The sequence below is a fragment of the Sander vitreus genome, chromosome 7, assembly GCF_031162955.1.
Source record: "Sander vitreus isolate 19-12246 chromosome 7, sanVit1, whole genome shotgun sequence".
NCBI lineage: Eukaryota > Metazoa > Chordata > Actinopteri > Perciformes > Percidae > Sander > Sander vitreus.
The window spans coordinates 32,010,049-32,154,227 of record NC_135861.1 but is presented as its reverse complement, the minus strand read 5'-3'; the positions used below and the strand labels follow the sequence as shown (position 1 = coordinate 32,154,227).

Below are 144,179 nucleotides of genomic sequence, written 5' to 3'. Positions count from 1 at the left end.
AACTGATTAAATCCTGCGTTACTTAGTGATTGATCGCACTATTTATAGGGCCAAAATGCAGTGGTGGAATGTAACAAAGTACAAATTCTTCATTACTGTACTTAAGTACATTTTTCACGTAACTGTACTTTACTTAAGTAGAATCAATAGTGCATACTTTTGACTTTTACTTCATTACATTTTGCAGCAATTATCTATACTTTCAACTCCACTACATTTCTACAACGTTCCGTTACATTTTCTGATCAGTTTTTCCCCCTGCCAAAACATCTTCCTGACCGTCGCACGTTTGTCTCACCAGTGAAGTTTGGTTGCAATAGATATATATGGGGCACCGCCGTTCCTTAATCGGCTTCCAAGCCGGCTCAGGTGCTCCAGAGCCCGGGCACAGCGCTGCTGACCCTCTGTAATAAAGCCTCCGGTAAAAGTGAAAATGAAAATGTTTATATTTTATTAAGTACTGAGATTCAGTACTTCCTCCACCACTGCAATGTACAAGTCATCTGCGACTCCGACTCTGTCATGTCCTTATATGGGAATTAGCGGGGCGTTTTCTTATGCTAATTAGGAACAACTGGCACTTTCCCTCTTTCAGTTACGAAGACGTGGGATTCATCAATCCTAAGAACACAGGTGCGAACAATTCTGTTGTTTAAGAACACGTCATGAATCCGACGTAGACTTTTCTTTGGGACTTTCTTAAGAAATTATTTAAGAGAAAACTTAGGAAGATATTGGTGAATGAGGCCCATTGTGTTTCACACTCTAAACCATTATGAACCATTTGTGGAGTATTACGAGTACTTCCAGCTGCATGGTCTGTTATATCAGGCTCCACCAGACTGATTACACCATCTGTAACTGGAGTAAAACAAAAAAGCTAAGTCTCAACATAATTCAAAAAGTGCAGCTTCAATTTCAATTGAGTCACCTTCAATTGTAATGTGTTTAGGATAATAATTTTGGAATAAGAATCTGAAAAAGTAACAGCCATCAGTTAGGCCTACAAATATTTGTACTGCTATAGAAAATCAGTGTGCTGAGTTGTGTCTATGATTATAAGTGGGATAGTGAGCTAACACTAACAATAGGATGACTGGGGGCACCTGGTTAGCTCACCTGGTTGAGCATGCACTTCATGTACAGATGCTTGTTTCTTGTTGCAGCGGCCGTGGGTTCGGTTCCGGCCTGCGGCCCTTTGCTGCATGTATTCCCCCTCTCGCTCTCCCACTTTCCTTACTTAATCTGTCCTATCAATAAAGGCAATAAAAGCCCCAAAACAGAAAATCTTAACAACAGGATGACTGTACATTTAAATAACTAACCTGTTATGTAGGCCTGTGTGTCCTGGGGGGATGTCAGCAGACAAGCTTCCACCAGAGATGCCCTCAGCCATAGGTCGCCCGCTGTTCTGGCTGAGGACCATCATTTTTAAACCCTTCCTCCAATTTTGATGTAAATACCCTCAAAATAAAGCTGAAAGTCTGCACTACAATTTCATCTTGATGAATTATGAAAATTGTGTCACTGTCCAAATATTTCTGAACCTAACTGTATTCTGATGAAACCTGAGTCTAGCGCACCAAGACAAAAAATGTTTACCCAATCAAATCTCTTAATTTTTTTTTAAATTGGGGATTCTTGTGAAAACCTAATGACTAGCAAAGTCCCACAGATAATTAATGGAAGCTCTTAAATATTTTTCTCATAGCAAACATTTCACTTTATCGCAAGTAAAGCAGTGGTACAAGTATTACTAATATCCTCCATATTGTTATAACAAAAGATATTTAATAGTACAATCCAGTTGAAAATACTTCTATAGATGCCCTATACTTTTAAAAGATACAACTGCCTTGGGTCTTCATATTTTCATTAATTTCAGAATTTGGCCACAGCTTGGTATACAATGCAAAATTTGGATATAAAATAAATTTTACATCCATGCTTTCACTGCTCAATCTGCACTACTGCTGCTGCTCTGAGCCAACAAAAATGTCACGCTGTGATTAAAATATCTTATACACCATATCACTTGACAGTGCTTTACAAAATATAAACCAGCACAGTCATATTATACATATGACAACAGAGGGACAGATAACTGAAGCAGAGCGTGTTGCCTGTCTAATGTTGTTGACCTACTCAGATTATGTTGATTTGGTCAGTTTTTTGTTTTTTATGCTTCTAACTTGTACACTACGTAGTTAAATAGTTTTTTGACAGTTTTTCTGCCCAGGTCATCTGCTCTGTGCAGCTTGATGCAGCCAAGCTGAGGCTCCGGTCAACATATTTGTGAAATTATATTATTTAAACAGTACATTGCCACAGAAATCCTTACAAAGTCTGCTCCACCTCCTGCCACATTAAAATGGACTCATAGCAGGGCAGAGAGAGAGCTGCTCATAACGTAAAAGAAAAAAAATTGTACTCATGAAAAAGCAAGAACAGCGTTGCAAAAATCAAATCAAAACAGTAATTCTGGATTATAAATCTGTAGCGTACAAAAACTGTCACCTATCACAGCGTTCCCATACAGTGATTCATTTGTCAAAGTTGACGCCACATATTTTCACTCAGCCCCTCCTTGTACACCTCTCTATTCGGACCCGTCTGTGAATAGCCACGCAGCTGCCTACTCTGTGTGCACGACTGCTAACCTCCCAAACCCCTCGTTTTATTACCTAACTTAGCACTTGTTACAGACCTCTGCATAACGTCAGTTAAACTTTAACCAGGCCGGTTCTATGTGAAAACATTTCGAGAGAGAAACAGATTTAGCATAATGTTAGTTGATGTTTAGGAGTTCAGGTGAACTCATGGAAGACATTACCATATAACATTAGCTGTGTTGTGATGCCAGGCTTCAAACGGCTTCAGTACGTTTAGCCTACACGCTCAGTTACCGTCTGATTAATGAAAAGGGGTGCATGACGAACGTTAACGTTAAACATATCTGCGGACAGGGGTGGTTATAAGAAAGTGCAGGCAAACGCACATTACCTTTGTCAAACTAAGTTTTTATTAGTTAAATTGTCAGGATCTGTCGTCAAGGTAGGCAAGGCTTGGACCCAGATGCAGTTTACAGAGATTTATTAATGGACAAGCAAACACTTACTAGAAGCAATAATCCATAGAGCTAGAAATCTACGACAGGAATAACGACAGGGAACTCAAATGGAGGAAAAAGTCAAACTGGGCTAGGGAACAGAATAGTGGGAACTGGGGACCATGGGCACTAGAGGCAAAAAGGCCTGAGGGAAACCGAGGGCCACTCGGGACAGGGAACAGAGAGGCCACCAGGGACAGGGAACAGAGAGGCCACCAGGGACAGGGGAACAGAGAGGCCTCGGCAACAGGGGGGCAGAGAGCCACAGCGCAGACGGGAGAAGCCTTCTGGCAGCCGGCGATAACGATATTCCTCAGGAGGCCGTTGGCGAAGGCGAATCCCTTCTGAAGGCCGGCGGCAAAGGCGAATCCCCTCGGGAGGCCGTGCAAAGGCAAAACCCTCTGGCGGCTGTCCGCGAGGGCAAAAACTCTCTGGGGGCCGTCCCACTAAGGCGAATCCCTTCTGAAGGCCGAGCAGGTCTGTGGCAAAGGCGAAACCCCTCAGGAGGACAGGCGGACCGAGCAGGAGAAGGGGCAGCTGGGCTGAAGACAGGCGACGGGTCAGCTGGGCTGGAGACCACCAAACAGGCAACGGGAACAGAGGTCGACAGGGGTGCCGACAGGGCACAAGTGGGTTTGACCGAAAACAAAAGGCAAGGTTTCTGGGGGACAGGACAAGGGCAAAGTCACCGGGGCGGTCTCAAGGGCATAGTCTCAGGGGTACCGGGAAGGGCATAGTCTCCGGGGTGTTGGGCCACAGCACAGTCTCCGGGGTGTCGGGCCCACGGCACAGTCTCCGGGGCTGCAGTCAGCTGAGGCTCTAGAAGTCTGGTCAGCGCAGACTCTGGGCATGTTGGACGACATGCGGCGGTTCTGGGCATGTTGGACGACATCGCGGCGGTTCTGGGCATGTTGGACGACATGCGGCGGTTCTGGGCGGCTGCATGTCAGCCTAGGGCAAGGAGAGCTGCACGCCAGCCTAGGGCAAGGAGAGCTGCACGCCAGCCTAGAGCAAGGGAGAGCTGCACGCCAGCCCAGGGCAAGGAGAGCTGCACGCCAGCCCAGGGCAAGGAGAGCTGCACGCCAGCCCAGGGCAAGGAGAGCTGCACGCCAGCCCAGGGCAAGGAGAGCTGCACGCCAGCCCGGGAACAGAAGGGTTGCACGTCAGCTCAGGAAAAGAAGGGTTGCACGTCAGCTCTTGAACACTGGTAACACTGGTCAGCACGGACTCGCTGAAGACCTCGGGCTCAGAACCGCTGGACAGCACCGGCTCTGGTCCGCTGAACAGCACGGGCTCGGAACCGCAGGACAGCACGGGCTCGAACTGCTGCACAGCACACGCTCTGGTCCGCTGCACAGCACACGCTCTGGTCCGCTGCACAGCACACGCCTGGTCCGCTGCACAGCCCACGCTCTGGTCCGCTGCACAGCACACGCTCTGGTCCGCTGCACAGCACACGCCTGGTCCGCTGCACAGCACACGCTCTGGTCCGCTGCACAGCACACGCTCTGGAACACTGACTGCTCAGGCTCAGATACACTGGTCATCTGAGGCCCTTGAATTAAAAACAGGTCTGGAGACAGGAGGCCGAATTCCTCGCCGTAGCCTGCCAGCACATCTCCATGAGGTGCCCTTAGCGAAGGCAGGATCTTCCTCATGAAGACCATGAAAACATTCCATCAAAAAATTCTCCCACTGAGTCCATGGGGTGAAAAAGCGGTACAAACTCCATACCTGCTGGGTCCATATCTGGTCGGATCATTCTGTCAGGATCTGTCGCAAGGTAGGCAAGGCTTGGACCCAGATGCAGTTTACAGAGATTTATTAATGGACAAGCAAACACTTACTGGAAGCAATAATCCATAGAGCTAGGAAATCAACGACAGGGAACTCAAATACACACAGCAAACATCACAAGCAACAGAACGTACAGCAAATATCACAAGCAACAGAACATACAATGATCTGACAAGAGACAAAGACAGAACAGGGACTAAATACATCAGCTAATGAACACTAACAAGGGACAGGTGATACAACAGGTGGAACAAATCAGGGTGGGGCAGAACAATCAAAAAAGGCGGGAAACAAACAAAGACAGGAAGTAACCTAGACAAGACGAGGGAGACAAGACAGACTACAAAATAAAACAGGAAACAGAACAAAACAGAAAAACAAGACTACCACAATAAGACAGAACAAAATACCAAAACCCTGACATAAATACAAGTTTTAATAATTGTTCTTACTCCAAGGTTTATGCCACTTACAGTAAAGTCGCCATGCTTTGCTCTGCTGGCAGGTCTGTGTGTAAAGTGTGTGCACGGTATGTGCGCCGTGTGGAGTCGCCCAGCCTCGGCAAAAAACATGTCAAGAGAGAACAGAACAGGCCCTCTACTAGTTTTAAGCGATTAAGAAAACACGTGCTATCATACTACCGTTATTTTTTAAGTCTATAATGTTACTTGTCAAACCGAGGCACCAAAAGTATCTCCCTGTGCATGCGAAAAAGAGTGCTCATAACGAGGTTTAGCTAGCATTAGCTAACATGTGCGCAAAATTCAAAAGCAGTTAGTAAAGTTGTTGCTCCCATCCTGGCGAAGGCTGACTCCTCTGGAGGCCGGGCAACAAGGCAACTGGAGAAGGGGCCCGAGGCGGGTCAGCTGGACCAGAGTCAGAAGACAGGTCAGCTGGGCCAGGGTCCGGCAACAAGGCTACTGTAACAGGGACAGGCAACCGGAACAGGGACAGGCATTCGAACAGGGGCAGGCAAGAAGACAACTGGAACAGGCAACAATGCAACTGGAACACACAACAAGGCAACTGGAAATGGGACAGGCAACTGAAAGGAACAGGGACAGGCAACGGAACAGGGACAGGCATTCAGAACAGGGGCAGGCAACAAGGCAACTGGGAACAGGCAACAATACAACTGGAACACACAACAAGGCAACTGGAACAGGCAACAAGGCAACTGGAGCAGGGACCGAGGCGGGTCAGCTGGGCCAGGGTCCGGCAACAAGGTAACTGGAACAGGGTCCGGAGGCGGGGCCGCTGAGCCAGAGTCAGGAGATCGGGTCAGCTGAGCCAGGGACCGGCAACAAGGCAACTGGAACAGAGACAGACAACAAGGTAACTGGAGTAGAGGTCAGCTCAGCTGCCGACTGGACACAGGAGGCAGGGGTCGACTGGACCGCCGACTGGACACTGGAGACAGGAGTTGACCGGACAGCCGATAGAACACGGGGGTGCCGGGCATAGGCAAGGTCTCTGAGGCGGCAGCATGTGAAAAGGAGACTGGGAAGCAGAGACGGGGAAATTACCTGGATGACTGAGAACTAGCAACTATGGCTAACAGGCTGCAGCCGAGACTACAACAGCAACCCACAATCGTGACAGGAATAAGTAAAGTAGGGGACATCTTTAAAGAAGGGATTCTAATGACCTTTGAAGCAATCTCTCCAATGTATGACATTCCAAGGAAACGTTTTTCTTAAATATCTCCAAGTGAGGAACTTTGGTTTTGCATAGAAGAAATAATCAGTCGTGATTCCTACACTCTCATCCTAAAAAGAAATAATAAAAAAACAATTGCAATGAGAGGGGTTTGATTTCATCAATATATACTTAACTTGCATCTGGTTCTATTGTTGAAAATTGTAATTGCAATGAAAAATTAATAAAAACGTTTTAAAAATATTGTGTATATATATATATATATATATATATATATATATATATATATATATACACTACAAATAATGATGTATGCAAAAATTGTGTAGGACACTACATTTATTCCAGGAGAGGAGTAGTTGTGGTTAGTGTTTTGCAGTGTCCAGTTACCAGCAGAGCAGACAGCTGTTAAAAACACAACTGACTGGCCATGAGGAGGGCAGTGATCCAGGCCATACTGTGAGGCTTTTCATGTCATCACCATATGTTCCAGTGACCTCTGCTAACTCCAGCCCAGTGGGCTGCAGACACAGATCTGAGTACCCTGCATGATTGCCATTAAATTACACAAAGCACCAATCTTTCATTATCATCATCATCAGGACTGTATGGATATTGCTTGTTGATTGTCATTTCTTTAAAAATCCTTACATTTAATTCATCACTGAAAACGTTTGCAACTCAAACTTCCTAAATTTTGTCTCTTCATGATTTGACAAAGGTTTATAGAACCTTTCAACAACAGGGTAATAAAAGTGCTTTACATAAGACATAAACGGCATTTAGACCAGATATCAAAGAAACACAAGACAATATAAAAGGACACATATAAATTTCGTAACCACGGAGACCACACCGCAGTCTTGCTTTTTGGCAAAGACAAGCCCTACTTTGCATTGGATTGGCTAGAACTTGTTTCGTTGGTAGGTGGAGGTAAAACCCAGCGAATCAAAAACAAATCATATGTGGACTTTTTAATTTATTTATTTTTATTCTTATAAAATAGTCATACGCTGGAAACCTGGCACCAGGCCAGAGTACTTTAAGCCTTGTGTATGTAGCGGGCTGTTGTCTAAAGCATTACCGTAATAGCTATGCCCAACATGGGCCTAGAGAATGTGGCAAATGTGGTAGTGTTATTGCTAAATATGTTATTTAACTAACAACCATAATAAATATAAAAACACAATTAAAGCTTAAACATTAAAACAAATGTAGCCATAACAGAAAATTCATGGCCTTGTCTATCTCCGTCAGATTGGCACCAGCCTTTCACCTGCACCTTTGGGTCGGTAAAAAAACATGATCTTCATGCCAGGTGCTAGGTGCTGGAGGTGGAGCTGCAGGTCCTCCTTCATCACAGCAACCCAGTATCATGCCTAAGCGTGTAATACACCCGCTGGTCCATTGGGTTTGGCGTGTCAGTGTCACGTTTTGCCTCGCCAAGGCATGAACATTACACGCATGTATGAAGGTGCTATACCAGCAGGGGGCGGAACTTATCCTTAATGCTACCAATTTCCTGCTGACCAAAGAGAAGAAGCATACAGTATATTCCAAAGGGGTAAACCTCTCCCCGGAACGTATAGTTCCTATGGCACCATTTTGATGCTACCAAGCCATCACCTCCCGTTAGCATTCCATTAACTGCCATTCATTTTGACGTCACTTTGACAGCGAATAACTTTACATCTGAAGCGTTCAAAGACTCTATTTGGCCATTGTTTATTTCTAAAGAAACACGACAATGTATAAAGGCTCCATTACCTTGTACCTCACGTTATGGCTCCGTAGCAGACGTTTTTGTAAAAATAGACTAACGATTGTGTCATAACCACGCGACTTACTGTCGCATAGTAGAAGAATTACCGTATGGTACAGGAGAAGCTCGCAGGCAGTTTTGACTTACATTCACTGTTTAAGTTTAATTACTAATGTTAGCTAGCATTTTAGTTAGCAATAATTAGCCTGTGCCTATGTTATCCCTTTACATATACCTACGCTCTCTGTCTCTGTAAGATTGTGATTATTGGGATGATTGAGATTTCTCTTGGCTCGGCTACCAGAAGACTTCCAACTTTCAGACAGGTTGCTAACGTCACATCTATGTCTTCAAGCTCAGTTGGAGGCTGCGCAGTAACGCTTAGCCAACACCGGAAAAGTGCTTCTAATATCCTTCACTGGTCTCCGTCCAGAGCAATGGGATCTGTTAGTCCAGTTTATATACTGTCTGTGGTATATTCCAACCTTCTTCTGTCAGGTAAGATGAAGTTACATGGTTGGTATTCATTTATATATTTTAATTCATTAATGGCTTTTGTTTAAATTGTTATAGATTGCCTATGAGTGTTGCCACGTTAATTTCATGTCATTTGGCGGTAGAGATCCGAAGGTTATAAACGTAATAATTACGTGATTTAGATAAATAAGCTAACGCTGGCTCGTTTTATCATTCTAACGTTAGGTGAAAAGCTAGCTTGACAGGTCTATGCTTGGACCCGACGCGATCTGTCGGAATCGGTCATGTCCAGTTGGGTCTATTTAAGGTATTGTTTATCCTTCTTTTGCATAATTTCAATAATCCTGTAAAGTGTTGTAAACATTATTTTAGCCTACGTTATCGCTGACATTAAGTGCATTTGTGGACGGTAACGTTAGAGCTTTGTAATAGTGAGCTCAATTCAGTCATATATATATATATATATATATATATATATAGTCCACAACAAATAGCTAACGTTACTGTCCCTTATTTTGTTAATATTCATGCAGTTTAAATGTTCAATGTGACAAAATACAAGTGTTTACATTATGCAACATCTGCATCAAGGTTATCTTTTTTATTTTGATACGGTTCTGTATTTATGATGTGAGAAATGCATGCTTCCTGCAAGATAAATAACCATGTTTTGTTTGATTCCGCCTTCACCACCGGCTGCCAGAGGGGTATCGGCTTCGCCGCCGGCCACCAGAGGGGTATCGCCTTCGCCGCCGGCCACCAGAGGGATTCCGCCTTCACCACCGGCTGCCAGAGGGGTATCGGCTTCGCCGCCGGCCACCAGAGGGGTATCGCCTTCGCCACCGGCTGCCAGAGGGGTATGGCCTTCGCCTCCGACCACCAGAGGGGTATCGCCTTCGCCGCCGGCCACCAGAGGAGTGTCGCCTTCACCGACAGTCGCCAGAGGGGTATTGCCTTCGCCGCCGGCCGCAAGAGTGGTGGCAGATATATATACCCCCCTTGTTTCACTTGTTCCCTGCCAGATTGTTGTTACTCCTAGTCTGTCTCACTCCCCAGTGTTTTCCTAGTTTGTTTTTCTCAGTGTTTCCTTGACCGTGTGCCTGTATCCTGACGACGATTTTTGCCTGCCGATTTTTGTACCTCTGCCTTATTGTTTCTTGAACAATAAATTGTATTTACCTTTTCATCTCAATCCTGAGGTGTGCATTTGAGTCCACCATTGTACCCTGTCAGTAAGAAATAAGGTCTTTAGGGAAATATCTGAAGTGCTCTATTTCATCTGTAAGCAGTTTAGATCTGTTTCACAACTCATTACTACACTAATGACGTAGTAGTAGAAATGAAGAGTAGTAGAAATAGTCAATCCAACTCGGAAGTCCCGTTGCTGGCGAGGCTTTTATTTTAACCAGAATTGTAGGGAAACGTAATTTACCTGGTCTACATTCCTTCAGTGTAGGTCCGTGTCCCATCTGTTACCGTCCTAATTGGTGCAGTCTGCCGTTAATCTATAGTAAGGTTCAGTAAATTGATAGAACTTGAAACACTGTTAGCTAATGTTAACTAGCAAAACGCACAGAAACCAAAGTAATGAGGAGTATTACGTTGCAATTAATTTAATGCTTGTCGTCACCGTAAATGAGGGCAATCTCAGTGTCTGACGAGTTGAAATAAAGGTCATTGATTGTTTGATGCAGTAAAAAAATACGAGTAAAATGCAACAAACCATGAAGTTATATTCACTATATTCAACAAGTTTGGGCTACGTATTAAGCTCAGCAGCTAAGTTAGCTAGCAAGTTCGTCCTAGCAAAAAATATACAGTGTAACAGTGACCAGTTAGTCGTTAAGACTAAAAAAAGCTAACGTCATATAAATGCTAGTGTATATCCTTGACGTTCCACTTCCGGGATTGCTCCATTGCTGCCGGAAAATCCGCTGGATTTCACTCATTTAGGCCAGATATCCGTATTTTAAACTCCGGTGGATTTGTGAGGACTATGGTTAACTGCTCCTCAGATCTCTGCAGGGTAAATCCAGACAGCTAGCTAGACTATCTGTCCAATCTGAGTTTTCTGTTGCATGACTAAAACAACTTTTAAACGTACCCATTGTACACAACATACACACAAAACAAGTTCCTTCTGAGCCTATTTTGCAGCGGCACTGCGGCTTTTCTCCAGTGCTTAGCACCGCCCAAGACGATTGTGATTGATTTAAAGAAATGCCATTAAACCAGAGCACATTTTCCTACCATCCCGGAATGTTGTGTGGAGTAGTGTGATGAAATAAAAATGAAATAATTAAAGTTAACATCCTAAAGTGCCTTAATATGATAATGACATTAATAAGAAGTTACATGTTTTAGGAAATGTGGGTGTCGGTAAGGAAAAAGTGTAACTGTGCTAATGTCAAATGTGTGAGTATGCTTGAGTAGTAATCAATGTTGCTCTTTACAATATGTGTGTAAGATGGATTAGATAATCAGTGGTGCCCTTTGCAATATGTGTGTAAGCTTGTTTGGATCATTACCCTTACTGTTAACACATGATGAGGTGGTATTGACAGGTTACATCAGTATGGGACAGTGGAAAAGTACAAAATACCTAGAGACAGGATGAGAGAGTGTGGTCATGTGAGAAGTCATGTAAAAGTTACATGACTTATAGGTACGCTCCTCCCTATGGGAGCGACTAAAGAACCATTGGACCAGGAGAGCGCTAAGAGGCGTGGACACGCTTGAGCGCCACCAGGGGGCCAAAAGGACCTGGCCCTAGCCAACCAATGGGAGATGAATACGGGCGAGTAGAAGAGTATATAAACTGTCTAGAATAAGGGGATCGACACACTTTCTGTGGAGCCTGAGAGTGAAGCAGAGCCTGTCCACAGCTGTGAAACCTGTACTCGACTTTGCTTTATTGCTTTAGAATAAATATATATTGAATGAGAGACGTTGAAGAGACATTATTATCCTTTTCTCGACGAACAAGAACACGATAGTAGCCAGACTCTCCTCCAGCGCGCTTTGGAGGAGGGTCTGGCAAAGCGAGACTATATAAATGTAGTCCCTTTACATTTACAAGAGCACTAGCAGCCTAACATAACATTAGAGTTGGAGAAGTAACATGGCACATTTACCTGACTCACAACAGTCCAAGTGAAGACTGTTGGTGCAGCAACAAAGCTGTAATGGTATGAATCGACACCAGGAGGAGTTGAATCATGTTCCTCAACACCCAACGAATGAACGCTGAAACAAGTTACTTCCAAAATGTAATACACTATAGATTACTAGTTACTGTCATTTGAGAGTAATCAGTTATATTACAATATTACTGTCTCTGAATTGTAATGCTTTACACTACTTTTGCGTTACTTTTAAAGTTACTTTCACCAAAAACAACCGCTGAGGTAGGCTATGACTTGACAGGTAGCTTGTGAATTTCACCACGGGATCAACAAAGTCTCATCTTTATCCAATTTAATAGATCACATTTATTTATTATATTTATTATATAATTCATGCTCAATCGGATTCAGGTCAGGTGATTGACTTGGCCATTGCGTAACATTCCACTTCTTTCCCTTAAAAAACTCTTTGGTTGCTTTCGCAGTATGCTTCGGGTCATTGTCCATCTGCACTGTGAGCGCCGTCCAATGAGTTCTGAAGCATTTGGCTGAATATGAGCAGATAATATTGCCCGAAACACTTCAGAATTCATCCTGCTGCTTTTGTCAGCAGTCACATCATCAATAAATACAAGAGAACCAGTTCCATTGGCAGCCATACATGCCCACGCCATGACACTACCACCACCATACTTCACTGATGAGGTGGTATGCTTTGGATCATGAGCAGTTCCTTTCCTTCTCCATACTCTTCTCTTCCCATCACTCTGGTACAAGTTGATCTTTGTCTCATCTGTCCATAGGATGTTGTTCCAGAAATGTGAAGGCTTTTTTAGATGTTGTTTGGCAAACTCTAATCTGGCCTTCCTGTTTTTGAGGCTCACCAATGGTTTACATCTTGTAGTGAACCCTCTGTATTCACTCTGGTGAAGTCTTCTCTTGATTGTTGACTTTGACACACATACACCTACTTCCTGGAGAGTGTTCTTGATCTGGCCAACTGTTGTGAAGGGTGTTTTCTTCACCAGGAAAGTATTCTTCGGTCATCCACCACAGTTGTTTTCCGTGGTCTTCCGGGTCTTTTGGTGTTGCTGAGCTCACCGGTGCGTTCTTTCTTTTAAGAATGTTCCAAACAGTTGATTTGGCCACACCTAATGTTTTTGCTATCTCTCTGATGGGTTTGTTTAGATTTTTCAGCCTAATGATGGCTTGCTTCACTGATAGTGACAGCTCTTTGGATCTCATATTGAGAGTTGACAGCAACAGATTCCAAATGCAAATAGCACACTTGAAATGAACTCTGGACCTTTTATCTGCTCCTTGTAAATGGGATAATGAGGGAATAACACACACCTGGCCATGGAACAGCTGAGCAGCCAATTGTCCCATTACTTTTGGTCCCTTAAAAAGTGGGAGGCACATATACAAACTGTTGTAATTCCTACACCGTTCACCTGATTTGGATGTAAATACCCTCAAATTAAAGCTGAAAGTCTGCAGTTAAAGCATATCTTGTTCGTTTCATTTCAACTCTATTGTGGTGGTGTATAGAGCCAAAAAGATTAGAATTGTGTCGATGTCCCAATATTTATGGACCTGACTGTATATGTCTCCCTCTCTCCAAACCGACCGCGGCAGATGGCCGCACACCAAGAGCCTGGGTCTGTCTGAGGTTTCTGCCTGATTAAAGGAAGTTTTTCCTCGCCGCTGCCATACCAAATGCTTGCTCCTGGGGGGGGAATTGTTGGCGCTCTGTAAATTATAGAATGTGGTCTAGACCTGCTCTATCTGTGAAGTGTCCCCAGATAACTTTTGTTAGGAGGCAAGGGCACCCAAATGCTCCACCTGCCCCACTAACCCCTGGTAAATAGGAGTCCACTTCCGTGTTTTGGTACAGATGGCTTACACCTGATATGACCAGTATGGGTGTAGCCTACACATTAATTGTAGGCTACACCCTAAGAGACAAACTTTTCAAGTGGACTTAGGCAAAAATCATGTTTACACTAATCAAACGAACTGGACTTAAGGGTCAAGTGTACTCTGATCAGGGCCCCAAGTCCCTGATGTAAAGCCCCCCTTACTGCAATATAGCCTATGCCATTATATTTTTATATTTTGAATTGTCACCTGTAGGCCTATTTTCCTTCACATAAATAAGATGTTTTTTTCACAATAAATTGGTGCATAAAATGTATCAGAATGCATGAAGTGTTTGACTCTAAAGAAATTCCTGGGGGAGGACCCCCAGACCCCACGCTTAATAATAAGTCCCACCAAAAGCACATTTTTTTTAATAAAAATATTTAAACAATGAACACTAACTTAGTCATCCCCAGATAGCAATGAGTCGGCGGACCACCAGCAGTGCTACAGAGGCAGTAGAAGCGTCAGAATGGCGTAATCACAAACACGTTTTCCGGCAGCTGCCTTCCTACCGCCTTCGTTCCGCGGCCGGCCCGCGGGCCAACCGCCGTTCTGGCCGCCGTTCTGGCCGCCGTTCCGGGCGCGGCCCATCGGAGGCAAACGCTATTTTCGAGCGATCTGCCACCGCTTATTGTGTGTATATATATATATATATATATATATATAAAAAATATTTATAGCATGCAGTTTATCAAGAATAATGATTGATCAAACCAGACAAATTTCTATTTGGCATTTTAATTCCACATTTCAAAGTACAGTAACTGTCATTGAAACAAGATGTGCCAGATCACTGAAATATAAATAATAGAAAGAAAAAAAAATAAAATAAAAAAAATAAAATAAAATAAAAATATATATATATATATATATATTTGTATATATTTGTGTATATGTTTGTATATATATATATATTTATATATTTATATACACACATATACACACACACACACACACACACACACACTAAAGAAATGCAGGTTTCCAATTAAATTCTGGTTAAAAAAAACAGCCTTACAAACAAATTATAACATTTACAATAATTGTTAATTAATATAAAGAGGTCAGCTCTGGATTAATTAAAAGAATTACCAGTAAACATTATAACAAGTAATGAGGATATTTGGTACCAAAGAATGTGCAGGATACCAAAAGAGAGAGTAAAGCATTGCTGACCTGGGGCACAATATTTACACTGTGCTGCAATAAGATCTGTGTCTCTTGTATCTGTGAAAAACAAAACTTGACATATATATATATATACTGAGGTAAAACAGTAGTAGAACAGACCATTATAACTGCAATGCTGACCTGTGGCACAAGGATTTACAAGCTATATTTAACAATAGAATAACAGTTAAGCACACTGATGGAATGAAAGTAGAATTTTGGTAGTAGTTAATGCACAATATCAAGTAACGGGTATGAAATAGGATTTACAAACTATTATAGAATCGTTAAGCACTGACGGAATGAAATAAGCCAATACTAAAGTCACGGTAAGTAGAACATTTGGTACCAGAACAGATAATGTGCAGATATCAAGTATTAGAGGTATAATCTAGGATTTACAAGCTATATTTAAAAATAGAATAGTTAAGCACTGTAACAATGAAATAAGCAGCAAATTGTATATGAAGTAATTGAGATCTTTGGTATCAAAGAATGTGCAGGATACCAGGTATAATATACATTGATATTATATTTACACATGACAACAAGTGGGAACAAATACAATTAACAGCAGGAAATCTGGCTGTAGAGAACACAGCCAATCAGAATGTCTGGAGTGGTTGGGGTCTGAGTGGCGTAGTGGGCTAAGAATTGCAGGACAGTCTAAGTAATGATAATCAGTGTTTCAAGCCTGACTACGGGTTCTCCGGTTTTCCCCGACCTCCAGAATGAGGCAGCGCGAATTGGCATATCTTCAGTGATTCCTCGTGCGCCTGTATAAAGGACAAACAACCTCACCATCCCATATCCATCCAAGGAGCTGCCCTCAAGGCAGGGTCAGGGGGAATAAAAAAAATAAAATAAAGAAAGTAATTAGTGTTACAAATTACATTTCTCTGAAGCTTCTCATACATAAATATAACATGTGACAGGCTGTGGATTCCGACTGTAGAATATGCAGTGTACAATCTTAATTTGACTTTTTAAGATTACCCTACGGCGTTACAAACGAAAGCAGCACACTTACAAATCGTTCCTGGAGCTCTTTATCCTGCCTCAAACTGTTGTCAATCAACGCCAAATCTTGCTGGGTGTCTAGGGGGAGTAACAGATCCCCTGGCAGGGATAACTCTCCAACAGACACACTGGCGCTGAAATGTTGCAGCATAGTGTCCATTTTGTTGTCCATGCTACGCACAACATCGCCAAACTCTCCAAGACGTCGCAGCATTAGGGTCTGATCTGCACCTACAGGGGTTCCCAGAATAAAACAATAAAGTAGTCAGTCCTGGTCCCTCAACTACTAAACTACGACATTTATATCTAGGTCTACTACATGTACAGGTGGCCCCAGTGGGAATTAAACCAACAACCATAGGTGTTGTTTGCAAGTTGTACCTGATTGCCCAGTGCGAGCGAACGTCTTCAACATTGTCCCAACTTGCCTCTCCTGCTCTTGAAATGAGCCGCTGTCATCCAAAGCTACAAAATGAAAGGCATATGGTAAAAAAACAAAACAACTAAAGGCACTAGTTTTAATACTGTTAAAACACTGGACATTAAGACATAGGCCTAGAATATACCTTCATAGCTGAAAACTTCATGCTGTACACGAGATGCCAGGGGAGTCCAAGGGCCAATAATGGAGCGATGACTTTCTCCTACTGATAAACATGAAGATAACCGGTTATGCTCTGGTCAAAGTATCTACAAGAAAATGTGAACAAAACCACATTGTTAACGTTAACTAAATAATGTCGATTACTCACTGACGTCCAGTGATCTCCAGTTAATGAGACAGCGTTTGCAGCACTTTGCAGCTGTTCCAGTGTAGCTGCTTTCTCCGTGTCGTACAGGCTGTGTATCCGTGAAAACTACTGTCCCCCTCAACGGCAACGAGACAGGTCAGACAGCCCAGTCACATGGCAGTTTGTGAAAGACAACGCAGGACTTTCACCCGGGTGAGCGGGGATCGTGGCCCGCACGTGGCATTTGTTTCCCGTAGCCTTCCTAATCAGAACCGTCCCGTTATTGTGGCGTGTCCCCAGCGGCCGTCCCCCATGGCCGTCTCCCGGCGTGTGAGGCGTCCTTTCCCTGTAGTGTTTTTCCTAAACCCAACCTCCGCCATCCCGTTATTGTCGCGCGTCCCCTGCGGCCGTCTCCTGGCATGTGAGGCATCCTTTTCGGCCGTCTCCCGGCGTATGAGGCGTCCTTTCCCCGTAGTTGCGTCCCCAGCGGCCGCCTTGCGGCCTCCTCCAAGCATATGAGGCGTCCTTTTCAGCCGTCTCCCGTAGGTCAGAGCTCAAGCTTGACGTGCTTCAGTGATATTTTAATTCGGCTTTACACAATGTGCATATGGCTTTCGACTTGTCTACGAGCCGTCCGGGAGTTTTGGAAAATAAAAAGCGCCATTCAGGATTTCATTGCTGCTGTGTTTCTCCATCATGCCTGCAGCCTGCAGCAGCAGGATGTGTTACGAGGAAGTGGCAGCTTGATGATAAGTAACGGTGCTGCAAAGGGTCAAAATAGTAGCCTGTTAGGCACGACGCAAAGCCGAGTGAAGTGTAAAATAAATTAATAAATGCGATTAATGAGAATAAAAAATAATAATAATCACGTCGGCCCTTAATCGCATCGCGATTAACGCTGATAGCCCTACTATATACATAATTCTGTTTTATTAGAAAACACCAAAAGTTAAACTTAGTCTTTCTAAATGTAAAACTTTGGCTACCTACTGTAGCTAGTTACATTTCTACATGTACTAGCAACATTGCTTAACCTCAGTTTGTACTGTAACAAAGGCAAAACAGCATGTGCTAGCTAACACTTGCTAGCCACTCTAGCTACTGGACTAGCAGCATACTTGTTCAGGCAAACAAAATCATTTAAACAACCTAACGTTATATACATCGTTGCGTTCCACAAAAAGGAAACATGTACTTACTTAAACGATGTTAGTCGATGACTTTGCTAGCTAGCAAACTGCAGGCTGTAGTAACTCGCAATTGAGCGACGAACTAATGCGAATGTGCTCTAGTTAGTTATATTGTTACGGGAGGGGCCAGCCTCAGTGGCTACAGTGCGTCCCAAAAAAATCCTGAACACAGCAATGGTGAAAAACTGATTCTCTTTCAGTTCAGTCTTTGTAATGTGTTTTAGGAATACATTTCTATAAAAAAAATTTGAAAAAACATTTGTACAGGTTGCAATTGCAAATTAATCCTTATACCTGTAAAAGGTAAAATAAATTAAAAAAAATCGAGGTTGGAAAAAAATGAAAGACGTAAACAAAATTTCCTGAAATGGCAGAGAGACTAAATATTTCTAAATATTTCACAAATCTGTCAGCGCAGCTGTGAAACCAGAGGAGAATTTAGCTTATCCTTCAGGTCAAAACAGGGATTTCCCCACCAGTGGGGGAGGGTCAGCCCTCATCCCACAAAAACGCTTCGGCCGCCCCTGACATGGAGCATTCAGACGGGATTACAATCACGGCCGATCCCAGCAGCAGTTGCCTCTTCTGACGAGTGGATGCTGCGTTGTATTCCCCAAACCTGGCCAACGCTCCGCTTTCTGCTGCGAGTAAATCCGCGCGAACACCTGCCAGTGACACCGTCGGAGCAGCCTCTCATTTGGGATCTTTCCTTCCGTGTTATCGCACCTATTTGTCCGCCTGTGTGGGAGATGCCCGGCTGCTGACGGGCTGCGGGACACAATGAGGATTGGCCTCGGTTGTCATCCCGCAGCCCTGCCCGCTCGGGGCTTTATGGCCTCAGTACGTTAGCTAGCTAACAGATTCCTTTATGACCGGTAAGCCTTGGACTGTTTCGGCATGTTAAAAGGATTTAATGAACACGACAGACATGAGGTTTATCTTGGCTTGACTGGAACAATGCGAAAGGAAGTGCGGCGGAAGATCGAGCATGAGAAAGCTCCACAGGGCGTCTGCTGGTGTCCGCCAGCTCCAACACAAGTTACTGTAGGGTACCACCGCATGCGTTTAGAATAACCAGGCTGGAGATACTAGCCTGAATGGGGATGAACCCACATTCCGTGCTGCCACTCGGAGCTTTTGTAAAAAAAAAAAAAACGGAGACATGACATGCACAAGAAAAAAGAGGAAACGCAGCTGTGGGTTCTTTAAACCCTTTGTTTTTTGAAGGGAGTCCGCAACAGGCTTCCGAAAAAGAAAAAAGACCTTTTACGAAGATTTGGACCATTGACAAAGTTGCTGCTGCTGCTGCCTTTCTTATTTTACCACTTGTTTCCAGCTATTCATCTCTGTGTGAGAACAACCAGGTGGATCGCTGTAGCCCCCATTTCATGTGGACTGCAACAGCCTGTCATAGTGTGGAGGACAAGTAGCCCACAGCAGGTAAGCAGCACAACACGACTACCATTTTGTATTGCCTACAGGGTCCCTGGTCTGCAGAATGTCATGCTGCCTGCCTCTGCATTCCTGCATGCCATTTGTTTGAGTGCAATAAGCAAGCCAGCTTGCCGTCTTTCTGTAGGCCCTGTAGACTATCACAGCTCACTGGGACTGGTGCCTTTTGTCTGCCTCAGCCTCTACAGGGTGATCATCTAATTATACAGAGCCAATCCTAATGTTTGATGCATGCATCACAGCAGCATCCAGTGTAACACACTGTTTGTTGATGATAAATAATACAGTATTTACACTTGGCTCGCTCAGCACTGGGGCAACTAGGCTAAGTGATCTAATATCATTGGGTGTATTGTGCCTCCTGAAGAACATAGCGCCACCTCCTAAAGGAATACAGGCGTTGTGGTGTGTGATTTTAAAAGTCAGCCAGGCTCCTTAATGCTGGACTGCAGCAGCTGGTGGCTCTCCAGTCCTCAGTAGACCTGTAGGCGGCTCCATGTGAGGAGGCCTGATGCCGGGCCGCTGTTAGAGACCAACTCTGTCTACAGCTCATCCAGTGAGCTTTGTCGCCTCCTCCCACCGACATCAAGCCAGAGGTATTGGGCTGCTGTTGCTACCCAGTTCCTGACAGTGACTCTGCCCTCTGCCGCCAACCAACTTCCAGCTTCACATAGCCCCTCCTTTAAGACACACAGCCTCTGACAGTCCATAGCTCCCAGCCTGTGGAGCTATGGACTGCAACTCCAAAAAAAAGGCGTGATAAATACAGTTGATAATAGTGTCATTTATTAAATAAGTTTGATCTTGATTTGCTCGACAATTTCGTTGTGCATCACACTGTTTTCCACTGATCATTTAGCATTTTCACTTGCCCTTTAGGGGAGCACCAAGTGATTCCTTGGGTTTGCTTTTTTTCAGATGAAATTTCCTCAAAGGCCGATCCTCATACTCCCTCATATTCAAGAACAGCTCCTATGACACTGTTCTTGAAATGTACTGACCCATATCGACCTAATGGTTAATGAAATAATTCATATAGACATTTTCAGAGGTTTCTATCTTGAAAAGGAAAATTGATGGTTATGTGAAAGAAATGCCAAAACTAAGCAATATTTCACAGACGAAAAAGGTGTTTTACAATACGAACATAGACTGTATTAAGTGAAGCCAGAACATCTGGATCGCCCCCTGGTGGCTGGCTGCAGTATATGTTAGCATATGGGACATGGACCAAGTCGGATCAGTTATTTAATGCTATGAAAACAGTCTGAAACCTCGTGATTGACAGCTGGGATTGGCTCGTGATTGGTCGAGCGGGTGTATGGGCGGGACTTGGATACCGCGGCACCACCTCCCAATCTCTACTGCGCAGACTCTGGCTCCAAAATTACAGAGGTGATGGCATGCATGATATGCATGAGGAGGCGCGTCCGGACCAATATGGCGGCAAATGCTGTATCTATACATCTGTGCATGCTAGGGGTTGCACAGACAAGTCCACTAGTCAACTTTACTGCGCAATCAGCTGTTGGTGTAAAGACACACAGGAGCTACAGTGCTATCACTGGATTATCGCACGGCGGCGAAAGCAGGAGATATGAGTAGCGCTAATGGACATTTAAATTGTGGGCACACATAACCATTCATAAACCCAATGCATTGGTTGTCAACGAGGGCGTACAGTACACTGTTGTTACGAGAGTAGCTCTAAATTAGAGTGATTGCAGGTGGATTGAGTGAGTAACGGCGCGTCCCAGAAGCGTGCGTGAAGCTGCTCTCCACTCTGCTAAAGATACGTGCCAGGTCTATTTTCACACACGCCGCGGGGCGTTCAGACTGCACGCAGGAGGTAAAACAATGAGAGCATCCAGTCAACTTACCAAAAGGCTCATAGTTCCAGTTAATGAGTTCAGACACAACCTGCACGGGCTCGGGTAGGGTCGGGCTTGATTTTTTTTGGGCCCGATCTAAGCTTTGCTCCCAAGCATGTGCGCTTATCAACATAGTGACACGGAATGTGTTCCCAGTAGTAGCCCAACGGTACGTTAGTCCGTTGATTCGTTTTAATGCCCCGCTATGACTTAACATTAAGCGTCATCAAACGCTGTCAGTCGGCAGTGTTATTATTTTGGTTTACCATCATCATGAGTGTCCCAATCGATTCCAGACTGTTATATTAGACACTCTGCAACTTGCCTGTGTTGGATTTATTTGATACATCTGATTTCATATGTTGCTAAAATTGCACTTTTTTTTAATGTAAGATTAAAGGGAGAAGAGCTTGGCTCACGTAGTAAGAGCTGAAAAGTAACTAAAAAGGTTCGTGCTGTAATGTGTAATGTTGTAATTTCTTTTCCTTAAAATGGATTTTTATAAAATTGGCAGTGAAGAAATCATGAGGAACCGGTATCGAAGTCACGGTATTGGTATCAGTATCAAAGTCACTTTTCTGAATAGTGCTCCTAGCGCCACATCAATACATTACATTACAACACCCAGCCCTAGGTAGTAGAGATAGTAAAGACGATGTAAAGTGAGTTAACGGTGAAGAATAAAACAACGAGCTTCTCAAGAAATGGTGGCTTCATCTGTCGTTAATACTGCCGGTAAAGTGAAGGGTGTTAACCCTGGAGGAAACGTCTCCCCTCTGGTACCCAACCACGGTCTGGGAGCCCCAAACAGAAAAGGTGTAACACTTTGCACTGACTTGTTTGTTACGGCAAACTTGACTGACTGACTTTTATCAGTGAGATGCGCGCCGCAGCGTCGGACATAATTACTGGGACTGGTGTGCATAAAGTTACCGCTGGTAAACCCAGTAGTGTGAGAAGTATGAGTAGCGGCCAATGACGCGCGTTATTATGGCTCCAACTGCAGTTCTAGACAAGACCCGCCCTTCAATAGCATCTGCGCGCTACGATTGGCCAGGCGTCCAGGCTCGCGGAAGGTAACGGAACCCGATTATTTCAGGTCCTATCCCCTGACCAATCGGCTACCCCAACCTTAACTGAAGTCATGCAACCGCTAATGTATGCTTATAATGATAATGCTAACATGCTGATGTTTTGCAGGTTATGTCTACCATGTTAACCATCTTTTCAGTTTAGCGTGTTAGCATGCTAACATTTGCTAATTAGCACTATATACAAACTGTGGGCAGTGTTTGTAAATTATGCAACGTGACTTGATTTTTCAATCATTTGAGCAGTACAAATTAAATTGTGAGAAGGTAGTGAAGGTAGTGATCTTAGATCGGAAAACGTAACACGATCTTGGGAAACAGATACCACTTAGCAGGAAATGAGAAAATGAAATTGTAGTCTGAAACCCTGATCTTTATAAGCCCAGCAGTATACTCCAAACAAAAACACATTTTGCACTTGACAAAACATCTTCAATCAAGGTCCACTTTACTCACCTTTTAGAGCTTTTGTCAGGGGGTAGACTAAAACACCTGGTTTACTACTTTCCCTGTTAACAGTACAAAACGTCTGTCATGGTGGTTGTTGCTGGGATAGTAAACAGCCGTAATGTTAGCAGTTAGCGCGTGTTAGCATGATGGCATTAGCCAGCACCAGTCGGGATCACTTCACTGTGTCTCAATTTCATCTTTTTTACTCGAGTACTCTATAATAATTTAATCCAAGTCCCTGGATGTTGAAATGACCAAATAATGCCCATACTACTACTAGTAACCGTGAGTAACTAGTGTAGTTCAATGCTCACCTGTTCGGGAGGAAATTCGCCAACTCGCCATCTGTCTTAAAGTCCTTTTGGACTTTAGGCTGTCTCCATCTTTCAAATGCATCTCCAATATTTACCCGTTTTACCACCCAGGGTTTCGGCGGGATCTTAAAAAGTCTAAAAAAAAGTCTGAAATTTAAAAATAAAAATGTTAGGCCTATTAAAGTCTTACATTAGTAAGTATTATGTTCTAGATCTTAAATAATGTTAAACAGGTCTTAATTTTTTTCTACGTTCATGTAACACTAACTCTTATGCTCATTGAAATGCTCCCGCAGTTTTTTTTTTATTTCTTTGTTCTGTGGTGTTGTAGTTCTTTCATTATTCTGAGCACTATATATAATATATCTATCTATAATATAATGCCACAGAATGATGAGAGCCGCACCATAGATGACAACATAGAAACTAATGATCAGGTATGACTGTCAATGGATGCTAGAGGAAACTGCTAAATCCAGCAATCACAAAATAAAACGGAAAAGAAAAATGTTTCAGACAGTTAATATCTCTAGATTAATCTAGGACCCTAACGTAAAGCCAAAAGGCATATTATGTGGACATTTAAAAATATGTAGCATTATGTAAAAAAAGTGACCAAGTCCAACATCTTCTTACTGAATCTAATCTTGATTTTCTTTGCCTGTCTGAAACCTGGCTACATGAATATGTAGAAGGGACAGATTGGGCTCAAAGGGAGAGGGGGGGTCTATGCCAAAAATAGTTTTTAATTGTCATGAAATCCATGTATCAAATGAAAATGGACTGGGATTTCTTGGTCTAAATGTAACTCTGTCGCCACAACAGTCGGTCATTTGTCCTTGTAGTTATTTACTTCGTTAAATATCAGGGTGTCCGTGGGGTTTTAAAAAGTATTAAAAGGTAGTAAATCAAATAAGTAAAAATTAAAGCCATTAAAAGGTATTAATTGCCATTTTACGAGGTATTAATTTTTTGAGTTGTCCATTTGTTTTATTATGTCTCAGCTGGTAAGAAAATATTGTATAGGGACAGTAGAAGTAGGTTACTCAGATTGATTAAGGACGTGTTATTTAAAATAATTTATTTGAGCAAGTTCTGAAAAAATATACTATGTACCCCTAGCTCTCTATGCTGTGATGGTTGACAGTGTTTCCTCTAGAATTGTTTTCAGCAGCGGGGGGTGGGGGTGTTGACCGTCAAAAAGTAAGGTTACCTGAAAACAGCGTGTAGTTTCTTTTTAGCATCTCACATCACACTGTGACCACTACTACTATTACGGTCAGAAACATTGATTGTGCCAAAATATGAACAATAACGTCGCTGTCAATGGGCTTATCTGCTTATGTTAGCTACCGACCGTTAGCTTAAAACCATCCAGCAAATAGATGGTGCCGTTGTCCGGTGATTTAACGTAACCGCTCATTCTACACACAGTTTAACAACAAAACAAAACGCTGAGTGAACATTACTAGCTAGCTACGTTTTTCATGTTGGTTTTGAGCGGTATTCACCCCTCGTGGGGAAGAAAAAGCATTTCAATTGAAGCACTTCCCATGAGGTCACAGGTTCACTTAGTTTCAAATGGTTACAATGGCATCACAAGTTCAAACGGTGAATGCTTGTCTGTATGTATGTCTGTTTTCTTGTATTTCACTTGCCTCATGGAAGACATTTGGGTGTCTGTACATACAGAAGAAGGTTCACTTAGTTTGAAGTGGTTATAATGGCATCAGTGAATGCTTGTTTCTTTGAACTGCTTTAATTTATCATTTTATTTCATCTATTAATTTTATTCTAAAGGTGAAATAAATGCAAGATGGGTTAGGGTCGCAAGATGTTTCCAAAGTCAGTGAGTCTCAATCTATTCTGTTGACTTTCCCTATCTGCATTGTTCTATTGGCCTAGAGGGTGTAGTTTTATAAATCTCAAACTCCGTTTAATTATTATAAAACGTGTTGCCGTATATAAACTTGCAACTCAATAGTGTCCAGGAAGCTAACGGCATTTAAAGCCTTGGTTGCAAAAGAATCTTATAGAATTCCAAGGAATGAGCAAAATAATTTCCAAACCTCAATCCCACAGTTAAACTGGAATGCACGGTTATTTGGGAATAAATTTGGAACAAGATTGTCTAACATTTTCAAGCAAAATACAGGAAATTATCTCAAAATGTACCCGTAAGATTAAACCTATAACATTTTCAAACTGATGAAAGAACGGGATCTTGCTCTAAGAAATGCCATCAAAACTAAATAATCACGACAAGTATTGCTACATAATGTGTAGCGATCTGTAGCTGCTCGGGAGCAGGTTAAGTTGGAGATTAGAGATCAACCGGTGTAAAAGCACCGCCTACTGACCAATCAATACTCTATTGATAATGACGTCACCATTCATAGAAGATCCGGTGGAGCTCGGTGCGCGGAGAGAGAGAAGTGCACTCATAAAAGTTAAAACATTTAGGGACCGTGAACCCCGTTAACATTCCCTGATGGATATTTTTATGAAAGATATAGATTTTCAGCCTTTATTACATATAGGCTATTTGTCGGCTTCTTGAGCCGTGTGTTGCCAATGCGCACATCGGTTTGATTTATGTTTTTATGTTTTTTTATTTGCTCTCACGATCGCTTCCCACTGCCAGGGTTGCAACTGAAATAATAGGCTAAAGCAACGGCTAGCACAAGTGTAATTATGATCAGATCTTGTGCCTGACTGATGGGGAAGTGATATTGATGAGCGTTGTGATTAACACATTTACAGCGTCTGCTATTTCTTTTGCCAGCTTTCCTTCCTGGAAGCAGCAGCTGTATTGCGTTTTGCCTGTAAAATCGTGTCTGTGTTCTTCATATTTACGTAGAATTATAGTTTGCTCTTATGTAAAATATACGGCTGTGGTTCAATCAACCCTGGGTTGATTGAACTAGTTGTTAACCACCGTCGTGACACAGCTTATGCGGGACCGCGTTTGTTAGGTTAGGTGAAGCCGGGTAACTGAAAGAAATCCAGGGCATGTTGATCTGGATTCGTAGTACAGGCCTCAGGACAGAGTGTATCCAGCCACCGTAGTAGAACCTGCCTTTACCATAAAAAAAACATTACTGAGTCAGGAATCATGAAAATCATTAGGTCCCTCAAACCCAAGGCAAAAGATGTGTTTGGGATGGATACAACTATGCTCAAAGACCTTGGCTCAGTTTTAGTTAATCCTATTGCATCGATTATTAACCTCTCAATATCAACTGGACAGTTTCCAAATGCCTGGAAATCAGCTATTGTCACTCCAATTTTCCAATCTGGTTATTCAACATCCTTGAGTAATTATAGGCCGATCAGTATTCTCCCGACAGCATCCAAAATTTCTGAGAAATGGGTAGCTGAGCAGATTGTTTTCCATCTAGAAAACGGCTCCACCTCTCTCCACCCAATGCAGTTTGGCTTTAGAGCCAAACACTCAACAGACACGGCTAATTGCCTTTTTTTAAGAGAAAATAAAATCATCTCTGTTCCTATTATAGGAAAGGACAACCTGTCATTTCATTGTTACGCAGATGATTTGCAAATCTATTTGCCTATGAAAGCAAATGACAGTGTCGCACTAAACTCCCTGCTTGGTTGTATCACTGATATTAAGTTTCAGAAAACTTTCTTAATTTGAATGAAGATAAAACGGAATGTATTATTTTCAGTACTTCAGGCACGCAAAATGGTCCAGCTTTGAGTTTGGGAGCTCTGGCATCTTACACTAGGTCAGCTGTCAAAAACTTAGGGGTTTTGTGGGGCGATGTGACTACAACAAAATATATTATTATATATATATAATATATTATTATTATATTGAAACAAAATATCGTGCAGCCCTACCCTCAAATGACGGAAACTGAGCTTTCAGTTCAAAGAACTTAGGTAACTTAAACTCTGACCTTCTCACGGGCAGGTTATATTCAACAAACCCAGAGTTTCTCTCCATCTCCTCCATCTTACTGAGCCATTTTCTTATTCATTCAGTCTGTATCAAAGTGCCTATCCAAGCACATTAATTAGAGGAGGTTTACTGTCTGTCATAATCTACATCCTGGTCCCTCTCCTCAGTGGGGTTGCACAATTAATGTGGACCACAACTACAACAAATATGCACTTACATCCTTGTCGAGACTCTCTATTAAGGATGGAATTTCTTGAACTTCCTCGAAGCGCTTCAACCGGAATAACTGAAGACGTTTATGCAGATGGCTGTCCAGACCCTCATAGAACTCATTGATGTCCATTGACATGAGCCTGGTGAATTCCTTGACGATCTATGTGGGGGAGTAACATTACAGTTTTAGTTCAAGTTAAAAGTCACCTACATTTTCACATTTCAGCACAACAACTGACATGTTGTCAGACGTGACGTACAGCGGAGACCTGTCTCAAGGTGCATATTTCATTAATATTAACTTCAACCTCAACGATCTGCCAGTCTGTCCTCAGACTGGCAGATTGGCTTGTGTGACAGGTTATTAAGTTTTATTAATGTTTGTCTTTGTTATGTTGTCATGATAATTCATACATGCTAAGTAACAAGGCTGTACGTTTAACAAATCAGTATGTACTACTATGATTTAAGTAGTTAAATAAAAATATGTTTTTCAAGCATTATTTAATATATAGGAGTGGCCTACAGGAAAGATACATTTATGTTTAATGTGTCAAATATTGTGTTAGTCATAACAGAGCAAGTTATTGCTTGCATCTGTTGATTAAAAAAAATGAAATATTGCCATGTTTGTATATTCTGGGTCACATCAGAAGTCATCAAATTACAGGTATAAGGTGAATTGTTGAGGGTAAATGTAAAAATGGGTCACGTTTGACCCTCAACATTATTTAAGCGTTATATAAATGTGTTCCTTAAACCATTTTTTATTTTACTCCCAAATATTTCACTTTAGGAGCACATGTGCTCAATGGGAGGAATGTTAGCATAGAACCCTGCAATATACACAATACAACATTACTACTTTGCTATGGCTAAGAAAAACTGTACACATTTTACCTGTCTTTCAGTAAAAGGGGCAGGCCATCTGACTCTCATTTCGGCCACAGGTGGCTCCTCTTCAACGATCTCCTGTCCTCTCAGTGCGTATGTGGCATTCATTGCATCATCGATGTAGGCCAGGTTTGGGGTTGTTTTTCTCATCTCCTGGACCATCTTTTCTCTATCTTCTTCAAGACGTCTGCTGTCTCTTCCCTGAGGGGAGATCTGGAAGAAAGACTGTTTCAGACCGTCTAGGTTTCTTCACTTTGTTTCTCTTCCCTCGTGTGCCCATCTTGAACTTTATGCTGTGTTTCCATCCATACCATCCAGATGTAGAGCCAGGTTCTGTAAGGCAAGGGTGTTTTTCAACAAGTGCCTTGGCTACACATCCAAAATGTTCAAGTGTAGGGTAGGTCATGAATGAATATATTGTTTCAGCAAGTTTGAGCAGAATCTCAGACTTCATGTCCCTTGAAATGGATAGAAGTGCTCCATTTTCTCTAAAAGCACCATTGCCCTGCCTGAGGCTCAGCTCCAAATCATATGAAAAGGTGGGAATGGGAAACATGAGCTGGCCATTGCTGTGAACGCCGACAGCTCAACTATACCTTAATGAAGTAAAAAAACTTTTGATGTCACCATCAGTTTGCCTGCTTTTGTGTATGGATACAGGGGTTGATATCCATTTAGTTTGTGTAATTCCACAATCACCAGTTCAGAAGACTGTGTTTTTTCATCAACTCATAACTCCGCAGGTGCTCCATGTACCATGCAAGATATGGTTCTATGAAGAAAGACACTTTGCTGGACACAACTACAATTTTAACCAGCTTCCCAAAGTTAGGCAGGCCACTCCTCTTCCCCACGGACCATGAGTTGCTCCGTTATCTCGCTGTCTTGTCAATGCTGTGCCAGGTTGATTGAGTGCGTGCAAAGCTTCTTGTACGAGTCGCGACGTCACGTAAATTGGCGGGTTGACCCGGGTATAATGTTCCCACTGTTGTTCCCAATTTCTGAACATACAATCCTTGCTGCTTAAATAGTTCAAGGTCTTTTATCAGTGGTTCAAGAATGGCTCCATACCCATATTTCTTCACGTCATTGCTATAACACAGACGTGCAAGGTAGATTGACAGTACAGATGATATCGTATAGGTAAATTTGAAATCACCCAATAGACTGCACAGACCTTGTTATTTTTCTTTGATGTTCCTAGTGGGTTGCAAACCTCGAAGTCGTCTATATACAGTCCTGGGGCAATGCTAAGATCTTCTGATGAGAGCAAAATATTGTCTTTGTAATATAGACCGTCTCTGTATGTTTTGTACTGAGACAAGTGTTCAACTGTTTCAATATGTCCTGTCTCCAAGACTTTATCCAACACATCATTACGATTTAACAGCTCTGTCAAGACTTTCAAAACTGGAATATAAACAAATTTCCGCCTTGAAGATGCATCTAAAACATATTCAATCGGCTCAGTCACTTTAAAAAGTTTCTCTTTTGTATTCAGAGCCAAAAGGCCCGTCTTTTGACAAGAAACTTAGGGGGTTTACTTTTTTTAACTCTTCTACAACTGAGCTAATACTACAAAGCTCATTTATTATTTCCTGAGTTGTTGTTTTAGACACATGCAAAGTTGTTTGCATACGCAGTAAGAGAGATGTAACTTTGTGTTGAAGTAAATCATGCAGGTCTTGATCCTCTATGAAATCATCTGTTGAGTCTAGATCGTCTGAATGTGTCTCAAAGTCTGTACTTTCAGAGTTTAAAGTGCCTTGAATGAAAGTTTGATACAGGTTTTCTCGAAAATTGTCAACGGTACAGAGGTGATGTTTCTTACTCTTATGTGCACGAAAAGTACTGTACACACTTGACTTAAAACTACAGTCTTTAAAGGGACATTTAACAGTTTCCTTAGTGTGTATGTGTATTTTCAAATGTGCAAAATACTGTGTATCACTACAAATCTCTAAAAAGTTGCACAGTTCACAATTTAACCTTGCAGTCACCTGCTTTGAACGGGCTTGACTATGGTCTCTAGTCAAATGTTTTTTCAGAGATGATTCTGTCCTGAAGGAGCAAACAGTCTGCATAGACACAGGGAAGAGGACAGTTCCTTGCCCGATGACAGTGCTTCAGCTTATAATGGACAATTAGTGTGCGTTGGTTCGGCGAGGAGAAATTGCAACACTTGCAGGACCACCTCATTGAGGGGCAGTTGCCCCAAACAGCACAGCCTACACTGAAGTGAAGTAACCCTGTACAGAAAAAACAGACAGAAAAAAAACAAAATATACAACCGTTATCAGCAAAATTGGGTTGATTGCATAAGTATTTTTCATGTAGTATCAAATACTTTATTTTTTAAACGCGGGTCGACCCCATTTCAAACGGCATAGGGCTCCTTTCCCACTGGCCAAAAAACCCACATCTGATCTCCAGCTGGCGGTCTGCGTGACCACTCACCCCCACTACTGCGCATTGCCATGGATACAGAGTGTAACGGCACACATATCACTACGCACATGAAAACAATCACCTATCACTACGTGTTTATACCGCATCTAACTCTACATACAAAATATAGTCCATACACTACGGCGGTGGTCAGTGTTTTTCCACTCCTCTTCCCCACGGACCATGAGTTGCTCTGTTATCTCGCTGTCTTGTCAATGCTGTGCCAGGTTGATTGAGTGCGTGTAAAGCTTCTTGTACGAGTCGCGACGTCACGTAAATTGGCGGGTTGACCCGGGTATAATGTTCCCACTGTTCACACATTTTTCCATAATAATGAGGACAGGTCTCGCACCGTTTCACTCGTTATCGGTGCCGAATACTTGTTACAGTCGAATATGAGGCAACCCTACATGAAATACTTGCTGCGACACTCCGGCGGCGCTAGCCAGCTATCTAGCGCTACATGCTAACGTATTTCCGAAAAACAAACGAACATGAAATATTCATCACAGGTTATGTTGACGGATAATTTGAGACGGAGAGACATTAGACGACCAATTCACATTACCAACAGATGAACTAACTAAGCTAAAACAATTTTAAATGTACTTAGTTGGACGGCTCGGCTCCGAGGAAAAAAGATGGCGGTCGGCTTGGATTTTCAGAGTCTTCAGAGTTTTCTCTTCTTACTTTGTTGTAATGGACAATGAGTTCTCTCAGCTTGACAACAATAGTCCCTCTGACTAAAAGCCCAAATCCCTTTTAACAGTGCAGTGGTGTGACAATTTCTTTGTAACCTTTTCTGATTTTACTGTTTTCTATGTTCATTCTTTCTATTGTATGATATGTGTTTTTACTCTTGGTTTCTGATGTTAAGCACTTTGGATACCTGCTGGTTCTGTAAAGTGCTATATAAATACATTTTGATTGATTGATTGATTGATCTCTGGATTTGGGTGGTGTGGTAGGTGCAGTATTTCTGGATGTATGTAATTTCTGTGATGGTGCAATGACGTGGATGGAATCTTATTTAACAGACAGGTCTCAGTCAGTTACCATTGATAATCATAGGTCAAAGTTGGTGCAGTTACCTACTGATGTCCCGCAAGGATCCATTCTTGGTCCGCTTCTGTTCAGCATATATATTAACGACCTTCCATCTGTTTGTCCTGAGGTTGAAACCATAATGTACACAGATGATACTGTTTTATTTGTACATGGCAGATCCAAAGCAGACGTTGCAGCTAAGCTCACCAGATCCATGGCTCAGGTTACAACATGGTTACAAGAGTGTTGTCTGCAACTAAATGTCTCTAAAACAGTTAGCATGTTCTTTTGCAAAACCAATAGATCCACAAGTGACCCTTACGTAATGGTTGAGGGTGAAACATTACAGGTTGTGATTCAATTCTAAATATCTTTGGGTGCTAATTGACTCTCCTTTGAGTCATATAATCTGAAAAGCAAGTTAAATATTGCATTTTCGTTCCATCAGAAATCAGATGTCTACAGAGGCTGCCAAAATGTTTTTACATTCTATGATTTTCACTCATCTGAATTATTGTTTGACAAGCTGGTCCCGGGCCAACCACAGCACATTGAAACCACTTGAATCACTATACAAACAAGCCATAAAAACTTTAGATTAAAAAAAACTAAGCTCTTCCATCACTGCTTAAAATTAAAATAGTACCAGCTTTTAAGTTGGGAAGACCTAATGAAACATGGAAAACGTATGCTTGGTATATAAAGTCCCTCACAACCTGGCTCCACCGCCACTTGTTGCCTACATCAACAGAAGATCAGATACTGTTAGAGTCACAAGGGGATCCTCAAGAGGAAACTGTGTTATTCCGCTGCGGAAAAGTTCTTGTAGTCAGTCAGCCTGGTCCATTAGAGGGTCAAGAGAGTGGAATACAATCCCAAACCACATCAGACAGTTAAACACATATGCGTCTTTTACTAGGCAGCTAAAACACTGGATGGTCAACACATATACATGTCAGCACTAAAATTATTTATAATGCATATATTCTGTTAGTTTGCAATGTCTAAGTTTTGTTTTGCTTGTGTTGTCTTCCTTTTTGTTCCTTTTTATTTTAAAAAGCCTTTTGTAACATTGAGGGCAGAGGACTACAGATGAAAAATAGCCTTTTGGCTAATTCTGGCATTTTTAACCCATGTAAAATCATGTGTTTTATTAATTTGCACTGTCCCCCTTCATAAATAAACTGAATTGAATTGAACATCTCACATTTACCAACAAAACGTGCAGCGAAAGACTGTACATAACAATTCAGATCAGTGTGCCAACCTGTACACATTTTGACAAAAAAAAAGCTGCTGCTGTTTCAATCCTGTCTGCTCTCTGTAGCGGTCGGGGCTGCTGCTCAGTTCTCCCCGTTCTCCCCCAGTTATTCTTACACACACACACACACACACACACACACAGTTATTCACACACACAGTTATTAACACACCCCCCCACACACACACAGACACACACATACAGTAGGAGAAACGGGAGATGAGACGGTAATTAGACGATGACTTGAGTTGACAACAGCTATGCTCTTTATTGTAAGTGCAATAAAAAGTTAAAGTCCAATAAGTACTCTGTCAAACCGTAAGTGAATGTGTGTCCCAGGCCAGGATGGGGAATTAACATTTTACAATGTAAACATCAACCAGCCACTGACTGATATATTCAAATGTAATCTATTCAATAGTAAATTATTATTTTATGTCTTAAATCCACCAGCTATTTTCATGTTATACGAGCATTTGCAGCATCATGGGCCTTTTTTGGATAAGGTTACTCGGAAGATAAGGTTACTGGGTTGAGGCCCAGAGTAGTTTTTTCTCCCTGAAACAAGTTTACTTTCATTTTTAAAGAATTAGCAACTTTTTTTGTGCAAATTTCACTGTCTCCCGCAATTTCATTGCAACAAAAATACAGAAGACATTGTAATTCTATTCTATGAACACCCTGCTACGCCCGCATCGCCACGTCCTGAACTGCTACAACTATTATTTCTAGTCATAGTTCCACTATCTTTATTGTTACTATAACTGCCACTGTTCATCATTCCAACCGCTATAATTATTATGAATCATATTTCTCTAAATCTGTGTATCTGTATCAGTGTCTGTGTCCAAACCGGCAGCGGCAGATGGCTGCCCACCGAGAGCCTGGATCTGCCTGAGGTTTGAGGTCTGCCATCTGAATTAATAATTAAACACTAAATATTACATTTAAATAATAATATATCATTAATAAATAACCAGCTTTTCAAAATAACAGTTGCAATGTGCAATTTTAACAAACACTATACAAACTATACAACACTGAAGTGCAAAAGAAACATTGTCAAAATGTGCAAAGGTGATCACAGTCACTACTTTAGGCAGAGCTGACAACTAGGCTATCCTCCTTGGTTTAAAAAAACAAAAAAAACAATTCAAGGGTCCTTTGGTAATTGCACTCTTTTACAAGTGGACCATTTATGCTTCTAAGTTTAGATTATTTTATGTAACTTTTGTGTAACATTTACAATTTTGATAGAATCTAAGATTGAGAGATGATGATGGACTTGCCCTATTCATCGCAGAGAAATCCCTCTCACATTTCACACTTGAGACATGTACTGTGAGGGCGATTGCTGATAGGAGGGACTGGTTTGGGTAAAGCAGATGTAGCTCATCACACCCAGATGCCATTGCAGTCATTATGTCTAGCTGGGACTTGTCCTGATGGATGAGAACATTGGTCAATGACAGATATGCGTGAACTTACATAAACAACTTCACATGTTATGTCAATGACTCACTTATAAGATTCCAGTTGTTGTAAGCACTTTAAAGCTCGGCCATTCTTGGAGAAGTGTCTTCTCATTGATGGGTGGGAACTGCTTGGCCAGCATCTGTAGGTCTGTGATGGCACGACTCTCATCACATTGTGGTCCTGGTGGTCCCAGAGCACTAAAGGCACCAAGAATTTCAGGCTGCTACTGGAACCTCACCACCTAGTGTCCTTAACGCAATTCATTCAAATCCATATTTCTATAAGGAATTTGGTGTAGCCTACAATGTTTTCACTTACTGTGACTTTCAGGTCCGCTACTTGGAGAACACTGGCAGCTGCTTTTAGAGCACTCGTGCGGTTTGTGCCATTCCGAAAATAAAAAGGTGCAGGTCTTGAAGGTGCTTTCTGAAAGTTTTCACATATGGCACTCCCTCTGATCCATCTTTAAAACGCTCTTGAATAAAGATAGGAATAAAACTCCATACTTCTTTAGCCAGGTTGTTTTTGTGGGAGGGGGAAGATGACTCCGTACCACTTTGTCTCTTAGAGTCGGTGCACATCTAATTGAGAACTTAGGTGGTTCTGTGAAAACTGGTTGGAGAGATGCATCGCTCTAAAGGATGTTCCAATTGCATTTAATGATGTGTCTTATTTGTGATGCTCGTTTGCTGTATTGCTTCACAAAGTATGTTTTTGTAGACCGGTGTGGTTTCCTTTTGGTTTGGAGTAGTCTCGCTTTGCCAGACCATCCATACACTGCGAAGCGGAGGAAGTTCTGGCTACTCCACACAGCATTCCCTGAATGGGAGAAAAACATGCTCTGCTTTAGTGGCATTTCTTTAAACCAATCACAATCGTCATGGGTGGTACTAAGCGCCGGACGGAGCCGCTGCAAAATAGATATAGGCTAGGTTTGGAGTAACTGTTTTCTATTCAAGGACTTCGCTCTTTGAAGTGATTTAGCAAGTGGTTGCCATATCTACAGCCTTGTCATCAAACTCCTCCTCGTTGTCACATATACTGTACGTCTTATTTGTTGAAACTGCCTAAATGGATTGTTGTTAATTAAGAGTCTCTGGATGGAAACTATCGCCCCTTAAGATTCTATTTCGGTCAGTGGCTTTTCGATAGATGGTCGTATGTAGATCTCCACCCTCTGTTTTTGTAATTTCTACATCTAGTTGATAAGTTGATATCCTTTTTGATGTATTCCAAAGATAGTTTCAAGCTCTTATTGGTGGTTCAGATATTTGTGGAAAAAAGTACTTTATTTTTGTCACATTGCATAAAGAATATCAGGTCATCTACGTACCGTCCAAAACACTTTATTTTGTCCAAGTGGGGGTTGAGTGAGCTCCAAATGAATTTCTCTTCCCACATTCCTAGAAACAGGTTGGCATAGAAGGGGGTGCATAGGTCACAGCCATCGCTGTGCCCCCTACCTGTCTATACAGCTGTTCCAGAAAAAGAAATATGTTATTTTCTAATGTCCATCTCGTGAGTTCAATGATTAAATCTGTTGGGGGTACTGGCTCATCGCTCATGCGTAGGAAATGTTGCATAGCTTCTAAGCCTTCCTCATGATCGTTTGTGTATTATGACTCCACGTCATGGGCGATTTTAGACCCTTTATAGGGGGGCTCAAGCCGCTCAATCTGCGGAACGGCTCCGTGCTCGGCCGTCCGTCAATACCCACCAGGTCCGGATTTGTTGCGGAACGGCTGCGGCCATGACTGAGAGCTGAAGTCACGAGGACCCACGAGATCTCGCAAATTCACGTAGAATAGAACCACAAAACCAACAACAGTTTGTTTCCATCCAGAGGAGTAGAGGGGAAACTGTGTTTTCAAGGTGTAGTGCAGGGAAATATGATCCGCCGCGAGCATGGTGTATTTTATTTTGAAAATTAACCGGATATTTTATTTTGTTTCTGTGCTCGACTTCCTGTCCCGCACAATCTGCCCTGTGCTGAATTACTGCGGAGCTCTCCGGCGTCCGACAAAAATAGAAGCTCTGCGTATCTGCTCCGGAGGAGCTGGGACGGAGTAGGGACGCAGCCGTTCCGCAGTCAGTGGAAATACACACATTGACCCACAAAAACCTATTGACTCCGCAGCCGTTCCGCAGCCGTTCCGCAACCGGTGGAAATTAGGAGTAACACTTTTGCAAGGCACTGTATCCGTGTCACGTTCTCATTAGGGGCTGAGCCCCCCTAAAGGTTTGATCCTAGCATCGCCCCTGCTCCAGGTCCATTGTAAGGTGTATTCAAAACCATTAATGATGGCTGCATTCCACTTAGGAGAGGCCCTGGTATTGGGCATGCTGACTCACTGAAATAGCTCACTGGGACACTTGATGGAATTGAGCCATTGTTAAGGTTATCAATCTCAGCTGTGCTTTTCCTACTATGACAAGTCAAAATGTCTGCTGTGAAAAATGTCCATCCAGTGTTCCGTTTTCCTCTAGTTGACATTGCAGGTTTTCTAAAGGATTTGAGTCGATAGGAGAATAATAATGTGTGTCATTTAGTTGTGTGTGTGTGTGTGTGTGCGTGTGCTTCCTTGATGTACTGAGTTCTTCTCCAAATAGCCATGCCCCCTCCTTTGTCAGCACCCTTTATGACCACATCATCATTGTTGGTACTGTAAAAAAAATCAATCTCATCTCCAGATCTAGTTGTATTGGTGGAATGAGACTGGACAAACTTTTGTTTCTGTGTGGGGTGAGGGGGGGGGGGGGTCAGGTGGATTTGTGAGTCCATGGATACACTTTTCACTGTCTTCCATGTAGTCGTTTTGGTCCCTTGGAGTCCAAGTCCATTGTTGACCGGATTTGATTTATTTCTGATTGGAGGTCAGCTTTCTGTTGTTTAGCTTCTTCAATTAATTACTAAATCAAATCAAATGGGCCTTTGTTCAGGATAGCTTCTCACTTCCCTTTTAAATTCGGCCTTGTCATAGCCAAATGATGGTCAATGTTTAAAATGCATAGTCCATTTGGGGCTTATATCCTCCCTCCACTAGTCTGATAATGTGATTATGTGTAAATCCAACTTTTTCTCCTTTTCTTGAAGTTTCTTCAGACTGAAATACAAGTTGCGCACATCACTTGTTTGGCCACTGGCTTCTCCATTTAACAGGGAGTCTCGTTCATGTGTAAAGAAAAATCTATTCTTTTTTTTATTTGTTTAACCAGGAAATCTTCCCATTGAGATTCAGAATCTCTTTTACAAGGGAGTCCTGGCCAAGGCAGCAGCATCAACGTTTCAACATACAATAACAAACAGCAAACAACAGACAAATTACATTAAACACTAAGAAAATCTGAATTCTGTAACAGGACATGTGCATCCAGTGGACAGGAAGTTGAAGATTCACCTCGAGTGGAGCTGCTTCCAAAGGACTCACCCAAACACAGTCCTGCTGAACAAACAAAGACAAAGGCTCTCTCTTTTATTCAACTACAGATGCTCTTTGGATAGTCTCTCTCTTTCCCCCCTCGCCTCTCCTCTTTTTTCTATTGACATGTCACTTCCTGTCTCCTTTTACCAATAGGCTTGCACGTGGGTGGAGAGCCACCTTTTCACTCAAGTCATTAGTACAGCACAGTACAGGTGTGTAAGTCACTGCAGACAATGACCCTGATGAAGACATGTGAGTCAAAACGCGTTGGACATTTTAAAATACAGTGCCATGTAAGATACAGGCATTTTAAAAAGACCTCGTAGCGCCTCGTATTATTTTAGAAGGAGACATGCTTTTTCACTAATTTTGGAACTGAGATCAGCTTTCACTCATGCAATGAGCCCTTCACATGAGATATCAACACAGTGCACCCGGAAAAACCCAAGAGAACCTGTAGTTGAATACAAGAGAGACCCAGCAGCGCTTCCACTCCTTTGTCTGCAGGCAAGACTGTTCTCGCTTCATAAGAAGGGGGGGTCGAAGGAATACCGTTTGCTGACATACATACATCAGCACGTGATTGTGAAATCCCTCTAAGTTCGAGGTTGACCAGTGAAACCACACGTTGTTCAGAATAAGCTGAACATGCTCATGTGCCACTTTGCGAAATAGAAAATGTGGATACTCTGTCCGTTTAGGCCACAAACATTTAGGAACCTGCCTGAAATGAAGGCATTTTGGCACGTCTTTCGCCCAGCGCTGATCCAGCACAATCTCTGTGAGAGCCTAGTGCTCGTGAACCAGGGGTAATCCAGTTCTCCGGCTGGACCTCTTCTTCAGTCAGTGGCTTGTGTGCGCATTTCCCAAATGACCATTCACGATTGGCGGTGACATGGAAAGGGACGACAATTTGTATCAGAGTCAGTGTTCTTTACCTCTTAGCAATGACTGACTGACTGCAGACATTATACATGCACTAAACAGGCTAAACAACAAGAAAATACATAGAGGCCTAATCGGTTTCATAATCTATGAACATTTAGATATGATCTTCAGACTATTTGACTACTTGTCACTACTAATGCAGTGAGAGGGAGAGAGGACCGCAACATAATATATTATACAAAAGTAGAATGCAATAAAATGCTTCAAAACCTACCATGAACTGATCATAGTCCGGGGCGTCTTTGCAGCTGTACCAGAAGGGGGCAACATTGTACTTCAGCAATGGCAAGAGCTTTGATTGACTGTTTATCATTCCTGCCTGTGTGTGTGTGTGTGTGTGTGTGTGTGTGTGTGTGTGTGTGTGTGTATATATATATATATAGCTTCCGTTTAGTTTGACAAGACTTCGAAGTCAACAAGAAGTGACGTCACCCAACATCGCTTAGAGCACCTTTTTAAAATTGACGCTGTTCCTCTTTTGTGTATGCTGACATTATCAGGCGGTAGACCATCACATTGTGTTCCTGACGGGGTCACTCCAGGTGCAGCGGGTTATGGGGAGTTGGCGGAAAATGGCCAGTTACATCAAGTTAGCAGTATACACTATGGATGCACTCTGTCCAACAATATCGTCATCACAAAGGACTAGCATGTGTTGCAGGGGGAATGATGACACATCTGGGGCTGGGGCTGGATCTTTATCATTTGGAATGGCGTGCATGACTTCATCAGTGTCAATAACAGGGAGGGACTCAATGTCAATTTTGCCCCCTGGAAAGTACCTCCTGTTCTGTGCAAAAAATGCAAAATTCCCATTTACATGTTGTTGAACATGTAAATGGAACCCAATGGTGTTTGGTTGTTAAGGGGCTGTTTTAGCCAAGCGTACAACATGCTGATTGTGAGTAAGTGCTTATAATAATTAGTATTCATCAACCGAGCTGTCACGATCCTCTTGATCGCTAAACTCTGCGGGATCTCATTGTAATAATTGACAACCCAAGGAAATACACTTGCACACTGTTTTTGAGGTCATCGACTGTATCCTCAAAGTCCTCCACATCCTCACTCCATGTGTACTCCACAGACTCCACGCTATGTTTCTATACAAAGGAGAGTGACTGTCACAACAGTAAAACATTTAAAAAAGAAATTGCCAATTATAAAACTTGTTTTTTTTTTCCACGCTCGTGGTGGCTTTGCTTATTTGCCCTTCGTCACTTGTTTAATGTTAGTCTTTAGTTGTTTCTTCTTTGGACTAGGGCTGCACGATATGAGGAAAATATTTAATTGTGATTATTTTTGACTGATATAGCAATCGCGATATGATTCACGATATTGGAGGGAATGATCGTTTTTGGATGACTTTTCTCATTTTCATTGAAAAATATAAAAGAAATTAGATGGATACAATTTGTAGGCCGAAATATGTCTGCAGCACTACAATAAGAGGTAAGTAAAACATCGCTATTTGCAGAGTAGCATGCTGTAGTTGTGTTAAACAGCGCGGTGGACGAGAGCAGCAGCCATTAGGTACCTTGTGTCGGGTTTGTTCTGCGGAATGGATGAGCGGACCGGATGTTTGTGACGCTAGTTTGATTTTACAATCAACATACTGTACAGAGTTTTCGTTTTTTATTTGCAGCTTTAATGATCCCAAACTTTCTGTCGTTTTACCTTGCCTGTCTCTTTTCTTACCCCCTCACTATTTTCGCTCAATCCCTTCATTTTCAGACCGTTGTGCGTACATTGATTAAACGAAGATTTTTAGAAGGATTTTTAGTAATCAAATTATTCGAGGAATCGTTTCAGCCCCGTTACGGAAGTAAACATGGAGGCCACTGTGTACTATCATTCAACATACTTTTGTGTGAATAAACTAGGGCTGCCCCCTGCAAGTGACACGTTCAATATTAATAAACTGTGAATAAAACAAGCAAACGCAAAAAGTTTGGGAAAAAAAGAAAAAAATACCTCCACTAATTATATCCATGCATTTCCGTTACTTTCTTACTTACTTACTTCTATCTTCTCCAGAGCGTTATCCCAGTTTTTTTTTTTTTTATCATCACCCACTCCTCACCCAGAAACACACCCAAATACTTTACCACTCCTTTCTTCCAGGTTAGACCTCCTGGTAGAACTAGAGTGCTCTGCAACTTATCTCCCACCACCACAGCTTCACTTTTTGCCCAGTTGACCTTAGCAGAAGAAATATGATTGAAAATACCTACATTCTCCACCAAAATGTAGATATCACTTTGTTTGTTCAAAACAACCATGACATCATCTGCATATGCTGAAATTTTAACTGCTGAAACACACCCAGGAAAACACACACCTAAAAGTTCCTCTCTGAGTTTATTGAGCAGAGGCTCAATAGCGAGGGAATAAAGCATCCCCGACAGAGAGCATCCCTGCCGTACCCCTCTCTGCACATTAAAAGGTGCAGCCAAACCACCATTAACCTTTAATATACTCGCAATGTCACGGTACAGTACCTGAATCTTAGCTATGAAACCTGGGCTGAAGCCAAAAGCATTGAGCGTCTGCCACAAATACTGGTGTTCAACCCGGTCAAAAGCCTTTTCCTGGTCAATGAAAATAGGGCCAGTATCCATACCCACTGAGCTAGATACGTCCAAAACATGCCGAACTACAGTGATATTACTCATTAACCAGCAGATCTTCACCAATCACGGGCCAGAAGGTTTTGTAGAAGTCCACAGGCAGCCCATCAATGCCTGGTGCCTTACCGTTCCCAAGGCTCATCAGAGCAACATACAATTCATTTAAGGACAGTTGATCGTCCAGCACAGTATTGTTGTCAGCACCCACCTGAGGAAGCCCAGCATTGAAAGATGCAGCTGACTCTGCATCTTCCACATACTCCTCTTTGAATAGTGCTTTGGAAAATGAGGTGCCTCCTCCCCATGAGATATCTCCTGATCTCAGGGGTTCCCGTGATTGTAGCTCCAGACCAAAGAAAAACCAAACTCTGTTATTCCACTACTTCAATCTCTAGGTCTTGAAGAGACCTGATAACGTCCTTGGTGACATTGCGAGTATATTGCTGACAAAAAAGTTTCACCTGAACCTTGCCAATATCCCTCCACTGCTGCAACGATGGGAAACTGGACTTATTACACCTGTGTATACACCACACACACTCAAACGCCTCTTTTAAAAGAGTTATTATTTAAAAGTCCAGTATTAAAGTGCCAATATGCGCTGTGCAATTTTTACATGTTGAATATAAACGGAGCACTGGACAAGACAATGGTCAGAAAAACCAACAGGAGTAATTACACACTTTTTAAAAACACCAAAATGGTGCTTAAAACAATAAAAATGATCAAGACTGGCCAAAGACAACATGTTTTCTCTGGAATGGCTCCAGAGGCCTGTACTACGAAGCAAGATTTGGCGTTAAGGAGGTAACTTCAGGTTCAACCCAGGGTTTTGTGCTGAACACCTAACCTGGTCGGGAGCAGGTTATGTTGGAGATTAGCGATCAACCGGTGTAAAAGCACCGCCTACTGACCAATCGGTTGATAACGGCATCATCGTTCTTAGAAGATCCGGTGGAGCTCGGTGCGCAGAGAGAGAGAGAGGTGCGCTCATAAAAGTTAAAACATTTAGAGACCGACAACCCCGTTAACATTCCCTGATTGGTATTTATGAAAGATATAGATTTTCAGCGGAGGGTATTACGTATAGGTAATATAGGTATTTGTCGGCCGTGTGTTGCCAATGCGCACATCGGTTTGATTTATGTTTTTTATTTGCTCTAACGATTGCTTACCACTGCCACGGTTGCAACTGAAATAATAGGCTAAAGCAACGACAGTTTATGGAAAGCACAGGTGTAATTATGGTCAGATCTTGTGCCTGACTGATGGGGAAGTGATATTGATGAGCGTTGTGATTTGCGCATTTACAGCGCCTGCAATTTTTGCCAGCGTTCCTTCCTGTTTTAGGAAGCAGCGGCTGTATTGCGTTTTGCCTGTAAAATCGTGTCCGTGTTCTTCATATTTAATGAGTTGAGCTCTGACTTTAGTTACAATTCTCTTGAGGTCAGTGAACTCACCGTTATCTTTTCTCAGCCATGCCACAGAACTGACGAACCCTCTCAGATCAGGGAAAAAGTGCTCGGTCTTTACCGCCCTGAGCCCTTTAATGTCCTGCAGGAACTTGTTAATCTTTTTCCAGAGAATAAAGAGTTAACTCCTTTACTTGGGATGATGTCCACTCACATTCGTACTCCACATCTTCATCATCAGACAGATCCTCTAGCAGCTTTTTAGCTTTTGCGTCACTCTGCTCTTTGTTAGAACTATTTTTTTTCTTGTATCCAACTCCTCATTTTTCTCCTTTTCCTACGTGTCTACCTCTGTTACCTGTGCAGTTTCTGCAGACTGCTGCGCATCTGCCGAGTCTGATTCAGCCGCAGCTGGCGCAACATTTGAGTCCAAGCTCCTATACGATATAGTGTCTGGCTTTTAATAAAAGACACTGAGAAGAGTAGGGCCTTTTTTTCTGCCAACCTGATTCCACACATCAGTCGCGATGTTCCTCATCAGCTCGTGCTCCAGGAAAGTGAAGAAAAGTTAGTTTGGTATATCCAGCGATCATGTAGCTAACGTTGGAAGCAGTTATTAGAATTACCAGATGATCTTGCATAAATGTATACATAGGTCATACTTAGATCACTTTTTGACAGTTTCATGATCAGCAGATGGATTTAATTGCAGTGTATCTTTTGAATTCAGTGTGAAATCACATGTGCTATCTCCTATCAGTCAGTCTTGTGGACTTGTCTGCTTTGGTTTGACACCAAAAACAAACCACACCAGGGTTTTAAGACAGCTTTCACACCAAACTAAAGATGCGCATCCCTGGGCATAAACAAAGGTAGTCTCAGAAACTTTTTTTTCTCAATAAATGAATTATTTATCTCAATAAACAGCAAGACCTCTTCAAACTTCACAATAAAAGTTAAATTTTTTTTAATCTTGTGTGGTCCTACATGCATGACTGACATGACTCTTCACAGGCACAGAGATCCTAATTCTTTGTCTTTTCCAATTGTTTCCAGGCCCCTGGAGAGGATCAGGAGGAGAGACAACATAATACACCAACAAAGGGACTCTGCTCGAAATGGGGCGATGTGGATTGAGGTGTTCCTGTTCTTTGTGAACTGCGGAAAGGAAGCAACCACGAGGACGAATGAACGAGTAGCCGACGGAGGAGGCGGGGGAGTGGTGGCTTTGGTGTTTAAAGAAACGCTGGTATGGGTGGGGGGGCATTCGGGATGGCTAATGGAAACGAGAGCAGTGAAGGGCCTGCTGGGCCCATGGCAGCAGTAGTAGCTAGCGCAGAAGGAATGGTAGCAGAGAGTCCTTCCTCGGCTGTCTCTACCTATATCAAACTGGTGCTACTGGGGCTGATCATTTGCATCAGCCTAGTGGGCAACCTGGTGGTGTCTCTGCTCGTACTGCGGGACCGGGCCCTGCATAAGGCACCTTACTACTTCCTGCTGGACCTGTGCCTAGCAGACACCATTCGCTCAGCCATCTGCTTCCCCTTCGTGCTGGTGTCTATAAAGAACGGCTCGACCTGGACCTACAGCGTGCTGAGCTGCAAGGTAGTGGCCTTCATGGCAGTCCTCTTCTGCTTCCATGCCGCCTTTATGCTGTTCTGCATCAGTGTAACCCGCTACATGGCCATTGCACACCACCGCTTCTACTCAAAGCGAATGACATTCTGGACATGTGTGGCAGTGGTGTGCATGGTGTGGACACTGTCTGTGGCAATGGCTTTCCCGCCAGTTTTTGACGTGGGCACCTACAAATTTATTCGTGATGAGGACCAGTGCATCTTTGAGCATCGCTACTTCAAGGCTAATGATACGCTAGGCTTCATGCTAATGCTGGCTGTGCTCATTCTAGCCACACATGTTGTCTACATGAAGTTACTTCTCTTTGAGTACAAGCACCGTAAGATGAAGCCTGTCCAGATGGTGCCGGCCATCAGTCAGAACTGGACCTTCCACGGGCCTGGGGCTACTGGCCAAGCGGCAGCCAACTGGATTGCGGGCTTTGGCAGGGGCCCGATGCCGCCAACTCTGCTGGGAATCCGGCAGAACTTGCACAACCAGAACCGGCGCCTATTGGGCATGGAGGAGTTCAAAGCGGAGAAACAGCTTGGCAGGATGTTCTACGTGATCACCCTGCTATTCTTGGTGCTCTGGTCTCCCTACATAGTGGCTTGCTATTGGAGGGTGTTTGTCAAGGCTTGCACAATACCACACAGGTACCTTTCCACCACCGTGTGGATGAGTTTCGCCCAAGCCGGGGTCAACCCTATTGTCTGTTTCTTCCTTAACAAAGACTTGAAGAAAGGGCTCCTTTCCCACCTACCAGCCTGCTGCAGGACTAAACCTCATCTGCCACGAGAGCCTTATTGTGTCATGTAAGCAGAGATGATGATCTAAACATGGAGAAATAACAAGGGACAGGCAACAGCTGTTTTGGGGGGAGTGTTTGCTTGAGCTATTGTGGCGTTTGATTAAATGCAAGCTACTTGTAAGCAGTGGGTGTAAACTAGTGAGTGTAATGGTTAAAACACTGGAATGGTAAGCATGTATTTCCATCTACCAACCCCTTTTCACTTAAAACAACAGCATACATGGAGTCAGACCTTGACTTTTGATAACAAGAGAAAACTTACTTTAATAGCAAAACGTGCAGGTGATAATGCAGTCATTGGGGAAACCAAGCCAGACAAAACAGCCACATACAAATTACATAAGTGCTTCAATGAGAATATATAAATTACCAATTACGAAAACATCTTGGATTGACACAAAAGATATTTGAGTTAATTTTGGTGACAAAAGGATTCCTGAGGACAAAGAAGCAACTTTTCTAGACTAAATCGAAATTTCACTAACATGTCGGATAGGGATGTCAGGAGAACCAATACTTTGGTACCAAGTCAATAACAAAATTCTGAACACCCGACTGTACTTTCTACAGTACCGCATGTACCGAGATGAAATTCTTCCAGACCTGACCCAGGCAGCATATACGCTACAAGTGTTCTTGTCTGCCGTTAAATGCCAAAGAAGAACAATGCCAACCAATACGGAAGAACGGTGAATAGCCCCTCATCTCGGTACACACTCTGATCGCTTGACTGCATGAATGTATTATAAGACCTGGATACATTGTGAAGGCAGGGCCCCAAACATTCCTTTTGGAGTTGCACAGTGATGATGGAGCCAAAACCGCATATAACCACACTGCTTCCGCACTGTGTGGCCCATAGAGCAGGCGTATTAGAGACCCCCGCTGGCCAAGCCGGCTACTTTCTGTTTAGCGCTCCGCTAACTTGAATGGGTATTAAATTATTTAATCATGCTGCTCTTCTAGACTTTCCAAATGTTATCGGACCGAATGGATCAAATTCTGAAAGTGAAACGAGTCATTTCGAAGGGGCTGTGGACCCTCGAAATGTTTTACCCACTGATTTACAGACATCTCTTACTCCATGTAAGACTATGGGGGAAAAGGTGTTTTTGGGCCAATGGGCATCACATTTCACTGTTCTACATCTACGGCGATGGCTTTCACCAGTTCACCTGGAACTCCCACACTGCGAGTAAGTCTGTTTCTCTCTGCCGTTGTTTTTCACATAGACGATAGCAGACATTAGCTAACGTTAGCGCTTGTTCCAGCAGACCTCTGCCAGACACAATGTCAGTTAAGTTTACTTTAACTGGCCTGGTTCAGTTGGAAAATACAATGGCAGAGAGAAACTTTACTTTAGATATCAATGTTTGGGAGTTTCAGGTGAACTAATGGAAGACATTACCATTATGCTAGCTGTCGGGTGATGCCAGGCTTTAGAGCAGGCTGTTGGTCTAGAAGACCCCCCTCGCCTTAACCACTGCAAAACAGAAAAACTGAACAAAGTGTTATCCTTGTTATCCGTATCCTAAAATACACATTATAAAAGGAGTGTGTGTTTAAGTACATGTTTTTTTTTTTTGTTTTTTTTTACCGTGGTATCAAATTGGGTGTTGAGAATCAAGGCATTTTACTGGTGGTATTGGTAATGAATGACATCCCTAATGTTGGATTAGTTAGAAAAGGTCCCCAGGCAGAGTTAAACCAGGGACGTTGCTGTTGATATCTTAACCCATAAGCCACCTATTTCATTAGTTAAAATGTTGGTACTTGACGAAATTGTTTAAATAAATCAAATTCCAGGGGTCCATGACACAACACTCTATCCAAAGACAGTCTCTTTTTGTTCAGCATTTTACCCACATAGAGACACTTAAAAAGAAGGACGATCTTAAAGGCACGGTTGGTAAGGTTGTGAAGCTACGTCGGCCCTCGGGGCTCCGACCCTCACACAGCTGTGCACGAGCATCCCTGCTTCAGAGCAGAGCGGAGAAAGGACCGCGCCTCACTCATCAAAACTCATCACTGGCAGCAGCACCTTCTTCAGAGTTTTCTGCAGAAGACTTGCAGTAACTCCAGCTGCGACGTTGCGCTTTGAGCTCAGGCTCGTTGTACATGAGAGGGCTAGAGTACGAGCAGCGGGGCAAGGAGGCATTTCATTGGTTCTTTCCAAGCAGACCGCGAGGCAGTGATTGGTGGCCGTTTTTTACAGGATTCGCTCCTTCAGAGCCCATAAGTTATTTATTGTTTGTTCGGGGTGTAAAGACCATTTCAAACAATAAACTCTATAAAAAATGTTACCAACCCTGCCTTTAAGTTGTTTTAGTCTGTTTATTCGGACTATATATTTAGTCAGAATAAAGTCTGTCCAATTTTGAAGTCAGGAATCACTTAAAATGTCAACACATTACGAAACAAAGGCAGCCTCAAAGACTCTGATTTTAGTTTGTAATGAAATGGTGTTCCTATGAATGCTCTTCTCTAAATCGAGAACATAATGTCACTGTTTCTTGTGTCTGAAGCAAACACATAAGTGACAGGAACACCAGCTGTGGCCATGATGATGTATTTTTTTTTGGGCCTCATCTTTGTTAACAATTCATCCATGTCTTTTATTATCTGTTACTCGTTGATGTTAACTAAAACAAATTAAGGTGACTGCAGAAATTCTACCACGTGTACACGTGTTCTTTTAACTCTGTTCGTGACTTGAAGACTAATGAAAAGAACTCTGAGCTGAGTGGAGAGGCTTCTCCCCAGCAGCAGCTTGTTACAGTGCGTGTTCTCAGTCTGAACACAGTGGCCAGTTGCATATAATGCTTCTCTTAGAAGACCATAAGAAAGATCTACGATAGCTATGGTCAAACACTGAAGATATGTTCAATCACTTCCCATTGGCTACCTAGTGCACTGTATTTACCTGATGCCATTTTGAGATAATTGTGAATGTTTGGAATAGAATGTCTAAGCCTAAGCAATTTATTTTATTTTTTTTTTAAACTAGGGCTGTCAATCGATTAAAATATTTAAATTGCGATTTATCGCACGATTGATCGCAAATTAATCACACGTTTTATCTGTTCTAAATGTACTTCAATTCAGTTTTATTTATAGTGTCAAATCACAACAGGAGTTATCTCAGGACACTTTACAGATTAGATTAGAGAGTAGGTCTAGACCACACTCTTTAATTTACAGAGACCCAACAACTTCCCACGAGCAAGCATTTGGTGCGACAGTGGCGAGGAAAAACTTCCTTTTAGGCAGAAACCTCCTATGAAAACGTTTTTCATGCTCTGATCAACATGGGAGCGGACAAATATGCTTGCTTTATGCAAATCTTTATTATTATTATTATTATTATTGCAACAATCCAAAACAATGACCAATACTGTCTAGAATATTCTCCAGAATAAGCTCAAAGGTACTGTATGCTCATAAAATCTGCAGAATATGGCAAACTCCAGTCCATCAAGCAGCAACAGATGGCCACACTGACCTGAATGGAACATTACTCTGTAATACTAACACAATGTAGGGTCCCACTTTACACTTGGAAAGGTTAACTAAACATCCCATATTTCGTTCGTTCATACATCAGCCGTGTGCTCGGCTAGACGGGCACAGAACACACGCAAGTTAATGGCACGTCAAAAAAAAGTTAATGGCAGAAGGAAAGGAAGCGTGAACTCGTTATTACCGCGTTCATTTTGTTTTTTGTGTTTTTTTACAACAAAATCCCTTCAAAGTGCACTGTCGCCACGTGACCTTTTCTCCTCTCCGATATCGTTATGCTCTCCGTCTGTTTCTGTCAGAACAGCTTGTGTTTCTGAAGCATGAAATTCACTTGTGAATGTATGTAAATGCCTATTTGTTGGGAAATTTGAATTATTTGTTATTGACTTTGTCTTTATGTGCAAACAGCAAAGCTAGTATTTGTTGTTTGTCTTGTCTAGGAAGGAATGCTACAGTTTTCCTTCTACTGCTATTCACTATTCAGTACCAAATATCAGACTGTCCATGCTACGTCCAGTCATTAAAACCAGTGAAGTACAGCTGCAGTGTAATTGTTACCACATTGATCTTGATTGGTCTTATTTGTGCTTGTAATTCACAAAGGAATGTTGGCAAAGCAGTTTATCGTCCTCAGAGGAGGGTTACATAAAGCTGGATGGTGACACAGCGGAAACACTACCAACCCTATTCCTGTAAATCTTAGTGACAAAGATGATACTCAGCACAGAGTAACTATGACGTGTTAAATGAGGGAGTGACAAAGCCTGGGTGGTTTCTAAATGTCCATATGAGCTGTAATCCCAACTGTTATTGAAACTACCCTTTGGAAATCAGAGAAAAAGCAGCTACACTTGGAGGAGGAGAGACAGACAGACAGACCAGACTGATCTCATGAAGTGGCGTATGTATGACACGCCAATTCGTATGCCATTTTGGCGCGTTATCAAGACGCATAATTGCTTTTTAGCGTGTTTATCACCGCCGTTTGGCCTCCGTTGACTTACGTTACCTTGCGATTGCGTGTCAATTTACGCCCTAGGGAGTAGTATGAGGCCGAAACTCCGCGTTGGGGTGGTGGATGGGCCAAACACCACAGGACTTTCACCCAGGACACCGGGGATCGTGTCCCGCGCATCACGTCTTTTCCTGAACCCAACCGGTTTCGCCGTGATGCTAATTCCTCGAGCCGTCTTTCCTGCTCCGTCTCCGTGTCGCTCTTACACTGCTGCCCACCATTTTGGGATCCCACTGGATCCCAAAATGGTGGGCGGGCTCAGACACCTCCCAAATCGTCACGTGACAGCAAGCTACCATGACGTACTGTATGTCCTCATTCTCAATATGGCGTAGACATACACGCAAATAGCTCAAAAATGCGTACAGATAACGCGCCACTTTGCTTTAGAAAGTGGCGTGTATGTTTACGCGAAGTTATGACATCACGTTGGACAGACTGAGAGAGACAGACAGACAGACAGTTAGTGCCACCAAATACTCCATGATTAAAGAAATACAAACAACCCAGAGTGTTTATGTCAAACGTATGACATAAAACTGATTACTAACTGACTGATAAGCTGACTGATAGCACCTCAGGGATGCTATCAGCTATCATATCAACTTGTGTCATCGCGAAGGTAAATAGTGCAACTACACTGGTCATGTCACAAAATAGAGCCGAGATGGCTGGCTCCCAAATCTTTAACCAGCTCATGAGATTACATAGATATTGTTTGATGGTACAGTAGAGCCAAGGTGAAATTAAGACACCAATCATCATGACTTCACACAGAGTACTGAAGGTATATGAGGATGCAGTAGAAGGCCCATTCACTGCTTTATATTTGCACAAATCGAAAAATCTATTAACTGTGCTTCTTTCTTGTTTCTCTCTGAAAATGAACTGTAACTTGAAGTGAAGTGAAGTTCAGGTGGAAGTAAAGAACAGGGCACGGAGATTGTAATTTGTCAATGAATGTCCGAAAACATGACAGTCCTTAAGATTGAGGGCAGATAGTGTGTTTGGGGGTTTGAGGTGCCCCGTTGTCTCTGCCGTGGCACATCTGACACACCCAACAACAGCATGCCACAGAGAATCGCTAATCTTGTTTTTATTTTCAGAATTATGGCCTTACTCCATAAAAACGTCAAACCAATGCAACAAAGAGTAAACAAATGTGTCTCTTCTGTATGCACTGAAGTCATGCAAAAGGAGCAAACGGAAGACTGTACACTAGTGACATTTGGAAGACTCGTTGCTCGTCCCATCAAAACCTGGAGGAACTGTGGTCATGGACACATGATGGGAAGTGACTTTTCTGTTGCAGACGGGTGATCTGAGTCAACCCTACTCTGGATTCCTGTGGGATCGTTTTCCTCTCGGATATTAACCTGAGGAATGACGGGAAAACCACTGCTCTTTCATCGTCATCTCTGAGACTGAGCCAGAGGAACGTGTCGATTCACAGTTGATGCTGGAGAGGCCTGGCAGTGCTTTTTTTTTTGTTGCCTCAGGCAGAATATCTTTTGTAAATGTACTGTGACCTCTGTACTATTTAGTGTGTATTATATTGACAGCAAACCAACTTTGAAATGCAACAGAAGAGTTCCTGATCATCCTATTTTTACTGTGTGTGTGTGTGTGTGTGTGTGTGTGTGTGTTTCTATCAGCAGGTATGATTTTTGCGTGTGTGCAGATGATGGTTACATGGATGAAACCGGAAGGTGAGAAGGAAAATACTGACCAGATACATATTGCATTTTGAAGATGTCATTCCTGCAAATGCTTCCTCAGTATTCTCTTTTTTTTTATTATTATTATTATTTTTTGGGGCATTTTAGGCCTTTATTTTGACAGGATGGCTGAAGACATGAAAGGGAAGAGAGAGGGGGGAATGACATGCGGCAAAGGGCCGCAGGTCAGAGTCGAACCTGGGCCTGCGTGGAGGAGTAAACCTCTATATATATATATATATATATATATATATATATATATATATATATATATATATATATATATATATATATATATATATGGGCGCCCGCTCTACCAACTGAGCTACCCGGGAGCCCTTCCTCAGTATTCTCACTTTGGCCATTTCCCTGACACAAAGATCTGAATGTGTTTTCAAACCATTGAAGTTTACTCAAAGCCCCTTTTGTCAACCACAAGATTATTATTAATTGGACTGACATTTTATTTAAACATATTTAGGGATAATGTAAAACAAAGCTGGAGGTGAAGCATCCAGACGGGCCAAATGTTATTACATACACTGGCCTCTTTCTCATCGAAGAATTAATACATTTTTTAAAAAGCATCTCAAACTACACATTTTCATGATGAGAAATCCAAGACGTATACATTAACAAAAGCCTTTGACATCAAGCAGCATTGTTTTAAAGGATAACAACAAAGGATTAGGCTTGGGTCTTCTGTTAGTAATACCAACGCTGCTGAGATCTGGGAACACAGGATCAGGCTGCTTGGAAAACGTGCTCTAGAACCATTGGCATTTCTTTAAACCAATCACAATCGTCTTGGATGGTGCTAAGCGCCGGAGAAAAGCCGTGGTGCCGCTGCAAAATAGCCACGGGGAGGGACTTGTTTTGGTGGAACACGTGTACGTTCAAAATTGTTTTAAGGTCGAGACACACCAACCAGACGGCCGACCCTCGGCAGAAAAGGCAGTTGGACTGATCAGTCTCCCCGACTTGGTCAAAAAAGTGCCTCGGAACACACCAAAGCGACGAGACGTAATACGTCTCCATAACAGCAGGCGGCGCTAATCTGTATTGTCGCCCAAAAATGAAAACCGGCAGCCGATTGGACGAACGCGTCACGTGGGTCTTGTTTCTCCGCAAATTCAAAGACAGACTGTCATGGCGGCTTGTTCAGAATACGATCTCATATTGGACTAAAATAGTTCACTGAAACTTTTTTCTGAAAACATTTTAAGCGAGAAATAGGCTGCGCAGTTGCTGAATCTGTCTTCATTTCAGATCGACAAAGGTCAAAGACTCTAGTCACGCTTATTCCGCTCCCCGTTTCCGGGTTAGCACTCTACCAATCAGATGGGTCATTTGAGTCCGACTGCCGGCAGTGCCCGCCCTGCCGATTATACATGTCAAAATCGGCCAAAATGAAGGCCGACGGCCCCTCCGACGGACGACGCCGCGGAACACACCAAACAGACTCGAGTCACTGACCTCGCCAGACTGTCCGACGGCCGATTATCGGCTTTCTGCGTCTGGACCTTTAGTCGTGCAACAGAGAACTCAGATTGGACAGATAGTCTAGCTAGCTGTCTGGATTTACCCTGCAGAGATCTGAGGAGCAGTTAACCATAGTCTTCATAAAAGGAAGCCCAAGGCAACGGATATCCGGCCTAAATGAGTGAAATCCGGCTGATTTTCCAGCGGCAGCGGCGCAATCGCGGAAGTGGAACGTCAAGGATATAGACTAGCTTGGAAGCAACCAGTAAAATCACCACTCAAATTGTCTGTTGTAAACATCCATCCCAGTTTAGAGTCCCATTCCCTGCTTCAACTTGAACTACACGTAGCTAAGTTGGTCTCCTGTCGTTTAGATCAACGTTTAGAACCTGTCTGATCATCCGACTGCTCGGGTTTCCTTCCGTCAGACGTTTGTTTGTAGCCAAGTCGCCGTGCTCCCAGATCTAAGAAGTAACCAATAAAAAGAATGCCTAAAATTCTAAAGAAATAAAACCCAAGTTATAATAAACTGGACTTATCCTTTAATCTTTGCCTTTTTGTTTCAAAGATTGGCTCTCTAACGGCCTGGTCACATCAGAAAGGGCTTGTTCCACTTATCAAGCAGAGCCAAGCTAGCTAGACTAGACGGCACAATGTCAACGTTCTGGTTTACAGAAGTTCCTCAAAGTTGAATAATAGTTCCGTTAAAAAAAAAAAAAAAAAAAAATTATTTAGTGTGAATAGTTTGCTGGTATCCAATGAGCCAGATACCAATTTGACAAGTGAATGTCCCAATGAGTGTTTGGTTGTTGTGGTGTGCTACTGGTCCAGACATCACAGTAACAGGATATCACAGCAGATATATAGACCATATCTTTGGGAAGAACGCCAAATATTGCAATGTCTTAGAGAGGGTGCCAGGCCTGTGAATTGGACAGGGTTTCATTTTAACCTTAAAGTAGAACGTTAATGTGGAAGGTTAAAAGAAAAAACTCAATCTCAGTGCATCCTGAAGTCAAATATCATACATTAAAAAAATAAAAAATAAAATACCAAGAGGTTTGAAGGATGTGAAAGGAATTCTCCTGGAATTCTTCTGACCACTGAATCACGGAGGCAGGTCAGACGCTGCGGTTTCCCTCGGTTCTGTATTGTTAAAAAAAAAAAAAAAAATGGTTGAGCTATGACGCATGTCTCTGGCGATTTATGATTTTTTTTGTTGTCGATTTTGTAATGAAAATAAATTTCATTTGAAATGATCAGAACATTCTTATTCCCTATGGCAGGGTCTTCCCATATTTTCCATACTGCGTACTACTACATCTCATTCAGGGTCATTCACTCACACACACACACACACACACACACACACACACAGTCAGAGGTTCAGGGACTATTTCTTTGGTAGAAAGTTGTTCAATATTTCAACTGCTGTCACTACTTTCATACTAACTGACACTTGAAGTATTTACAGTGCATGCAGGTAAACTGAAATTTCTTTCCCAACACATGACAGTATAACTGCTTTCAGTGCTTACACAATTCAATTGTATTTATAGTGTCAAATCCTAACAGGAATTATCTCAGGACACTTTACAGATAGAGTAGGTCTAGACCACACTCTATAATTTACAGAGACCCAACAATATCCCCCAGGAGCAAGCATTTGGTGGGACAGTGGAGAGGAAAAACTTCCTTTAAAGCGCTCATATTTTTTGGCTTTTTTCCCCCCTTTCCTTTATTGGGTTATATATCTTTTATGTGCACGTTATAGGTTTATAAAGTGAAAAAAAAAATTAAAAATTAAACCATGTAAACCTATTCTGGTACAACCTCTAAATACAATTATGAACCTGAAAATGAGCATAATATGAGCACTTTAAACAGACAGAAACCTCAGACAGAACCAGGCTCTATGAGAGAGATTTTTTCACACAAGTTATTTACATAAAAAATGCATCTTAAAAAACAGACCAATGAATAAATAAATAAATACTCGTAAAGATCAATCATTTACAACAACTTCTGAGGGAGAAAAAAAAGTATGAAAATACTGATTTACAATATTAGTTAAAATCTGGCTTCACCATCCTAGGAAACAGTATTTTTTTCCATCAATGTCTAGTGAGTCACCACCCGTCCTCTTCCTGCTCACATACACAGCCATCTTTGTTTGGCCCAAGATAAAGTTCATCAGCTCACATTTTGATTTTGCAGCTTTTTATATCTACACCAAGAGTGAACATTTGCTTGGAGAGAACCTCCCCTACGTGACCGAATAATCTCCCCAGCAACATGAGCAGGCACACACACATACACAGTAACAGTGGAACACAGTTTCTTTAACCCCTTCCACCTGGACTAATGTCAGACAGAGAAGCATTAACTGCCACGGTCCCGTGTAAGACTCTCCACTGAGAGTCTGCTACCTTCTTTGTTAAAGTGCTCGTATCGTGCTCATTTTCAGGTTCATAATTGTATTTAGACGTTATATCAGAATAGGTTTATGTGGTTTAATTTTCAAAAAAACATTTTTGTTGTACTGCACAGTGTGTTGAGCTCTCTGTTTTAGCTACAGAGTGAGGCATCTCACTTCTGTTCCATCTTTGTTGGGAGTCGCACATGCGCAGTACCCTAAGTAAGGACTACTAGCCAGTCAGAAACAGAGTATGGGGGTGTACAACGCTAGCAGCTAGGCGAGCATTATAACGTGTATTACAAAGTCGTCACGGAAGTGAAGGCTGGACTACAATAGAGCTGTTTGGAGCGGTTTGTGAACAGTGTTTTCGGTTGGAGATGGTAAGTCCCTTTGGGGGGGACTTTGGGCTTTTTCACTTTGTACACCTATAACATGCACAAAAAAAAGATATAGAACACAATAAAGGAACGGGAAAAAGGCAAAAGGCATAATATGAGCACTGGTTTATGCAACCCCCTCCAAGCAGGTCTGACATCGTCTCCCAAACACAGATGACCTCGTCATGGTGTGTCAACCCATCCATGTACAGTAGTTTGCTCTTATTTAGACCCATAACCATAATTTATATACAAGGCATTACCTTTTGCCTCGTTCAGGTTTAAATGTGCCGTTTTTCCACATCCAGAAAAGGACCGACATAGTTACGTAAACTAGGCCTGGATACCTAAACAAGGAAAAGAATCATCAGTTCAATCAAACCATCCCTGTATTCCTCCAACAGACACTCCAACAGTGTGACTTTGGTCCAACAATGTCCTCTACAGAACACTTGTGTAATGGCTGACCCTGCCCAGCAGAGAGTGTCCAAACGTCTCCGTATGCCACCGGCCCCTGCAGCAGCCAGTATCAGGAGTCCTACTTTGCACTGTTCTCTCCTTCAACAACATTTCCCACACTGTGATAACTCCACGGTACAGAACAGCGGCAAATACTGGAACTGGAACTAGCCAGCAGTCTCCACACCAAGTCTTTAGGTCTAAACAAAAAAAGAGGATGTCCACACACAAAAAAAAAAAAAAAAGAGGACACTAGACTCGACTCAAACGCGGTCTCACAAGCTGCTCTTGCTTTAAATGGAGAACTTCTTCCCCGAGTCCTTGGTCTCAACCCAATCCTCACATCGACTGGTCCGTCAACAAGGTGATAAGTCGGAGTGTTTTACATGTCTGCTGTCCGTCCCTCCGCCTGCGGAGGTCATTGTAGCTCCTTCTGTCTCTGAACCTCCTGACCTGTCCTCATCACCTCGGTGCTGTGTTCAGTGAACATCACGTGGCCCATACCTCTGCAACATAGATCTGCTCCCTGGAGCCCATCGCCACTCAAGAACCGTGCTGAGAGAGAGAAGCCATGGAAAAGAATATGCATGACATTACCCCCACCTTCATCATCCCCTTTCAGTGCTGGTTTTTCTTTTATGTCCAAGAAAGACCCGTAGTGCCCCCTGTATAGACTTCCGTGGTATGAACATCACTGTGAAGAATAAGTATCCCGTGCCACTCAGCCACTCTCCAGGGTGCCACCATCTTCTCCCAGCTGGAGTTCAGGAATGCCTAGCATCTGGTCCGGATCAGAGATGGTGAGAAGAAGTGAAAGACAGCCTTCAGTACCCGTCTGGGCGCTCTTTCTCCACCCCATTATCTGCTCACAAATGTTGTTGGCTTCCACAGCACAACAACTTATGAATGAAAGCGTTACCGCTGACTTCAGTGGCCTCCATGTTTACTTCCGTACGGCATCGTGTGACCGCTTTGCTGTTGTTCTTCTAAAGATTTGTTGGAAGGTTCTTTTCCTCTCAAGCTGTGTTCAATGTCTTTGGAAAAGTCAGAAATTCTACTTTCTAGTGATACAAAGCATGTCATAGCAGACCAGAAATGATCCCAGATTTTTCCATCACAACTTGCTCTTATGTTTATGGAGTTTGTAATTGTACAACTTGAATGTATGTAATAAGACCAGTTTTAGCAAGGGAATCTAGCAAAGATACGCCAGCGTCCCCCGCCGCCTACGTTCTGCAACTGCAGCAGACGTCCCTTGGCCCCCGTCCTATGCTCCCAGCAACAGCAGTAGCTCTCTCTAGCCGGGGGGGGGGGGCTCCCTGCCGCCTTCCTCCAGCAACAGCTTGCTCTAGTAGTGCCATCTACTCCCAGCAACTGCAGCCTCTCGCTCTCTTCTCCTGGGGCTCCTGGGACCAGGATGCCGTTTATTGCTTTGTGTATTGCGGGAGGATTTATGTCACACTGGCCAGGTAAACCAGAGAAAATGCCATACAGCTTTGAGAATGATCCACTCACTCACCTCAGCCATGCTTTCTCCAGTCAGGACTCATCAGTGGTTATCAAATACTGGATTTGTGTACAGTTCCTTGAACAGGACCCTTCCCTCCTATTTTCATCAACAGTAGTACTACAATACCTAGAATACTTGAGATCACTATTAAGTCAGGCCTCCTCTCTGTCGAACATCTCAATTACAGTTTGGTTTAACTTCAGTGACATTGAATGCTCTGCCATCTCAGATTCTAAATTTTGCACCTGCATAATTCAAGCAAGCTGTTAAAGGTTTGTTTTTATCTGTGTAAACTACTGACTGATAATTAGTCATTTTAATTGTATTTCTTTGTTGTACTTTTATATATGTCTGCTAATGCCAGTATATGCACATATATACAGCCTACCTATACATGGGGTGTATAATTAGGGGTGTCATAATTTCAAATCATTTGAAATAAGTCCAACTCCAATCATCAAAATCCAATGGCACAGCCCTCAGAGGTGAAGGGAGGAAAAAAATAAATCCATTTCAATTGCGATCTCAAAATGGAAAGTCCAATCGAACAGTGGCTCAGCATACATACGGTAGATACATTACATACAATAAATTTACTTTGGCGCCATACATCTGTGCCACAGAAAATTCCATATTAACGTGGCGAAACACAAAGGAGATTTTGGGGAGAATGTCGAAGACTTCCAAAGCAATGGCAGCATTCTTTTGCAGCCGTTAGGCTGGCTAGTAAAATACGCTTTTGATTGTGCGATACACAATCAACAGCGTCACAATGGGCAATACAGTGGGCGTGCATGGCACTTCACATTCAAGATCTTTGTCAATAAAGGAGCAAACCACTTTCTGAAAGAGAGAAACAAGAGAGTGCATATTGGTGACAGTACGTTTCTGGAGTGAGATGAGCTCGGTGTAAAAAGTCGAGGTGGATCTGCTGAGGATTGGGATTTCTGGAGGTATCAGCAATACATTTTTAAATGTTATGCCAGTCCAATGGCTCATTTTCCGTCAGAGGAAAACAGAGGTTTGCAGGACTATACAGAAAACAGGCACAATTTTGATGCTAATCCCTTTGCTTGACCTTGTGTTTTCAAAAGAGAATGCAGATGGTGCGTTTCCATTGGTTCATTCCATGGTACACTGTATGCTTTAAGCGATGATCTTAGTTGAAGATATACAGTGGGGAGAACAAGTATTTGATACACTGCGGATTTTGCAGGTTTTCCTACTTACAAAGCATGTCGAAATCTGTAATTGTTATCATAGGTACACTTCAACTGAGAGATGGAATCTAAAACAAAAATCCAATTGTATGATTTTTTAAATAATTAATTTGCATTTTATTGCATGACATAAGTATTTGATCACCTACCAACCAGTAAGAATTCCGGCTCTCACAGACCTGTTAGTTTTTCTTTAAGAAGCTCTCCTGTTCTCCACTCATTACCTGTATTAACTGCACCTGTTTGAACTCATTACCTGTATAAAAGACACCTGTCCACACACTCAGACAGACTCCAACCTCTCCATAATGGCCAATGGCGATGTAAGGACATCAGGGATAAAATTGTAGAACTGCACAAGGCTGGGATGGGCTACAGGACAATAGGCAAGCAGCTTGGTGAGAAGGCAACAACTGTTGGTGCAATTATTAGAAAATGGAAGAAGTTCAAGTTGACTGTCAATCTCCCTCAGTCTGGGGCTCCATGCAAGATCTCACCTAGTGGGGCATCAATGATCACGAGGAAGGTGAGGGATCAGCCCAGAACTATACGGCAGCACCTGGTCAATGACCTGAAGAGAGCTGGGACCACAGTCTCAAAGAAAACCATTAGTAACACACTACGCCATCATGGATTAAAATCCTGCAGCGCACACACGGTCCCCCTGCTCAAGCCAGCACATGTCCAGGCCCGTCTGAAGTTTGCCAATGACCATCTGGATGATCCAGAGGAGGAATGGGAGAAGGTCATGTGGTCTGACGAGACAAAAATAGAGCTTTTTGGTCTAAACTCCACTCGCCGTGTTTGGAGGAAGAAGGAGGATGAGTACAACCCCAAGAACACCATCCCAACCGTGAAGAATGGAGGTGGAAACATCATTCTTTGGGGATGCTTTTCTGCACAGGGGACAGGACGACTGTACCATATTGAGGGGAGGGTAAGAAGCATCTCAAGGTCCTGGAGTGGCCTAGCCAGTCTCCAGACCTGAACCCAATAGAAAACGTTTGGAGGGAGCTGAAAGCCCAGCGACAGCCCCGAAACCTGAAGGATCTGGAGGAGGTCTGTATGGAGGAGTGGGCCAAAATCCCTGCTGCAGTGTGTGCAAACCTGGTCAAGAACTACAGGAAACGTATGACCTCTGTAATTGCAAACAAAAGGTTTCTGTACCAAATATTAAGTTCTGGATTTTTGTTTTATATTCCGTCACTCACAGTTGAAGAATACCTATGATAAAAATTACAGACTTCTACATGCTTTGTAAGTGGGAAAACCTGCAAAATCGGCAGTGTATCAAATACTTGTTCTCCCCCATGTAGAATAAAATGATAGCCCAGGTAAGTCACAGGTAACACATATCAAATGGCCTCAGACCATTTTCACTTAAGGTATCTGCCAGTTTATGCACATTTTTGCTTGACCACGTTTATGATGATAATGGACCCCCCTCCAGTGAGTAATAAAGTTATTAAAATTTGGTCAGGGTGAAAAATGTTCCACCAAAACAAGTTCCGAGACTATTTAGCAGAGCCACCGTTGGGAGCATCCGGAGCTGCCAAGACGATTGTGATATTTTTTTAAAGAAATGCCAATAACCCAGTGTTTTTTCCTTCCTATCCCAGAATGCATCTGTGTGGTGTAGCCAGACCTTACTCCACAGCGCTGTGGAGATAGAGCTGGCAATGTGAGACTAGGGAGCACAGGGACCGAGTGGCCCGCTGCAGCCACTGGCTAGTTAGCTAACGTTATCTTCCAATAATGCCTGAGCTGGAATGACCTAAAAAACATTAAACTTGGCCCAATAACTGAAAATAATGTGCAAATGCTTCTTAAGAAATAGGACTCCAACCGGCCACATGGTGTCACTGTAATTGTAGCCCCCAAAATATCGTATTTGGGAAGGCCACGCCCCTCACACCGTAAGTCCGATTGATCTTTTTTTTTTTTTAAAAGTACAAGTTAAAACAAGCAAAGATATAGCAGACGTGTCCTTAAAGAGCTGAACATTTGATATTCTAATCTTTTCTCTAGCTCAAAGTATGTACAAAATAACATAATCCAATCCATTGGATCAATGCCAAAACTTACCATCACTGTCCTAGCCGACACGTTTCGGAACAGAGTCAAACTACAACAATGAAAACATAAAAGCAGCAGTTTACTTTAAAGCTATTTATTTACATTGTTTTTGTTCTCTACCTGTAAGAAAGTCACTGAAATACTAATAACTAACATGTTTAAATATACACATATATACACACACAGTAAAAGAATCACCTATTTGACCACAAAATAGACAGTGGAAGAGTCACAAGAGTGACAGAAAGTTAAGTTAATAGAAAAAGTAATCCCCCCCACACTTAAAAACCAGTTCACCATAATCAGAAAACAAAACATTCTCTTACTTATCCCTGGTGGTGTTTGGCCATGCAGATAGTTTTACCTACTGACTTCGAAGACGCAGAGTCTCTCATATACGTTTTCATGGGGACAAATGGGGATATACTGTATGTATGCTGATGACAGGGTCAAATTGGGCCTACAATTTGCCGTACAAGAACCAAAGCTTGTTCACTTTGTATGAGCAAAAACCAAGCACTGGCACTGTTCCATTAGTCTAGTAAAATGTGGCGACTGCCCGGAGCCTTTCGTGACAACTAATAATTAAGAAGTAAAAAAAAAAAAAAAATACAAAAGTAATTCACTGCCGAGTTTCAAGACACCAACACGGGGTGCTACAGCACTGTCAGCGGGGGACAGTGGACCAATACGACTATACAGTTTAAAATTGTATTCCGGTTTATTACAACTTCTAAATTTTCATACTTGTGTCCATCATTTTTCTACCAGTTTGCACTCACTACGTTAATAGGGGAGATGTGGGAGCATGAGGTCAAGAGAGCCCAGCAGTCCGACAGGTTGGAAACAAAGCAACATCCGCTTTCTTTAAAGCTCAAATTGGACGGGAGAATCTAGTAAACATTGCTAATAATTCCTAGACTGGGTAAACCCAGACTGGGGAAACGTGTACGTTTATCTATCCTGCTTCCGTTACAATTTTGGAAGGGACCAATCACAAACTGGCATATCCACCTGGCGCGCTATCGGCGGATTTAACACGATGACGATAGAGAAGAGACCAAGCGGCTTCTTGTTTACGTCCGACGTGGCGGCCACCGAAGCGCGGCAACCCGTTGATGCCGCCGTCGCTGCTACGTCACCCGGATCGTTGGGTCCGATTGGTTGAAGGACTATCCAGTGGCGTACAGAGTCATTTGAACCACGGCCCGTTGATCACGCCTCTCGTGCAGTAGAAAATACAGAGCAGACTCCCCAGACTAATGTTCAATCTTAGAAGATGGAGCTTGGTCTGGTGATAGCCAGACTAAATTATTCCTCATTCTACAGTAAACTACAGTAAGCACAGTGGGTCAAATCTTGAGTCGTACTTGAGTCGCAACTTTGCTGTTCGCCTTCTTTTTCCTCTTCCAAATAAGTTTGAATAATAAAAATAATAAATAAAAAACACGCTAAAATAAACCGGAATTATCATTTAACAGTGATGAACAGGCTTGGGCAGTTACCCGTTTAATGTCCTCGTAGAATACATTTTTACAGCACAGAGAAAGCGAGCACAGAATAGGATTTACTCACAACGTAAATATCCGTTCATCCGGTATACTGCCCCTCTGTAGGGATGGGCTAATAGACATGCTTTATCTTAATTATAGAAAGATATTTAAAAATCCCTGGAATTAAGTACTCAAATAATCCACTGAAGCAGCGTTCAAGTCAGTGGAAACCGAGCAGGTCTGTTCAAGGAAATCACAGATGTGAAATTCTAGATTGTGGTTTTCATCTTGGAAAGAGTTTGTCATATGTTCTCATATAAAATGTTGAGGGTGTATTTCAGCTTCCATTAAAAAAAAAAAAAAAAAAAAAAAAGATTTTTTAAATTCATATACAAATCTGTACAAGGTTCCTCATCTCTCCACCGCGGTCAGTGTTGCGTTCCCAGCAGTCCTTTGTCAGAACAGGTACTTTCGACACGAGTCTGACCCGCACCGACACTCCACTCGAATCCGCTTCTTCGGAGAGCTGGGGAGCCCCGCGAGACTGAAACTGGAGTCCATTTTGGTGCTTTCTGTGTCGACTGGGTCAACTGGAAGCAAAAACAGAAGTTGAGTTGGAGAGTGCTCCGTTGATATGTGGCAATGTTAGTCTCAAAAAGAAAACTAAAACTGCGCCGCGACATGGAAACATTTTAGATTTCCAGCCGAGGAAAGAGGTGAGCTGGAAGAGAAGAGGCAGTGTGTGCGGCAAGTGTAAACACCGGATGTTAAACCAAAGCGGTTATTGTAAGCTCAGTGCAGGCAAAACGCCATGGCTTAGAGGCGCATTACTCATTTTTCACCCGTCCTATTCTGGAGCGGCCGAGACAAGTGCGACACCTAGTGGTAAAACGCGGTATATCGGTCCGGTGTTATGCTTGACATCAAACTGGTTTGACATTTTTTTGAAAACCGGCCCAAGACAACAATTGTGTCTAGATGACATACATTTGTACAAAAATGAGTTGAAACCTTCCTTCTCCAGGATTTTAGAAAGAAAGGGGAGTTTGGAGACTGGTCTGTAATTATTGACGACTGAAGGATCTAGATTGTGGTTTTTCAAAGTGATTGGACCTCGGCATGTTTAACAGATTGGGGAACACGGCTGGTTTCCAGGGAGCTATTGAAGGGACTTGTACAATTTCATGTGACAAAAATGTATTGATTCATATTTGCAGAGCAGCCAATAGGATCAGGATCAGTCTCTCTCTCTCTCTCTCTCGTTTTTTTTCCCCCTCCTATCCCGGAATGTATGCGTGGTGTAGCCGGACTTCACTCCACAGCGCTGTGGAGATGACATGTGGACTTGAGACTAGTATCGGCTTGATATCCAATATCAGCATCAGCGCATCCCTATCAGCTTGGGGCATCTCTACCTTCAATTGCCATGTTGTTGGCGAGACCTGCTTGTTAACTGACCACAGTAAGAAGCGCTGGATATCATTACTAATTTACATGCGTGTCTAGCCACATGCCAACTCGTTGAGACTTCCGATTACACAGAGCTAGATTCTGAACTTCATCCCTCCGGCTGTCCGTCTGTTAAAGTTTGTTTAAGACCGGCTAGTGTCAAATCGAGACTACGTCCGCTTAATCAAAGACACTTACTTTGCATTTTGTAGTCAAAGGTGAGCTCTTCTCCTGCCCGAATAGCCCGTGTTGAAAATAGAGCGATTCTTGGGAGTCTCTCATCAATGTTGTCGATGAACACATTATATACCTGCAGGTTGGGGTTACACTGCAAAAAAAAAGAAACAACTTGTGTCAGGAGATTCTCAGACTGTGCTTTAAAATAGCAAAAAAAATCAAAAAGGAAACGGCATATTTCCAAAGAGTCTGCGCTAAGAAAGGGGGGCGCCATGCACACAACGCAAATACCACGGTCAACAAGTCACTGGATGTCTCCGGCTTCATTTTTTTAATATGGCGCTGCAGAGACACCTACGGATCCTTTTCAAGACAACCCGATACATTCCAAATACTCTCCAATATGATGTATCCACATATAATCACTCGATTAAAAACGCAGGAAAGTGGCAATGGTAAGTTCTGGCACTGACTTGACTTTTATGATCTTAATTATTGACTGTCTTAAAAACAACCTGAGAACACCCTAATGTTATGGCAGGCAATACGACAGCAGGAGGGGGGGAGAAGAAAAAAAAAGAGCTGCGAGATGCACACCGGCGTACACGGTGTGTCTGCCATTTATTCTCGACCGTGTGTAGACACTCACGCTGTGGTTGACAAAGTGGGAGATGTTGCCATGGTGAGCTGCATCCACTGTGTACACATCCTCCACATAGTCCAGGTCAAACAGGTATGTGGAGCCCTGGCGGTCGTACACATGACCCCTCCTCTCCGCTTCATCCGTCGTGATGATCTGGGGGAGACGAGACAGGACAATAGTGGAACCAGAGCCCGAACCAAGTTTTGACCGCAACCCCAAAAAAATAAACTCAAAATAGCCACTTCGGATATTTACCGGACGTATCAATAGCGGCGCACACAAGCTTAGCCACGAAACATTTGATCAATTCTATAAAAAAAGAGAGAGAGCGCGCATCAGCACTGCCCAAACATGGACGCTGAGTGACTAGAAAACAGAAACCCCTGTCCAGTCTCATAGGACCCCGGTGCTGGATGCTAACGACGCTAACAGTTAGAACAAAAGAAAGTTTGCCGATCCGTCCGGAGGTCCGGGACCAGACCACATTGCGACCCCCAGGTGTTGACACCCACGTCTGGCTGAAATCCAGTCGCCACAGAATTTTGACATGGTTTGTGGATGCGCGCGTGCGTGCGTTCTTGTTTAACTACATTCGTGGGGTCCAAAAACCGGGAATACAGTATACTTGTGGGGTCCCGACAGCTTTGTGGGGCCAAAATGCTGGACCCCCACAACTTCAAAGGGCTGTTTGAGGGTTAAGACTTGGTTTTAGGATTAGGGTTAGAATTAAGTGAGGGTAAGGCATTTAGTTGTGATGGTAAGGGGCTAGGGAATGCATTATGTCAATGACGGGTCCCCACAAAGATAGTGAGACGCTGTGTGTGCACGCGCGCGGTAGACAGAGTGACGGTGATTACCTTCAGAGCGAGTACCGACTCTAGAGTCATAGTGGGAGAAATAAAGTGTCTCCCCCATTCTTTCTAAAATTCGGCTGTTGTTCTTGCTTTTCTTCTGAGAGAAACTACGAGCAGCGGCTCCTGGACACTTGCAAATCACCAGACTATACGCCGTTTGGTAGATGAAGTAGGCTAGCACCGTATTTCAACATTTGTATGACCTCCTCAGTGCTGCGTGAGCGTGGCCTACCAATAGCGCAAGCCTGTACTGCAGTGACTGGAAACACAGTACTTAGCTCAAGCTAACTGGCAGCACGATGCCTTCATTCTCCGTGGATGAATAGCATTGATGATTCTCTGGGGGCGGGTCTTACACACATACTAAAGTGTGAGTGACACATTTTGGGCAAATCATTCGGAAGAAATCTTGAAAAAAAAACTGTCAGTAGATGCGGTGTCCGGATTGCCTAGAGGGCTAACGGTATACCAGATGGCTGGGAATTTCACAATTGGACAAAAGGCCTCTGTTCGGTTCAGACCCGTGGCCCTTTGCTGCATGTCATTCCCCCTCTCTCTCTCTCTCCCCTTTCATGTCTGCAGCTGGCCAGGTCTTACCTCTCCCACGTACTCCATGATGAATGTGTTCTTCTTGATATGCTGCAGTGTGCGGACACCCCACCCCCGGCCGTTCTCCGTCTTAAAGATGCACAGGTCGAACTGGATGCCCTTCTGCACCACTCGGTTAGGACAATCGAGGCTACAGCTGCATCGGGAGTTACACTCATAAATGGGCTGTCCTGGCCGGATCCGGACCTGCCCCCTGTCGTTGTAGGCCATGCGGTGCAGGGAGGCCCCAGGGCAGCAGCCACTTATCGGCTCCTCCAAACAGTTCTTGCACTCACAGCCCACAGCCATCTCGTCTAACACGATGCCCTGGCCTACTTTGTAGTTGTTGATGTAGGTGAAGTGTTTTGGAGGGCCCTCAAAGTCCACTTCGTTGAGGACAAAAATGCGACCTGGGTGGTTGCGCGTCTGGTTCAAGTGGGCCTCCCAGCGCTGCAAACTCTGACGGAGTTTGGCTTTTTGGACCAGGTATGAGGCAACTTCCTTATCCAGTCTTTTAGGGGTGCAGCGTCTCTTGTGGCGCCTCAGCTCCTGTTCCAGGTCCCGGTGGAACTGCTTCATCAGTTTGGGGCATTTGAGGTTCCTCTTGGGCTCCCAGGTGTTATCAGACTCTGGAAAGCCCCTCCACTTCACCAGGTACAACTCCTCCTCCTGAAACGCACAACAACTTCAGTGAGGGGCAAAGACTGGATTCTTTCTCATTTCTAATCTGTGCATTCTTTTCTATATCAACACGGACAACACACCGTTTGTTATTCCTATTATTAATTCCACTTGGACATCATTTCTGGGCTGTGCCAAATAGTTTGAAGCGTCATATTGAATGCTGCACATTTTTTTGCATGTCCGTTCTTTCTGTTCAAACTCTGTATTTCTGAACAGTTGCAGATAAAGATTAGGCTACACTAATATTATTGGTGTGAATGCATCTACTTAAAAAAAAAAAAAAAAAACGCCTTTAATTCTAGTCTCTTTTTTGGCAACTCACCTCCTTCCACATTTCTCAATGTAGAAACTTCATTCAATATCATAATATTCAGCTCGATCAGCACATGCCCACTTGTCCTTTTATAATTGATACCTTTCATACGTTCCAAAATATTCATGTTTTAGGGAGATTGTCCCCGTTCACATGCATTGACGGAATGTTGAACTAATTCATGCATTTTCAAATGCCATCTACTCATTCATACGTTCACGTAGAAACTCTGTACAGGGTTCCACGTCTGCCATACATTCTTTTTAAAGTGGACATATCATGCTCAGTTTCAGGTTCATAATTGTAATTTGAGGTTGTACCAGAATAGGTTTACATGGTTTCATTTTCAAAAGACACCATATTTTTGTTGTACTGCACATTGCTGCAGCTCCTCTTTTCACCCTGTGTTCAGGTCTCTGTTTTAGCTACAGAGTGAGACCTCGCAACTTCTGTATCTTTGTTGGCAGTCGCACATGCGCAGTAGCTAGTTAAGGACTACATGAGCTAGCAAGCGGTTTCTGCAACTTCGGCCTGTACAAGGCAGGATTAGCCAATACATTAGCCGGGAGACTTCTAAACGAGGGCGCACTTCCAACTTTGCGTGGAATACCTGCAGTATAGAGACATGCAAGTAGGTCTATACAATTTATTTTGTAGATTAGGGTGAATGTGGGTGTACTGTAGCAGTGTTTTGCCATTGAGAACGAGCTAGCATGCTAACGGTTAGCCCCCTAGGCCCCTCGTCTCGGCTAGTGACGTAGAAAGCCGTGCTGATTTTGACTTTATGTCTCATTCGAACGAGTTGATGAACCACTGAAACCACCTTATTTTAAGGTACAAAAGAATCATTGGCGTTGGATCGATCATTGTACGTTATTGAAATCGATCAATATCAATAAATAAGGTCTCTGTTGTATTACTGTGTTGCAAAGTGGCACACAACAGGTTGACGCTTCTGTGGACACAAGACCGTTTATAATACCGTCTATGCACGAGACTGACGGCCCAGGTTACAAATGAACGAAGACGAAACTAACGAGGGTCTAAGAGAAGAGACAGGCGAGCGAAAACAACAAAGTTTGGGATCATTTTAAGCTGCAAACATGCTGCTACATCATCTCTGTAGAAAACATCCAGTGTACTCATCCATTCCACGGAGCCAACCCGACACAAGGTAGCTAACTAATGTCTGCTGCTCTCGTCCACCGCGCTGTTTTACACAACTAGCCTACAGCATGCTACTCTGCAAATAGCCACGAGCTAAACCGAGAGCCGTCGGTTTGTAGTCTAACTGTTTATTAGTTTTTCTACTAATCTTTGGAAACTTAGCTGCTGCCGGACCTTTGACCAAATACCTCGATGTCGATACAGAGACGTACTGTTGACTATTGGTGCTTTCACAAAATGTTTACACCATGAGATTTTTGATAAATCATCATCAGTAACGCGAATATAATGACTAAGTGGGTAAAGGCAAACAATAGAACAATACATATACAACGGTCTGGTACAACATCACTTTACTGTAATGCAGCCTTTAAAACCAGGGAAAGACAAGACGATATCTAGCCTCATATCACGATATCGATATATTGCCCAGCTCTAACTAAAACTCCATAATGTCTAACTAAAACTACAAAATCATTTCCATTTTTTTTTTCACGGAAATACAAATGACAGTCAGGTCTGTCTTGTACATGAAAGACACTGTCAGGAATCCTGCGTCTTCTCATAGCACAACTTGTCAACACGGACTTTCATACCTAAACGCACATTTATACCACTGGTAGGGTTGGTACTTTTCGTTACTTTCACCGGTACCGACCGACTCGCGTCGGTACTACCAAGTATTGGTTCACGTAACATCAAAAAGCGGTCGCGGTGCCGTTGACGTTACACTTCCTCTGAGCAGGCACTGTGCCCTGGGGACTGACTGACAGGCTGAGGTTGTGAGGCAAGGCAACTTTATTAGGGGTTTTATTTTTGTTTAATTTCTGTCAGTATAAAATATACCTTGCCCTCTAACCTTTTAGAGTCCGAGAGGAAAGCTCTAGCAGAGTTGATGAATAACGAGTACGTTGCAGATAAGGGGCCATCGTGCTCCAGAACAGAACCTCATACATAACAGAAATTAAAACGACAATCAAGTGAAAGAGACGTGTATTAGAGCTGTCAACTTTCCTCTGTAATACCATTCGAATTCCATTGGATAGGTTTTTTTTTTTTTAATATTCAAATGATATTTGAATATGTAATGCTCAATCGCAATTCAGTTTTATTTATAGTATCAATGATAATGACACTTACTAAAAGAAGCGTTATGTCATAAACGCTTCGGACTCGTTTATAATGTTTATGGACACGTTCATGACAGCGTCATGTCACTCTTATGTGGATACCTTCGAGTAAAGTGGACTGGAGACTGCGTACAAAGCGATATACGTGTGTGATAACGTTTTAATAAAATCGGACCTAACAGGATGCGAGTGTTCCTGCGACTTCCTGTTCAGCCTGAAGGCTGCTGGAAAAACGGCTGGAAACTGTCCGACTTGACAGCGGCTTTTTGTCACCGGCCCCCGGCTGCTGACGCCCGCTCTTGTCCACAGGCAGGGCGCAGTTCATCGCCAACGAGCCTACTGATGTGCTAGTTGTGAATGATTTACTCCACCTTTGCAGTATGGTTGTATAATCAAATCCACCTGCGTGTGTGTGTGGAGTATTGGTTGTAATAGCCCGAGACGGCCGACGTGTGGCAATAAACTATCAAATTGGGAGTGCTGTCCTAGTAGCTTTTAATTACAAAGGATTTCAATTAAAAGGAATAACAGTGGCCTGGAGCTACAGTGTCCAGCACATATGTAAACGTATAGTGTACACAGGGTATGTAATGCAAAGTTAGTTCGGAACACTAGCAATGTAGCAGATGAACAGAGATGTTAGATGAAATAGTCATGTGTTATAATAATAAACCGATAGTTTACCTTGGTCTTCTTGTAGTCGCAGAGGAATTCCACATCATACTCATTGGGATTGGTCCTGTTCACCCCCAGCTGTTCACAGTGGAGTCCTTCTCTGCGACAGAGGGCTTCCAGCTCATCCCAGGACATCTTCCAAGGCACGCTGCAATCTGACACAGCAATTCCCTTTAACTCACGTAGTGGAAAATGCACTGAGGCTACACCAAACTCCACTTAAACGTCAGTCAATTTAAACTGGCACTGCTCATTGGTAGATGTGCTTATCCATACCACTGACTATTAACGTTCTGGATGCATGGGATAATTAATTCGGCATACATAACTCGGTGAAGAGCGTTTTATCTCAATGAAATATTGTTTTAATCTGAAAACCCCCGCTTTTTACCGCCAAACACGGCAGCCGCAGTTTAGATTGATACCGAGTCAAAAGCAGAACCTTTACTGAACTACTAGCTAAGTGGTGCAGTCGCTACATTAACAGTTGTTTAAATCGACTAACGTTAGAACACGTTTGGCTCTCTTATGTTCGACTTTACTTTGTCATATGTGACTCTTCCTAATGAACACAAAAGCAATAACGTTAACCTCGTGTTTTTAAAAGAAAGACGAAGAAACCGAAGCCGGAACCAGTCTTATGGATTCGAATCGTCGCACACATAACATAACCCATCACGGAAACATCAAATATTAGCCAAAAACACATTTAATTCCATTTAAACGTGGACGTGGCGCTGCATGGCGCGTGAAGCATATCGACAACAGTTTTAAACACTAAACCACGCAGGCTGCGCCTAAAATGCACAGCGCTAAACTAATTCCTGTATCTTTATGCTTTCTAAAATAGATATAGCATATTTCTAGGCCAAGTTAAAGTCAATCTGAATTCACAAGCGGAGAATTTCCCCACAAAAGGCTGCATTAAATTGCAAGAATCGTTCACGTTACTTCGGACAACTAACTTCCTCGTCACCATAATGTACAATCCCACTGCTCTCGTTCGTGTTATGTGAACTCGAGGACAGGCAAAGCGTGCATATTTAAAGGTTTTTAAAAGTTGTACGCTTAGTCTTGAGCAAATAACAAAAGTTATTAAACATATGACAAATAAAATCATACGTAGTCCTTATGAGTTACCTTTCAAAATTTCCGCCATGATTTCCACACAGCCGCCAAAATAGAAGAAGCTACATTGGTGGGGAGGATCCTGCTGCAGGGTAGACTGTAGCGGCTGCTGATTGGATGAGCGTCATCTATCTGCCCTCTCATTGGTTCAAATGTCGTCAGGAGGGTTTGACAAGAAGCGAATTTGCGTCCCGCCCTACTGTGCCTTACTCTGCCTCTGATTGGCTTACGCTGGCTAACCCTACCCAATCACACTACGCATGCCTAAAACTAACCAATCCAACCAACAAAGGCAACGGTACTACTAGCCAATAAGAAGCAGAGTAGGGCGGGTCAAGCCTTCGCCATCCTTTTTTTATGGAACAATAAAGAAACAGAAATAAAATACATGTACCATTTTATTTTTACGTGAACAATTTACAAACAGTAGCATGCAATGTTTCTTGGAGGATGTACATTTAATTAATAGGCTACACACGATAATATAATAGCTTGTGGGAGTCTAGAAGAAGAAGCAAAGACATTATGATCCAAACTTAAGGACCAAATTTAGAAGAACAATAAATTAGAAAAATCCATAGGGCCCCTACTTACGCTCACCTAAAGGATTATTAGGAACACCATACTAATACCGTGTTTAACCCCCTTTCGCCTTCAAAACTGCCTTAATTCTTCGTGGCATTGATTCAACAAGGTGCTGGAAGCATTCTTTAGAAATGTTGGCCGATATTGATAGGATAGCATCCCCCACACCATTACACCACCACCACCACCACCAGCCTGCCCAGTGGTAACAAGGCACGACGCATCCATGTTCTCATTCTGTTTACGCCAAATTCTGACTCTACCATCTGAATGTCTCAACAGAAATCGAGACTCATCAGACCAGACAACATTTTTCCCAGTCTTCAAATGTGCAATTTTGGTGAGCTCGTGCAAATTGTAGCATTTTCTTATTTTTAGTGGAGAGGAGTGGTACCCGGTGGGGTCTTCTGCTGTTGTAGCCCATCCGCCTCAATGTTGTGCGCGTTGTGGCTTCACAAATCCTTTGCTGCATTCCTCGGTAGTAACGAGTGGTTATTTGAGTCAAAGTTGATCTTCTATCAGCTTGAATCAGTCGGCCCATTCTCCTCTGACCTCTAGCATCAACAAGGCGTTTTTGAACCACAGGACTGCCGCATACTGGATGTAGATTTCCCTTTTCAGACCATTCTTTGTAAACCCTAGAAATGGTTGTGCGTGAAAATCCCAGTAACTGAGCGGATTGTGAAATACTAGCCAGACAAGCCCGTCTGGCACCAACAACCACGCCACGCTCAAAGTTGCTTAGATCATCTTTCTTTCCCATTCTCACATTCAGTTTGGAGCTCAGGAGATTGTCTAGACCAGGACGACACCCCTAAATACATTGAGGCAGCTGCCATGCGATTGGTTGATTAGATAATTGCATTAACGAGAATTTTAACAGGTGTTCCTAATAATCCTTTAGGTGAGTGTATTTGTTTGCAGTCCTGCTGGACTCCATCTTTCTCAATGAATAGAAAAAACAACTTAAAGTCATTTATAAACCAGTTAAAGGATGGTTTACTATGTCTCCACTTGCTACAGTGAAAATGATATTTACCCAGATGTAAAATATGTATACTGTCAGAAACAGATGTATTTAAACTATCCATAAAAAAAAGAGAATGTGAGAGATATCAAAAGTTGGAATGCCATTATCTTCAGTAATAACCAATTTCCTATATCGCACCAAAATCTTTTGGGACAAATGAAATAAAAAAATGCATGTTCTAAGGTTTCCGAATTTAAAGTTTTTATTAAGAAATGCAGCTGTCGGATTTGATTTCAAATGAGTTTCTGTAACTTTTAGTGAAATGGATTTAGTTAATATGATTGTTCTCATCCATTGTAGTAAGTGGAGATATTCTAAGCCTTCTATTGTTTGGTTTATGAACAATTTTAAATAGTTTTTTTTTTCCTCACTGAAAAAAGTAGTCTAGTAAAATTGCAAGAAAGATGTATGCTGATCCTAAATGTTGATTTCTTGTCTCTAGCCTTTTTGCCTTTGACTCGTAATGTTATTATTTTTCTGTCATGTATAAACTGACATTTGTATTGAACCTATTCATGTATGTCTTCTTTCCCCTACAAGAGTTTTGTATCTCTTGCAGACATAATGCTGCATAGTTTTGTGATGTATCCACATTCCACTGTAACACAAGTTACAGAAATATAGTTAGCCTCAAACTGACACATATGTCATGACAAATGAAGCTCAGTGCAAGTTCATCCAGGAAGACTTCTATGCTTCACATTCCTCGCTCTCCAAACCAAATCAGCCGCACGGTCATCAGCCGACTGGTACAAGCATTTTGTGAGAGAAAAAAAGGGGTGAATCTCAATCAAACTGCAACAGGAAATCCGGCAAATGTTTATTACTCACGAAAGTCTCCTATATAACGTATAAAATGTCCTAAGAAATCCAAGTGGTGGAAAGTATTGAAATATACTGAAATCGGCGATGCCAGTTTCCCATTGGCGCCCATGTTAAAGCGTAACTCTCGCCAAAATGCAACCTAGGGTCTTTTTGTCAATGTACCCGAGTCAAATTTTCGTTTTTTTAAATGGGAGTGCTAGGGGCGCTTTTATGCTAGCCTCAAAATAGCTATTTTTAAAACACTAAGAAGGCTCGACACAACATGAAACTTTGCTCCAAGTATCACCAGGGGCTCTACACCTTAACTACACCGGTGACCAACAGATATACTAAATCTGTGGCTACTTGTTTTGATATCGACTCGTTTTGACTGCCGGGGTGGTAGCGGCCAGAAACAACAAGAGCTACGGTGAGTTGTTCAAAACCTCTCTTTTTAATAAACTCTGTGTACACAAACAATGTTGTCAACGCTTTCGTTAAGGTGTAGAGCCCCTGGTGATACTTGGAGCAAAGTTTCATGTTGTGTCGAGCCTTCTTAGTGTTTTAAAAATAGCTATTTTGAGGCTAGCATAAAAGCGCCCCTAGCACTCCCATTCAAAAGGCCATTTGACCGGAAAACGAGAATACGGTCAATCTTAAAAGTGACGCTTCCGTCCTAAATATGCTTTTAAACGAAAGTTCGACTCAGGTACGTTCACAAAAAGACCCTAGGTTGCATTTTGGCGAGAGTTATGCTTTAAGGGAGACATTACAGGTGAATAGGGAAATATTTGAACTAACAAAAATCACCATGAAACGTCCTCCCGTTGATTACTTACACTTTTCTTCATTTTAATGATGCAAATGAGGCATTGTCTAATTAAATATGTGCTCATTTGCATAAATAATGGTGTTTCAATATTTTCAACTTGGACCCTATTTTCCCCATGCATTGGTGTCTAAGTGACAAATGTGAACCAAAATCTTTGAAATCTTTTGAAATCTGTAGTCCAGTATTGAGTGAGAACGCTGTAATCAGCAGCTGTGAACCGGGCTGTAATGGAAAATGCACACCAGTCAGTCAGCGTCCACTAAAAGTTCTGTTTTTGCCGCTGACAGACTCCGATTATTATTCTGAAGTGTCTGGACTCGAGTACTACAGCCCTGCTACATAATAAAATAATAATAACTAGAACTCTACTCCAGTCTGCTGTGTGTTAATAAAGACGGCAGAGTAAAGTGTGTATACCAGAGGAGGCCAGTGTTGTACTCAAGACCACCTAAACCGAGACCGAGTCATCACCAGGACCAGAGTGTATCGAGACTGAGTCATCACCAGGACCAGACCAAACGACTGAAACATACAGTATATACTGTACGCAACTAGCTAATATGTATAGCTAATATTTGAAGAGTTTTGGCACAGAGACAGATTGATAACTTTTGCTAGCTAGCTCCGTGGTCCCAGCTGTGTCAGTTAGCGTGACATTGCAGAATTTACACAATGCTGTGTGTTTTCTTTTAGATGTTTTAAGGTTTGTTGGGGGGGGGGTACAGGGGTTAACAGTAACACACGATACACACGATACACAAGAAGTGATATCCCTGCAGTTGTGGTCTTGAAATAAAATCCTGAGTCCTCTTCATCCGAGACCGAGACAAGACCGAGTACAAATGTTTGTAAAAAGTCCATTATTAAAAAAGCTTCAACAACAACAGCTGCAGGGCAATGGGAGGATGGGCTCCTTCCTCCTCAATATAAGAAGAGGGAATAAAAAGAGGGAAATAAATGAATGTGACATGAAATAAAAGTCCCCTTAAATAAGTAAAAGTAAAACCAATTTATTTATGTATTTATTGAACTATATTTACTCATTTATATACATTATTTCTTTTACATTTATTTATATATTTATTGCCTCATTTATTTATTTCAGGGTGTATTTCAAAAGGCATATTTACTTATTTATGTATTTATTCATTTATTCAACATTGAATAAAACGGCATACAATACTAGCCTACTTTTAAACACATCACTAAAATCTTTAGTTAGGCCTTTTTTTCAGATTTAAGTTTCCCTTTTTTTAATCGCGCAAGCTGTAGCTAGCTACTTGCGTGAACGTAACAAGTTAGCTTGTTGTAGCAGCCCTGAAGGACTGTAAGCTAATGGCGCATAAAGCACGGCATAAAGCATAGCAAGATAAAGAGATCCTCATGAGTGGTTAATATTAAAGATGTCTCTGAATTAGTCATCAAATCAATTTTTGCACTTTTAGCTTTTTAATATCTTCAAATAAGTGATCTAGGGCCAGCACTTCCTCTGGGTGAAATTACTATTGATGGCCAAATGAAGCCAGACCCACGTCAAGATGTTGGGTCTGGGAACTCACCATTGGCAGGGCTCAATCCGAGGGGCGGGATAAACGGTTGTCTTTCAAATTTCCACTGCACGCAATAGGATAGCGCTACGATCAACCAGAGCAACGAAGAAGGTAGCGGAGCTAGTTGATAGATTGGACTTTTGCCGTATCCGGTCGGCAAAACTCCGAACACATCTTCCTTTTTTAAGAATGACTTCTGTGCCATTCTTTGTTCTTTTCTCAAAGAAAAGCTTAACTCCAAGTCTTCCAGAGTCGCGGCCAAAGCCGATTCCAAAGAGCCGCTGTTAGCCAGCAGCAGCAGAAGCCATAAGCCCGCCCACCGACTCTATACCGATTGGCCCAGCCAGAGTTTGGTTTTTCCAGGTCGCAAGCCAACCGAGAGTTGCTAGACTGACACTGGCTGTAAATAACATTTGCTAGGGTGCGTCTGGATTTCTAGGCTAGCTTTGTGAAGCATTTTCTTTATTTTCTGAGGCCCCTAGATGGCGCTCTCGGTTTAAAGAAAAAGGCTCAACTCAACGCAGTGTGCTTTCAACCCTTTCTTGAACAGAGAGCGCCATCTAGTGGGCTCAGAAAATAAAGAAAATGCTTCACAAAGCTTCATTTGGCCATCAAAGTACAAAATGTACCCATCATTTCTCTCATAGTATAGCTAAATAATAGCATTAAATCACCTGCTAAAAGGCACCAGAATATAGCAAATGACATCTACTCTGTTCAAAGTTTTCTGGGAGAGGACCCCCCCACATTATATTGTCCTACCCACTTTGTGAAGGCTTCCTATGCCCATGAGAGTCAGAGAGGCACAAACACCAGTGTTATCTTGCAGCTGCTCAGGCTCAATCAACCTTGGAGACACTCCGGTGAAGTATGCATGAGCCCAAGACAGGTTATGATGAAGTGTAGCCAAACTGGACATGTTGGGTTTAACCCGTGACCTAAATGTGACCGAGGTCTCTGCCCCATAGCTTGTCAAACCACAGTGACATCCTTAGAGTCCTGAAAGTTAATATCAGCCCTCACAGTAATGTGGCTCAGATCTACACCAGGGTCCTCTGCAGATCTGGGCTCCACTGGTTCTGTCCTGGCTGGCTGCTGACCTCTGGCCTGAGGGAACGCGAAACCATCTAGGGGCGCATGCTCAATCCTGCACAGGCTGTCCTCGCTGTCACTGCTGTAGCCGGGATTGGAGGCAGTGATGAGGCCGCGGCGGAGCTGGCCGGGTCTGTGATGCGTCATCTGAACATCGTCTGTTTGAACGGCCTTTTCCATCTGCCAGACACTGACGGGGCCCTCCACATCCTCCGGCACACTTGGCTCCACCTTACGGAAAGTGTGGCGGGCATATAGGCCGATGCAGAACATCTCCACAATCACACAGTAGTGGTAGATCACTGAGGTTTGGACAGAGACCACAAGACACAGGGTTAAAGGGCATCAATAGCCAATTTCTACATTAATGACATTACAGTTAACTAAAGGAACACTTGGAGAGAGCATGCCCTATCTCGCTCGTTTAAAGTTCCAACTTGAAGGGGCATTCACATTCATGTTTTTCACAGTCTTCCGATTATTCCAACACCACATGAATCTTGCAATGTTAACAAAAGTAAATAATAATTTGTGTATCCTCCCCGTGATTTGGATCCGCTCCAAAGTTTAATGGGCTCTTCTTCTGCCCACGCTACACCCTTCCACCAAGTTTCATGAAAATCGGGCCAGTAGTTTATGCCACACTATACAAATCACAAAACATACAGTAACTTTGACTTGTATAAAAGGTTCCCTCTTTAGCATTTAGCTTAGCGCAGCACCATGAAACCACAAACAACACCGGCATAGCCGCGTCATCCTCACTAGCTCCGCCCTTTTGTCCAAATATGGTCACTCTAGCTCCAAAATACCAAAAAACTGCAGTCACTGATGCCACGTCCATTATTTATTAGTTTTTATAAATAAATTGAAGAAAATAGATTGCATTTCACAGTAATTGTATTTTATGTATTGGTTGATTTAAGTTACATTTGCATTCAGATTGCTATGAATTTGCAATTATTGGTCTCACCAGTAAAGTCTGTACCCAAAGCACACCCTCCATGAACTCTGCAGACTTGAGGAACTGGGTAGGGCCCTTTTGGCTCTGGGCTTTACTGGAAGACATTCATCATCTGCCTGTCTAAGTGCAGGGAAGCCTAGATATATAGATTCAAGGTTCTCTGCCCTTCTGACTGAAGAACTGAACGTCAGAGTAAATAAGAAACAAGCTCCTGTTCTTTATTTCAGAGGGGCTGCCGTCAATATGATGCTGTCTGGTGAGTTTTGGATCACTCGAACATTTCCTGGCATTCCAATTGCTTTGCAACTGTGTTAGACACTCCACTCAAGGTCCACTTACTAGCTTTTCAAGGTTCATAATCACATCCCATGGTCTTTTATAAGTGGACGGAAGCTGGCCATACGATAACAGGTGTTTGTGTATGTGCGGAGATGGTGGATTTCTTTGACATCAGATGGAAATGCCTCTGTTATCATTCGTCAGCCGTCCACTGACTCCTGGTGGCTGGAGTCCACCTTGACACATACTGATCCCAAGAGCAAGAATGAACCTCTCCGCTTGCAGTTGACCAAACGTGCTCGGATGTGACATGTCTACGCATTTCAAGTCCTCTGTTGTGTGCAAACTGGCATGTAAGGCCAATCGAACATCCGGGAAAGCAACTACGCTGGTAACACAGGACCTGCTAGTTGTTCTCCTAAACTGCAAAGGGAATGGTGAAGATGATTTGAGACAGAGATTGGAAGAGGCCAGATCGTGATGGGACTTACACTGTGACCTGGTCAGCACAGAGAAGGGCGGCGTGCAGGGGATAACCTCCAGAGCACCCATGGTCTCTAAGATGCCACTCTGCAGGCCACACAGCACCAACACCATGATGACGCAGATGAACTTGGCTCTCAGTCCGTAGCCATGCAACGCACTCTTAGTGGCTTTGTAAAAGAGCAGGTGGCCGTAGAAGGACACAAAGGTTGACAAACCTATAATAGCGTTCACGTACAGGTTGGGGTTGACAGAATCCACCTGGAGAACAAGAACTGAGGCCATTAGTCCTGTTTATGGAATGCTGTTGGTCAGTTTCCATCTGAACAAAGCCTAATAAAATCTAGTCAAAGACTATAGGTCAAAAAGCAATGTTGGGGTTTATAAAGTGACACCATATGTACACATGGCTTTTAACAAGTTACCGTCACGATTTCAATGCAAACATTTGCTGACTCATAGTATTTTGACAGTGCTTTAAAATACTACTTTAAATCAAATGGTGATGAGGTAAAGCACTGAAAAACCATATACTGTCAACTAGCTATCTGTGATTAAAAGAAAAGCTTACAGTATATTAAAGCAGCACAGACTACAGCTTGACCACCTAGTGCATGCTGGGAGAATAAGCACAGATCAAGGTTTAAATCGAGGACTCACATCACCGTAGTCATACTGTTCATCTGTCCACAGGACCAGTGTGACGAAGAACAGGATGCTGCGGATGACAGAGAGCTGCAGCACAGCAGCCAGCATCCAGCCACGACTGCTGCACACAACACAACACAAGATAACACAACACAACAACACAACACAGCACAACACAGAACAACACAACCCAACAAAACCCAACACAACACAGCACAACACAGAACAACACAACACAGCACAACACAACACAGCACAGCACAACACAACACAGAACAACACAACACAGAACAACACAACACAGCACAGAACAACACAACACAGCCCAACACAGAACAACACAGAACAACACAACACAACACAACCCAACACAGAACAACACAGAACAACACAACACAACACAACCCAACACAGAACAACACAACACAACACAGCACAACACAGAACAACACAACATAACACAACACAACACAGCAGGTGTTGGTCAGTGTTTCTGTGTGTGTGTGTGTGTGTGTGTGTGTGTGTGTGTGTATGTGTGCGTGTGTGTGTGTGTGTGTGTGTGTGTGTGTGTGTGTGTGTGTGTGTGTGTGTGTGTGTGTGTGTGTGTGTGTGTACCGGGTGATGGTCACCATTGGCAGACAGCAGCAGCAGCAGCAGGGGAAAGGGTCTGGAGATACGTGCTGTCCTGACAGAGCAGCCAGCATACGAGCTTTCCCTCCAAAGAAGTCTGTGATCAGTCCCATGAACTTTAGCAAGGTGATGGAGTGATACCTGCACACACATGTACAACACATGGGGATTACACTCTTAAATTGCTGTTGTTTTAATGACTTAATTGTCTTGTATGTCCTAAGGGGCTTACTGTATGTGAGAGGGGTTCTTGCTGTTTTTGTTTTGTGTGTTGAAATGGCAATACATACAATCTTGCAGTTGAATCTGTGAATCTCAAGACTTGTTAACTCACAGCGAGGCGATGAAATTACACAGCGAGGAAGAGCGCGGCACATACAGCGCTATAAGGGAGGTCAGGGCAAATACCTTAAAGTTAAAAAGAACATTCAAATGTTAGTATATCAATATAAGATTCTTCACATTTGAAGTGGTTATTGATTTCTTTCTGCAGCTGTCAGAGGAGGAGATGTGCGTGGGAACGACGAGTCTACAGTTACCGGGTACATTCCCAATATCCACAGGTAGAGGCGTCTCCGTCTGGATGAGGGGATGTGGCGCAGGAAGAAGCCCACCTCCTCCAGGAACACGGCCAGTAAGATGGCAGCCAGGCCGGCCGGGATCAGGAAGAGCCACAGATCATCTTTAAGGGCTGAGAAAAGACACACTTTCACCTACTGCCTGATAATCACAATACATTTCCATTTTGTTTCACTTAAAGCGTAACTCTCGCCAAAATGCAACCTAGGGTCTTTTTGTGAATGTACCCGAGTCAAGCTTTCCTTTAAAAGCATATTTAGGACGGAAGCGCCACTTTTAAGATTGACCGTATTCTCGTTTTCCGGTCAAATGGCCTTTTGAATGGGAGTGCTAGGGGCACTTTTATGCTAGCTTCAAAATAGCTATTTTTAAAACACTAAGAAGGCTCGACACAACATGAAACTTTGCTCCAAGTATCACCAGGGGCTCTACACCTTACGAAAGCGTTGACAACATTGTTTGTGTACCCAGAGTTTACTAAAAAGAAAGGTTTTGAACAACTCACCGTAGCTCTACGCATGATCTACACCGGTGACCAACGGATATACTAAATCTGTGGCTACATGTTTTGATATCGACTTGTTTTGACTGCCGAAGTGGTAGCGGCTGGAAACAACAAGAGCTACGGTGAGTTGTTCAAAACCTTTCTTTTTAGTAAACTCTGGGTACACAAACATTGTCGTCAACGCTTTCGTTAAGGTGTAGAGCCCCTGGTGATACTTGGAGCAAAGTTTCATGTTGTGTCGAGCCTTCTTAGTGTTTTAAAAATAGCTATTTTGAAGCTAGCATAAAAGCGCCCCTAGCACTCCCATTCAAAAGGCCATTTGACCGAAAAACGAGAATACGGTCAATCTTAAAAGTGGTGCTTCCGTCCTAAATATGCTTTTAAATGAAAGTTTGACTCGGGTACATTCGCACAAAGACCCTAAGTTGCATTTTGGTGAGAGTTACGCTTTAAACATTTCTATAAAATCCTATAAAACTGAATTAAAGACCCAAAATTCAATGAAAGTAGTCATTCATTTTACTTGCGGATAGCGTTGAATGGAACCATCCATGTTATTTTGGGGCAATTTGGTTGATGCAAACCCAAATTTCCTGATATGGAAACTTTAATAAGGGGTCAAATTTGACCCGAGGAGAACAGGAGGGTTAACTCATTCAGTCTGATATTGTTTTCATGTTAACCCACTTCTTTTCGGCAGGATGGGTCATACTACTGTTTGGTTCTGGTCAAGCTTAACATATGCCATCCCGGTACGTCTATAAGTCAATTTCAAACTTGTACAGCTGTGTTGATCTCATCCGCACTGACGGAATGTCCCATGTGTCTATACTCAGCCTTCCCGTCACCTTTTGGGGTTTATCTGTAATAATATGATATTGTAAGGTTGGGGCAGGACTTTAAGGCAGTGACACACCAACCTCGATAATCGGCCGTTGGACAGTCTGGCGAGGTCAGTGACTCAAGTCTGTTCAGTGTGTTCCGTGCCGTCGTCCGTCCGAGGTGCTGTCGGCCTTCATTTTGGCTGACCTGACATGTCGCGTCGGAGGGCAGTGATTGGTGGAGTGCTAACCCCGGAAATGACGAGCGGGATTAGCGTGACTAACGCCTCTCAAAATCTGACGAAAATCTTTTAAACTGACCTTTGTCGATCTGAAATGAAGAAGGATTCAGCAACTGCACGGCCTATTTCTCGCTTAAAATGTTTTCAGAAACACGTTTTGGTGAACTATTTTAGTACAATATGAGATCGTATTCTGAACAAGGCCGCCATGACAGTCTGGCTTTGAATTTCCGGAGAAACCAGACCCACGTGACGCGTTCGTCCAATCGGCTGCCGTCGGCAGTCGGCATCGCTTCGGTGTGTTCCGAGGTATGTTTTTTTGGCCAACTTGGGGAGGCAGTCAGTCCGACTGCCTTTTCTGCCGAAGGTTGGACGTCCGGTTGGTGTGTCACCGGCTTTAGAAGCATTATGCTTCCGTCCGCTCCTTCCCAACTCATCTTTTTTTGTTCTTTGATGGAATCGGATTGATTTGTGTAGTATTGTGATTTATCCTTTGTGTTTTTATCTGATTTAACTTTTCTTTTTGTCTTTTTACAGTATGTTGATTGTTCAAGTTTGATCTTTTTAGTCATTATTTCAGGAGGCATTATTACACCTGATGGAATATCTTTCCCATGGCATTCCATTTCCCTTTGAACACAATTCCAATGTGATGTTATCATTTAGCATGGCCAAAAATACAGCAGATGGGTGAACCTTTCTCCATATTCCCTCCTGAGAACACTGAGATGCAGGGGTGTAGTCTACGTGATACCCAGGTATACGCAGTATACCTGCTAAGAAAGCTCCAGGATTTCTATATACCCACTCAAAAATGCCCAGTGACACGCAACAACATACTGTCCATTATATTTTTGATACATAATTGTCATCTGTGTTTTTCTTCTTTCACGTAGGCTAAATAAAGGTATTTCCACCGTAAATTGGTGCACAAAAGTGTATCCGAATGCAGGAAATGAAGTCGTTGATGCTCAAAACTTCCTTGGGGGAGGACACCCAGACCTCCCCACTATGAGATGGCCCCCTCCCCCAAAAGGCAGATTCTTGCCAATATACAGTACAGCATACCCACTACAATACATTAGACTACACCACTACTGAGATGATGCTGATGCTAGTTAAATACAGCGTCTGTATTTGTCCTCCACAGTTGTACTGTATGTGTCCCACTGTGAAAACACACACACACATCTCCCACTCTGGGTTTGATGGAACTTGAAGAAGAGGATGTACATTATCACATTTTAGGGAGCCTATGGCATATACAGTATATCTCAGTGGCAGATACCAGAAAAGTAATTTGTTCTAAATTATATTAAAACATTTATAATTGGACAAAAATAAATCTAGGGACATTTAGAATAGATAAAAATGTGCGATTAATTGCGAGTTAACTACGACATTAATGCGATTAATCGCGATTAAATATTTTTATCGTTTGACAGCACTACAAACTATATAACATTACATATACACAACATCATCAACTTCAAAACTGGGATTGGCCCTGGTCACACGGTCATGACGGTTTTGTCAACACCCATCTGCTTCCAAAACTGCTGAACGCAAATGCAAGTAGAGCTGAAATTGAGATTACTCGTGATTATTGAGCATTAATGCCGTCGCTCCATTCAACGTTCAACTATGGCTTCCGTAGAGGCCTTACCACTGAAGATCTGTGACGACAGAGGGATCTCAGGCCCAATCCAGCTACAGTTGGTTCCTCTCCCCATTCTCTCTCTCTCTCTAATGTTCGGCTCCTCTCGGTCTCTGTCCACCTGTCACATAACAAACACCGACAGGCCAACGTAGAACAAACGGCTACAAACTCCTGCTTCTGATCCACGGCCAGCTAAAGCACACCACGGCAGCAAACTAAGCTGGAGAGTCTCCCGGATCAGGGATGGGAGCCTGGTGTCGGGAAGGGTCGGTTTCCGTGTCTACCTGAACGTTTCCTGTCTGACTGGAGACATTAATGATTGACTAGAGACAGGTGAGTGGACAGGTGGGGGGGTCCAAGTCCATTAAGTGAGAGGCTACAAGCAGTGGTGCAGTCTAATGTATTGTAGTGAGTATACTCTACTGTATATGTATGGGCTTATATATATGGGGCCAGAATGGGCCTTAGGGTGTGGGTCTGGGTGTCCTCCCCCAGGGAAATTGTGAGCATCACAGACTTCATTTCCTGCATTCTGACACATTTGTGTGCACCAATTTACGGCGGATATACCTTTATTTAGCCTATGCGAAGAAATAAAATACAAATAACTCAAAATATATCAAAATTATGATGAAAAAGTATGTCGTTACGTGCCATTGCACATTTTTAAGTGGGTATATGGAAATCCTAGAGCTTTCTTAGTGGGTATACTGCGTATACCTGCGCATCACGTAGACTACACCACTGGCTACAAGTTCTATGATATAAGTGCTAATTATGTTGAAAATGAATAACATTTTCTTATTGACAGTAGTCAAGGTTGATCATCTGAGGCTCTTTTGCACACAATATTCCCACGTACATTTTATAAATTACAAAAGTATGCGATAGTCCAGTACCCACAAAATCAGTTGTCCGACAAGATATATCATTTCTATTTAATAAAAAAAAAATTAAAATGGGAAGAAAAAACTCAAAATATATATGCCAGATGAATGAACAGAGTGAGAAATATATTTACTCTTATTTTGTGGTTGCCCAAAACACTTCAGATGTTTAAAAACAAAACAATAAAAAGGCCCACTGCTTTGCGCAACAGTTTTTACAAAATAATTGTTTACACATTTTACATAGGAGGTCAGAGGCAGCTCGCAACAGTCTTCGTTTAAAGGGATATTTCACCACTGGAAAGATGAACATTTATTTAAATTGGGTCATTTATGTAGTAGAAATGTGAATCGTTGCCTTATAGAACGAAGAAAAGCCAGAAAATGTGTTTTTGGCTCATGTGGATAAAAGACAACTCCCAGAATGCACTTGCTCGGCTTTGCGTGGAATGTAGAATGGTCGGCGGTGTGGTGTAGAACTCCTCTATCTGTAAAGTCCCCAGATGACTTCGATTAGGATTTAACACAATAAATAAAGTTGAGTGGAACTGAATAAAGGCCCATTTGGAGACAGATGTTGGAAAGTAGCTGTAAACTGTAAATGCAGCGGCGTGTAGCACTGGTCCGTGCTATGTACTTGACCCTATGAAAATACATTATATAAATGTAAGGATTATTCATTTTATTCAATTTTTTTTTTTTTTTTTTTTTTTTAAATTGAGGTAGGTGATCATAATTACCAACAGAAAAAGATGTAACAATGGGAGTTGAGGGTTCCATCCTGGCAGTGATACTATGCTGTTTGCGGACAATCACGAACCAGCAGCGTGTTAACATTTACAGAAAAATGCAGAGAAAAAAAAATAAAAAATACAAGGAACAAAACCTCAGTATAAAAAATAAAAAAAACGGAAGAACATATGAACAATTACAGTTAGGGACCCTTTAAAAAGGTGTCTAGGCATGCTAAACTGCTGAAATGTTTTGGGACATTGTCCAACGATGGACATGGTCCTTGGTCCCCCCCCGTCCGATAACATCCCGACATGGCGTTGGGAAGTCTGTGGTGTCTGCCAGCCTTCCCGACGGCTCCCGTGACGTCACTGAATCAGGCGGTAGAAGAGCCAGCAGGCCAACACCGCCCAGTGGCCGGCCCAGTTCAGCTCCGACCACCTCCGGATGGTGTGGATGGCGGTGTAGCCCTGGAAACAGGAGCCACAAACAAGCACACATGGATCAAACATCAAAACTGCTGTGGAATCGACTGAATAGGTCACTCAAAACACCAACGTCTCTGCCAGCCTTCTGACCCGTTAACGCGTTACGTTGCTGCTAATGAATGCCCAACATTTCCGGATTTTGCTGCTTCATAATAAAAAAAACATTCAAATGCCAAAATAACGGAGGACTTTTATTGTGAAGAACTTATAGGAAACGAGGCTTTGACCACGCATGTTTCCGTCAACTCCAGACTTTTGTCGAGTAGTTCCCAGCGCTAGTCCGTGACACCATGTAGCTGAGCTGACGTACAGACGAAAGGAAAATGTGGCGAAATATCCCCGGTGTTGTCGGCAGTAGCGATGCATGTACAAACTTCGTTGAGGGCGAAGTAAAGAAAAAGAGAGGGTAGCCTACTTTTCGAGCAAGTGGCGCATCGACAAAACGCACAGCCAAAGACCGTGCAAAACATTTCAGACCGTCCTGCAAACGGGTATTAAAGTTTTTCAGTCGCTGAAAGCTGCTGCTGCCATTTTAATCCTGTCGGTCTCTCTGCTGCTCAGTTCCACACACACACACACACACACACACACACACACACACAGACAGATGAGACGTACACGATGACCTAAATTGAGGACAGCTACGGTCGTTATTGTAAGTGCAATGATAAATTCAAGTCCAATAAGTACTTTATCAAACCGTTAAAAAAAAAAAGTTGAGAATACAGGACATACTGCTTCCGCCATTTCGCGTTTTCGCCGTCACGTGATAAACTCACAGGGTGCTGCTAACGCTGCTAATGGGTATCGTCGCTTCCCGGCCCTCGGCAAGTTTGAAGAAGGAAACGCGGCGGACCACACGTAGTCAAAAATCCAAATTTCAGGAACAGGAGTCCTCTTCTTCGCCCAGAAAAAGAAATGGAATATTGAAAAGAGCTTTTTGAAGCGTGAAGGCTACCGTAGCTGTAATACGTACTTTGAACTGCGTGGTGCGAGAGTGTTGATTGTACGGTGGCCCTGAAGTCACAACAGCAAATAGAAAAATGCAACAGCAAATCATAAAACACAACGGTAAATAGGAAAAGACGACGGCAAATAGGAAAACATGACGGCAAACATGAAAACACGACGGCAAAAAAACACAACGGCGTTAACTTCTACCGGAAAAGGTAGGGCCTATCTAGCAGAGGACGGACCCTCCTGATTGGACAGACGGACTGTCTGTCTTTTAACAAGAAGGAGAGGAGAGGTCCGTCTGTCCAATCAGGAGGCTCTGTCCTCCTGAAATAGGCCCTACCTTTTCCGGTAGAAGAAGTTTTCCTATTTGCGGTCGTGTTTTCCTATTTTGCCGTCGTGTTTTCATATTTTGCCGTCGTGTTTTCCCATTTGCCGTCGTGTTTTCCCATTTGCCGTCGTGTTTTATGATATGCTGTTGCGTTTTTCTATTTGCTGTTGTGATTTGCACTTCAGGGCCACCGTATCATTGCGATGTATATGATCTCAACGCTAGATGGGAGAAATTCCCACACATTGGACCTTTAAGAATGGGCTCACGTCAACTCACTTTGGTTTATACATAGCGTCAGTGCACTTACATGTAGTATGCTGTGTACTCATTTGTGCATCGGTAAATTTGACAGGGTAGTGTCGGCCGCCAAAATATATACCGGCTCGTTTGATACACATTGGGAAAAGCCCACGTATAAATGACATATGTACAGTATATCACAACCGCCGCAGCTCCCTCGCCCGCCATATCCACAAGTTTGAAAAGACGTTGGTGGTCCTGTAGCTTCCGCTCCGTAGCGAAGATGGCGGCAGCTGAGGCCCTCACGTTGCTCTTACCTCTTCCACTTCCTGTTCATCCAGTCCGGGATCAAACATGGAGCCCAGGTAGGTGAGGTGGAAGATGGCCAGGAGGCTGAAAACCAGGTTCAGCAACATTACCCAATACTCCTGCAAGACCAAAAGACCAAAGGGAAAAGAATACACTCTCAGTCTCAATCTTTTTAACCCTTAAAGTGCTCATAGTACGCTCATTTTCAGGTTCGTAATTGTATTTAGAGGTTATATCAGAATAGGTTGTACATGGTTTAATTTTCAAAAAACACCATATTTTTGTTGTACTGCACATTGTGTTGTGTTGAGCTCTCCGTTTTAGCTACAGAGTGAGACATCTCACTTCTGTTCCATCTTTGTTGGGAGTCGCACATGTGCAGTAGCTAGATAAGGACTACTAGCCAGTCAGAAGCAGAGCATGAGGGCGTGCCATGTTAGCAGCTAGGCGAGCATTATAATGTGCGTTACAAAGTGACGCACGTTTGTCTCTGAAGTAAAGGCTGGACTACAATAGAGCTGTTTGGAGCAGTTTGAGAACAGTGTTTTCTGTTGGAGATAGTAAGTCCCTTTGGGGTGGACTTTGGGCTTTTTCACTGTGTACACCAATAACTTGCAAAAAAAAAAAAAAAAAGATATAGAACACAATAAAGGAACGGGAAAAAGGCATAATATGAGCACTTTAAGGAGTAACATAACACGCCCTGAAACTCTTTGCTGACTGCCAGTGCTCCATGCCCTCCATAACTGCAAATGGCGTACGTTTGGACCGTTAGCGTTGCTCACACAGTTGCGTAGTGCTGAAGCCGTACCTTCTTGTGCTGGTGGCTGCAGTCAGAGGGGCAGGGCCTGGACAGGACACACACACTCAACACACAGGCCAGCTTCTTTCTCAGAACTGAGGACAAAAAAAAAAAAAAAAAACACAAAAATATTCAGGTGTGAGAAACGAAAACTGGCTAGTGTCACGACATAATCCAGCACTTGTTTCTATTGGCCGCCAGTATGGGGTGGGTGTGGCCTACCTAGACCACGGGGCTGAAAAGCAGCACGCGCGCACACACACACACACGTTTTTCATACCATGTTCAACATATGTGATGAAGCCCAAAGACAGCAGAACAGCTCCCAGGTGAAAGCTCAGACCCTGAAGAAAACAAAACGGCACATTCAGTTGAAGTAGTGATGGCCTATCATCCAGCATCTTTCGTCTTGGAGAACTATGGACGGGCTACCTGTATGTTAAACCTTAACATGCGCAGCTGTTCTATCGGGGAACAGTTAAAGCCACATGGCTTGGCCGCAAGATGGATGGCAAGAGATTGTAGTGTCCCCATACGAAAGTCAAAGTAGATGGGCTTCCAACAAAAGAAGAGTGGTCTCTTACATACGGTATCCTAAAATGGGCCCAATACTGTGAGGGGCCCTGGAGAGAAGCATTATCTCACTAACATGCAGTAGGGCGCTGGCTGTGTACGTCACCAGGATGGCTGGAAAAGTCCCCAGTTTCACGGCGTTTTTAAAGGCATCTGATGGGAAACGGAACAGAAGACAGTAAACGCAACATGTGACTATATATATCAATCAAGATGCAGTTTTAATGCAACTTTACGTGAAGACATGTAAATATGTAAATGTGTTTGAAATGTGACAAAAGGATCCAGCTCTGGAGTGCTGGACAGACTTGGACTTACAGGTTTTCAGCCATCGGGACATGGGGATGTTCCAGGACGTCACCACCAGCACCATGGAGCGAGGCATTTCCACACTGAGAGGCTTCACCACACTCATATCCCTGCAGAATACAGAGAATAGAAAAGAAAATGCAATCAAATATTTAAATACAGAACTGGACTGCAATTTTCAGAAAACACCACACACACATATATATATATATTTGTTGTACTGCACATTGCTGCAGCTCCTCCTTTCACCCTGTGTGTTGAGCTCTCTGTTTTAGCTACAGAGTGAGGCATCTCACTTCTGTTCCATCTTTGTTGGGAGTCGCACATGCGCAGTAAGTAGTGCTAGCTAGCCAGAAGCAGCGTATGAGGGCGCGCCACGCTAGCTGAGAATGCATACTGCTCATAGATAATATAGTCTAGGAAAAGCTACGGGGAATCTAGTCCGTCTCTAAACGCCCTCTCCCTCTTACACTTCTGCCACCTGGCTCCATGGGATTTTGCAAGAATCGTTACACTATTTCCACAGAGGTTGATTCGTGAAAGGCACGTTTTCCAGGCGATTTCCGTCCGAAAAAGAGCACCACCTGACGTAGAAAACACTGGCTTTAGGCTCCACAGACCTTGCTAAGCCAGTCATCTGGCTTTGGAGTACAGCCCTCAGTCGGCCCCAGCTAAACTTACCATCTGACGTTGTCTTTCTCCTCCGTGAAGCCGGCTCCGGCCAGCATGCTGGTGCCTTCACTCAGGTGACCCACAAAGTAGTTGCTGAAGTGGAAGGACACGGCGTTCTCATACGCATGCAGCCACCTGTGCGGCACACCACATACAAGTCAAAGACGCACGTCATGTATTAGTCGGATCACTTTCACTTCTTCCAAGAGCACATCGGTGTGATCAGAACGACCTGAAATGACAGAAACCGTGGTGTGCGCAATGTGCTATAGGTGCCCAAAAAGGTACTGCCACTTTGTTTTGTTTTGTTCTGTCGTGGTTCGTGTGGGAGATAAACATTACACTTCGTTAGAAGGAGAACGTGGCAGAGAATCGTGATATCAATTCCAGTAAATTCTAACCCTGAAAACAAGCCTTACCTTTCTCAAGTGTATCTTGGAAGCAGGGAAAGAAAGACAGACAGTATGTTCACAAACCAGTGTATTGTAGCAGCTGTTGTATTGGCAAAACTACCAGAGTTTAATAAGACTGAAATGAAAGTTGGTCTCACTTCTGTGGCACTGCGTTTCCGTGGATGGGGATTACCAAAGGGAAGAGGTACGGGGCCACGCAGGTGGAGACCAGCAGACAGATCTGACTCTTCAGGAGGCTGAGGGAGGAGCCGCGCAGCCACGACCAGCTCTGAGGAACATCAGCACGCCGTCACCACAGCGCGCCACGGCAACGACGCACAGCATGCACGCACGCACACACACACACACACACACACAGGAAGCCAAAACACGGACTACTCACCAGTTTTTTGCCCTCAACGGCGTTCTTGTAACTGGAGAAGCTGATCCAAGGACCGAAGACAACCGTGCCCACAAAGAGAACGTAGCCCAGGAACTCAGCTGGGGAGGGCAGGCCGCCCACCGCGCCTCTGTCCAGGTCAAAGGCTAGAGAGATGGCCTTCATGGCCACCACCATCTGGGAGCCTGACACACACACACACACACACACACGCGCACCTGGTGATGTCGTCACAACTACTGAAATACTGAAAACATGCTTAGAATGTGTACATCCAACTTGAAAAGTTGGATTTATGAAGTATACATAAGTGTGCCTCTGTGTGGAGAAACTTTAGTGAGTTATTCTTAGACCAAAAGATGGAATATTTACCTCGTATTTTATGCCAGGTCACCACGTCAATTAAATGCAACTCTCTGAAACGAAGAGGAACAAAAACTAAATGTTACAGCTTGAACTCCACACCGGAAATTAGGTTTGCAGAAGCACTTATGAAATGAATTCATGCGGAATTTGCAATAAATTACTGGGGAGATTGTGAAACTACAAAAGGAAGCGAAGACGCTGACTGCGCAATATTTCAACAAGCAATGCCACTGTGCGATTCCAGCGCGCGCGCGCGCACACACACACACACACACACACACACACACACACACACACACACACACACACAGGGCCCATTGCCGACAACTGACTTTGTCCCTTTTTATTTGCAAGCTTCAATAATTAAAATTGTGTTCTTTGCAGCGTTTTTCCTCACCCAACGAGCAGGTAGGCGAGGATGAGAGCCGAGAGGAAGAGGCCCCTGCTGCCGGAGCGCGGGCTGAGGAGCAGAGCCAGGTAACACAGCGCGCTGAGCACCAGCACCCACAGCACGTGGTGCTCAAAGAACAGGAAGAGGGCGCACATCCCCGCCAGCGCGGACACCACATGCTTCACAGTGGACACGCCTCCTAAGGAACACAAGCACAAGACACACGGCAAATGTCGATGTTGATTTTGTAGTGGCGGCCCGCCGCGGCAAAAAATTCTGCCGCCACGGTATCGGAAATAGGGCAGACGCACGATGCGGTCGCGGTTGCCTTTTAAATGATCCTGCCGACATAATGCAGCGACTGAATCTGCTCACCCAGTCTGAAGCAGAGTCTGCAGACGAGGCAGAGCAGCAGCAGCCTCCACAGCTGCTGGACGCCCTGCTGCACCGTGCTCAGCCCACAGCTGGCTGCCAGCTGCTGCCACACCTGCAGCCGGTGGGACAGCTCCATCCTATACACACACACACACACACACAAATGACTGAATGAATTATCATATCTAAAGGGATTAGACTCTCTAGAGCGAGGATTAGAAGCAGGAAAATGGGCGTCTATTAGTTTAGATCACTAGTATTTCCATTCAGGGTGTCATTTTAAAGCTCAGATTTTATAGGTTTTTAGCATACCAAGCATACAAAGTTTGTATTTTTTGTTTAAATACTTGGTTAAAAAAACAAAAAAACATGGAGTTGGTTGACGGGTACTGAAAGCTGATGACCTCGAAGAAGACATTTAGACTTTTAATGATCCCCCAAAAGGGGAATTACTTTTTTTGTACACTGTTGTTCCATCCACTGAGGCTAGCATGCCGACCGTGAACGTGCCTCAGCCTGTTCGAGTCCAAGCTCGGCCTGCAGGAGCCAGCAGGGGCCAGCCAGGCTCCATGCACGGCTCAACAACAGGCTCACATCACTGCATGCAGCAACAACAACAACACTACTCAAGTTTAAATACACAACACGTGCTTATTATTAAACATTTTTTATTCAAATTCTATAAGCTTTTTAATATCTTTCAATAGGTTTTCCGGGGCCAACCCTCTTTCTTCTGGGTGAAAACACAAGATGTAGCCTGCCCATCGTTTTCCTCCTGCTAGTAGCAACAAGTAGCGATAAGCTGCTGTTAACAGCACCGGAATGACGTTAGCGTTCCTCGACTATCGCCTCTCAGGGGCAGATATATGTCGTTAACGTTTCCGTGAACGGGTTAACTATCCGTGGTTGACGTTACGGTGAACATGTAAACTATCCGTGTTGACTTTAGAGCGCGTTAGTTCTGCGAAACTAGTGAGCGCAGTTAACGTTATTAGCCTTCGTAGAGTTTGAACACAAGTGTTGCAAGCGAGCCAAGGCTAACGTTAGGCTACAGCTAACTTTCCAGCTACAAGCATGCATTAAGTTACCTCGGGGGGAAGGTAGAAGAGGCGACAGCTCACTGCAAAGTCATGCTAGCAATACCACAGCAGAAGATGATGATGATGATGATGCTTCTTCTTCTTTTTCTTCCTCATACTCGTCTCCTTCTCTTGATTCCAGGCGGATTGCAAACGACTTTTAGGTGCATACCGCCACCTCCTGTACAGGAGTGTGTAACATGTGTTGTCATCATAGACTGTAAAATTAATATTATACAGTCTATGGTTGTCATACTTCCTTAACTTTATTATTAACTTTATTACTAACATATTTATTATAATAGGTCCAAATCAAATTCCAATTGATATTCCCAAAGCGGTTATTCCAATAGTTTTTGCATCGAGCAACTGTGGGGCAATGTGTCAAATGTCTAAAATATCTATTATTGCACTTTTTTTTATCCTTTATGTCAATGCCATTTAATAAGACAATCTAAATGTTGACTGATCATTTGACACATTACTACTCTGCAGCAAAAACCCCAAAAATCTAAGACATCAAATAGAATACTGTGCTTTACAGTATCAAAGGCTGTATATACGTCTATGAATCAAATGTGGCTGTTGTCTGTTATGTAATCCTTATAGTCAATCAGATCTAAAATCAGTTGAATATTGTTACTGATGTGCCTACCTTGCATAAATCCAGACTGGCAGTCATCTATAATTGTGTCTAGACATGCAATGAGTCTTTGTGCAAAAATGTGAGAGAATATGGGTCTCCAGTTATCAAGCACAAGTTTGTCTTTATTAGGTTTAGGTATCAAGGTAATTACACCCTGACACATAGTTGGTGGAAGTTTGCCAACGTCTATAGCTTGTTTTTTCTAAACTATGAAAATATTTAGTGTTCCTTTCACCATGTTCCATCCATCTCCGTCTAGACCTGATAAAAGCCCCCCGTGCTAAATATTGATACACATTTTCCAACTCAGTTAACTTATTGATATCTGTTTGAGACATATTGTCTTTTTCATAAATAGAAATGATATTGTTAAGTATTCTGTCTTGTTCAAATCTTTTCTCTTTTGCTAATTCTTTAACCCTTTTAATGGCCATATTCCGAATCTGAAATTTTGCATATTCCCAGTGTTGACCGTACATTTTTCCTTCTTGAGCTTTCCTCCAATTTTCATTAATAATTTCCTTTGCTTTTTCTTTAAAGATGTCATCACATAAAAGTGTATTGTTCAATTTCCAAAAAATTGGATTGCATCTAATTAACTGGTTCTTTGTATGCAATGTTAAATATATAATTTTGTGATCAGTGAAGATTGAAGGTTGTATTTGAACTTCTTTTACTTTATCTATGAGTTCATTTGATATAAGCCAAAAGTCAATCCTGGATCTAATTGATACATCTTTGTTATTCCAAGTGAACTGGATTTGATCTGGATTATTTACTCTCCAGATGTCACGGCAATTAAGATGTAAGTGTAGGTTATTAAAGTCTCCATATGTGCCTTTTAAAGATCTTTGAGGGTGACAATCTTTTGTGGGATTGCTAATACTATTCCAATCCCCTTCCTAACAGTAATTTAGCATTTATGAAGGTATTCAGTAAAGTACAGATTTCATTTTCAAATTCCTCAAATAAAATTGTGTTTCTTAGGCTGTTATTATATTTGTATATGTTACCCAGAATGAAAATATCATCCATAAATTCAGAAATTAAAATAATCCACCTTCCAGAATCATGAGCAACTGTTTTGAGTACTTTTCCCTGAAAGGATCCTTTCAGAATAGCTACACCAGCGGAGTTATTATTACCATAAGCCATCCATATGTTATCGCCCCATTGACTTTTCCAAAAATCGGGATGTAAATCTTGTTATCACTGGCCTAGTTTTACCACTGTCTCTTCTTCCAATTCTGTGGCTCACGTCAATGTGGAAGCGTAGATCTTCTCCGGCATTTGGTATGATTGTGCTACAGATGTCCACGACACGCTGCTTCACATCCTCCCCCTCTTGCTCTGGAAGGCCGTATAGGCGCAGATTTCATCTGCGGTGGTAACGTTCCATCTCGTTCATCTTATCTTCCATTACTGTTATTCTCTTTTGATGGTCATCACTGACTTGTTTGACCGTTGTAATGTCTTTTTTCACGTCACGTACTTCTTGGAAAAGAAATTCTGAAGATTTCTTCAAATCCTCAATTGTATCAGTATTCTTCTTAATCAGTATTGCGAGAGAGTCGGCCACATGCCTAACAATATTATCTTGCATCTCAGAGAGAGTGGGCTCCGTTTTCCCTTTTGTTGTAGCAGGTGTACTTGGCGCGGAGACTGGGAGTGGAGTTACTTCTGGGTCAGTGTTAGTATATGAGTGCATATCTCCCGCTTTCACAACTTCCATGACATCCTCTGTTAAGTTTTTGTTTGAGGAGAATGTGAACATGTTTTTTTTTTTTTACCTTGGTCTCTTGTTCTTTTATCCCCCATCGTTGAGGTCTTTGTAGTGTTCGTCTTTGTTGTTGTCAGTTAGCTTATTCGTCTTTGTTGTTGTGAGTTGTCTGAGTTAGCTAGCTAGTGTGACTCCCGTTAGCTTGTTCGTCTTCGTTGTCGGAGTTAACTAGCTAGATTCCCGTTAGCTGGTCCCAGTTGTTGGTTTTACAGCAAATGTAAAATATAGACGTTCAGAAAATGGTCAATGAGAGTCACAAGCTGTTTGCTTCAAATACATTCCACTTTGTAGGTGAGAAAAACATTTTAAAGTTTAGCAACGCAATTTCTCGACTGTTGCTGTCGCCATATCCTCGCGCCCCCGCGCCGAGCGCTACTGCGCAGCCTCCAACTGAGAGCTGTAGTAGCTGTGCTAACTGAGTAGCTGTGCCAAGAGAAATCTCAATCATTCCCAATTTTGCAGAGACGGAGAGCATAGGTATATGTAAGGAGATAACATGGGCACAGGCTAATTATTGCTAACTAAAATGCTAGTTAACATTAGTAATTAAACTTAAACAGCTAATGTAAGTCGAAACTGCCTGCGAGCTTCTCCTGTACTATACAGTAATTCCTCTACTGTGCGACAGTAAGTCGCGTGGTTATGACACAATCGTTAGCCTTTTTTTTACAAAAACGTCTGCTACGGAGCCATAACGTGAGCCTTTTATACATTGTTGTGTTTCTTTAGAAATAAACAATGGACAAATAAAGTCTTTAAACGCTTGAGATGTAAAGTTATTCGCTGTCAAAGTGGCGCCAAAATAAATGGCAGTCAATGGAATGCTAACGGGAGGTGATGGCTTATTAGCATCAAAATGGCGCCATAGGAGGTTCGCGGTCCGAGGAGAAGCTTACCCCCTTGCGGAGACCAGTGAAGGCCATAACTTAGAAGCACTTTTCCGGTGAGCACCGAGCGTTACTGAGCAGCCTCCAACTGAGAGAGAAGACGTAGATGTGACGTGAGCAACGTCTGAAAGTCGTAAGTCTTCTGGTAGCTGAGCCAAGAGAAATCTCAATCATTCTCAATTAGAGTGACCAGACGTCCCGAACAATTCGGGACAGTCCCGAAATCCAAGCAGTTGTCCCGAATCCCGAATCCTGCCCTAATTGTCAGACGTCAGGCTGCATGCGAGCAGCAAACTACATATAACTAACAGCACAACTGTACAGTTGGTCTCATCGTTCTTTAAACGGGAGGATGACTCCATGTATAACAAAACAGCTGCTGCTGAGCTGACATCTGTGTTTCCCTGTGTGACCCACCAGCAGTCATACAGATCGCTTGACTGTGCTATGAAGTTAACGCCAAAACTGTACTCTGACTCAGGCTATAGCTAAACACATCGCACAAAAGCAGAAGCACTTGTCACAAACATACCGGCACCTTTCCCGTCCGACTTCTCCCAGAGCCTTGAGTCAAAAGACACGTATTTTTCCATTGCAACTGATGCCTCTAACAAAGGCAATGTGAAAACATTCCCCATCTCTGTAAGATTCTGGACCCCCGAGCAAGGCATCCAAAACAGGGTTCTGGATTTCTTTGAGCAGGCAGCCGAGAGTGCGGATGCTGTCACAGCGACCTTACTGCAAAAGTTAGCAAGAACACAAACACTCTCTCAGTTACTCTGAGGGTTGACAGGCTCCGTGGAGAATTCATCAGCTTCTGCGATACCGCGGAGCAATACCTTGAGAAATGGTTCAACTTCAACTTACCCCGAAAATGGGCGCCTGTTCAACATCCAGTGTTTGAACCTCAAGGAAAAACAAGACATCAGCTACCGGCAATTGACCACAGCTGTCTCCGCCCTTCAGACGGATGAGGATCTCGACACGGATGAGCTTTACGACGAGAATTGTGCTCTGAAAGATGTCTTGCCAAATCTGGCGACGCACAGTCACCCTGTAGGTGAGCTTTGGGCCCAAGTGCTGAAGAGCAGGTCTGCGTTCCCTCAGTACGCCAAACTGCTGTCCTTCGTCCTGAGCTTACGCTTACTCACGCTAATGTGCAAAATGAGCTAATAAAGTGCACAGAGTCCTTCATAACGTGCTGGAGATCACACGATCAGTATGTTCCGAGGAAGGAGCCGTTTGTGGTCCAAAAGTTCTTCTTCTCCCGAGTTCGGTGAGCACCCGTTTACACCCATCGTCACCGTTTACAACGGTCTGTTGTAAGACCATACAGCATCACGTCTTCCATAATTTAAAAAAACGGTAGCTCACATATGTTTATTTGCATCGATTCCTCGTGCTTGGTCCACGATACAGTCTATAATCAGATTTATATGACAAAGGGTGTATATTCGATCCCGACAGGACCGCCTCGTACAACGTGTACGTCGCGTTTCACTATTCATCCCCCCCCCCATTAAAAACAAGGTGCCATTCAGTCCTGTGTGATCCACCTCGAGTCTGAGTCGGAGTCTGGTTCATTGGAACTTACTCCTGCCTGTTCCTTTCCCATTCGTGTTTTGTACCGACCTGGCAACAGTTTGTTTAGGAAACCACTTTGCTCCGTTATGCGTTTGTCACTAGCGTGCCCACCCCACCCTTCGGATACGAAAGAAATTACACCCTGGGGCGTAATCGCAATTAGGCATTTCATGGCGTACACGTGTTTATGCTGAGAAAAAGTCTGTGCCCTTGCAAGTACGTTTGAGGGTTTTTCGTTCTCCAAACGATTCCACAAACTGGCGCGGCTGCTCCCGGTGATGGGTCCCGCGCTTTACTTGCCGCTTAAAATCTCGCTTCATCCGTTTTCTTAACATCACTGCGGCCTAACCGCAAAGATGGTTTCCAGTCAGGGTGGTTCTCCAACATCTCATATGATGGTTTACCTAGGACAGAATCATTTGATTATGAAAATCCAACCTTTAAGGACACCAATTGTCTATAATTTCTAATAATCTATCATAAATAAATAAAACGTTCCTTAAAATACAGGGGGCATAAGTATACATATGTTAAATTCCCATAGAGGCAGGCAGACTTTTATTTTGAAAGGCCAGTTATTTCATGGATCCAGGATACTATACATCCTGATGAAGTTCCCTTGCCCCCCCCCCCATCATCACATTCTGTTCACCATACCTAGAGCATGGTTTGATTTCAGTTAGCCTGGTTTGATTTGCATTGAGAGATCTTATAGAGGGTTTTCACGACGACGCCATGTTGGAGGTACTCTGCATCACAACAAAGCACAATTTTCTAGTGTAATGATAATAATATTTTTTATATTTTTATTTAGTAAATAGTAAAAACAACGATTGCTTTTATTGTTTTTACTGTAAAGCACTTTGGAAGGACACTGGCTATTTTAAATGTGCTATATAAATAAAGCTGACATTGACATAATATAATTCATATCAAACTATCCACATGTGGCATTAATGACTTAATGTTATTCTGATCGTTCTCAAAATGTAGAGCTTAAAATGTGCTGTATTTCTCATCGTATTCCAGGTTAAAAAAAAAAAGTCTGACCTTTACCGAAAGGATGATCCAGATTGGGTGCCATCTGTTAGAGCGACAGGTCAGCAAGAAGGTTCACCTCAGTCAACCAAAGAAACGGGGAACTCGCGCTACAAGCGTCGCATGAATCGAACCCAGCAGAGACTGACGGCTGCTGAAGCTGCCGAGACTGATGACCCCACCACCCGTGATTATGTCAGTGATCATTTTTGCTTCGCAGGGACTCAAACTGAATTGACCGGTGATGTCATTGAGGCTATGACCACTGAACTTCAAAGTCTTAGAACTGAAAACATTCAGTTGAGCTCTGATGTTGCACATTCGTCCACTTATACACATACACATGTACTATTTTGCAGGGGATATCGCCAATTGATTTCTTCATGTGCAAAGACAGTGATGGTTATTGTCCCATTGATAAGATTGGACTTGTCTGTTGTGCTCTGGTGAACTTGTGTCCATCAGTAGTTGCTTTTGACTAAAGTGTATTTTTTTTTTTATATGCACTTTGGCAATAAAAATATAAATTAATCCATGTCTGGACTGTGTCTGTATAGCCTAGAATTATCTAGAAATGACTGTTAATTTACAGCCATTGTTATTGTATTGTTGTGGAAAAGAACACACAGAATATCACTGTCATCAGAACACAGATTTATTAAAAGGAAAAACACACTTATGAACTGTACACTACTATAAATTTCACTTAAATCACCGCTTAATTCGACATTTTGCGTTGTCGCATAGAATCATTTTTCCAAACTCAACCTGGCCACATAAACACCACTTCTTTTTTTTTCTTGGCCACTAGCACTTGCAGCGCAATCAGAGCCACGTGATTCCGCTGAGGCAAATATTCCAGGTTGTGACACAGCGGCTATGGTAGATGAAAGCCTTTGTGTAAAACTTGCCAACTAACTCTGGCATGATGGCTGTGTCGAAAATGTTCTTGCTTTTCTGGCATATCATACCCCAGAATATGCAAATCCTTTTCTGTCCAAACAACAAAATGGGCAGATTCCAGTTTGCACCTGGTAGAAATACTGGTGGTTTCGGTGAAGTGTCGGTTTCCCTTCACCGTCCTTCTCCAAGTAGGAGACGCTGTCTAACTTGTCACTTTTCACACAGAATGGCCATTTCACTTCAATTACACTGACACAACGGCAATCGCAAGAAACAACGCCATCGGGAGAAGCGCCCGAGAACGGCACACTTGGATTTATGAAGAAACCTGTGAAGAAAATAAAGATCATCACTGGTTGGCTGTTGCGTTTTTCCTAACTGTATCAGTAGAAAAATGACTAGCACTTTGTTCCTTAAGTGACTGTCCGTGAGCAGCATAATTCATCTTGCCAACTCTTTGACTTGAGATCTCTTTGTTACAGTGAAGTCAATCTTCCGGCATTCCCCGTATTCCACCTTTGACAGTGCAGTAGGCAAACAGCCAACATGCCTTTTCTTGCGTCACTGTCTTTGAGTCCCTCAACTTCACCGTTTCTTCAATGAGAAACAATAATGCAGCAACGTGTGTGCACGGCTCTCCAAGGCCAGCCATACATGTGCAGTGGGCTCCAAGTGTACGACCAGACTTCTCAGCGATTATCCAGGGTTCGGGGGCCGTTTCTCGGATTGATTGAGAACGGAGTACCTGAATAAAAAGACAAGAAAACCAAATATAAGACTAACAATAACAAAATAGTTTCTTACCACTTACTAAAAAAAAAAAAAAAAAATCAATAAATAAATAACAGGTAGGCTTATCTGCATCACTGATTCACAATTGAGGCCCCCCCAGGCATCTTTAACTGAAGGGGAGGCATAAGCTTGGTAGCTTCAGGCTACTCTCTCAATCTAATAGTGTGTGTTTTTTTTTGGGTGTCAGATATGTATATATGACCGAATAAAATACTATGAAACTAACAATGATAGTGTACAGTGTAGATAGCAAACTGGGGGTCTTCGAAATAAAAAAAAATAAAAACTCGCAATGATATCATACATTTAAGGTTGATTAAAGACGTTACTGCATTACTTACTTTAGCCTTCACAACATGATTTAAGGTCTTCCGCTGTGTATGGGCTCGGCAAGAAAACGGATCCAAGAAGAGGGAGCCAACTCGTAGGGATCTGCACCACCAATAAACCCTAATTTCTCGAAATATCGAGCCTTTTCTTGTGGTCCAAGTCCTTCCCTATATGCCTTTGCATCTTGGATGCGTTTTGATGAGCTTTTCTGTCGTTTAGACATGGCTACATTCACTTAAAGTATACAAAGCGCGCAATACTCCATTGTACTCCGCTCACTTGTTTACACCGAGTGCCTCCAACATGGCCGCGCATCCGGGTTACCGCCCAGAACGTGACGTCGGTGAAAACCCTCTATGGAAAGCACCCCATGCCAATCTCTAGGTATGGTGATTTTTCCTTTTTTTTTAATTTTTTTTTTTTCCTTCTTTTTTTTTAAATTAAAAGCATTAAGATCAATTTCCAAAAGATGATTTTTGTATTCCTCCTTTTAGTCAACTTTAGCATGGGTGTATTCACTTATGCTGAGCACTGTAGTTAGTTAGCAGGCTGAGCTAACAACGTTAGGTGCACTTCGTGGCTTTAAGAGCCGACAACACAAACACATTTACAGAGATTTTAAGAGAACTTACAGTCGAAATGTAATGTAATGTAATGTCCTTTCTTCTAATTGCAGCCACTCAAGAAATCCGACGTCTCGTTGTCACATCGGACGCATGCTCTCCGTGCTTTTTCCACGCAGGGATACGAAAAAAACTGTAACACATGGTTCCTACGCTTTCCACGAAAATGGTGTGTGGAACTGAAGCAGTCTTTTACACGGCAGTGTGTTCCAGGCATCCTAAAATAGTGAATTATCTAGAATCTAGAAGGTGAAAGTGCAAAACAGAACTGCAACCAAAACAAACAATGAACATGAGCAGCTCAAAATGGCGGATCTTTGGGGGCGGGGCGCCGTGCCGTGACGACATCTCCTCATTCTCATCATATCCCAGCAGAAATGTCCCAGATATGGGAACTTATTTATTTATGTATTATTAATTAACTGCTAGCCCATACACTTGTGCTGTTATAATAAATAAGAATGTTTTAAAACTGCTATTTATTTGCTATCATATGAATATACAAAATTATATTTAAAAATATATATATATATATATATATACAATGAATGTATATGATAAAGGTACTTCTTCATTTTTTGAAAATGCTTGCTGATCACATCACTTTTTCCTTTGTTCTTTACCTTTTTAGAGTTGATGTTTTTTTTGTGGACAAAACTGTCTTTTGTTCTTATTGGCTGATCTGGGTCACGGGAACAAAGCTCTGCTCTCTGATTGGACGATCTAGAAGAAAAAAAAAAAAGGTACTGTGACTGGTTGATGAATTTGTTCCACGGGTAAAGATGACCAGTACAGTATCCAGCAGCAGCAGTATTAGCTGTTAGTACTTCCACTACTAGTGCAACTATATCCAGCTGGTTTTAAGTTACTGAGGGCATCTTACTTCGTCGTCTAGAGGAGTGTGTTTGGAGAGAGCCTCCTCCATACCCCCTCCTCCAGGAGCCCGCGGACCGAGCCGAGCCGAGCCGAGCCGAACGGGAGTGCAGGCAGGGCCGGCTGCAGCGCTCCTGTGCTCCTGCAGGCGGCAGTGCAGCGGGGCTTCTGTCCATGGTGCTGAAGATTCGGATGTCTCTGTCCGGGGTGCTGAACTGCTCCGGGCTGCTGGGCTCAGTGTGAGGCTGCTTGTCCCACTCATCAGTCCGTTCCGCCGGGGTTGTGCTGCTGCCGGTGCTGCCTGCAGTCACTGGAGAGCGTTTCAGGGACCGTCTGTCTGCCAGTCCGGAGATGTCGAAGCGGAGGGGGAGGGGAGGGTAAGGTAAGGCTTTATGTCTCTCTGACAAAGAGCGTGAAGCGCACTTATTTGTCGGTATTTTTGGGGCCTTGGCTGCGGGCCTTACGGTGGATTCCACTCCGAGCCCTAGCAGGGAGGACGGGAAGAAGCGATACGTAAGCTAGCCCACCGCGGATGTCAGCAGGCTTTGTGGCGGCTTTCCTTCCGTGGAGAAGAACATAAGCACGGTCCGAATCCGGCTTTTCAAACAGATTATTATTGTCGCTCGTTATTTCCGGCCCCTACAATGGCGGCCCGGTGTCGATGCAGTCGATTTAGTTAAAAATGTGAGCCGCGGAACGCCGGTGGCCTTTGTATGCTTTGTTGTTTGCCAGTGTGTGCCAGACTTGGGAGAGGAGAGAGGCCTTGTCCTGGTTAGCAGCCCGGCCTACGACTCTCCTGTCACCACACAAGAAGCCTCACTTCACCACTCTCTACGTGATATCGGCATTTTGTTTAGTGTGTGAAATGTTCCGCCAAATGTGGCCTACAGCAGTCCACACACTGTTTAGTCTCCCAGCAGACTCCTCTGCTGTCACACTGTCAATGTATGACACACCTTTGTATTCAGAGGAATGTCCAGACTGAAGTTATGGCCGTCATTTGATAAAATATATATTATTCTTTGTTTTTGTTTAAGGGTCTAATGGAGAGTTCAGTACCATCATAAAAGTAACCTATCATTAAATATTATATAAACCATTTACTTTCCACAGTGTCTGTCTGTTTGCTGTCATGCTTCATAGCTGGGGCCCCACCGCCAGTAAATTAACCGTTATGTGAAAAAAAATTAAAAAAATAATGTAGATTTGGCCTGAAAAAGGCCTCTTTTTTTCCTAATAACTGTAAAATAATTCTCTTTCATCCACAGCTCACAGTGAAGTGTTTCAGTGCGTTCCATCCAACATAAAATGAGTTCAAAGGTCAGACACTGAGCCGACGGTGGACCAGGGGAGAGCCAATCAACTGTAAAGGACAGCCTCAGCATCAAAGTATATATCTATCTGTCTGCCTGTCTGTCTGCCTGCCTGTCTGTCTGTCTGTCTGTCTGTCTGTCCGTCCGTCCGTCTATCTATCTAGTGCTGCACCTCAGAATCATCACTTGTAATTGCCTCCCTCTGTTCAGATGAGCCAAGACACTACAGAGACACGAACACGAACCCGCTCCAAAGGCAACCGGGGTCAGTACACGTACACACACACATACACACACACACACACATTGCCTAAAGGCCTACATTATCATTTCAATTGCTGTTATGTGACTTTATGGCACATTACCAAACATATTCTCTTTGGGTCCCTGGAGGTCTGGTTCCCAGAGCAATGGTTGTTACCTCAGCCGTGCTCACTCAGTTTTATACAAACCTCACGGAGACAGAAAAGTATGCACAAGGATGGATTTTACAGTATGTGTCCAAAAAAACAAACAACAACGTGTAAATGAGTAAAGCCTCCGCAAAATAAAAGAATCATTTCCCTGTCACGCTCCGAGCTTTCGCATGACTTTCTTTGTGCGTTTGCTGACTTTGTGCTGCTTCACTCTCAGTGTCGTCGGAACCTACGGGACAAGAGATGAAGCAGGAGTTAAGGTGAGTGATTTAATACTTCAACCGAAGACTTGATCTTGATGCATGAATTGTGTCTTGTGTGTATGAAGTGTGTTATTTGTCTTGCTTGCGTGTCAGCAGCAGCTGTCCCACGCCTGGATGTGACGGCAGAGGCCACGTCAGTGGAAGATACTCGCGGCACAGAAGGTAGGTATTCATGCTGTATTTCATCAAACATTCTGCACAACAGCTGGTTCCATTTTTATGGGCAAGATAACAAGCTTCATGCTTGTCCGTTTTGCTGTCTTATGTGAGCGCGTTAGATGTTAAGCATTCACTTCTGTGCCCCTCCTGCTCTCAGCATACTGGGATGCCCGATTGTGAAGAAAAGGAAGCTGGAGGAGGCTGAGGCTGAGGAGAACCACTCTGCTCCCAAGAGGAGGAACCAGCCTGCCACGGCAGGAGCAGAGGAAGGCTTCACAGCGGACAGCGACGCCGCAGAGGAGGAGGAGGAGGAGGAGGGGGAGGAGGAGGAGGAGGAGGAGGAGGAGGCTGCGGCGCAGAAAGAAGAGGAAGAGGAGGAAGAAGAAGACCTCAAAGAGAAGAACAACAACGCGAAGAGCAGACCGGAGTCGACAAAAAGTGAGTGAGACCCAAGCAGAGAGGTTACAATGAAACATTACAGCCTCACTTTCACTGTGCTCGCAGATCCCCCCAAAGCATAGATTATAGAAACATAAATACAAAATGAAATGCATTTGTGCAGCAGAACAATGTTGTTCCTATGCCGGTGACGCCTCAGAACCCCAACACAGACCCAAGGCTGGACACGGAGACGCATCTCTGAACCTGATCACTCTGAGGCTGGCTGAAACACTGACAGCTAAATTGTTGTAACGTAGCAGCAAGCTGCTGAACCCACAGTCAGATAGGAAGCTGAGCTACATCATGTCTAAAACTCTGTACGCAGGTTCACCCGGACTGTTAAAGGCAGGAGTGCTTTGCATTGCGGTAAATGCAAATCGCTGCAAATTAGACAGCAAAGCTGATATTTGGGGCGTAGGCTCTGACCTCGTCACTCACTGAGAAATGACCATACCAGCTTCCCTTGAAAGGAATGTAGCGATGGCGGTGGGGCTTCATAGCTTTCAGGTGAGCGGTGTGGCAGCAAGCAAGGCAGCCAAAGAGCGAGCAGAGGACTGACAGCTTAAAGGGTAACTTTAACTAACTTTTCCAACCCTATTTACCTATGTTTTTGTGTCTAAGTAACTGATTGGAACAACAGCCTTTGAAATGGGTCCAGTATTAAGCGAGAGCGCTGCAGTCTGCAGTGGAGAAACAAGCTGTAACGTAACGCTATAAGACAGGCTCCGATTATTATTCTAAGTGTCTGACAACATCATGGAAAGGATCCCTACAGAGATAGACCTTTTTGGTTAAAGAGCCCCGAAATCCCCATCACCAAACTACACCAGACTCCATGTAAATCATCAGTACTTTTATCATCGTAAAACACATTTCATTCAAAGTGGACAGAAACAAAATAAAACTATCAGAAGCCGTCTTGGTTCGTCTTTCCACTGTTCCAACAATCACCACTCTGGTTTGGTTGAAATAAACCCTTAATTCACTTAATTTACATGTGGGCAAATGCTGGCTCTATACACGCTAAAAGTACTGATTATTTACATGGGGTCTGGTGGGTTTGGTGATGGGGATTTCGGCGCCGTTTCATGTTAAATAAAAAGGATCTTACTCTTTAACAAAAAGGTCTATCTTGGTAGGGATCCTTTCCATAATGTTGTCAGACACTTAGAATAATAATCTGAGCCTGCCAGTGGCAAAAATAGCGGTCCAGGCTTCACTTCATTAATGCTAAACAAGTCAGATACGGTCAACCGCAAGGTCAGTCACAAGACACGTGTCGAGTTGTAAGACAGCATGTAGACATGACGAAGACAGACTATATTTTTGACAATGACATTCATCTAAACTCTGAATCCACAGCAGACTGCTCCCTGGTGACAAAAGAGGACACACAAACAGCAGTTTGTCCTCCGGCTGAAGTTGGCGACAACCAAAGCCTCACCTCCGAGACTGAGAACCAAACGGAGCAGGACAACACTAGTGAGGAAGTCAGCCTTGATCCTCAGCCGGAGGAAAGGAAGGAGCAGGAGGAGGAAGGTCAGCTGCTGACAAAGGACCAGTCCTCAGAGCAACCCGAAGAAGAACTTACTGAGCCTGAAGAGACAAAAGAAGAGGAGGAAGAGGAAGCAGAAGAAGGAAAGGAAGAGCAGCAGGAGAGGCTAAAGAATATCGTAGAAGAGAAGGTGATAAAAAGACATGTGATGAGCCAGGAAAACTGTGATCACCAATACTCCAGCGGAGATTACAACCATCAGGCCAAAGAATTTACAGAGGAGCAGAGGAAGAGGGATGAAGAGGAGGAGGAGGGACAGGAGGAGGAAGAGCAGGAGGAGGAGGGAGAGGAGGGAGAGGTCCACCAAGAGCTTGACACTCCTTACACTTTGAGTCCACACACTGAGGGCTGTGAGGCGGAGCTGTCACTCAGGGAAGAGAAGCTCAGCAGCCCTATGACTGAGGAAGAGGAGGAGGACGAAGATGAGAGAGAGGAAGAGGAGGATGAGAGGCAGGGGAAGGAAGTAGGCGAGGTGGTGGAGGAGGAAGAGGAGCAAGAGGAGGACCGAGACTCCAGCAAAGCCTCTCCGACTACAGTGGTTATAGAGGTCCGCTCTGAGGAGGAGGAGGAGGAGGAGGAGGAGGATGAAGAGGAAGAGGAGGAGGAAGAGGAAGAAGAGGAGGAGGAAGAGGAGGAGGAGGAGGAAGGAGAGGAGCAGGACCATGTCTCAGAGGGCTCAGGAATCACGGACGACTCAGAGAACTGGGATATGACGCGGGGGAACCTGGGGCTGCTGGAGCAGGCCATCGCCCTGAAGGCCGAGCAGGTGAGGGGGGGCCAGGAGGAGCGCAGCTCCCCGGACTACCAGCCAGACTGCCAGCCGGACTACCAGCACGACTACCAGCCGTACAGCAGCAGCTCCAGCAAGAGCTGCGAGGCTGCTGCCATGACCCGCCGCACGCCGCACTACAGCAAAGGTACACTTCCTGTTAGAACACTGCTCCTGTGTATTATACAGTATGCAAGAGTGGCTTTCTATGTTTGGTAAATGTCACATATTAAGACCATTTTATGTTCACCACCCAAATCCATTTATTTTTGTATATTTATTGATTCAATTTCAAGAGCAGTAAGACTTGCAGCTTGAGAAGTGTTCAAATCTATGTGACCCAAGCGACCGTTCTGTTGACCTTTGTGACAAGGGTGGTCACTTGAGGACCAGTCTCTTCTTTCAATGATGGATCCACAAGCTCATAGGATTCAGTGTCCTGAATCCGTCTGTCAGTCCCAAGAACTCTGGATCAGAGAGCCAGCTGGTGTGCCGTAGGTGGGCTGCTGGAATGAACCTGGTCCCGTGATCAGCTGGATTCTGATCTGTTTCTGACATGATGCCACTGTTGTGCTTTTGGGGACTTCCTGATCCGGGTCACATACACATAGAAATCGCCGAGAGCTGTTGCGAATATGACCTACGACTGTTTCGACTGTCTGTGTAGAACTTGGACTCCCTGCAGTTTCAGGTCACTTTCTTCCGTAATCAGTTTTGGCCAGTTTCAACTGCTAAGACGGCCGCGCAGAGTTCAAAGTGTGGGACAGTGTGAGCAGGGTATGGTGCCAGCTTTGCTTTGCCCATGATGAATCCCACATGGCACTGGCAATCAGTGTCCATGACCCTGAGGTAGGCCACAGCTGCTATTGCCATTTTTGATGCGTCTAAAAAGATGTATATCTCTCTCTTCGGAGTGCATGACAATGAGACTTGTACGTAGGGCCTATAGATTTGGAGTTGTTTGAGATCAGTGAGTGAATCAGTCTACGTCCTCCACTGTGATTCTCTGTCTGCCGGTAAAGGTTCGTCACATTCATATTGCTCTGAGGAAAGCTCCCTAAACAATGCTTTCCCTTGGGGGCAATAAATCCCAGGGGGTCATACAGGCTGTTCACAGCAGTAGGTTTTCCGCTCAGTGTGAATGGCTTTAAGTCTTGTGCCACTTGGAATGTAAAACTGTCTGTCTGGAAGTCCCATCTCACCCCAATACTTTGCTTGAGAGGCAGAGGGTCAACACTCAAATCCAGATCTTTGAGGTGCTTTGGTCTCTCCTCTGGCGACATAACCCGGTCGCTGTTTGAAGCTATCGTGTGAAGTCTTATGTTTGACTCTGGCATCACCTTCACTGGACACAGAGGTAAGTCCATCGTCCACATAGAAGTTGAAAGTCGAACTGCTTTGCGTCTGCACCATGTTCCTTCTCACCCAGTTTCGGCCGCTGTTCTCAGGCCATAGATGGCCACAGCTGGTGAAGGGCTGATAAAGGAACCTGAGATAATTTCGGTGATCTCCTCTGACGTTAAAGCTGTACAAACCTCTGCTCAACATCCACAGTAACAGCTACTTGTTCCCTACGAAAGCGCAGTAGGACGCCAAGCAGTGTGTTATTTAGGTCTGGTCCCCTGAGGAGTGTGTCATTAAAGGAGATGCCTTTAAACTGTGCACTTACATTGAATACTACTCGAATCTTCCCAGGTTTCTGGGGGTGGTACACACCAAATATGGGCAAGTACCAACACCCTTCACGTTGCTTCAGTGGCGGTGCTGATCGTTGACGAACATCTTTTGCATAAAACCAACATAAATGTTCCCTCCTATGGGGCAGCCTCTAGCTCACCCAGTAAGAGCGTGCGCCCAATGTAGGCTGAGTCCTTTGCAGCGGCCCTGGTTCAAATCCAACCTGTGGCCCTTTGCTGCGTGTCATCCCCTCTCCTCAACTCCTTCTCTCCCGCCCTAGCAACAGAAGGATAGGAGCATTGGGGTCAAGTGGTGGAATTTTGTCTGATGTCAGGTATAAGAATTTCAGATCTGTCATCAAACTGCACTCTAACAGATGGGGAAGTTCTACCTTGGTTTATCCATCAAGTGATGCAACCATGAAATTGCTGGCTTTCCTTCCTGTAGTCTCCATTATGCCTGAGCATGTCTTCAGAGTGTAGGACGATGAATCTCCATTGATGCCAAACAGGTTGAAGAACTTCAGTGACCGGTGAACGGTTAATTTGTTAATCTAACACCTCGTACACTCTCTCAGCTTTGTAAGGACGGTTAGTGGGTTACACATGAACCGAGCTGATTTTAGAACACCATCTGGGCCCAAGAGTATTGTCAAAGATTTCTGGGCGACAAACCACTTTCTTGCTCCCCGCCGTGCTCTGGCACCCTTACCAGAGTCTCCATTGACCAAGGTGCTGGAGCTGGGTTAATGCATAGATGTGCTTATTGCTATTACGCTCGTTGCACTTCACAGCTGCGTTACAGTCCTTGGCCATGTGCTTTGTAGATGCACAACGGGAGCAGATGGACATTTCCTTTAAATAAGTCTTCCTTTTCATGTAGATGCTTGCCTCTAAATTCATGGCACTTTGCCAAAGGTGATGGATAGGAGACTGATTGTTTAGTTCATCTGCATTCTTTCCAGATGTGTTGTTCTGATGAGCTGGAGATGGACCTGACACTTACTGTCAGGTCAGGTAGGTGTCCGCCTGACTTTGCTGACTCTACCTCCCAGAAGTATATCTCCTAGCTCTTTAAGCAGCTGGCTGTCCTTGTTGGAGATTCTTGGGAAATCCTCCAGTTTTTGTAGCAGGGCATGTTCACTCATCTCAGGACAGACGTGACTGTCCTCTAGTCGCTGCCAAATCATGATCACACCTGCTGTTGGATTGTGACCATGAAGTGACCTGATCCACATTGCTTGTGAGCATGACTCTAGGGCTGAGCCACTTTGTGAGTAGGTCAAGCTCCTCTCTGGCTGTTAAATTGAGATCTCTCGTAGCATCTTGGAAAGACGTTTTTTTTTGTTTTTTTTCCCCCGACGGTCATCAAACTTGAACAGCCCGGAACTCAGCGTCTCTCTCCTGACCAGGTATTTTGCCAAGTCCGTCATTTGTGGTGGTTCACATGCATAGTCTCTAAGGCTACATGTTGCATAACTTCCAGCATGGTAAGTAACTCAGGTAAGTATTACCATGTGAACTGTACAGTTAACTTAGCACAACCTACCTCAATAGGAATGCCCCTTCAAGTAAGCTACTAAGCAGAGCAAATAACCAACATGTGTAGTGTACAGTATATTCATCTAGCAACTGAAGTAACGTTTTCTTTTCACAGATTCATTTTCCCATGAAAACTCTTATTCTAACATCATTTTGCATCTTTACTCACGGACATATCAACTCCAAGGCTTAAATGAAAGGACTGTTTCTTAGCAACTGTTACGTATGCACACTGTACCTTGCTCTTTGTTCGACTGAAAACAAAATGGAGAATGGAAAGCGAAACTTAAGAATGACTAAGCACTACCTAAGATGTCCACTAGGGATCAGTATATGCAAACTAAACAGGGCTCTAAGAACAGTAGACTTTATGTTAAAAATGACATACCTAAAGTATCAATACTGCCAATACATTTTTATTTAACATTAAAAACCAGTGTTGGGCAAGTCACTCAGAAAGTGGAATATGTTACTCTTTACTTATTACTCCTTAAAAAAAAAACCTGGGACAAAAAAACAAATCACATTCGGGTAACACAGTGATGCGGCGTTACTTGAATTAGTAACTGCAATATAATTATTGTTTTGGAAATTGTAATCCCTTACACTACTCCTTACTGTGGAAAGTAATAATATTACAGTAATATATTATTAAAGTAATGCGTTACTACCCAACACCTGCATGTGCTGAAGTCATTACCAGAGAATAGTAACAAGAAATGCCTCACGTTTAGCAAATCCCTCAGTGGTAATGAAAATGTACTCTTAATGACTCAGAACTCACATCATAGTATCAGTATCAAAAGCAATTTCTGGGCCTGGTAGTACTTGATAATAGGTCAGAGCCAGATTTTGTGGTAGCGCCCAGCCCGTGTACTACTTACTGATGTGCTTTCATTCATTGCTGCTGACATCTAAATCCCACCATCCTGTGTTCAGAGAAGAAGGAGGTGAAGTGTCCAACCCCAGGGTGTGATGGGACAGGCCATGTTACTGGACTGTACCCTCACCATCGCAGTCTCTCTGGATGTCCTCACAAAGACAGAATCCCTCCAGAGAGTGAGTACAAGTTACCTTTCACAACGCCACAGAACACCAGTAGGAATCTAATGCATATCCCAGTCCTTCCAGAAAAATGCGGAGTTTTTTTGTGATTGTTGCGGGCAAAAATCCTTGATTATGCGGGCACGTTTTCTTAAAAAAAATGCGATGGAATGTGAGGGATATTTATGCAATTTTAATGCGATGAAATTGCGGGAACTTGCGAAAACTGCGGTTTCATCGTGGCTTCATCCCGGGACTTGCAGCTTTTCGGTGATGGCCACGTCGCGTAATTACGTCACTTCATAATGTTCACATGGCAGCAGGGGAAAACGGCTGCTCTTGTGTGAAGTAAACGCAACATTTTTCAACTTTCTGCTAAGATATATGGGACTTTTTTTGCAACGAAAATGCGGGGATTATGAAACCATGCAAGCCCCGCATATTTTGCGCGGAAATCGGCAATGTATGCGGTGAAAGTGCGGCGTATTTGAAAAAATGCGGCCCCCGCATAAATATGCAGACTTTGGCTGATTACGCATTGGTTTATACACAGCATTCTGAATAGGAGTAAAATGTGTAGACAGAGCAACGGTGCCTCTGCAAAATAGCCTCGGGAAGGAACTTGTTTTGGTGGAACATGTGTACGTTCAAAAGTTGTTTTGGTCGTGCAACAGAGAACTCAGATTGGACAGATAGTCTAGCTAGCTGTCTGGATTTACCCTGCAGAGATCTGAGGAGCAGTTAACCATAGTCCTCACAAATCAACCGGAGTTTAGAACGCCAACACAGAGACAGAGGAAGGGGACGGACATCCGGCCGAAAAGAAGGACATACGGCGAAATTTCCGGCGGAAACCTAGCAATCCCGGAAGTGGAAGGTAGTGGATATAGGTGTGAAAGCACCCTGAGAGTTCACTATTTTAACCTCCAGACCGTTGATTTATTGTGATATTTTAATATCTCGGGAGCTTGGGAGTTACATTTTGTTACTTTTGTTATTATCATTACTACCAACATTAGTATTACTAGTACTGTACTACCACTACTACTTCCTTCTGTTAGAGAAAGACTAATACCACTACATTTATTTCCTCTACTGCTTTTCAACTACTGTGTGTGTTGCACAAATACTTTTTTATTTCTTCTGCTGTGATGTGTAACAGACTGACCTGAGTGTGTGTGTCTGCTGTGTGTCTGTAGTCCTGGCCATGCATGAGAACGTCCTGAAGTGTCCCACTCCTGGCTGCACAGGCCAGGGCCATGTCAACAGTAACCGCAACACACACCGCAGGTTCATAACACACACACACATACACACACACACACACACGCACACACACGCACACACACACGCACACACACACACACACACCATATGTGTCTGTTTTATACAGACAAGAATTAGGGACTTGTAAATTTGTATTTGAGTTTAGAGATTATTATGAGGATTGTTCTCACACAAATCTATGCATAATGCCATAGACATCAATGTTATATCCTATAAAGTCTATGATTTGGCAGAGTTTCAGTTATTAATAATAGTCTAAACGTAGTTATTGAGTCCAATTCTGAAATATTTGGAATGGAATTTTGCGTATTTGCAAAATAGTGAGTGGGGGGAAAAAAAGTGAAAAATGAGTGAAAGCCCAAGGGGGAACCAATCTCATCTAATACTACTAACACATACTTACACTGTCTGTAGAACAAACTCCTGTCTGCGTAAATGTCTACCTATTCACGAGGGTTTTGTAAATGAAATGCAAACATCTGGATATGTTTCTCCTGTCAGTCTGTCCGGCTGCCCCATCGCAGCAGCCACTAAGCTGAACAAGAGCCAGGACAAGCAGGTTCATTTACAGGCTTCAGCCAGTGAACCCTCTTCCAACTCGGACAGAGTGCTCAGGTGAGACATGGCAGCTAACTATTCACTATTTGAAATGCATGGATGAATACAACCATGTCCACGTCACTGTAGGGATAAAGCATAACTACTGGCTCTTCCTCCAGGCCCATGTGTTTTGTGAAACAGCTGGAGATCCCTCAGTACGGCAGCTACGGGCCCAACACCGTGACCACCACGCCTCGAGCTAACCTGGCCAAGGAGCTGGAGAAATACTCCAAGGTGTCTTTTGACTATGCAAGCTTTGACGTCCAGGTGTTTGGAAAGCGTATGCTCATTCCAAAGACACCCGGCAGCACTGAAACATCACCCAAAGCCTTCAAATGTAAGAGCCACACACCTCGCCTCCAGCCTCCGCTTCTATGCTGGAGTTTGACATGCCATGTGTTCAAATGCTACATGAAGTGTAACTCTGAGAAAGCAGGTTATAGATCAACTTGTAGAAGCTAACACAACTTTTGTTCTCCAGGCAACATGCAAAGTGATATCCACGTAGCTCCGTCCTAGTCTTCTTCATCTTTGTTGTTGGAATGGATTGATTAAGTCCTGGGCGTGTTTCTACCGTTGTCTCCACAGTCTTTATCGAGATGAAAACAGACGTTCATACAAAGGCTAACTATAAAAAAAGGAGACTATGAACAAGAAAAGGTAGAGGGCACTCTGACACCCTAAAAACAGTTGAACGACCACATTGCGAGGTGAAAACATCAGAGATGAAGCAGACTGATGAGCTGACCTAAACACAATCTGCGGATTTTTCAGCAGTGATCCAGAATGAAAATCTGCTGAATTGTTCTGCTCGGTGTGGCGATGTGTTAACATTCTGAGTAGTATTTAGAAGAAGAAAAAGAACCTATCTGCGGAAATCTGCGCCGACAGATACCGCGTGGCCCTGCTGATGAGGTGTTCAGGGCACGGAGATTGGAAACGATCCTCTTGGATCTTATAAAATATGTGGATATTCTTCAGATTTTGTAAACGACATTGTACCTTAAATGTATTTTAGAATGTCAACAATACATTTAACGCAATATATTCATCTGTGCACAGAACTTAGTTAGTGACAAGTGCACACCCAATAATGCAGGATTGATTTGTTACGATGCACAACAACCGTTCCATGGTCGAAACACAAACCTGATATTACTGTAGCTGGTAACTACCAGCAGCAGCAGCAGCAGCTACTGGATGTTAGCCACATTTAGCTAAAACGAGGCACATACATACAGTATGATGTTCCAGCTAATTCTTTCTGCTTCAATCCCACACAGCTAAATCGTTCCCTAAGGCCCCCTCCCCCAGCCACAGTGTGTCAGGAGGCTTTTCTAAGAGCGCCTCATCCTCCAGTAGTTATGACTATAGCCAAGACGCAGAGGCAGCCCACATGGCAGCAACAGCCATCCTCAACCTGTCCACCCGCTGCTGGGAGAGACCGGACACCATCAGCACCAAGCCCAGGGAGCCCTGCACCAAGGTGCACACACATCCTGTGCACGGCACGCACGCTCATGTTCTCTGATGCTTTGCTCACTTTGGGCTCACTGACACTGTGTTTCTGAACCCTGTAGGAGTCGGACATTGAAGTGGATGAGAACGGCACCTTGGACCTCAGCATGAAGAAGACCAAGAGGGAGGGTGTGCAGCCTCCAGAGCCTTCATCCTCCTCATCTTCATCCTCTCAACACATGGGAGCCCCCTTGTCTCAGGGCCACACTCCGCCAGAGTGGGAGGGGCCACTGGACTTCACCAAACCAAGTGAAGTCAAAGAGGAAGACCACGCAGAGGTATGTGCCTGCAGGATCCCCTCACTGTGAGCATACGCAGACAGATGGTAATGCTGGACCTGGTTTCTGTTTTCCAGGTGGAATATACGGCTCCCTCATACACCTCATCTGATGGTGAGGAAGAGGACCAGGAGAATCTGGAGGACAGGAAGTACCCCGGTGAAGTCACCACCGGCAGCTTCAAGCTCAAGTTTCAGCCCAAAGACAGCAAAAAAGACATTCTTGCGTAAGTAATTCAAAACATTGTTTTCACTTTTCAGTCCGTAAGATTTGAGTTAGGTTGTTTCTAGCGGCAGCTTTAGCGATAACATGTAATTGCAGGCAGGCCTCTGTGACTTCATCTCCCAAAGTTTCTTTCAAAAACGAACAGCGTCAACTGCGCGATGCCTTCACCTGCTCCAGTCCACACTGAAAACAGCTAAGAGCTAATACATCCATGAAGATACGGGCCACGTGGGGAAATGCGCAGCGGCTAGCTAACGTGGCTAACCACGCTAACACGGTCTACTGTGCTAACGCAGCTAGCGGGATTACTTACCAAGGCTATTGGGGAGGTGTGATGATTTCCAGTACTGTTCCCGTCTTAGCACGGTTAGCATGTAGCGTCAGCAGTCAAACGAGTGGAGCCGTTAGCCAGTGCAAGCCCAGACCGGGTAAAGTTAGTGCACACAGCCAAACGGCGGCTGGCATATAACCATAAGACACAAACACCGTACTAGCCACTGAGGCAGAATGTGCTGAGTGATATAAACGTTAGCTGATGAAGTGGAGGCCGGGGAAGAGGCGGGCAACACCGCTTTCCTCTTAATCGCCTCACCCGGGAAGGAAAGGGCTGAAAGTCCCCTCTGACCCGAGTGGGGCGCCCCACATTGCTAGCATTAGCTAACACAACATGGCTAACAGTGCTAACATCTGAACCAACCTGAGCATCAGAAAGTGCAGGGAAGAAAAACTCTTGAGTTCATACGAAATGTACGGCCTTTATTGATAAAATAAAGGGGGTTGTTGTTGGTGGTGCTGCCTTCTCCCGAAGGTAACGTTACAGCCGGGTGAGCAGGTCCGGGATGGCAAGTGACGGTAATCTCTGAAGCTCTCTGCGGGGTAGCGGAGCTGCCGAACCCGCTGGCGACACCCTGACTGCTGCTGCTGGTGTAAATGAGAGAATGTTTATTTTTCTTTGGACTCAAAGTTGAATGGTCTTCTTTCTCTTTCTGTTGGTCCGCCATTGTGAGTCAACAATAATGAAATGTAGGTGCCTGATTTACGTACCATTTCTTTGCATCTTCCCTGGTCTGAAGTTTTCATTTCAGTTTTCATTTCATATTTCCAAATACAATAAAACGCAGCATAACGTAAAAAAACGTCACTAACTGTGCGCTGCTTTTGATTTTAGGGCGGGAGTCTAATTTACGAATCCTACTATGGCCTACGCCAAGACCCGCCCTTCAATAGCATTTATTGGCCAGGCGTCCATGCTTACGCAAGGTAACGTAACCCCATTTGTACAGGTCCTATCCCCTGACCAATCAGCTATCCTAACCTTAACCACTCGAGGTCAAATGCCTAACCCCAACCAATCAAGCTGCTTCGTAGGGTGGGTCTTGGCGTGGCCATAGTAGGATTCGTAAATTTGCGGGCGGGAAAGTTGCCACAGACACTCCGATTGTATTACTTGACAAAGCAGCAAATACAAGCGCTTTCATCAGTGGGTCATATGCTCACTCACCATTGTTTTAACTCACTTTTTGATAGATAGGAACTAAACAGACGATTAACTAGATGAAAATCTAACGGAATACAACTTTAAAGGGTAACTTGGGTTTTTCTTTTTCTTTTCTTTTCCCATGTTTTTGTGTCTAAGTGATTGATGGGTCCAGTATTAAGCAAGAAACAAGCTGCAATGTAACCTTAGTCTATATCGACCACGTTTCATTTATGGGATGGTTCCGGTGCCGCCGGAGGTTCCGCCAGATGTCCCTCATTTACCGCTTTCTTTGTGTTAGCATTCTCAACTCTGGTCGATTCGGGAAACATCATCTAAGCTAGCTACTAGCTAACGATCCAATCAAATAATATTTTATATATATTTTACATTTATTTGAGGAAAATTCTCATCACACACTCGACAGACATTTGATTTCCAGAGCTCGCCTCCCTACGAGCACATGTTCTACCAAGTTCCTTCTCGAGGTTATTTTGCAGAGGCACCGTGGCTCCGTCCGGTGCTTAACGACGCCCAAGACGATTGTGATCGGTTTAAAGAAATGCCAATAAACCAGAGCACATTTTTCTCCCATCCTGGAATGTTGTGTGGACTCACACAGTCAGCGTACACTAAAAGTGCTGTTTTTGCTGCTGACAGGCTCAGATTATTATTCTAAGTGTCTGACAACATCATGGAAAGGATCTCTACAGAGATAGACCTTTTTGGTTAATGAGTAAGATCCTTTTTGTTTAACATGAAACAGCCCCGAAATCCCCATCACCAAACCCACCAGACTCCATGTAAATAATCAGTACTTTTATCATCGTAAAACACACTTCATTCAAAGTAGACAGAAACAAAATAAAACTATCAGAAGCCATCTTGGTTCGTCTTTCCACTGTTCCAACAATCACCACTCTGGTTTGGTTGAAATAAACCCTTAATTCACCCATTTACATGTAGAAATATGCTGGCTCTATACACGCTTAAAGTATTGATTATTTACATGGAGTCTGGTGGGTTTGGTGACGGTGATTTCATAAGATAAGATAGGATAAACTTTATATATATATATATTAGGGCTGTCAAACGATTACATTTTCTTAATCGCGATTAATCGTTGACTTTCTATAGTTAATCGCGATTAATCACATGTTTTATCACATGATTAAAATTCTATTATTTTGCATTTCAGAACAGTTTTTAAGTACATTCTTACCAGTGTATCTTGATTGGGAATCAAATGAATGTAAAGAAAATGACTTTATGAACTTGATTTTAGATTTGTATTTGTTTATTATATATTTAATCTGGTCACACATTTGAATCTAGAGTCAATATTAGGGTTGGGTATTGTTTGGTTTGGATACCGGTGCTAAAGCACTACTTTTAAAACGGTACCGGTGCCTTAACGGTGCCTGAACCGATAACTTTTTAAGAAAGTAAAAAAAAAGAAGGGTACTAAACAGTTGGCGACAGTAAAGAATGGCTTGTTTATTGCTAAGGCCATATTGTCAAAATTAAATGTTTAATAATAATGTAATCACTATAACAATAACTTATTTCACTAGTAAATAGCTGTTGAACGACAAAAACAACCACCAGATGGGAAAAGGGCATTTAACAACAACTTTGAATGCACCACGAGGCTGTAAATTACCAGCTTCATTGAACGCACCGTCTGTGTTTTTCCGACAACAGCAGCTGCAGATTGTTACATCCCGGTGTTGAATCCTCTACAGTGAAATACAGTCACACTTTACACCGTTTAGCGTTAGCTGTCAGCATTGTAACCGTGTTTAATCCAGCTACTAGCTAGCGGTAGGCTAACGTTAGCTGCTGTCGAGTATAGTGTTAACTAGCGTCACGTGCAGCGATGTTTCTGTTGCCTGTAACGTCTGTTTCAGAGCATCAGAGAGAAGTGCAGGAATATCAGTGGCACCAGAATGAGGCACCGAAATCCGCGTTGCTATTCCTGCAGCAGCAGGATGTGTTACGAGGAAGTACGGCAAAATAATAGCCTGTTAGGCACGACGCAAAGCCGAGTGAAGTGAAAATAAATTAATAAATGGCGGCATGCGATTAATACGATAAAAAAAAAATCAACGCATTATGCTCGGCCCTTAATCGCATCGCGATTAACGCGTTAATGCTGCAAACGATTGAAATATCTCATCGCAATCAATCACATTTTTATCTATTCTAAATGTCCCTTGATTTCTTTTTGTCCCATTATTTTTTCTCATTGTATTGCTCTTGTCAATGGAAAAGTGGATCGGCTTGTTTTGTGCATTTTTTTTATTGAAAACAACATACTGTAGAGTTCAGTTTCACACTAACATTCTCACTTGGAGCAAATAATCTCTCACACAATGTAACGGCTTTGACGAGGGGGCGAAGAATTGGCATCAGCTGTGTGCTTGGTATCAAGTGGTATTTCAGACTGGACGTGCTGCGATGATAGCTCACTTCACAACGACAAAACACACAGATCGCTCGCCATCCACTCAAAACGTAACGTTAGCCTACTACTCTTTGGCCGCCTCGCAAGCCCAAACAAGTGTGTGCCTGTCGTTTTGTTTCTGGTCTAGTTAGAGCCGGTGTGGTGTTGTAGTTTTTCTAACGTTACTAGTTGTTGCAACGGCATGTAGAAAAATCTCCAAAGTTTGCTAGGCCAAAAAGAACGTTAATCTCGCGATAAAAAAATTTATGCCATTAAAATGGGTTTGCGTTAACGCCGCTAATAATGCGTTTAACTGACAGCACGGAATAGAAAAATAAGAAAAAGAGTAAACTTAGTAATAAGAACACTATATACACCTCTTTCGTAAACAGATGAGTAAGCATATATACAGATATACAGATGAATAAGAAATGGCATATTGCACAGGTCACAGTGTGAGGTGACACTGAGTAATAATAAATAACTATACATAGTGCAGTGTAAACAAATCTTACTCTTTAACAAAAAGGTCTATCTCTGTAGGGATCCTTTCCATAATGTTGTCAGACACTCAGAATAATAATCGGAGCCTGTCAGCGGCAAAAACAGAACTTTCAGTGGATGCTAACTGACGCTAAACATTTGTCCTATAGGGTTACATTACAGCCCGGTTCACTGCTGCTGGTTACAGCGTCCTCACTCAATACTGGACACATTTCAAAGATTGATCAGTCACTTAGACACCAATGCATGGGGAAATGGGGTCCCGGTTGAAAAAAAGAAATTACCCTTTTATTGTAGCTTGTATTAACTGACCCCAATAAAATACTTTCTTAGTTTTGATGTCAGTATAAGCAAAGGCAGACGGACTGATCTGTGAGTGTGTGTTCTGGCTCTAGATGTCCCACCCCAGGCTGTGACGGCAGTGGACACATCACCGGCAACTATGCATCACATCGAAGGTAAGACCTGCACTCTGACCAGGAAATGATAAGCAAAATGTGTTTGCTTTACAAATCTATGGTGTGCTGTACTAACATATTTGTTGATTCTGACTGGAATCATTTCATAAGGAATGAGGAGTGATTGGTACATTTAATCACATTTTTCCAGTTTGACGATTTGTTTGTGGAAATGCTGGAAAAACTACTACTAAATATATTTCCTGAAAGACTCAACAAATCTGATAGCAGCCTGTGGAAATGTAGATAAGCATGACACAGAGCTTGAATTGGGCCAGTACTCACCGGTACGTTTCTGTCCAACTGAGTACCACTACTACGTCTAATCAATGTAGGTACTGTAGTTAGGTAGATGTGTTACTGTAAGTGTTAGAATAAAATAGGTCCCTTTTCTGCTCAAACAAGCCACAAGGAGGCCAACTGTGCAGCTGTGTTAAGTACAATATGTTGGAAGTTAGAAAGCTGGTGGATAAGAGCACAGATTGGCAAACATCATGGCCTGTACAGAGGCTGGCCGTTTTTCATTTATGCACATGATTTACTACTTGTATTTCATTATTATAAAATATTCAATCAGTCAAATGAATAATGAGTGCACTTACTCATGCCCACACATATTGCATGTACATGATTTAATGGCTGTGAGTAGATTACACTTTAAGCACTGGCATGACAGGCTGCTCTCTTCTGTTCATTCATCAGTATGTATTTGGCACAAGTCTTTTCTAGGCCCAGTTCAGACCAAAGATTTGCGACGGGACCATCCCGTTTTAAAACGTTGCAGGAAAGGTTTCAGCGGTCCGAACCGAACCGGCCCGTCTCAGCTCGACTCAAACAGCTGATGGTGTGGCTGCGACTCGGCTGGTCTCCAGAGGCTGGTTTTAGAACGTAAGAGACGTCTCCTGTTTCAACAGCCAATAGAGAAGTCAGCTGGTCGAGTCAGCTACAAACTATAGAAATAAAAGGATCCAGAATTCTATTTCATTTTATTTCTATGTTACAAACGCTTAACTGGTGGAAATGGCAGCGTCAACGAGCGCCGCGAGCACGATATGTGGTGGAGCGAGCTAGAGAGTGACTGAAGAGAGCGAGCAACGGTGAATCAGAGAAATGAAACGTTGTTTTCTCCATTTCATCTCTACTAGAAATGCAGCTGTAGCAAGTATCTCGCTATCACTAGTCTATATCCACGACCCTCCACTTCCGGGATTGCTCCGTTGCTGCCGGAAATTTCGCCGTTTGTCCTTTTTTTTTCAACCGGATATCCGTCACCTTCCTCTGTCTTTGTGTTGGCGTTCTAAACTGAGGTGGATTTATGAGGACTACGGTTAATTGCTACTCAGACTATCTGTCTAATCTGAGTTTTCTGTTGCACGACTAAAACAACTTCTGAACGTACACACGTTCCACCAAAACAAGTTCCTTCCCGAGGAATTTTACTGCACTTAGCACCGTCCAAGACGATTGTGATTGGTTTAAAGAAATGCCAATAAACCAGAGCACGGTTTTCTCCCATACCGGAATGCTGTGTGGACTAGCCAGACCTTCCTCCGCAGGCAAAGCGCGACTACACTTTCACTATCCTCGTTCATATTTTAAGACGCTACAAATGATATCCAGCTACAAAATAGCCTGAAAAGTCTGAAGTTAGAACGGAAGTGGAGAGAGTTGTTATGGAGATGATACACCGTCTTGTCTTGTCTTATTGGTGTAAATTGGCAGCTCTCAAAACGCTGTAGACCGGAGACGTGCAACTTTCAAGTGGTCTCTTCAAGAATCTTTGGTCTGAACTGGGCTTTACGAGTTGGAGGAACTTCACCGCAGTTCTTTTAAAAAAAAGAGCAAAACTATTTTCAGTTGATTTGATATGACCCATCCACTCCATTCAAATGTGGCCTCTTCAGTTCTAATCTTCAACACCTAGAGAAGGAACATCACACACACACACACACACACACACACACACACGTTGCGTTTCACTATCTTTGTGGGGACCCGTCATTGACATAATGCATTCCCTAGCCCCTTACCCTAACCTTAACCATCACAACTAAATGCCTTACCTTAACCCTTACCCTCACCCTAACTATAACCTAATTCTAACCCTAATCCTAAAACCGAGTATTAACCCTCAAACAGCCCTTTGAAGTTGTGGGGGTCCAGCATTTTGGCCCCACAAAGCTGTCCGGACCCCACAAGTATACTGTATTCCCGGTTTTTGGACCCCACGAATATAGTTAAACAAGAACACACACACACTCGCACACACGCACACACACACACACACACACACACACACTCGCACACACGCACACACACACACACACACACACACACACACACACACACACACACACACACACACACACACACACACAGACACACACAGACACACCCAGCTCCTCCACTCCGTTAGAGATCAGATACTAAAGTGACTGGTGTCCTCCCTGTGTGTGTCCTGGCTCTGTAGTTCAGTTCAGGTTCTGGCAGTTCTCTTTCCTTCACTCATACTCAGACATCCTGTTCTCAGTCTGGTTTTCTGACGTTCTCTCTCTAACCTATCTTCCAGTCTGTCAGGCTGTCCTCTTGCTGATAAATCACTTCGGACCCTCATGGCTGCCCACACAGCTGAACTAAAGTATGTCTGCTTTCTCCTGTCTCTCACCTCCAACATGTTCACTGAACACTCAGTCTGCAGCTACACCTCTGTCCCTGCTCTCCTTGTAACACTCATATTAAAAATAGTCAAAGGCAATCATAATTAAGTCCAATATTGAAAAAAACAAAAACCAAAAAACAATGAGCCCTAACTATTTAGTGAGAAAAAGCAGTCTGCTCCTAGTGTAAGCGTGTGGGCTGATAGAGCGTCTGTGTGTGTCTCAGGTGTCCCACTCCAGGTTGTGATGGATCAGGCCACATCACAGGGAACTACGCTTCGCATAGAAGGTAGGAGCTCTTCTGTTTTCTGCCTGCTGCTGCATGCACCATCACTCACTCTGTAGTACAGACGGACACTGTGATTGGTCCTCTCTGTTCCTCTCTGCCAGTCTGTCCGGATGCCCTCGAGCCAAGAAGAGCGGGGTCAAGTCCACCCCTACCAAGGACGACAAGGAAGACTCTGAGCTGCTGAGGTGAGCAACGCAAGCACTTGCTCACTTTTTCAATTAAAACTTACTTTGTGGATTTTCATAATCGCCAGGGGATGAATCGTAATGTTTCTGTCGTTTCATATAGTCACACACACTGTGGCACATACAGAAGGTTCCGCCAGTTTCCTTCCGTACATGTCACAGATGTGGACTTTTCTATTTTCCATCCATCCATCTCACCGTCCCATGGTGCTTTGTGCCTCTGTCCAGGTGTCCAGTTCCCGGCTGCGACAGTCTGGGCCACATCAGCGGGAAGTACGCCACGCACCGCAGTGCCTATGGCTGTCCGCTGGCCGCCCGCCGGCAGAAGGAAGGTCTCCTTAACGGCACTCCCTTCTCCTGGAAGGCCTTCAAGAACGAGGGCCCGACGTGCCCGACGCCGGGCTGCGATGGCTCGGGCCACGCTAACGGCAGCTTCCTGACTCACCGCAGGTGTCCTGACTCACACACAGCTTACACTTTATGCCTACAGTTTAGTCGTCCACTAACTGTGTCCACTATTTTCTACCACTACAGACAGAAATACTGCTACGTTTATACGCTGTTAGAATGTAAGGGCTCTATATCTGATCAGCTGCTCCTCTCAGCCTGTCAGGTTGCCCCAGAGCGTCGGCCAACAAGAAGAGAGCCAAATTCCCCGGAGACGAGTACATAACTGCCAAGTTCCGAGCCAGTGACGGTAAGAGACGGTCCCTTTCACCTCTGCCTAATAGCGTGTCCCCCCAAACGATTACTGTCACTACTAACTCTAAGACACGGAGACATCGAAACATCAGATGTTCCTCACGTCCGTCGGGGGCCGAACGTAACATGCACAGACTCAGAGATAGGAGCCCAGATGTTATGATCGCCACAGTTTAAAACGTAGCACCGCTCTGGGCCTGGAATGGAAATGTGCGGGGTGGCTAGGGTTGGCTAGTTGTCTTGCTATTCTGTTTGCTCACTGCATGTCTCTCACTCAGTTCTGGACAACGACGAGGACATCAAGCAGCTCAACCAGGAGATCAACGAGCTGAGCGAGTCCAACTCCGAGATGGAGGCCGACGTGATGAACCTGCACACTCAGGTGAGATCGGACACCCGATGCGTTTGGAAAGTGCCGTAACATCCAGCAGACCAGCTGCCATGTGATTGGAGCCTGTAGCCTGAAACGGATCAGCTTCATGGATGCATTAGTAGAGTTTTGTGTCTGCCCCTGCTTCAGATCTCTTCAATGGAGAAGAACCTGCAGAGCATGGAGGAGGAGAACCAACATATCGAGGAGAGGAATGAGGCTTTGTTCCTGGAGCTGTCGGGCCTGAGTCAGGCCCTGATCCGCAGCCTGGCCAACATCCGCCTGCCCGCCATGGTCAGTACAAACAACATCTTTTGACCCTTGTGTTCGTCTTCCCGTCGACCATGCATCTGGGCCAAAATTTTCAATGTTTTCGGTCGTCTTTTTTCCGACGTTTTTTTGTCACTTTCTTTCCGCGTATTTTGACGTTTTTGTGTTTTTTCTGTTTGTTTGTTTTTTTGTTTTTTGTGTATGTTCAGCAGGAGCCGCTGTCAGAGCAGAACTTGGACAGCTACGTGGAAACCCTGACCCACATGTTCACCAATAAAGACTGCACCCAGAACCCGGACAACCGGGCCCTGCTGGAGTCCATCAACCAGGCGGTGAAGGGCATCGAGGTGTGACAGACGGGAGGAACACAGGGCATCAATCTTTCTTTCCGAAACCCTTTAGATACTGTATGTAATTCATTCTTCTCATTTGGAACTCTTGTCATCCGTTCTATGCATTAGTTTGCCGTTTGCATGTATCTTTACGATGGTGTGAGCGTGGAACAGGTCAGGGCGTGGACGCAAAGTGTGCTAGCGCGCTGGAATCAAACGGAGCGAGCAAGGTATCCACAGACAGGTGCAAGCGTGCAGAACAAAGTCAGGATGCAGTATAGAGCCTGAGTTAGTTAGTGAACACACACCCCGTCTCCACTCCACAATAATGTTGATAGTATTCTATATGAGCATAGTGATGTTGCACCTCCAGGGACTAGTTTATAGATTCATTCTTACTATTGCTGTGTTACTATTTAAGTCCTTTGCAAATGTTGGTTTAATAACGTATTCATTCATGTCTGCTGTATTATTTTATGTTGACCTATTTATGATTCATTATCTATTTATTCTTTTAAGTTATTTAAAATAAAAAATGCTACCTGAGAAGATTTTAAATGGAAACAAAGAGAAGGAAATCATTTCCTCTGCATTGTTGAACAAAGAGGAAATATTTTAAGAGATCAACTATGAATTGTTTTTATATATCTTATTATTTATTTAAAATACTGGGATCTTTTTAAGTGCAAATATTTTGTAACTGAAAGTTTTTTAATAATTTTCTAAAGATTTTTTTTTTTTTTTTCTTCTTCTTTCGGTGCTTCTGTTCATATGATTTCCCTTTTTTATTTTCACAAACTATTTTTGAGTACATTGCAATACACCGGGAATATTGAGCTGCACATATTTGGTATTTATTTGGTGATGAAGAAAAAAAAAAAAAAAAAAAAAGAAAGAAAAAAAAAAGTGATTGTGAATATTTATTTTGTATTGTCTCTGTGTTAATTATGGCTGTGTCTGGATAAGTCTTTAAGTTGCTCTTAAAATAAAGGTTAACCCACAGTGAAGGAGGACTGGACTCAAACTGTTATACGCTGTTGCTTTTAGATGGAGGATTGTCAGATACAACTCTCACTCTTGGTCAGGGGCCATTCGCATTGTTGCTTTGGGAAAAAAAAAAAAGGTCAGAGTGATCAAGCCTTTGGTCATACTTGGTTTAAATGGAAAGTTTAAATACCAACACTATAAGAGAAGAAGCAGGAGATGCCATTAAACCTACACCACTACGCAAGAAAATCAAGCGCTGTAACAGGAATGGTCACGTCCTCTCACACGACGGTGGTCGACCCGATAGGCGAAGTTGGGCTTCTCGCATAGAATGCTTTTGTCCATATTAGGTCACGCATTTTTACCCATCTACTTTGCAGTCTTTCGCATGGATTTGGGAGGCTCAATCCCTCCAACTTGATGCCACTGATCAGTGTGTGCATCAGTCTTCCAGCAGCTTGGTGCTGATGGAAATAATCACGAGTAGCCTACTAATGATGCATTCACACACACTGCTCTCCCCTACAAGTTTGTGCATTAGATGCTTTTAATAAAAAAAGTATTGTATCAATATCGCAGATTCTTCCCTGCTATTACACTATAAGACTGTACATAAAAAAAAAAAAAAAAAGGGGGGACGGCTCCCCAAAAGTGAAGCCAAAACATCTGGATGGCCCCCTGGCTGCCCTCCATGTCAGCAGAGATGGAATACAGTGTGCACATAAAGTCCTGTCTGGGTCTGTCATACTGGAGGTGGTGATCCATTTTTTTTCTGTTCATCAAAAGGCTTCAAAGACCCTATCGCCGTTCATCATCACTTTATTTGCTCATTGTACTTAACAGACAGGAGTTTCAGGTAACTAGTCAAAACACAAACAGTGAAACAATGTCATTGAATCATTTTAATGGTTAAAAAAATACTTCTTTGCGCAAAGAGACAACAGTAGGTCCTTGTTCGCTGAGGAAACAAGGGACCAAAACAATGATGGCCACCACATGATGATGACGACAGGTGGAGCAAGATAAGATGAGGTAAATGTTTTTGAGGAAAGAAAACCAAAACAAAAAAGGCACAATTTACAATTAACCATGCCCCAAATTCACATAATAATATTAATAACAACAATAATAATAACAATAATAATATAATATAAGTACAGCTAAAAAAAAAAAAATCTGAAAATCTGCAACAACAAAAATACAGACCGATTATATTATACAAGGCAAATCTTGCCCGTCGGGCTCCTCCTGTATGCTCTCTGGAGCCCCCCCCCAGTCCTGCTGCTGACACTGTACACAGATGAACATACTATCTGACCACCAGACAGGACACACACAGTTTGGAGGGCCCAATGCAATCGTCATGGCAGAAGGCACCGCAGCCTTGGCACATGATCATGGCTTTGAGGCGGCACGAGCACTTGAGCGCCACCTCCTCGGCCGTACTGTCAGTAAAGGCCTGGATGCTGAGCGTGGTCTGGCTGGAGGCCAAGCGGGGGCGCAGCTGAAGCACGCTGTCTGCCATGCTCCGGGAGAAACCGCCGTTGTCCAACACGGACACATTGGCTGTGTAGCTTACTCCTCCAACGGAACCGTGCTTGGGGAGCTTCCCGTACAGCTGGAAGGGAAGGGCCGAGGCGGAGGGGGAGGGAGAGCCAGCCGAGTAGCTGGCTTTGCTGTGCTCCTTCTTTGCCATCCTGGCAAAAGTCATCTCCATGTTGAGGAGTCCCTCCATGGCCCCTCCGCTCAGGTAGCCGTCCATACAGCTCCCGGGCTCCTTTTTGGTAACACTCATGGGTTTAATGGGGGACGATTTGGCAAGAGCCTGGCAGGGGGCCCGCACACCTGCTTCATTCTTTACAGTGGGTGCAGGAGACAGCTGCAGTTGGTGAGAGGGGGGGAGCTGAGACTGTGGGGGCCGCCAGTTGATCTTACTCGTAGGCACGGCCTCTGCGGGACAGGGGTCTGCGTGGGGAGGAGAGGGACCGTTAGGCATGGTCCGGTGGGCTGGCTGGGGCCTGTCTGGAGTGACCCCCTGTGAGGGCTGAGGACCATGGGAGTCTTTTGGAACTGCACACTCCCCAGTGGTCTGGGGGCTAAGGTCTGACTTACTTCTGGAGTACAAGGAACTGGAGGAGGATGAGGAGGGCGGCAGAGAAGTGATGACCGGGACAGCCCCGGGAGCCTGCTGACACTGATACTGCACCGATGCAGTGGGGGCCTCCATCAAACACGAGACCGGGCAACCTGTAGGAGACTTGTTGTGGATCAGTTCTGGGCTGGGAGACTGGGCGGAGGCCTCAGGCCTGGCGCGAAGCCCTGAGGTCCTTGCCACCGGTGGTCTGGGGTGGGGTCCTGGCAATCGGCTGATCTCCAGCCTGTTGGCAGAGTGGGGGGGTAGAACCTTCTCTAGGGGCAGGCTGCCCTGCAGTAGCTGAGTGACCAAAGGGTTGTTGGCCTCCACACTGGACACTGGTCTGGCTGAGCTGGCCAGCCTCTTGGAGGCAGCTGCAGCAGTGGGGGGAGTGACAGAGGGCTTTAAACCTCCACAAGACTCCTCTTCAGGAGAGCCCTGCCTGGAGACTCTACAGTCATCCCCAGGCTCCATTTTGACCACCACGTTGGTGTCCCTGAGCCCCTGTGGATGGGCTATGGGGAGAGGCTGGCCGTCCTGGTGGTGCTGAGGGTGGAGCATGCCGTTGGGGAAGCAAGGCTGAATGACCGTGTGACCCTGGCGGCTGGACACGTGGGCCTGGATGACTGGCTGCTGGTTCTGAATAGTGGGGCTGCAGATGACCAGCTGGCCGTTTCTCTGGATGCTCAGTTGGGGACACCAGTCGTGGTCAGGCTGCTGCTGCTCATCCTCCTGGATGTCATTCTCACAGTCTGACGCCGTTTCCGTAGAGTCGCTATGTGTCCCAGCCTCGTCGTCTTTCTCTTCACCGGAGGAGTCCACCCGTTGGCGAGAGGATGCATCCGTTTTCCGTCTCTCTGCCGCTGAGATGGATAAGACCTCCTGGGGTTCCACGTGGTGGGAGCCATGCTGGATTACACCACAGAGTCCCGCCTCCTTCCCTTGTACCTGCTCTTTGGGCTGACAGGAGCTGGCCAGCGTCTGAATAACATCCACACCCTGAGCCCCGAACCTAGGAACCGAATCTGGGATGGAGGTTGGGGCTAGTGAGGGCTTTTCACAACCCTGGTCAGCCATTTCTGAGGGGGCAGCAGCAGCCTCAGGCACCTCTGGCTTTGGAGAGGGCGAGTTGGCTGCCCTGTCTGTGAGCCCATTCGAGGAGCTCTGGACACTGGCTGATGTTGCTTCTACTTCTTCTTCAGCCTCCGGCTCCCCGGCTGCCTCTTCTCGAGGAGGGCTTGGGGTCTGTGGGGGTTCAAAGGACATGGAGGTTGAGGTGGTGGACAGGGAAGGAGATGGCTGGGGCGTGGGTTCTACATTGAGAAGCTGTAGTTGTGTTCCAGACGAATTAGTGCCTGAAGACGCTCCCTGCTCCTCCATCCCTCCACCTCTCCTTCTTCCTCCTCCTCCTCCTCCTCCTCCTCCTCCTCCGGGCTCGATGGGTCCTGGGTGCTCTCGCGCTCGTCGTCCATTGCTGCTATCCGGTAGCCCAGCAGCAGGCCGCAGCCTGACCCCGTCCGGCCCTGACCCCTCGCCAGTGGCTGCAACAGCAGCAGCGGCCTCGCGTTGGGCCCGGGCTTGCTGGGCACGGGCTTTGATGTCCGCCAGGGTGCGCGCGCCCCCCGTCCCCGACCGCCGCGAGCCCTCGCCGGGGGGCACGATGCGGGGGCAGATCTGGTAGGTGGGGTGGCCTTTGACCCAGGGGGGTTTGATTCTGGACAGTTGAATCTGGGACAGAGACACAAGGACAGGAGTCAAACTTCACCTGCACAACAACTCCTAGACAACAGCTCATCACTAAACAAGGATTAGGGTTAGGCAAGGGCAAATTATTCGTGCGCGCACAAAGTCTTACCCTGATAGGCGGCACCTTGGGCTCCTCGGTTGTCGGCTGCGGCTTCTCCGAACGGACACTGTCAATTGTGGTACGAAAGGACTGACGGTCGTCAAGCCGCGGCCTCTTTTCGGGGAAACTGGAGAAGGCCTGAGTCTCATCGGGCCTTCTCTTCTGCTCCTTGGGCTGAGCACTGGGTGCAGGGGTGGCGGTTGGGCTGGCTGAGGGGCTACTCTCACGGCTGCTGGTGGCAGTACCGCCCGTGATGGAGGTGACAACGGACGCAGTGTCATCCAAGGGATCGGCAGCGACTGCGGCACTGGAGGACGCTGAGGAGGACGAAGAAGAGTCCAGGCCTGCGGCAAACGCCCCCTGCCTATCAGAGGGCGAGGAGGGCGAGGAGACAGGTGAGGAGGCAGAGGAAGAAGAAGAGGAGGAGGAGGAAGAGGAAGAGGAAGGTGAGGAGGTGGAAGCCAGCACAGGTGCAGCCTCCTCTGGGAGCAGGCGGGCTGCAGCTTCGGGCTCTTCGTTTGCGCTGGTGGAGGCTGGGCTAGGACTGGGACTGGGAGTGGGACTGGGAGTGGGCGTAGGCGTGGGCGTAGGCGTAGGCGTGGGAGTGGAGGCTGGCAACGTGACTGGCTCTGGAGTGGGAGAGGGCTTTGGCTCTACGGCGGCACTCTCAGCTGGGAGCTCCACGCCACACTCAGACTGCAGTACCACCTCATCTTGAACGACCGTGTTGTCAGACATGGGCGAGCCAACAGAAGCTGCCGGGATGTCCAGTGCAGCTCTGGCCTCAGCTGCTTCTGCGGGCTGCACGGCCGGAGGAGTGGCCTTGCAGAGGGTCCGGCGGGCCCTCCTGCGCAGGTCCGCCCTCGTGCGTCTCCTCATCCTGCCGTCTCTCCTCCGCCGGCCAACACTGCGTCTCTTGGGGGCACCAGTTGCCACCACAGCCACGTCGCTGTCAAGCACACTGGCTGCAACTTCACTGGCTTCAGACATGGTAAGCTTTAGGGACTCCTCTTGTGTCAGGCCAGACCTAAAAACATAATAATAAACAAAACTACGTTTTAGCACATTGTGGACACACTGACATTGGTTGGCATATCACAGCGGCCTTGACTGATGTAGGTCATGCTCGAGTTGTCTAAACTGCATGGAGGACAGCAAAGGAGATGGAAAGAAATGGCTTGAAACATGCTGTCAAAAATAAATAGCTACATCCAGCTTTTCTAAATAATACTTTTGATACTTGCTGTCAAAATGTTCAGTCAACTAATAAATGTTAACAATATACTAACTTTAAATAAAAAAAATTAAAAAAAAGGAACCACCCCAAATATGACAGAAAACAAATATGGCTGTTGTTGAACAGTGAATTCAGATGAAATGGGTTGGCTCTTACTTTTGCCCATGGTATTCTTCAAAAAACTTTTCCTTCCACGCCTCTACCTTCTTCTCTTTCTCCATTTCCTGCCGGAAACGCACCTGCATCTCGTGGGTGAACTCACCTAAATGTGCCAAACACACATAAAAAGGTTTAAAAAGTACTTTTTGAAGCATATAACCAGTGTAGTTTTGGTATAAACCTGATTTAGCGGCCCCTTCACTTGTCAAAATAAGCAGCTGGTGTCCGTAACGTTCCAGGACAGCGCTACCATCAGAATAACCACAGCACATTCCCTAAACCAGGTCCTTGAAAAAGGACCGATTCGCCAAGATTAAGTGCATTGATTGCTGGAGCACATGGCTGCCTTTTGACATGATTTTTTTTTTTTTCCTGCTGGCATTTATGGTTTCTTCACCTTCTTCACACCAACCTTATGGCTACTTTTGTTTCTGCTATCACACGCTCCTTCCCCCCCCCCCCAGTCTCATCTCACGTGGATATTTAAGCCCGGCAGACGTCGCCGTCATCACTTACCCTCCGCCAGCCTCTCTTTCCAGCTCTGGGAGGCATGGGTGAAGAATTCGTTGTTGAGAGCAGAGCTACTCAGTCTGGCCATACCATCTGGTCCAATCTTGAAGAGAGGGGACATAATGCACAAATAGCATTAAAACAATATTACACCTGAAGAATAGTGGCCAATGCCTCACACTGACCCTAGAAATGACAAAACACAGCTCGGTGTCACAAAAGACAAAGAAAAACACTGGGCGAGCACACTGCAACCTGCCCTAAATGCCACACTAGTTCAGTTTGTTGTATGCCCAATTGACTGACTACTGAAATTTGTGCAGCACACAATTTGTAACAACCTGTTGTTTACAACCTGTAAGTAACGTACACGGTTCTTTTGTCGTTGCCTGTCTAGTTGTTGCACTGTCCAACTATTGACGGATTGTAACTCCGCATTCTGTCGACACTTTTTATATAATAAAAAAAAAGACTAATGTAATCTGTCCATCACACATCAAAAAGGTGCTGACCAGTTAGAGCAGTGGTTCATGTTTGGGCCTTTTTCTTTTTTAATTAACAGCAATTAATACCTTCTTAGTAGGGCTGCAATGGTAAACTAAAAATCACGGTTCTGTATGCAACACGTTTTGGGGTCATCGTTTTTTGGTTGGTATTCGGTACAGCGCGGAAAATTAAAAAAATTGCCACAAACGCTAATGTCAGTAATGCTCCATCGTAGCCAAGAACTGAACCCTGGGTGTGGTGGAATTTCCGGCTTATGCTATGCGAGTTGAGACAATGGTACCTAGGTGTCATTCAGGTCAGTGTCCAACATAACCTCAGAACCTTTCCAGGCAGAGGAGTTGTTCAACTCTGTGCCTCCGTAGATGAGGGGAGACGTAGCAGCTGCAAGATAAGGAGTAAACGCAGAACACATTTTGTCTGTGCAGAGATATTTGGGCGCCCTCAATATATTTATTTACCTTAAAAAAAAAAAAAAAAGGTTCCGCTAAAGTTAACGCCGCCAACCAACAATGCAGGTTTGGGAGGTGGCGCCCCGCTAAACCTCACGAGAACCACAAACTGCTTTACTACTGCCGGTTCTGCAAACATCTGCTACACCCACCAGAACCTTTTGGACATCGGTGACCAGCACCAGATATCCATTTCAAGTGTCTTCAAGTGTCCATTTCAAGGGGGATACAGCATTAGTTATTACTTTGGGCCAAATCGGTGTCCATCGAGCTTGACTAAGTTGACTAGCATTCTACAGCCGATAGACAACAACTGGTGTGCTGCCAAAACTTCCAGGTAAAAACGCACAACGCATATTTCTGTTCCACCTGTGCGAGGAGTGCACATAAATACTATTTTGATGCGTTTGGGTCGTAGGGCGTACCGAACCAACGTCGCTTACCGAGCCTGTATTCTGCCATTTAGGTTTAAAATTCACAATTTTTAGCGAATTTGACAGCTGAAAAAGGTGCACTGCAATGCCCTGTGATGTTGACTCCCGTTACCGCGACACACGTCCAGACTGCAGCGTCATTACAGACCTAAGCTGGGGATGAACGGGAAGGACAGAGACGCAACGTACCTGTCGGTCCACCTCTGGCAGCAGCTGCAGCAGCTGCTGCTGCGAGTGTGTGGGGAAGGCTGAGAAGGTCCGCACATTGATGAGGGCTCTGATGTTGGTGTTGACCAGGATGGAGCCTGGGGTTTCAAAGTCCACATCCACCCCTCCACGACTCCTCCTTATGGGTCCTGCCAAGGCAATAAGCACACATGTAACTCGGCCTGATGCTAAAGCCATCTGCAGCGCCAAAGAAAATCCCAGTGGCCCCAGGCATCCGAGGGTGTCTGCCTGTGACAGGCCTGGGGGGGCATTCTCAGTCTTATTTCTGCCAGTGTATATTAATTAGGACAATGATGATGTTCAGCATTCTGAATTCTTGCTTTCGTTACTGTACAAAAGAGTGTCTCTCTCACCTTGGGGGACGTGCTCGCCGTTCACTTTAAGAGGGGTGAGGACAACACGAGGCATCATGACGGCTTTCTTCCTCTGCCTCCCTGACTGTAGCAACACAAATAGTGGGATGGACAGGTAGACAGTTCTACAGTCAGTATGTTAAGCAGCACCATTTCCTCGTCCCTCTACAGGTCATGTTCAAACACACGGCACGACAAGGGGACATGGCTAATGTCTTAAACCCGTTAGGCGTTACACTATTCACTTCAAACTGTAAAAACCAATCCGTGCCTACTGTTAACCATGGAGCACGGGGCTGACCTGTCTGGAGCGGCTCAGTCTGGTCTGGGCGTGTGGAGCATGCTGGCTCTGCTGGGCGTCTACGCGCCCTTGTTGTCCTGCGGCCCTGCTGAGGCGGGTCTGGGGCTGGCTGCTGGGGGCCGGCACTTCTGCGGAGCACGAGGCACTGGACGAGCTCTCATCCACCGATGCTTCAGGTCAGAGAAAAATACAGTCACGTCGCTGTTGACATTTACAGGATGGGCAAGCAGTGGCCAACACACCTCATGCTGAAGACAAGTTTCAGTCAATGAAAAGTCATCACATTTTAGTCTTATTCCAGTGCCAAATGTCACACACAATACTGAAGTCCCCTTTATATCCCAACTTCGACTGTGACAATCTCATGTATTCTTATCTTCCATCAGGTCGCCGGTTCGATCCCCAGACCGACAGCTTGTGCCTCCCTCATTACCACCACTGAGGTGCCCTTGAGCCCCAACCGCTGTAGCAGAGCCTTTACGATTTAAAGCGTGGTTAATAGTGAAATCGGTTTAGTGGAAGCCTTTCCTAACCACAGTTTTTGCTCTCCTTGCAGTTAGCGGTGAAAGTAGCGGGGAGGAATGCATCGTGAATATTGTAAATTGTAGCCTACTAGCTGCGGTCTGGGAGTCATCCAGCCATGTGGGTGCTCATAAACATGTGAGTAGACTGGTATACATAGATAGATATGCATTTGGGCGTGTTAGGTTTATGTTGACGTTTATGTGTTCCAAGATGTTCAGTCACATTAGCATAAAACGCTCACAACAGTGTTATTGTGCTCGCGTAATACTGTGTATGATTATTATTTGGAGGGACTGTCTAACACGGACCTGTGTTTGAGTTACTGTCTCTCCGATTACAGCGGCAAGGAGGCCGTTTGATTTAACATGGAGCTGATGTAGCTGTGATCTGGTAACAAGTGGCCAGCTGATTAAGTTTAAGTTATACTATTAGCGTGTCCTAGCTTTACCATTACCTGGTCCCTTTTGCAAAATATACATTTATTTTAATGTAGGCAATGCTCCTTTGATTGAGAATTAGGAGTTTACATTAACCGAATATTAACTGTATCTATCAGATTGAATCGTATCTCATCGAATCAAACTGAATCGTAAGAACATCGCGAAGAGACGCACAGCCATAGTACTCAAGATAGCAAGTGGAGGTACAGAAGTGCATTTGCGACGGAGCTTATGGCAGCAACACAGCCGGGGTCAGTGGCCAGACACACCCCCCCCCCCCAAAATGTGATCACGGTCCACTTTGTAATGCCACAGCCAGGTGAGTGTTTGAGGGTGTGGCTTGTCTCTGGTGTAGCGTTACCATCATTGTCTCCGCTGGCAGCAGCAGTGGTTTCAGTCGAGTCACAGCTTTCCTGCTCCGTGGCCTCAGTGGGGCCGACTGGGGCCACAGCCGTGCCTGCTGCAGGGGTGCTGCTGCTGGAGGCTGGGGGGGCCGTGCTGCTGGTCAGCTCTGTTGATGTCTCAGACTCTGATGTTGCCTTTGTCCACTGGAGGGCGTTCTTCTACGCAGTGTGAAAGGAAAAACAGGGTTCTCTGCATGAGTAATGCACATACAAAAGGCCTCCCCCCCACATCAAATGATTTGATACGATGCTCTAGTATCATAAACTAGAGCATCGTATCAATGGGTCTGTCAGCAAGTGGACTTCAGTAGAAAGGCTGTACCAATAAAGAGATTCACCAGGCAACCTGTGGATTATCTCGAGTAACTGTAAGTTACTACAATTTTCTACGGACACCAATTAGGGGGGTAACATCAACTCCCACAAATGACTTTTAGCAGCAGAGCTTTGAGAGTTTAAGAGGATGGCGTTTGTGTACCTTGAGAGTGAACAGGCTCATCCGTCCAGGCAGCTTGAAGAAGATGCTGTTCTTGACTCGGTCTCCCCTCACCTGGGAGTGCAGCATGGTGACCAGGCAGGCCAAAGGGGCTGTACCACTGCGCACACAGGTACACTCAGTTACAACTCATTGCGACAGGACATATTGGACGCAAGACATGAAAGCCAAATTCAGATCTGAAAGACGCGTCAGCGCCACCGGTTGCTTACACCCATTGGTCGCAAAGCTCGCTATAACGTTACATCCCTGCGTGAGCACAACGGCGATCGCTGCGCACCCTGAGACGACATCAGGGCGGTCAGTTGGCTAGAGATTTGGCCACAGTTTATATTTATCTAAGATTTCCTTTTTAAGGTTTTATCATAGCCCTAGAATAATGAATGAAGGAAGAATCGGTTGTTGCTTCTGAAAAAGTGACAGCTATTTCTAGGAATCCCGTTGGAACCCTTGTTCAGGGGGCAGCAGCCCCTGTTGGATGTCCACTCACTTTGCAAAACAAGGTCTGGCACTTCTGTTGCTGTGATATTCACTTTGACACAATTCAGTCAGAGTCGTGCTCATTGTGTGATCCTTGACCTGCGTTTACAAATAGCTACGGGACTGGTCATTTCATAGCAAGCATGAACAGTAGCGTATGGAGTATTTATAATGCGGCCAGCTTTGCTCTTATAGACGGCCAATCAACCAACCAACAAACAAACAAAAGATGTCATGCCTACCAAATGTGACAGACCCATTCGGCTCTTTTGATACTGCCACCGCTCTGACTGCTGGTTTTCCGCAGATACTACGGTCCACGCGATGTTTTCATATTCCATGAGAGTGCAAGAACTGATATTTCATTTTTTTTTTGAGAGAGCGCGCGAGCGGCAATACTCTAATGTTCTAACGCGACACACTTTTTACCTCGACGAGAAATCTCGTCACTTTCCAACGAGGTGCAAATGGGCACACTGACAAAATAACTGAGCGTATCGTTAAGGTGAACTGGCGACGTTTTCCATAGTTAAGAGTATTGGGCACACTGCGTTTGCCTTTTTCGTGAAAACACAATGCACCATAAGCAAGCACAGGCCTCGGAGTAAGTGTTTGGTTACAGAAGAAAAATCAGTGCAAGTGTATGCAACAAAAGGTCTCTGTCCTCCAACCTACCTCCTGTTTAGGCCAGCAGCAGGCAAAGTGGTCCATGTGGAAGGAAATAACAAAATAAAAATACATTGTTATAACATATGCAATGACACACTCTGGATTGAATGAGGGACAAAAGCCTGATGACCGAAGCCCAGAGTGTCACTGCGCTTTGTTGTTTTTGCCCTATGCACTACACTAATAATAATATAAAAAATAAAAAAAAGGTACAGCTCTGCTACACAACAATACCAACATCAGTTATTGCAATCCCGTTCAAGACAACAGCTTGTATCATTACAGTCTTTACCATTTTAACAGTGGCAGCTGACATTTCTACAAAGAACTGTGTGTGTGTGTGTGTGTGTGTGTGTGTGTGTGTGTGTGTGTGTGTGTGTGTGTGTGTGTGTGTGTGTGTGTGTGTGTCTGACCGCATTTCCTTCAGCCCCTTGGTCTGGATAACATGGAGGATTTGTTTGGGAGTCATGGGTGCATCAGAGAAGTTCTCCAAAACCTGAAAAACAACCACATTGTTTTAACAGCCAAAAAAAAAAAAACCCAGACACGACAGGTTTCTAGACTTGGCGGGAAGGTGCCACGTTCTCAGTGAACGCAGAGCTTCGCCCTGTCTGTTTTTTTGTGTCCGTTAAAATGCGCGCGTCGGTATCGCACGCGAAAAAAAGGGGCAGATCTGCTGTCGGGAACATAGAACCACCCGAGAAGCCGTCATTGGAAACGGTTTGGAAAACAGCAGCAAAAAAAAAAAAAAGAAAAAAAAAACCTGCAGGGGATTGGATAATCCATCTGCCTTTGACATACGCCTTTGTTGGCGGTGGTCAGTGACCCAAACCTTCACCTGCTGCTGCAGAGAGACCGAAACGGCCGAGTTGGCTCCAAGGGAACTAGCCAGCTGAAGAAAGGGAGTTTCTCAGGCCTCCGGAAGCGCCGCAGCGGCCTCCCACCACCCCTCCGTTCTCAGCTGCTTGTGCCGTGGTTTTATTCTATCGCGCCATATACCTCGTTTACAGTTTGTCGTCGATGTAGTCATCATCTGTTAGTTTCGTCCAGTTCATTCATTTATGCGTTTATTTAGCAGTGTGTGTTCTTAGTTAAATACAGTCTGGATTCCGCGTTTCTGAAGTATATTACGCCGCTGTACATGTACCGAGTTATGGGCCTACTTTTGTAGCAAACCTTCAGATTATGAGATTTAATCAATGTGGTCTATCAGTTTTCTCTCCTAGGAGAGAGGTGCCTAGACTATTTTTTTTCCCCCATAATATTGTAGAATAACAATCCTAAAAATGAATGCCTTTAATTAAACCGAAAGACACGTGTTGCTTTGTTGATCAAAAATGTGCACTGGAACACAACACAGAGACTACAGCAGACAGCCAACAGAAAATAACTCTGAAAATGGGGTTATTTTGAGCGCCAAAGACTAATAGCCTGCATTCTTTATGCACCAAATTTATGGTGGGGGAATACCTTTATTTATGGGTTAACAAAATGACATTCAAAACATATCAAAAATATAATGGAATATAAAGCAATAGGGGGCTTTCACATCAGGGACCTAAGCCCGGATGACAAAAGTTGACCTCAAAGCAACGAGAACAAATAGGCTACTTATATTTGTCTTAAATGTGTGTTGAAGGGAGGATACTGGCGTTAGCGTAGGCGGAGCATTTGGGCCCGGTCGCTACGCACACACCGCGCTCAGCGAGGAGCGGGTCGATGAAAGATGAGAAAAGTCTCTCTGCATGTTCTGCGGCGTTCGTTTCGTTTGCTGTCCCATTACTCTACCCCCTATTTGTGAACACAAATATCTGAAGTGAAAGTTCTGTCACAAAAGTGCGTTGTTGTGTATCATTGCACATTTTTGAGTGGGTATATGGAAATCCTGGAGATTTCTTAGTGGGTATACCCGCGTATCACGTAGACTACGCCACTGGCTACAGCGTAGGGCACGTATCTACATGTAACTAAGGCATAGTTTGTTTTTTTGTGGCATTTTTATGCCTTTATTTTTGATATGACAGCTTAGACTTGAAAGGGTAGAGAGAAGGGGGATGATACGCAGCAAAGGGCCGCAGGTCAGAACCGAACCCGCAACCTCTGTGGCAAGGACCGAGCCCTCTGCATATGGGCGCGTGCCCCACCAGGTGTGCTACCCAGGCGCCCACTAAGGTATAGTTTTAACACAGGACCATAAAATGGACTTTACGGTTAGGGTAAGGTTGGGTTCAGGTTTAGGTAGGGGATAACATATCTCAACCGGAATACAACACTGGTACATGCCGCCGGGGGATCGGCATATGCCGTTGTCCTTTACCAAAGTGGCATATGTCATCAGCCACTTTTCAATCTCGGCGCCGAGTGTAAACGTTACTGCAAATCAGACCCAATCAGCTAATGAACCCATTGCCCTCACACAGAGGATACACACTAAACATGGTGGGAAATCACACCTGACCACAATTCTACGCAATCAGACATGTACTTGACCAACTGCTTAACGATAGCTGTCCTGTGTGCTTTTGCAGTATACACATAATACATCCATTATAAAAGTTCACTTGATGTAAAAAAAATAAATGAATTCCACCAGCTTGCTAATGTTAGGGTTTAACGTTTGCCTTTCAACTGTTTCCTGAATATTCTATTGCTTCTCGTCGAACTTCCGACAGAGCCTAGTTGATGTAACTTAGCTACGTTCACGCGACTTATTTTATTTTTTCTGCAGCTTGCCGTATCAATCTGTATCCACAGTACAGCTGGGGTTAGCTAGGGGTTAACATTAGCTGCTAGCGGTAGCGTGCATTATGGTCAGCATAATGATAGAATTGAGACTAGAACAACAAGTTCGCCGTTGCATTCGCATGACGGGTTTTAAAAGTTCGCGTTTTACTGGTCAGTTTGTTCACGTTAAGTGCATAAACCTGGAGTTTCTCAGGTTGCTCAGGTGCTAATTAGCCCAGGGCTAGCTAGCTTGCTGCCTAGCAAACAAAGAGCTCAAAACAGAAGAGGTGGATGTTAGCGTGCTAGCCAGTGCTAGCATATTGCGTTGCGTAGCTCTTTATGTCAGCAGGCAGAAAGACATGCAGCACATGTAAAATGCACCCCCAGTTACATTTAACGTTAATCCGAACATTACCTGCCTTCTGGCTGGGCTAGCACTGCTAATAGCTAACCTAGCTGATTATTATTATTATTATTATTATTAGTGTGTACAGGCAGTGTTCGTGAGGAGAATGAACACAACAACACATCTGGATCCTTGACTTCACATTAGCTAGCTAGTTCATAACGTTACATTATTTACATGCAGCTAATTAAAAGCTCAAAATAGACTGTTTACCATGCGAGCTGCCTCAGCCCAGGTCCGTTCCTTCTTTCTCTTTTGTTTGTCCTTCATTTCCTCTGCGCTGGTGTCTGCGGCTAGCCTGCTGTGTGTCTACAAAGCAACCTCAATACGATGGCGGTTTAGCTGCTTAGCAAAATGGCTAACTACGTTCTAGGTTAACTGTGTAGACCCAGAGCAAGACGTTCCTTTAAGCTCGGGATGGTGCAGTGGTGTCTGCTAGTCTTTGATAATTCTCGCTGCTGGGTCCAGTGCCTTGTCTAAACTAGCTCAACACACATCGTCTCTCTGTAGCACAGAAGCAGTGTGAGCGCAGGGCTGGCTATTGGTGCTGCTGCAGGACGAGCCTCTTTGGAATGCAACAACCAGGTCAAAGGTCAAACCCTCCGCAGGAATGCAACAAAACAAAGTCCAGCCCTCTCTATGCAAATAGTGCATTTAAACAGATGCTGCATGTAAATAATCCTATGCTATCAGTTCACATTAAGCCTTCCATCCTCAGATATTATATATTAACCACATAATATATAGCCTAACAATAGAGTATATCTATTGGAACACCAAAATGCTGTGTAATTCATAATAATGTAGAAAAACTGATACAGAGCTAAAGTTGACTGACCACAAGATCTATTTGTACTCTGCACATATTTGAAGCTATTTTTACTACTGGATGATAACATAGCAAAATTAAAAGCGGGGCAAATAAACAGTATGAGCCACAACATTTAGAATACTATATTACGTATATCCATTATTTGGCCTTAAATTGTGTAACAAACACCCAGTTTTTTTTTTTTTTTTTTTTTTTTGTCAATATAGAACAAAGATAAAGATTTCCAGCAAGGATGTTGCACGAGGGTATTTCAGCAGGGCAGCGTATGTACACAGTCCTCTGGCCGAAGGATGCTCCTACTGCCATACTCACTGCTGCATGGGGGTTGAAATGACCCTTTAAGAATGTGAAACATTAACAAAATAAGTCTATTAGGGTAGTTATGACCAATGCCAATAGACCTTTTTCACAGCAGACATGTTGACATGTCATAGTAGGAAAAGCACAGGTGTATTCAAAACCATTAATGGTGGCTGCATTCCACTTAGGAGAGGCCCTGGTATTGGGCATGCTGACTCACTGAAATAGCTCACTGGGACACTTGATGGAATTTAGCCATCGTTAAGGTTATCAATCTCAGCTGTGCTTTTCCTACTATGACAAGTCAAAAATGTCTGCTGTGAAAAAGGTCCATAACTTGGTATTGATAATGTTATGCTGCTTTAATGCTTAATATTTAATCCAAACTAACTGTTGGGGGGGGGACAATAAACATAACATTTCTCAACAGCAATTTCCGAAGGGGACACAAACAATACAGCCAAAATTAGACAGTTGCAAAGGATATGTGTAGTTGCGGAACTCCAGTAAGTAGGTTGGCATGGCTTTTTTGTATCCACTTCAAACATTGGATGAAGTGATTATTTTCTGTTACACAGATGATGCTGAACAGAGAACTGAACCCACGAGCAAAAAAGCTAGCTAGCTAACTAGCTAGCCGGCTCATTTTCTGTTACCAGTGAAAGCATGTTGGGGGAATTAGCAAGTTAGCTAACTAACTAACTATCCAACAAGCCACCAAACAAGCTAGGTAACGTTATATTCGCTAACATAGAGGATTCATGGAAAAATCATAGTTTTTTTTCGCAATATTTCATTTAGCAATACTACATTGATTTTAAAAACACAAATATAGATTTTTTTTTTTTAGTTTACGTGCAAAAATATTCATGTGAGACAGTGGTTCACGTTTATGTTGTGTTTAAACCCTCTACCGCTAGATGGCTATGCTGAGACGCACCACTAGTGTCCTCGCCTAACAGTGCCTGGCAGTGCCTGACTTTTTGCTAGAAGCTAACAATGTAGCTATGGCTGAACTTTGGCCTACTTTAGCATATACAAATTTGCTCACTAAGAACCTGTGAACCACAATCCCAAATTGGCAGTTTGATTTTCTGAATTGTTTACCTAAAGTAAACTTCTTTGACTTTTATGCACATCATGTCTTTTTTTTTTTAAATATTAGTTTTTCTAAAATGATATATTGCAATATATTGAATCGTGACCCATGTATCGTGATATGTATCGTATCGCCAGATTCTTGCCAATACACAGCCCTAATGTCTACTTACTGGAGTCCCACAACTGACGTTACTGAGTGATTCCAATTTTGTTTTCTCCAACCCAGCACTGTCTCTCTTAACAGCGCTGCTCCCACCACACAGACTTGTAGGTGTAGCAGGTGGTGGACCAAACCATTATGAGGCATAAGAGGTTTTAAAGCTATGTTTGTATTGTTTTACATATATTACATAATTTACAATACACAGCATGTTTTTTTAATATTTTTTTATGGGGGGGACAACCCTCAGATGGGGTGGGTCCTAACCCCCCTCCCCGCGATTTCCACCTATGGATGGGGGATATGATAAGATAAATGTGATGACTGAGAGATGACCTTTATTGTGACAGAAGATGAAATCTTAGACCCTCCTTTTGATACTGAGCAAACTGTATCCGTCCGGGAAATGGTGATGGGTATTTTTTTTAAATATATTTTCCCACAATGTTTAGACCAAATGATACATTGTGTAATCAACAAAATGATTGATTTAATTGATAATGAAAGTCATTCTTAGTTTAAGCCCATATAAACATAGACTGTACTGCGATAGCGTACTCATTCAGTCGAGACATTTATATACATCTAAAAAGGAGGAAAACATGGCTTGTCAGTCAAAAACAAAAAGCAGTTTGCCTGCAACAGTCAAGTTGAGAATAAAACAGAAATAAAACAGAAATCTTGCACTTGTTACAATTTTGGAGGATAAGTCTTCAAGCATGTGCATACTTATACATTTACATAGGTAGACTTTTTATTTTTTTTTTAAATATTACCTTTATTATAATATAATTATGACAATGTAAAAAAAAGTTTTTGCAGAAACACTCATTGTTGATTTTTGATACATTCTGTATACAGTAAATAAAATAAAGTCAATGATTGTTGTAAAATCATATACATATGCATTCAAA

At 43.8% G+C, this 144,179-nt stretch overlaps 6 protein-coding genes and 1 long non-coding RNA gene across 11 annotated transcripts; 2 read left to right on the top strand and 5 right to left on the bottom strand.

Moving 5' to 3' along the window:
- Positions 1 to 43,902: 43,902 nt before the first annotated feature.
- Positions 43,903 to 46,060, top strand: gpr173 (G protein-coupled receptor 173). Its single transcript, XM_078255931.1, is given in 2 exon segments — positions 43,903 to 44,075; positions 44,078 to 46,060. Coding segments are annotated over 2 exon segments (1,308 nt in total). The 5' UTR covers positions 43,903 to 43,946; the 3' UTR covers positions 45,257 to 46,060.
- Positions 46,061 to 61,121: 15,061 nt separating this feature from the next.
- LOC144521373 (histone-lysine N-methyltransferase SUV39H1-like) lies at positions 61,122 to 71,425 on the bottom strand. 3 transcript variants are annotated; one of them, XM_078255925.1, is made up of 6 exons: positions 71,357 to 71,425; positions 70,226 to 70,371; positions 66,257 to 66,916; positions 64,812 to 64,958; positions 64,184 to 64,313; positions 61,122 to 63,126 (listed from the first exon to the last, which is right to left on the bottom strand). In XM_078255925.1, the coding sequence occupies exons 1-6, from the start codon at positions 71,373 to 71,375 to the stop codon at positions 62,993 to 62,995; spliced, it is 1,236 nt and encodes a 411-aa protein (XP_078112051.1). In that variant the 5' UTR covers positions 71,376 to 71,425; the 3' UTR covers positions 61,122 to 62,992. The 3 variants fall into 3 exon arrangements, with proteins under 3 accessions (XP_078112051.1, XP_078112052.1, XP_078112053.1); XM_078255926.1 differs by lacking the exon at positions 64,184 to 64,313; XM_078255927.1 differs by lacking the exon at positions 64,812 to 64,958.
- A 5,663-nt stretch (positions 71,426 to 77,088) lies between these two features.
- On the bottom strand, positions 77,089 to 84,121 carry LOC144521375 (organic solute transporter subunit alpha). The gene is made up of 7 exons (XM_078255930.1): positions 84,055 to 84,121; positions 80,781 to 80,932; positions 80,576 to 80,649; positions 80,227 to 80,382; positions 79,624 to 79,732; positions 78,972 to 79,224; positions 77,089 to 77,539 (listed from the first exon to the last, which is right to left on the bottom strand). Exons 1-7 carry the CDS (start codon positions 84,119 to 84,121, stop codon positions 77,118 to 77,120), a joined length of 1,233 nt encoding a protein of 410 aa, XP_078112056.1. The 3' UTR covers positions 77,089 to 77,117.
- An 853-nt stretch (positions 84,122 to 84,974) lies between these two features.
- LOC144521371 (protein-serine O-palmitoleoyltransferase porcupine-like) lies at positions 84,975 to 93,469 on the bottom strand. Its single transcript, XM_078255923.1, has 13 exons — positions 93,361 to 93,469; positions 92,273 to 92,409; positions 91,904 to 92,096; positions 91,513 to 91,556; positions 91,144 to 91,325; positions 90,899 to 91,029; positions 90,358 to 90,483; positions 89,686 to 89,786; positions 89,444 to 89,520; positions 89,075 to 89,138; positions 88,804 to 88,889; positions 88,001 to 88,111; positions 84,975 to 86,137 (listed from the first exon to the last, which is right to left on the bottom strand). Exons 2-13 carry the CDS (start codon positions 92,406 to 92,408, stop codon positions 86,036 to 86,038), a joined length of 1,353 nt encoding a protein of 450 aa, XP_078112049.1. The 5' UTR covers position 92,409; positions 93,361 to 93,469; the 3' UTR covers positions 84,975 to 86,035.
- Positions 93,470 to 99,919: 6,450 nt separating this feature from the next.
- LOC144521378 (uncharacterized) lies at positions 99,920 to 111,194 on the bottom strand. 2 transcript variants are annotated; one of them, XR_013502307.1, is made up of 3 exons: positions 111,111 to 111,194; positions 102,558 to 102,657; positions 99,920 to 100,934 (listed from the first exon to the last, which is right to left on the bottom strand). It is a non-coding gene; the product is annotated as an uncharacterized LOC144521378 (long non-coding RNA). The 2 variants fall into 2 exon arrangements; XR_013502306.1 differs by lacking the exon at positions 111,111 to 111,194 and adding an exon at positions 102,818 to 104,246.
- myt1a (myelin transcription factor 1a) lies at positions 104,231 to 126,334 on the top strand. Its single transcript, XM_078255932.1, has 21 exons — positions 104,231 to 104,385; positions 104,754 to 104,796; positions 104,896 to 104,961; positions 105,116 to 105,396; positions 106,762 to 107,871; positions 111,881 to 112,000; positions 113,185 to 113,275; positions 113,774 to 113,887; positions 113,992 to 114,209; positions 115,156 to 115,358; positions 115,453 to 115,668; positions 115,746 to 115,894; positions 120,716 to 120,778; positions 123,348 to 123,416; positions 123,662 to 123,724; positions 123,826 to 123,909; positions 124,138 to 124,359; positions 124,515 to 124,606; positions 124,890 to 124,993; positions 125,132 to 125,275; positions 125,464 to 126,334. Exons 1-21 carry the CDS (start codon positions 104,331 to 104,333, stop codon positions 125,602 to 125,604), a joined length of 3,648 nt encoding a protein of 1,215 aa, XP_078112058.1. The 5' UTR covers positions 104,231 to 104,330; the 3' UTR covers positions 125,605 to 126,334.
- Positions 126,335 to 127,457: 1,123 nt separating this feature from the next.
- asxl1 (ASXL transcriptional regulator 1) lies at positions 127,458 to 141,456 on the bottom strand. 2 transcript variants are annotated; one of them, XM_078255920.1, is made up of 11 exons: positions 141,086 to 141,456; positions 138,155 to 138,238; positions 136,576 to 136,695; positions 136,055 to 136,256; positions 134,729 to 134,898; positions 134,428 to 134,512; positions 134,036 to 134,202; positions 132,463 to 132,559; positions 131,944 to 132,049; positions 130,560 to 131,577; positions 127,458 to 130,432 (listed from the first exon to the last, which is right to left on the bottom strand). In XM_078255920.1, the coding sequence occupies exons 1-11, from the start codon at positions 141,140 to 141,142 to the stop codon at positions 127,880 to 127,882; spliced, it is 4,659 nt and encodes a 1,552-aa protein (XP_078112046.1). In that variant the 5' UTR covers positions 141,143 to 141,456; the 3' UTR covers positions 127,458 to 127,879. The 2 variants fall into 2 exon arrangements, with proteins under 2 accessions (XP_078112046.1, XP_078112047.1); XM_078255921.1 differs by lacking the exons at positions 138,155 to 138,238; positions 141,086 to 141,456 and adding an exon at positions 137,749 to 138,122 and having other exon boundaries at positions 136,576 to 136,693.
- Between the last annotated feature and the right edge of the window lie 2,723 nt (positions 141,457 to 144,179).

Coding starts and splice junctions, on each gene's coding strand:
- LOC144521373 (XM_078255925.1), bottom strand. Junction 66,917..70,225: donor GCGACTACAAGAAGACCAAG/GTAAACTATCGG, acceptor TGTGCGTTTCAG/GAGGAGGAGTTGTACCTGGT. Junction 63,127..64,183: donor CTTTGACTACAAAATGCAAA/GTAAGTGTCTTT, acceptor TTTTGCTTCCAG/TTGACCCAGTCGACACAGAA.
- asxl1 (XM_078255920.1), bottom strand. CDS start 141,142: ATGAAGGACAAACAAAAGAGAAAGAAGGAACGGACCTGGGCTGAGGCA. Junction 134,203..134,427: donor CGGCGAGCACGTCCCCCAAG/GTGAGAGAGACA, acceptor TTGCCTTGGCAG/GACCCATAAGGAGGAGTCGT. Junction 132,560..134,035: donor TGCCAGAGGTGGACCGACAG/GTACGTTGCGTC, acceptor CCTCTCTTCAAG/ATTGGACCAGATGGTATGGC.
- myt1a (XM_078255932.1), top strand. CDS start 104,331: ATGAGCCAAGACACTACAGAGACACGAACACGAACCCGCTCCAAAGGC. Junction 105,397..106,761: donor CAGACCGGAGTCGACAAAAA/GTGAGTGAGACC, acceptor CTGAATCCACAG/CAGACTGCTCCCTGGTGACA. Junction 124,994..125,131: donor TGATGAACCTGCACACTCAG/GTGAGATCGGAC, acceptor CCCCTGCTTCAG/ATCTCTTCAATGGAGAAGAA.
- LOC144521371 (XM_078255923.1), bottom strand. CDS start 92,408: ATGGAGCTGTCCCACCGGCTGCAGGTGTGGCAGCAGCTGGCAGCCAGC. Junction 92,097..92,272: donor CAGACTCTGCTTCAGACTGG/GTGAGCAGATTC, acceptor TGTGTTCCTTAG/GAGGCGTGTCCACTGTGAAG. Junction 91,557..91,903: donor CTCGCCTACCTGCTCGTTGG/GTGAGGAAAAAC, acceptor TCTTCGTTTCAG/AGAGTTGCATTTAATTGACG.
- LOC144521375 (XM_078255930.1), bottom strand. CDS start 84,121: ATGGGGAGAGGAACCAACTGTAGCTGGATTGGGCCTGAGATCCCTCTG. Junction 79,733..80,226: donor CCAATGGTGACCATCACCCG/GTACACACACAC, acceptor TGTTGTGTGCAG/CAGTCGTGGCTGGATGCTGG. Junction 77,540..78,971: donor TGTGCTGACCAGGTCACAGT/GTAAGTCCCATC, acceptor TCCAAACCTCAG/TGATCTACCACTACTGTGTG.